Source organism: Hyperolius riggenbachi, chromosome 1, assembly GCF_040937935.1.
Source record: "Hyperolius riggenbachi isolate aHypRig1 chromosome 1, aHypRig1.pri, whole genome shotgun sequence".
Taxonomy (NCBI): Eukaryota; Metazoa; Chordata; class Amphibia; order Anura; family Hyperoliidae; genus Hyperolius; species Hyperolius riggenbachi.
In genome coordinates this window covers 122643774-122787952 of record NC_090646.1, presented here as the reverse complement: position 1 = coordinate 122787952, position 144179 = coordinate 122643774, and the positions used below count along the sequence as shown (strand labels likewise).

General features: G+C 44.3%; 1 protein-coding gene and 1 long non-coding RNA gene across 8 annotated transcripts; one reads left to right on the top strand and one right to left on the bottom strand.

Moving 5' to 3' along the window:
* Nucleotides 1-10910: 10910 nt before the first annotated feature.
* On the bottom strand, nucleotides 10911-22878 carry LOC137546106 (uncharacterized). 2 transcript variants are annotated; one of them, XR_011026177.1, is made up of 5 exons: nucleotides 22819-22878; nucleotides 20224-20298; nucleotides 19588-19702; nucleotides 11523-11662; nucleotides 10911-11196 (listed from the first exon to the last, which is right to left on the bottom strand). It is a non-coding gene; the product is annotated as an uncharacterized lncRNA (long non-coding RNA). The 2 variants fall into 2 exon arrangements; XR_011026176.1 differs by lacking the exon at nucleotides 22819-22878 and adding an exon at nucleotides 22169-22366.
* A 33212-nt stretch (nucleotides 22879-56090) lies between these two features.
* Nucleotides 56091-141068, top strand: RBM47 (RNA binding motif protein 47). Of its 6 annotated transcripts, none has more exons than XM_068278484.1 (5): nucleotides 56091-56268; nucleotides 128467-129629; nucleotides 135873-136079; nucleotides 138065-138249; nucleotides 140577-141068. In XM_068278484.1, exons 2-5 carry the CDS (start codon nucleotides 128498-128500, stop codon nucleotides 140814-140816), a joined length of 1764 nt encoding a protein of 587 aa, XP_068134585.1. In that variant the 5' UTR covers nucleotides 56091-56268; nucleotides 128467-128497; the 3' UTR covers nucleotides 140817-141068. The 6 variants fall into 6 exon arrangements, with proteins under 6 accessions (XP_068134585.1, XP_068134581.1, XP_068134580.1 ...); XM_068278480.1 differs by lacking the exon at nucleotides 56091-56268 and adding an exon at nucleotides 67771-68168 and having other exon boundaries at nucleotides 135876-136079; XM_068278479.1 differs by lacking the exon at nucleotides 56091-56268 and adding an exon at nucleotides 67771-68168.
* Nucleotides 141069-144179: the final 3111 nt, after the last annotated feature.

Below are 144179 nucleotides of genomic sequence, written 5' to 3'. Positions count from 1 at the left end.
ACGCTGACACTGTCACTTTCCGGAGTAGTGCTCTTGAGGTCTCCCAGTGTTCATCAAACACAACAACCAACAGCCCTTCCGTGTGCAGCGCTACGGTTCAGTTGTCTGTGTCGGAGATGTTTGAGCGCAAGAGGAAATTGCCAGCAAATGACCCCCGGGCCGTGGCAGTAACAGCCAGCATAGCCAAGCTTCTGGCCTGCGAAATGCTGCCATATCGATTGGTGGAGACAAACAGCTTCAAGGGCATGATGTCAGTGGCCATCCCACGTTACGTGGTTCCCAGCCGCTACCACTTTGCACGCTCTGCAGTGCCTGAGTTGCATGAGCACGTGGTCAGCAAAATAACCCGAAGCTTGAAGAATGCCGTTGCCTGCAAGGTTCACCTCACCACTGACACCTGGACGAGTGCGTTCGGCCAGGGTCGATACATCTCCCTTACCGCGCACTGGGTGAACCTTGTGGAGCCTGGCAGCGATTCCTCACCTGCTACGGCACGGGTGTTGCCCACGCCACAAACAGCTGCACCGCCGTCCCTCCCACTGGATAACAGCAGCACCTACCTCTCTGACTCCTTCTCCTCCAACGCATCTCAAAGCTGTACCTCATCCGGAAACGCTAACCCAGCAGCAGTAGGATCGTGGAAGCAGTGCAGCACAGCTGTTGGCATGCGTCAGCAAGCGTTGCTGAAGCTAATCTGCCTTGGGGATAAGCAGCACACAGGGGAGGAAATTTGGAGGGGAATAAAGGAACAGACGGATTTGTGGCTGGCACCGCTGGACCTGAAACCGGGCATGGTTGTGTGTGATAATGGGAGTAATCTCATTCGCGCTTTAAGGTTGGCTAAGCTGACACACATCCCTTGCCTGGCGCACGTGATGAACCTAGTAGTTCAGCGGTTCCTGAGGACATACCCAGGCGTGCCCGATCTGCTGTTGAAGGTGCGTCGAGTGTCCAAACATTGTAGAAATTCCAGTACTGCTTCGGGGGCACTCGCCAAGATGCAGGAGCGCTTCAATCTCCCCCACCATCGCTTGCTGTGTGATGTCCCTACGCGCTGGAATTCTACGCTGCACATGCTAGCCCGCTTTTGCGAGCAGAAGAGTGCAGTGGTCCAGTACATGACGGCGCAGTACCGAGGCGCATCCGGCCAGCTGCCAAGCTTCTGTGGATCCGATTGGGCCAACATGTTGGACCTCTGCCAAGTCCTCCAAAATTTTGAGCAATCCACGTTGCTTGTGAGCAGTGACAACTCTTCAGTCAGCATTACCATACCACTGCTGTGTTTACTGAAGAGGTCGATGTTAAAAATCAAGGAAACAGCTGTCATGATGCAACTGGGGGAATCTGAAGGAGAAAACGATCAGCGTGATGGTACCAACATCAGGCCATCCGCCTCAGGGAACGCTGGCCCCAGCAGCTATGACGAAGAAGAGGAGGAGGAACAGCTGGAGTTGGAGCAGGAATTTCATGCCACCACTGACGAGGGCCAGAGCGGTGCACGTTGGACTTCCACAATTCAACGCGAATGGTCAGCAGAAGCAGACCAGGAGGAAGGTGACGACTATGATGCATCACAACAACTATCACAACGCTCACAAGAGGATGATGAGGATTCTGGTAGGACTCTGGCACACATGGCTCAATTCATGCTAGACTGCATTGAACGTGACCCACGCATTGTGCGCATTCTGGACAACACCAATTACTGGGTTTATACCCTTCTGGATCCACGGTACAAACACAATGTTCCAAAACTGCTTGAAGAAAGAGTCAGACAGGTCAAAATGGAAGAATACCAGCAGGCCCTTGTGGAGACTTTAGAGAGGAGATTGACATCCTCCCCCTCCTCTAGCCAGTTGTACGCAGACAGACTGACTTCCGCAAACCCAGGACGACCAGGAGGGCAGCAAACAACGCAAGCCGCAGCTAGTACCCAAAAGGGAATGGTATCGGCAGTGTCCTTGGAGTGGGAAAATTTTCTGACACCCATGCAGCCGCAGCCCACTGAACAGCAAGCGTGCAGATCCACCTCCAACACCGATCGCCTGGAGAAGATGGTCAAGGACTACATGTCAGATGGCGTAGCTGTGTCGAACCATCCATCTGCACCCTTCAACTATTGGGTATCGAAGCTAGACACCTGGCACGAACTGGCAATGTACGCAATAGAGGTGCTGGCTTGCCCGGCAGCCAGCGTTATGTCGGAACGCTGTTTCAGTGCTGCCGGAGGCATCGTCACAGATCGGCGTATCCGCCTCTCTACAGACAATGCAGACCGTCTGACTCAAATTAAAATGAATCAATCCTGGATTGGAAATGACTACGCAACACTCCAGGACCCCAACCAAGTAACATGACCAATGAACATCTGGGATGGTGTTGCGTTTCCGGGCCCTGTTTATTGAACCTCTCATCTGTATTACATTTATGACTGCATGGCGGCAAAAAGCATTGCTGCTATATCCGCACGCTTTTTGTCCACATGCAAGGCCTGGGTTGTTGTGTCTCACAAAGCGTGGCCTTCTCCTCCTGCGCCTGCTCCTGTTCCATCACGTCTGCTGCTGCTGGGTTAGCGTTGCCGCGTGGTCCCTGTTTATTGAACCACTTATCTTTATTACATTTATGACTGCATGGCGGTACAAAGCATGCTATCCGCACGCTTCTTGCCCTCATGCAAGGCCTGGGTTGTTGTGTCTCACAAAGCGTGGCCTTCTCCTCCTGCGCCTCCTCCTGTTCCATCACGTCTGCTGCTGCTGGGTTAGCGTTGCCGCGTGGTCCCTGTTTATTGAACCACTTATCTTTATTACATTTATGACTGCATGGCCGTACAAAGCCTGCTATCCGCACGCTTCTTGCCCTCATGCAAGGCCTGGGTTGTTGTGTCTCACAAAGCGTGGCCTTCTCCTCCTGCGCCTGCTCCTGTTCCATCACGTCTGCTGCTGCTGGGTTAGCGTTGCCGCGTGGTCCCTGTTTATTGAACCACTTATCTTTATTACATTTATGACTGCATGGCGGTACAAAGCCTGCTATCCGCACGCTTCTTGCCCTCATGCAAGGCCTGGGTTGTTGTGTCTCACAAAGCGTGGCCTTCTCCTCCTGCGCCTGCTCCTGTTCCATCACGTCTGCTGCTGCTGGGTTAGCGTTGCCGCGTGGTCCCTGTTTATTGAACCACTTATCTTTATTACATTTATGACTGCATGGCGGTACAAAGCCTGCTATCCGCACGCTTCTTGCCCTCATGCAAGGCCGGGGTTGTTGTGTCTCACAAAGCGTGGCCTTCTTCTCCTCCTGCGCCACCCTCCTCCTGTTCCATCACGTGTGCTGCTGCTGGGTTAGCGTTACCGGTCCCTTTTCCTGGAACCTCTTATATGTATTACATTTATGACTGCATGCCGACAAAAAACATGTTACCTGTGCAAAGAAAACAGACATTTCCCGCATTTAAAAGACAGTTTTCCCTTTGAAACTTTAAAATCGATTTTCTCAAAAACTATAAGCTCTTTTTGCTAATTTTTTTTTCCTCTTGTACCCACTCCCAAGGTGCACATACCCTGCAAATTTGGGGTATGTAGCATGTAAGGAGGCTTTACAAACCACAAAAGTTCGGGTCCCCATTGACTTCCATTATGTTCGGAGTTCGGGTCGAACACCCGAACATCGCGGCCATGTTCGGCCTGTTCGGCCCGAACCCGAACATCTAGATGTTCGCCCAACACTACTTAGCACGCCTAAAAGCCCCTTAGCATGCCTAAAGCTCTATAAGACGCGCAAAGTTTAGCGATTGCGCCGTGCGCGCAAAAACGTCGCACCAGTTGTGATCAAAACGTTTCACCGAGTGCGCCTAAACCATCGCACCGGCTGCTCCCGAAACGTTTTGATCGCACCCGGTGTGACATTTCACACGCATCGCTAATATTTGCCCACGATCAATAAAAACTTTAGGCGTGTTAGGCGTGCACCCTAGTTAGCACTCCCAAAGCTTTTAGGCGTGCTAACTAAGTTAGCACCCATTTGTGAATCGAGCCCTTGGGCGATTCGTTTTTTATGCTTGGCTTTCACTGACAGTTGGACAATCTGCGTTGGTAAGTGTATTTTTTCTCTCTGTAATATTTGCTGCTATCTGCAATGAGGAGAATGCAGGAAAAAAAATAGTCTGAATCAGTGCAAAGTTGAAGCTGTGGTAGGAAACTAGGAGGAGGGAGTGCTGTTCACTGGAAATTAATACATGCTTACAAAAGAAACAGGTTTTTCAGAATGCTGCTGGTGAGGCCTATATGTTTGCCAAGTATTATGGATTGCACAATGTCTGTGCACACACAAGGACACGTTGCTTTGGAACAACTTGCCTTTCTGTTACAGACTGCAAGTAAAAAATACACAAATAAACCGTATATCAGTTTAAACTGGAGCACAGGTTAAGGAGATGTCCCTTATTTTGGAACCCACTTTAAACTTGCTCCATGTGCTATTTTCCTTAGTGTTTGTACTGTATTTTATTTTATTTTTTTGTACTGTTTTTGTACTCTAGTTTTTGTTCATCTGCTTCTACAAGAAAGACTGCTTCTGAGTGAATGAGATTCTTTAGCTGGGCTTATGGGAGTGGCTTGATGCTGTGTCAGTCAGTCATACAGTTGGGTAGTGGGTTGGGTAGTGGGTTGTCTTTGTGACACATTAGTGGCTCTAGGTGCTCCTGATTTGTGATACTCTCCTGTGTTCAAAAACACCCTTTCTGCTCTCAGTCTGTGAGGAATTGTTGTTTTTGCCCAGTCATACAGAGTTGCTCGTCTAGCAAAGTATTGTGATGCTGCCTAAACATCAGAGCTAGCAATAGATTTAGGCTACTTTCACACTGGGTTTCACATTTGTATTGCCAATGCAAAACAAGTATATTGTAGTGGTACTCTACAATATAATTGTAATCTGACTGCAATGCAAGTAGTGTGGTATCACATAAGGTATGTGTTAACAGTTGCAGTGAAACATACTTTGTATGTACTACATGTTTTGATGTATGCATTGCACCGCACGTATAATGCACACATGCCCGTTTCTAGCCCCGTGCGGGGCGTGCCACCGCCCGGGGTGCTGTTGGGAGGGGGGCGCTGTAATGTAGGGGGGAAGCACCGTAGCCGCAGGGAGGGCAGCCCGACCTCTCCCTCTCTCTCCCGGGCCGCCCTCCGTGCTCCCCCCTCAGATGTATAGTGAGCAGCAGCCAGGGAGGGAGCGCTGTATACAACATACCTCCCTGGCTCCAAGCGCTGCTCTCTCGCCGCCGGTCTTCTTCTCTCTGCATACACGCTTATACACACGCTGCTTCCTGTTTAGCCGGAAGCAGCGTATGTATACGCGTGTAGGCAGATGGGAGAAGACCGGCGACGAGAGAGCAGCGCTTGGAGCCAGGGAGGTTTGTTGTATACAGCGCTCCCTCCCTGGCTGCTGCTGCTCACTATACATCTGAGGGGGGAGCACGGAGGGAGAGGTCGGGCTGCCCTCCCCGCGGCTACGGTGCCTTCCCCCTCCATTATGGGGGACAGCTACCTATCTAACCTATCCTGGGGGGCACCTACCTAATCTAACCTACGCTGGGGGGCAGCTACCTATCCTATCCTGGGGGGCAGCTACCTATCTAGCCTATCCTGGGAGGCACCTACCTAATCTAACCTACGCTGGGGGGCAGCTACCTATCTAACCTATCCTGGGGGGCACCTACCTAATCTAACCTACGCTGTGGGGCAGCTACCTAATCTAACCTACACTGGGGTGCAGCTACCTATCTAACCTATACTGGGGGGCACCTACCTAATCTAACCTACACTGGGGGGCAGCTACCTATCTAACCAACACTGGGGGGCAGCTACCTATCCTGGGGGGCACCTACCTAATTTAACCTACGCTGGGGGGCAGCTACCTAATCTAACCTATACTGGGGGCACTTACCTAATCTAACCTACACTGGGGGGCAGCTACCTATCTAACCTATACTGGGGGGCACCTACCTAATCTAACCTACACTGGGGGGCAGCTACCTATCTAACCTACACTGGGGGGCAGCTACCTATCTAACCTATACTGGGGGGCACCTACCTAATCTAACCTATGCTGGGGGGCAGCTACCTATCTAACCTATTCTGGGGGGCACCTGTCTAATCTAGCCTATACTGGAAGGGGGGGGGGCAGCTACCTAATCTAACCTATACTGGGGGGCACCTACCTATCTAACGTATACTGAGGGGAACCTACCTATCTAACCTATACTGGGGCGCAGCTACCTATCTAACCTATACTGGGGGGGCAGCTACTTATCTAACCTATACTGGGGGCACTTATCTAACCTGTATTGGGGGCACCTACCTACCTAGCTAGCCTATACAGGTGACAACTATACTGGCTACCTATATTGGAGACACCTACCTAAATGACCTATACTGGGGGCACCTACCTATCTAACCTATGCTGGGGGCAACTATTCTGGCTACCTATATTAGAGGCACCCACCTAGCTAACCTGTACTGGGGCACCTACCTATCTAACTTATACCGGGGGCGCCTGCCTATCTAACCTATACTGAGGGCAACTATACTGGCTACCTATACTGGAGGCACCTACCTGGCTAACCTTTAGCGGGGGCAACTATACTGGCTCACCTATGCCTGGCTACCTATACTGGGGTACCTATTCTTGGCTACCTATACTGGGGGGACCTATACTAAGTGAAACTAGACCTGGCTAACCTATACTGCGGGCACCCATACCTTGCTCCGGGGGGGGGGGGGGCGCAATTTTTACACCCTCGCCCTGGGTGCATTTTAGCCTAGAAACTGCACTGAATGCACAGTGTGATTTTTAAACTCTGCTGCTTTGCAATCCTGCTTTTACAAGCTTTGCAACGCAATGCCCCACTGCCAATGCAGCCGAAAACATTTTTTAGCAACTCTATACCAATAACAGTGACATGAAAATATTTTCACTCACCCAAGCATATAATCATTGCTATTGAGGAGTAGCAGTCTTTCTAACAGTCTAAGGGCTCTTTTCCACTATGAAATGCGATCGCGATTCCGATCACGATCGCAATCGCGTTTCAATTTCCACCATGCGATTGCGATTGCGATTGAGCTACTATACTCATTATAGTCCAGCTCAATCGCATACAAAACGCGGCAGGACAACGATTGCGATTTGACCAAAATCGCATCGCAATCGGATCGCACTAATGGAAATTGCTGCTGCAGTTTCCATTAGTTTAATGTACCTTGCGATTTGCGATCAGAAGCAAATCGCAAATCGCAGGCTAGTGGAAAAAGGCCCTAACAGTCATTCTACCTATTGGTTATGGTTAAGTTGTTTTGTTTACTGTATTGGTCCTGTGCTGGTAAACATCAGTTCTATAAATGCTTTGAATAGTAGTAGCCATTAATAGACTGTGCTCCATACCCTTTTAGTACCTCTAACACTGTGATTGTCTTTGGCAGGTTTTAGTACGCCTTATCAATTGTTATATTTAGAGTGCTTGGGGGGGGGGGGGGGGGGGGGCATGTAAAGCTCGCACCGGGGGCCCATAGCTCCTTAGCTACGCCACTGATATATAGTGATGGTCATTACTAGGAGAACTCATCAAGAAGCATGTAATTTGTTAGATCAGCTGATAGATTTGCATTGATCCGACACTTGCATATCTACCACCTGACCAGACTGATCACATGCTTCTCCATGAGTTCTCCTAGACATGACCATTAATAAATCTATATATATATCTATATCTATATATAGTAGGTGTCGTTTTACATAAAAAATGGAGAAGAAAATGAGTCTCTCTAATTGCAAAATGGAACCTTCTGATAAGTGAAAGAGTTTATCCTTACTTCTAATTGCAAGATTTTTAACATTAATCCAGGCTAATGCTATGAAGGCTTGCCTATCAAAGCTGGAATGTGTACTAAATATTTAATTTGGAGTTGGTTTATTTGCATACATATTTATAAAAAATTGTTCCAATCTCCCATAATGATAGATAATTGGTTTGCTATTTTTATGCTATGGATTTTAATTTGAGCATTATTAATCAACTGACGGATGTCTGACTTATTACTGTTTTAAAAATGCTCCATGATGATTGACTAAGTACTATCCTGTCAGTTTCTACTCTGTTTGGGTGGGATTCCACTAGAAGTTCAGATTTCCTCCCATGTTTTTTGTCTATTTTTTAATTTGTATAAATGAAACAATCAGCATGTTAGGGGAAGGGAGGGAGGGGTTTTAAGAGAGACAGTTACTGTTTGCACTTTTTGTCTGACAGGAGGGGGAAGTGGACAGCTTTTGGGTAAACTTAGCATCAAAGGGCAAAAACATTAGAACCAGCCGTAAGAATAATGTCATCAAGGCCACCAAGCCTATGATGTTCCCGCACAGCAACAATATGTGCTGTATGTACTGTATACACCACACTAGAGATGGCCTGAACAGTTCGCCGGTGGACAGTTCCCAGAGTATTTCCACTGTTAGCATTCTCTGTGAACTGTGAACATTTGGTATGTTCAACCCGCCCCTTATACATCATTATGGATCCAAACTTTGACCCCTTACCTCACAGTCAGCAGACACATGGCAGCCAATCAGCTAACACCCCCTCCTGGACCTTGTACCCCCCTATTAAAAAGCAGAGAGCTAGTGTTAGTGAGAGCTGGGACAGACTTGCTGCAGATAGGTAGGGAAAGAATTAGCTAGGCCTGTGTTCTTGTTCCTCACTGACTACTTGCTGAAAGCACCCCAAATAGCCCTTTTGAGGGCTAGTACATCAGTCTCCTGTTTTTTATTTTGTGTGTGAACTCAACAGCCCACTGACACCCATAGCTGCGCACACTACTGCTATTGTGGCCAAATTAAGTTGCAGGCACAGTACCAATGTAGAGCATTATTTGTAGGAATGTAATGTGATTTCTGCCCTTTGGGGATTAAAACCTGACCCTGCGTCATCTCCGTAATTTTTGGTGGGAGTTTTGGCATGGATCCCCCTCTCGCATGCCACAGTCCAGGTGTTAGACCCCTTGAAACTACTTTTCCATCACTTTTGTGGCCAGAGACAGTTCCTGTAGGTTTTAAAATTCGCTCATTGAAGTCTATGGCGGTTTGCCGGGTTCACATGTTCACGAACATTTGCGAAAGTTCACCAAAATTTGATAGTCGCGACATCTCTACACCACACACTGCTTTGCTGATTGCTATGTGGTGGTCCGGCATGGTGTGATTTGATTTTTTTTCCATATGTTCCTACTGGAAGCTGATGTGTTATGTAAGCTGTGTTTCTGTAATCCTCTTACTGTTATACTTTTCCAAACAATGGCTTGCTGAGGGAAGAACGCTGTGCAGTCACGTAGTAAGTCTTTAAAGATCTCGCTGAACCACAGATTTGTGTTTAAGAACAAAGTTGGCACATACTATTCTGTTCTGTATTGTTGGTCTTGTTACTGCAATGGATATTAAACTGATGTTCTTTGCTTGGATCTTTTACACATATACACACACTCCAATAATCAGCCTGAGAAACAAAGGCATAACTCATCTGTGTGCTGGGATGATAGTAATAAAGAGGTATATTCACAAAAGCTTGGGAAACGTAACTTATCAAGATTAATGCAATTTGTTTAGCGAGTTACTCAAGTTACACAACTTGCGATATGAATGCATTGATTTTGTTGCCTGTTACACAAGCAGTGTTGAGTGCATATAGTGAGTTGTGTAATCTGCATAATTCAATACGTAGATTGCGTAAATTCTGGTAAACCTAACAGGCGCTAGTCTAATTTAGAGGACCCAGGAAAATATTCCGCTAACGTGATTGGGTGGACAACACCCTCTTGAACTTTTAGGTTTCAGATACGTTGTAGTAAACTATGCCTACTCTATTCGGCCAATCACAAAGCTTTGTACTGTAGAGGGTGCTGTGATTAGAGAACTGTTCCCTATGAGGTTTTCTGCTCGGTCCCCTGTACTAGCACCACCTAACATGAACTGTCTGCACTAGTAAAGTTTACTGTTCTTTTTTGAATTTAGCCCAAGGAGACCTACAGACATAAGTAATCCTGTCCAGTCCAATCATTTTTGGTCAGATTGGGATATAATTGAATTAAACGCATTTACATGGAGGTTTTAAATGAAGTGGTCTTAGGCATGAAAATTTTACTCAGCTCCATCCAATAAACTACTTTTAATTCCCCAAGTAGCATGCCCTGCTAATACATCTGTTATCATTGAGTGATTGTGTGTCTATAACCATACTGTCCCTTGATTTGGGTAAATAGTCATCTAATGTTGGCTTTTCCAGAATGATTGCTGTTGTTTTCACTGAGATATACCCATGCTGGGTTTGTATGTCCGGAACATACAACTGGCATGAGCCACATGCAACTGAATCTGAGCTGTGGGTTTATTTTTTTAAATGTAAGCTATTTTTTATGCTTTCCTCTTATCAAATATTACACACATGTAACATGGTTGAAAAAAAAGAACATCCGTCCATCAAGTTCAACCAGAAGGAAAAAACAAAAGTAAATCAAACAAACCACCTTTAACCTGCACATATGCCAGTTGATCAAGGGGAAGGTGAAAAACCTTACAAGGCTTGGACCAATTAGCCTAAAGCAATGGAAAAAATTCATTCCCGACTCCATATGGCAGTCAGATAAATCCCTGGATCAACTCTCCTGAGAATTACCTAATTAGAGCCATGGATGCCCTTCAATGCAAGGAAAACATCTAAGCCCTCTTTAAATGCAGATATAGAGGTTGCCATAACTACTTCCTGAGGTAAGATATTCCAGATTTTAACCACTCTCACTGTGAAGGACCCCTTTCTAAATAGATAGCAAAAGTTGTTTTCCTCCATACGCAGATCAACTCTAGGGACAAAAAGCTCATCTGCCAAGCTTTTGTATTGCCCTCTGATGTATTCATACATGTTAATCAGGTCGCCTCTCAGTCGTCTTTTTCCAAGCTCAACAAACCCAGTTTTTTCAGCCTTTCTTGGTAATGCCCAGCCTTTCATGGTAAGGGTTGGTTTAGTTTCTTCCTGTGATGACCCATTCCTCAGATATCCTCTCTCTCTGCTTTGTTGATTCCCTCTCAGTTTCAGTCAGCAGTAGTGGTTAGGTTCCTGCAGAGCCTCCTCGTGCCTCAGTAAACCATGTTACCTTACAGATGCTGAAAAGCAGAAAATTAACTGTTTAAAATGTAGAGAAAAAAAGCATGTCAGATGCAGGTAATGTCAACTTTAGGGTTTGCAGAGAAAAAGTTGGCAGCACTCATGAAAAAGAGATAATTTATTCTGCAGGTCTGGCTAGCTTGGTAAGATGATAATATGCATTAGTGAAATTACAACAGGGGAGAGATAAGGTCACGTGAAGGCCAACTGAGAAGAGAAAACTGGAATCTAAATAACACCACGCCACAACTGTACACATTATCCAACTTTGTTGAGTCATATCAATCAGTTATATTTATAAACTGATATTACAGCACTGACTCACCTGCACAAGCCCAGACTACTCAGAGAGATTCATAGTTGTCACCGCAGGACTATCTGCTGCGTCCACTCTACAGACTTCAGCCAATGATGGCATCCCAAGGAGCGTTCTTGTAGTTGGACGGATTTGCTAGTCAAAAAGGGCTAAAATCACAGATGTCAGAAAATGAGCACCCAACCCAACTGTTGTCTTTAGCAGTGTTCAGCTGGATCCTCCAGAGGCTTCCGGCATCTTCCTCTAGACCACCACAGCTGTCCAGAACCTTGTTGAAGATTGTGTTTGTGCTTCTCTTTATGCACAAGTCTGGCTGCAATGCTGCATCTGTGCAGTAGCACGGAGCTGATCGTGGACGAGCATCTCTGGCTTACTGCACAGGCACAGCCGTACTCACGCAGACGCAGTATAGTGGCTGCGGTCATGCACCAAGAGGAGCACAGCCATGTAATATTACATATCTAACAAGTTATTGTCTGATACGTTCTCGGGGTCTGTATGTGGCAGTGGTGGAGGCCAGGACTTGGGAAGCCTCTGCAGCATCCACAGCCTTTCCTTTTCTTAGGTAAGTATAGGGTTTTTCTTTCCGCGTACGTACAAAAAGGGCGCCTGGACAAAAAGGGCGCGGGGTGTAAACTCTAAATAATAATTAATCATTAATAGGGTTTATAAATATAGTGTGCTATATTTCGTTTACAAATAATGTTTAACAAAATTATAAATCATTAAATAATGTTTATGAAATCGGAAATTGTGAAAACGTTAATCTTCCCTGTTTCAAAAGTTAAACTTATAATTACGTTTATAAAAAAAACCAATAATATATGTTTAATTGTTATAATTGTATATTATTGTGAATAACCGTCATTTATGGTTTGTTCTTATAATAAAATCTGAAAATATTGTTTATAAAGATGATATAAATATAACTACGTTCGTAATAAGTGTTGTAATACATTACTAATTATTACTAAAATTTTAATAAAACTATACCTAAGCCTACTCTTACACAGAACCCTACCTGTACCTATCCCTAACCCCTAGACTCCCCTGTTGGTGCCTAAACCTAAGACCCCCCTGTTGGTGCCTAAACCTAAGACCCCCCTGTTGGTGCCTAAACCTAAGACCCCCCTGTTGGTGCCTAAACCTAAGACCCCCCTGTTGGTGCCTAAACCTAAGACCCCCCTGTTGGTGCCTAAACCTAAGACCCCCTGTTGGTGCCTAAACCTAAGACCCCCCTGTTGGTGCCTAAACCTAAGACCCCCCTGTTGGTGCCTAAACCTAAGACCCCCCCCCCCTGTTGGTGCCTAAGTAACCCTCCCTGTACCTACCCCTAACCCCTAGACCCCCCTGTTGGTGCCTAAACCTAAGACCCCCCTGTTGGTGCCTAAACCTAAGACCCCCCTGTTGGTGCCTAAACCTAAGACCCCCCTGTTGGTGCCTAAACCTAAGACCCCCCCTGTTGTTGCCTAAGTACCCCTCCCTGTACCTACCCCTAACCCCTAGACCCCCCTATTGGTGCCTAAACCTAAGACCCCCCTGTTGGTGCCTAAACCTAAGACCCCCCTTTATTATGTGGATAATAATGTTTTACTAATTGTGGATTCAAAAAATATTTTGCAATTTACGTTACGTACTGATCGCTTTATTTTGTGCATAATAATGTTTTACAAACAGTAAGGGATAAAACTTTAAATAATGTTTTAATTATTTAACCACTTCAGGACCACAGTCTTTTCGCCCCTTAAGGACCAGAGCCTTTTTCTCCATTCAGACCACTGCAGCTTTCACGGTTTATTGCTCGGTCATACAACCTACCACCTAAATGAATTTTACCTCCTTTTCTTGTCACTAATACAGCTTTCTTTTGCTGCTATTTGTTTGCTGCTGCGAGTTTTAGTTTTTATTATATTCATCAAAAAAGACATGAATTTTGGCAAAAAAATGACTTTTTTAACTTGCTGTGCTGACATTTTTCAAATAAAGTAAAATTTCCTATACATTTGAGCGCGAAAGTTATTCTGCTACATGTCTTTGATAAAAAAAAAACCATTCAGTGTATATTTATTGGATTGGGTAAAAGTTATAGCGTTTACAAACTATGGTGCCAAAAGTGAATTTTCCCATTTTCAAGCATCTCTGACTTTTCTGCGCACCTGTCAGGTTTCATGAGGGGCTAAAATTCCAGGATAGTACAAATACCCCCCAAATGACCCCATTTTGGAAAGAAGACATCCCAAAGTATTCAGTGAGAGGCATGGTGAGTTCATAGAAGATTTTATTTTTTGTCACAAGTTAGCGGAAAATGACACTTTCTGACAAAAAAAAGAAAAAAAAAAAGTTTCCATTTCTTCTAACTTGCGACAAAAAAAAATGAAATCTGCCACAGACTCACTATGCTCCTCTCTGAATACCTTGAAGTGTCTACTTTCCAAAATGGGGTCATTTGTGGGGTGTGTTCACTGTCCTGGCATTTTGGGGGGTGCCTAATTGTAAGCACCCCTGTAAAGCCTAAAGATGCTCATTGGACTTTTGGCCCCTTAGCGCAGTTAGGCTGTAAAAAAGTGCCACACATGTGGTATTGCCATACTCAGGAGAAGTAGTATAATGTGTTTTGGGGTGTATTTTTACACATACCCATGCTGGGTGGGAGAAATATCTCCGTAAATGACAATTGTTTAATTTTTTTTACACACAATTGTCTATTTATAGAGATATTTCTCCCACTCAGCATGGGTATGTGTAAAAATACACCCCAAAACACATTATACTACTTCTCCTGAGTACGGCGATACCACATGTGTGGCACTTTTTTGCACCCTAACTGCGCTAAGGGGCCCAAAGTTCAATGAGTACCTTTAGGATTTCACAGGTCATTTTGAGAAATTTCGTTTCAAGACTACTCCTCACGGTTTAGGGCCCCTAAAATGCCAGGACAGTATAGGAACCCCACAAATTACCCCATTTTAGAAAGAAGACACCCCAAGGTATTCCGTTAGGAGGATGGTGAGTTCATAGAAGATTTTTTTTTTTTGTCACAAGTTAGCGGAAATTGATTTTAATTGCTTTTTTTCACAAAGTGTCGTTTTCCGCTAACTTGTGACAAAAAATAAAATCTTCTATGAACTCACCATACTCCTAACGGAATACCTTGGGGTGTCTTCTTTCTAAAATGGGGTCATTTGTGGGGTTCCTATACTGCCCTGGCATTTTAGGGGCCCTAAACCGTGAGGAGTAGTCTTGAAACCAAATGTCGCAAAATGACCTGTGAAATCCTAAAGGTACTCATTGGACTTTGGGCCTCTTAGCGCACTTAGGGTGCAAAAAAGTGCCACACATGTGGTACCGCCGTACTCAGGAGAAGTAGTATAATGTGTTTTGGGGTGTATTTTTACACATACCCATGCTGGGTGGGAGAAATATCTCTGTAAATGACAATTGTTTGATTTTTTTTTACACACAATTGTCCATTTACAGAGAGATTTCTCCCACCCAGCATGGGTATGTGTAAAAATACACCCCAAAACACAATATACTACTTCTTCTGAGTACGGCGATACCACATGTGTGACACTTTTTTGCAACCTAGGTGCGCTAAGGGGCCTAACGTCCTATTCACAGGTCATTTTGAGGCATTTGGATTCTAGACTACTGCTCACGGTTTAGGGCCCCTAAAATGCCAGGGCAGTATAGGAACCCCACAAGTGACCCCATTTTAGAAAGAAGACACCCCAAGGTATTCTGTTAGGAGTATGGTGAGTTCATAGAAGATTTTTTTTTTTGTCACAAGTTAGCGGAAAATGACACTTTGTGAAAAAAAAAACAATACATATCAATTTCCGCTAACTTGTGACAAAAAATAAAATCTTCTATGAACTTATCATACACCTAACAGAATACCTTGGGTGTCTTCTTTCTAAAATGGGGTCACTTGTGGGGTTCCTATACTGCCCTGGCATTTTAGGGGCCCTAAACCGTGAGGAGTAGTCTTGAACCCAAATGTCTCAAAATGACCTGTGAAATCCTAAAGGTACTCATTGGACTTTGGGCCCCTTAGCACAGTTAGGCTGCAAAAAAGTGTCACACATGTGGTATCGCCGTACTCAGAAGAAGTAGTATAATGTGTTTTGTGGTGTATTTTTACATATAACCATGCTGGGTGGGAGAAATATCTCTGTAAATGACACATTTTTGATTTTTTTTACACACAATTGTCCATTTACAGAGAGATTTCTCCCACCCAGCATGGATATGTGTAAAAATACACCACAAAACACATTATACTACTTCTCCTGAGTATGGCGATACCACATGTGTGACACTTTTTTGCAGCCTAGGTGCGCTAAGGGGCCCAACGTCCTATTCACAGGTCATTTTGAGGCATTTGTTTTCTAGACTACTCCTCACGGTTTAGGGCCCCTAAAATGCCAGGGCAGTATAGGAACCCCACAAGTGACCCCATTTTAGAAAGAAGACACCCCAAGGTATTCCGTTAGGGGTATGGTGAGTTCATAGAAGATTTTATTTTTTGTCACAAGTTAGTGAAAAATGACACTTTGTGAAAAAAACAATAAAAATCCAATTTCCGCTAACTTTTGACAAAAAATAAAATCTTCTATGAACTCATCATACACCTAACAGAATACCTTGGGGTGTCTTCTTTCTAAAATGGGGTCACTTGTGGGGTTCCTATACTGCCCTGGCATTTTACGGGCCCAAAACTGTGAGTAGTCTGGAAACCAAATTTCTCAAAATGACTGTTCAGGGGTATAAGCATCTGCAAATTTTGATGACAGGTGGTCTATGAGGGGGCAAATTTTGTGGAACCTTTCATAAGCAGGGTGGCCTCTTAGATGACAGGATGTTTTGGGCCTGATCTGATGGATAGGAGTGCTAGGGGGGTGACAGGAGGTGATTGATGGGTGTCTCAGGGGGCGGTTAGAGGGGAAAATAGATGCAATCAATGCACTGGGGAGGTGATCGGAAGGGGGTCTGAGGGGGATCTGAGGGTTTGGCCGAGTGATCAGGAGCCCACACAGGGCAAATTAGGGCCTGATCTGATGGGTAGGTGTGCTAGGGGGTGACAGGAGGTGATTGATGGGTTTCTCAAGGTGTGATTAGAGGGGGGAAATAGATGCAAGCAATGCACTAGCGAGGTGATCAGGGCTGGGGTCTGAGGACGTTCTGAGGTGTGGGCGGGTGATTGGGTGCCCGCAAGGGGCAGATTAGGGTCTAATCTGATGGGTAACCGTGACAGGTGGTGATAGGGGGTGATTGATGGGTAATTAGTGGGTGTTTAGAGGAGAGAAGAGATGTATACACTGCACTTGGGAGGTGATCTGATGTCGGATCTGCGGGCGATCTATTGGTGTGGGTGGGTGATCAGATTGCCCGCAAGGGGCAGGTTAGGGGCTGATTGATGGGTGGCAGTGACAGGGGGTGATTGATGGGTGGCAGTGACAGGGGGTGATTGATAGGTGATTGACAGGTGATCAGTGGGTTATTACAGGGAATAACAGATGTAAATATTGCACTGGCGAATTGATAAGGGGGGGTCTGAGGGCAATCTGAGCGTGTGGGCGGGTGATTGGGTGCCCGCAAGGGGTAGATTAGGGTCTAATCTGATGGGTAACAGTGACAGGTGGTGATAGGGGGTGATTGATGGGTAATTAGTGGGTGTTTAGAGGAGAGAAGAGATGTATACACTGCACTTGGGAGGTGATCTGATGTCGGATCTGCGGGCGATCTATTGGTGTGGGTGGGTGATCAGATTGCCCGCAAGGGGCAGGTTAGGGGCTGATTGATGGGTGGCAGTGACAGGGGGTGATTGATGGGTGGCAGTGACAGGGGGTGATTGATAGGTGATTGACAGGTGATCAGTGGGTTATTACAGGGAATAACAGATGTAAATATTGCACTGGCGAATTGATAAGGGGGGGTCTGAGGGCAATCTGAGCGTGTGGGCGGGTGATTGGGTGCCCGCAAGGGGTAGATTAGGGTCTAATCTGATGGGTAACAGTGACAGGTGGTGATAGGGGGTGATTGATGGGTGATTGATGGGTAATTAGTGGGTGTTTAGAGGAGAGAATAGATGTAAACAATGGATTTGGGAGGTGATCTGATGTCGGATCTGCGGGCGATCTATTGGTGTGGGGGGGTGATCAGATTGCCCGCAAGGGGCAGGTTAGGGGCTGATTGATGGGTGGCAGTGACAGGGGGTGATTGACGGGTGATTGACAGGTGATTGACAGGTGATTGACAGGTGATCAGGGGGGATAGATGCATATAGTACACGGGGGGGGGGGGGTCTGGGGGGGGGGTCTGGGGAGAATCTGAGGGGTGGGGGGTGATCAGGAGGGGGCAGTGGGCAGGGGGGGGGATAAAAAAAAAATAGCGTTGACAGATAGTGACAGGGAGTGATTGATGGGTGATTAGGGGGGTGACTGGGTGCAAACAGTGGTCTGGGGGGTGGGCAGGGGGGGGTCTGAGGGGTGCTGTGGGCGATCAGGGGGCAGGGGGGGGGAAATCAGTGTGCTTGGGTGCAGACTAGGGTGGCTGCAGCCTGCCCTGGTGGTCCCTCGGACACTGGGACCACCAGGGCAGGAGGCAGCCAGTATAATAGGCTTTGTATACATTACAAAGCCTATTATACATATGTGCAGCGGCGATCCGGGTGGTAGTAACCCGCCGGCGCTTCCGAACGGCCGGCGGGTTACTACGAGCGGTGGGCGGAGCCAGTCCCCGGCGGCTGATCGCGTCACGAATGACGCGATCGCCGCATAGCCACTCCCGCAGCCGCCCCCGCCGATGGGCGTATTGCGGTCGTTTGGGCCCGGACTTTGCCGCCGCCCATCGGCTGGGGGCGGTCCTCAAGTGGTTAAATAAGATAAATATGTTTAGTATTTTCATAAACGTTATTCGGCACGGGTGCATTTTATAAACGTAAATCACCACAAGTTCAGTTATAAATCATTAAACATCGCCGGGCGCCGTTTGTAAACTTTATTTAGCTCCTGGCGCCGTTTATAAACTTTATTTAGCTCCGGCGCCCTTTTTTCCTACTCGGCGCCCATTAAACGCTATTTATTATGGGAGTGAATGGCGGCGCCCTTTTTGTCCACTAGCGGCATGCGCCCTTTTTTCCCAGCTCCTTTCTTTCCTGTGCCACTTATTACAGACTACATGATGAGTATTTGGTCATTACATTTTAAAGGACTATAAAGTAAAGAATATGACTGAATCCAGAGAATGGGTATTCAGTGAGCTCTGGTAAAGGTGCAGGGAGCGAGCACATAGCAAATTTACTGTTACTTCCGCAAACCATGTAGATAGTGTTGGGCAATTAGCACAACCTGCGTTACCTAAGTAACACTCGCATTGCTAGGGTAACTTGCACTATGCAACTGACACTCTTGTCTGAGTACGTTCCAAGTTTGTACAATTATCTACATCCTGCTTTCTTGTTTCTCAGCTTTGCTGAAGGGGAGGGAGGGATAGGCTTAATAAATGCCGTCTCCTGCCCACCCCCTCTCATAGATTATTAATAATTAGGGATGGGACGAATCCATAATTTTTTCGAATCCGAATCCGAATCTGAAAAGGTTCTCGAATATCTCGAACCTTTCGAATCCCGAATCTAACGAATCCTGCACATAAGAATTGTGCGATCCGTGGTATAGTTGCCCCTAGTATAAATAGCCAGGCATAGGTGCCCCCAGTACAGGTAGCCAGGCATATGTGCCCCCAGTACAGGTAGCCAGGCATAGGTGCCCCCAGTACAGGTAGCCAGGCATAGGTGCCCCCAGTACAGGTAGCCAGGCATAGGTGCCCCCAGTACAGGTAGCCAGGCATAGGTCCCCCCCCCAGTATAGGTAGCCAGGCATAGGTGCCCCTAGTATAGGTAGCCAGGCATAGTTGCCCTCAGTATAGATAGCCAGGCATAGGTGCCGCCAGTATAGGTAGCTTATGGTTCAGGTGCCCACAGTTTAGCTAGCGTAGCCAGGCATAGGTAGTCAGGTACAGTACATTGTGCCCCTCAAAGACAAACAGAATGCGAGTATAGTACTTTTCTTACTGTAGCAAGATGTCTGTGGTGGTCTCTGTCTTGGGCGGCAGCTTGTGTGAGGCTCGGGCGGCAGCTTGTGTGAGGCTCAGGCAACAGCGAGTATCTGGCTTGTGTGGGGCTTGGACTGCAGGCATTCATAAAGGGAGAAGGGTAGGAAAGGCTCATTATATGAGTTCAACCAAACCGTTTTTCTCAAAGAACAAGCACATGATAATCAAATGAAATGACAGTATAGGTAGCTTCTGGTAAAGGTGCCCCCAGTATAGAGATAGCCAGGCATAGTTGCCCCCAGTATAGATAGCCAGGCATAGGTGCCCCCTAGTACAGGTAGCCAGGCATAGGTGCCCCCTAGTACAGGTAGCCAGGCATAGGTGCCCCCAGTATAGATATCCAGGCATAGGTGCCCCCAGTATAGATAGCCAGGCATAGGTGCCCCCCAGTATAGGTAGCCACTAGCCAGGCATAGGTGCCCCCAGTATAGGTAGCCAGGCATAGTTGCCCTCAGTATAGATAGCCAGGCATAGGTGCCCCCAGTATAGGTAGCTTATGGTTCAGGTGCCCACAGGTAGCCAGGCATAGGTAGTCAGGTACAGTACATTGTGCCCCTCAAAGACAAACAGAATGCGAGTATAGTACTTTTCTTACTGTAGCAAGATGTCTGTGGTGGTCTCTGTCTTGGGCGGCAGCTTGTGTGAGGCTCAGGCAACAGCGAGTATTGGACTGCAGGCATTCATAAAGGGAGAAGGGTAGGAAAGGCTCATATGAGTTCAACCAAACCTTTTCTCAAAGAACAAGCACATGATAATTAAAATGACAGTATAGGTAGCTTCTGGTAAAAGTGCCCCCAGTATAGGTAGCCAGGCATAGGTGCCCCCAGTATAGGTCCCCCCAGTATAGATAGCCAGGCATAGGTGCCCCCTAGTACAGGTAGCCAGGCATAGGTGCCCCCTAGTACAGGTAGCCAGGCATAGGTGCCCCCAGTATAGATATCCAGGCATAGGTGCCCCCTAGTACAGGTAGCCAGGCATAGGTGCCCTCTAGTACAGGTAGCCAGGCATAGGTGCCCCCTAGTACAGGTAGCCAGGCATAGGTGCCCCCCAGTATAGGTAGCCAGGCATAGGTCCCCCCCAGTATAGGTAGCCAGGCATAGGTCCCCCCCAGTGTAGGTAGCCAGGCATAGGTCCCCCCAGTGTAGGTAGCCAGGCATAGGTCCCCCCCAGTGTAGGTAGCCAGGCATAGGTCCCCCCAGTGTAGGTAGCCAGGCATAGGTGCCCCCCAGTGTAGGTAGCCAGGCATAGGTCCCCCCCAGTATAGGTAGCCAGGCATAGGTCCCCCCCAGTGTAGGTAGCCAGGCATAGGTCCCCCCCAGTGTAGGTAGCCAGGCATAGGTCCCCCCCAGTGTAGGTAGCCAGGCATAGGTCCCCCCCCGTGTAGGTAGCCAGGCATAGGTCCCCCCTAGTGTAGGTAGCCAGGCATAGGTCCCCCCCAGTGTAGGTAGCCAGGCATAGGTCCCCCCAGTGTAGGTAGCCAGGCATAGGTCCCCCCCCAGTGTAGGTAGCCAGGCATAGGTCCCCCCAGTGACGGTAGCCAGGCATAGGTCCCCCCCCAGTGTAGGTAGCCAGGCATAGGTCCCCCCCAGTGTAGGTAGCCAGGCATAGGTCCCCCCCAGTGTAGGTAGCCAGGCATAGGTCCCCCCCCAGTGTAGGTAGCCAGGCATAGGTCCCCCCCAGTGTAGGTAGCCAGGCATAGGACCCCCCCCACCACAAAATACAAGTAGGCCGCCCGACCTCATGTAGGCCCGCAACAGCCCGCACCCGACCCCGCCCGACCCCCACCCCCCTCATCCATCCAGCCAGGCAGGCAGGCAAGCAAGCAAGGTCTTCTAGGGCGGCACCCCACCCCACATACTGTACCTGACCTGTTGCTTCTTCTTCTCCGTCCGTCCACGCCTTCAGCTCTTGCGACGTCCGCGCCGGGTCTTCTCCGCGAGAGCGACGTCTTCAAGGGGCAGCGTCAACGTCATCACGCGGCGAGGGGGAGCGACGCGCGGATGGAACGCGAACGCGAGGTCGGAGGTGGTCGCGATGACGTCACAAGCGACGCGTAATGCGACGAAATGATGCGGCGGGTTGCGCGGATTCGTCGGATTCGAATGCGCGCAAATGGCATGGGGATTTGAATCCACGAATCTCGAATCTTTGTTAAGATTCGATGGATTTGTGGATTCGACGGATTCGAAGTCCCATCCCTATTAATAATGATTAGATTTGCATGCCAGTTATAAATACTCTGGTAAAGTCACTCCGGTACTGAGTTTAAAAGAATGGATCTGTACCTTCTATGTAACTGCTCTCCTGCAGGGCCTAAGTGATTATTCAAAGAATTAAGTTTGATGATACTATTGATTCTTTTGAGTTGGAATTCATTTTCGCTTGTTGCTGCCCTATCACCATCATTCCCATTGAAATAAACACCTGCAACTGCATTTTACAATCTTCCTTATTTTAGACAAGGTGCTGAAACGATTATGTCGCAGCTCTAAACATAAATGCAGAGTACAAAGCTTGAGGCCAAAACTCTTATTTATTACCGGTATATCATTCAGGGTAAACTTAGGTTAATAGCTGGTGCTTCTTGTCCTTCAGGATTTAGCTTTTTTGTCAATTTGTTAACACAGGCTGGATGCAGATCTGCTGAATCTGGTTACATGGGGAACAGGGATTCCAGCCAGGAGTCAGATAACTGTGGCATTTTGGATAATATAATGTGGAAATGATTCACAGACGCACTTCCTTTTTTCAGAGGAAAGATGTGACCATGAACACATAGCAGCTGATGCTGTCACATGACACGTCTGGGGTCATGTGACATACCTGCCCATAATTACTCATACAAATACTGAGTGGATAAACGCAGCAAAGGAGCTGAAAGAAACTGTCCCAGGGTCTGTAAAAACTTGAGGAAAACTTGAGTAAAATAAAATATTGTAGTTCTATGTATATAATTATTAATTATAGTGGTGTCTAGGCTTATTAGGCCAGACAGGTAAACCTACAGGTATTTTGTTATTATTGCTTGCGATGCTGATGTGAGCTCTTACATATGTGAATGTAATGATTTTATATGACGCTAGTTAGTTACAAACAAGTACCTGTGTATAATTAAAGAGGAACTGTAACCCAGGATTGAACTTTATCCCAATCAGTAGCTGATATCCCCTTTTCCAAAAGAAATCTTTACCTTTTCTTGAATAGATCATCGGGGATATCTGTATGGCTAATACTGTAGTGAAACCCCTCCCACAGTGTGATGTCAGGTGTTTCCTGTATGTGAACATCATTGCATTGTGGGAAATAATGGCTGTTTTCAACTACTAAGCAACCAGTTATCTCCCTTTCTGCATGGAACTCTCATTAAAGAGAACCCGAGGTGGGTTTGAAAAATATTATCTGCATACAGAGGCTGGATCTGCCTATACAGCCCAGCCTCTGTTGCTATCCCAAACCCCCCTAAGGTCCCCCTGCACTCTGCAATCCCTCATAAATCACAGCCACTCTGCTGACAAACAGCTTGTCAGAGCTGGCTGTGTTTATCTCTATAGTGTCAGTCTGCTGCTCTCCCCGCCTCCTGCAGAACTCCAGTCCCCGCCTGCATCCCTTCCCTCCCTGCTAATTGGAGGGAAGGGACAGGGGCAGGGACCGGAGCTATGCAGGAGGCGGGGGAGCAGCTGAGACTGACACTACAGATGTAAACACAGCCTCACAGCACGGCTGTGATTTATGAGGGATTGCAGAGTGCAGGGGGACCTTAGTGGGGTTTGGGATAGCAACAGAGGCTGGGCTGTATAGGCAGATCCAGCCTCTGTATGCAGATAACATTCTTTAAACACACCTCGGGTTCTCTTTAAAGGACCACTATCATGAAAAAAGTAGGCAGTTAAGATTTGACAGAACTGACAGGTTTTGGGCCAGTCCATCTCCTCATGGGGGATTCTCAGGGTTTTATTTGTTTTCAATAGCATTTCCTGAACAGGTGGCCACACACCATACAATTTTTTAAATATCTGTTCACTTTAAGAATTACAATCAATTTTTCTGACTGATTGTAACATTTAAAAAATATGACCAATGTATCACACACATATGTTACATTTTCCCCCAATTATAATAAAAATGATTGGAAACTGAGAAAATTGCTAGGGTGTGTATATTAATAAACTGACAATCTAACACTCCATACAATCTTTAGAAAATTGAAAAAAAATTCCAGCATTCTGGATCAATAAAAATAGCGCCCTCTACTGTTTAAACTTCCTGCCGGGCTAGAAGAAGTGAGGCATGCCGGACCTGGAGACCAGAGCGCAGACAGAGCAGCAGTGACCGGGGGACTGGAGTCGCGCCGGCGGAGCAGGTAATGTATGCGGGCGGGCGGGGGCAGCAGCAGCAGCACCACAACAACAGATTGTGAACGGTTTCAGGCTGAAATCGGATCACAATCTGTTTGCAGTAAAGGTAGCCATACGATCCCTCTCTGATCAGATTCAATCAGAGAGGTATCTATCTGTTGGTCGAATCTGATGGCAAATCGACCAGTGTATGGCTACCTTAAGAGTTAACCTCCTTGCCGGTTATCCCGAGCTCAGCTCGGGGTAACCTGCGCAGGAGGATATCTCAGGCCCCGCTGGGCCGATTTGCATAATTTTTTTTTTGTTACAAGCAGCTAGCACTTTGCTAGCTGCTTGTAACTTCCGATCGCCGCCGATCCGCCGCAATCCGCCGCGCCGAGTCGCTCCCCCCCGCCCCAGAGCCCTGCGCTGCCTGGCCAATCAGTGCCAGGCAGCGTTGAGGGGCGGATCGGGATTCCCTATGACGTCCCGACGTCCATGACGCCGGTGACGTCATCCCGCCCCGTCGCCATGGCGACCGGGGAAGCCCTGCAGGAAATCCCGTTCTCAACGGGATTCCCTGCATACTCTGATCGCCGAAGGCGATCGGAGTGGGTGGGGGGATGCCGCCGCTTAGCGGCTATCATGTAGCGAGCCCTTGGCTCGCTACATGATTTAAAAAAAAAAAAATTAAAAAAATGTGCGCCGCTGCCTCCTTGCCGGATTTTTTAGACCGGCAAGGAGGTTAAATATCAACTGAGGTCTATCTATTTCTGGTGGATCAATCATAGCTCTTGTGTACAGCCAACTATACTAATGTTTTACTTATTTGATGACCAGCAATGTCTGTACGTCAGCAAACACAACACATTAAACAATAAGCTGGATAGGAGGTACATGTAGCATGTGCTACAGTAGTATACTTCATTCAGTATTGCTGGTATGTTACCTCTCTGCATGGAATCCCATTATCTAGGTAAAAATCAACATTCCACAGTACTAGGATTTGTGCTGAGAGAAGTATGTGGTCTATCACTGGAATTCTTCTTATAATATTGTGAGTTACTCGGTCACCTCTGGTTTAAAATTTCCTAAGTAACTTGCCAAGAACAAGCAGGCAGGCATTGAAGTAATGACTCCCTCTCTGTATAACTGTTCTGGATCTGTGCATCAGAATGTTTTTATGCAATGGGATGGGCATGACAGACAGTCTACTAAATTCCCTCTAGATTGTAAGCTCACAAAGGGCAGGGACCACCTCCTATTGTTTCTTATTTTGATACAATTAACCATATGAACACGTATCAATTTTAGTGATGTCCATTCCACACATTGGGCTTGATTAACAAAAGCGTGATAACTCAGTCTAAACGCCTAATAAGACTGATAAGAAATTCCCTTTTTTACCTCTTTCTTGCACTCGAAGCCATTTTGTGCTAGGAAAGGGTTTTATAGTTGGAATTTCTTATCAGTGAGGGTCATTCTGTAGTCACTTCCTGTCTGAGTCAGGACTGAGTCAGCCACTTACATACCTGATATTTAACTCTTTCAGGCAGAGAAAGAAAACAAATGAACACAGCATACAGGGAGTGCAGAATTATTAGGCAAATGAGTATTTTGACCACATCATCCTCTTTATGCATGTTGTCTTACTCCAAGCTGTATAGGGTCGAAAGCCTACTACTAATTAAGCATATTAGGTGATGTGCATCTCTGTAATGAGAAGGGGTGTGGTCTAATGACATCAACACCCTATATCAGGTGTGCATACGGTAATTATTAGGCAACTTCCTTTCCTTTGGCAAAATGGGTCAAAAGAAGGACTTGACAGGCTCAGAAAAGTCAAAAATAGTGAGATATCTTGCAGAGGGATGCAGCACTCTTAAAATTGCAAAGATTCTGAAGCGTGATCATCGAACAATCAAGCGTTTCATTCAAAATAGTCAACAGGATCGCAAGACGCGTGTGGAAAAAGCAAGGCGCAAAATAACTGCCCATGAACTGAGAAAAGTCAAGCGTGCAGCTGCCAAGATGCCACTTGCCACCAGTTTGGCCATATTTCAGAGCTGCAACATCACTGGAGTGCCCAAAAGCACAAGGTGTGCAATACTCAGAGACATGGCCAAGGTAAGAAAGGATGAAAGACGACCACCACTGAACAAGACACACAAGCTGAAACGTCAAGACTGGGCCAAGAAATATCTCAAGACTGATTTTTCTAAGGTTTTATGGACTGATGAAATGAGAGTGAGTCTTGATGGGCCAGATGGATGGGCCCGTGGCTGGATTGGTAAAGGGCAGAGAACTCCCAGTCCTACTGCCAGTTTCTGAAAGACACCTTCTTCAATCAGTGGTACATGAAGAAGTCTGCATCCTTCAAGAAAAGCATGATTTTAATGCAGGACAATGCTCCATCACACGTGTCCAAGTACTTCACAGCGTGGCTGGCAAGAAAGGGTATAAAAGAAGAAAAACTAATGACATGGCCTCCTTGTTCACCTGATCTGAACACCATTGAAAACCTGTGGTCCATCATAAAATGTGAAATTTACAAGGAGGAAAAACAGTACACCTCTCTGAACAGTGTCTGGGAGGCTGTGGTTGCTGCTGCACGCAGTGTTGATGGTGAACAGATCAAAACACTGACAGAATCCATGGATGGCAGGCTTTTGAGTGTCCTTGCAAAGAATGGTGGCTATATTGGTCACTGATTTGTTTTTGTTTTGTTTTTGAATGTCAGAAATGTATATTTGTGAATGTTGAGATGTTATATTGGTTTCACTGGTAAAAATAAATAATTAAAAATGGGTATATATTTGTTTTTTGTTAAGTTGCCTAATAATTATGCACAGTAATAGTCACCTGCACACACAGATATCCCCCTAAAATAGCTAAAACTAAAAACAAACTAAAAACTACTTTCAAAAATATTCAGCTTTGATATTAATGAGTTTTTTTGGGTTCATTGAGAACATGATTGTTGTTCAATAATAAAATTATTCCTCAAAAATACAACTTTCCTAATAATTCTGCACTCCCTATAGTTATTTGTGTGCTAGGCACTGTACATACACATGTCTATCTCATCATGTCACATGTCACTTCAGGTTACAGGTATCCTTTAAGCCTCCAGCGAGCAAGCAAATACTAAAACAATTTTGTCAGTACTTTTTCACCTACTCTTTGGTAGTTTTTGCAGAGTGCTGAAAAATTATTTTAAACACAAGATGAAAATTATCTCCTACGAGTAAACTTAGGAGAAAAAGTGTATTGGATCGGGCCCACTGTGCTATTACTATGATCTTGGCTGTTTGCCTAGAGCTGAACTTCAGCATAGAGGCAAGTAATGCTCTCTAACCACTTGAGTTCCTCTTGTGTTTGCCTGTAGTAGCCAGCAATGAGAGAGACTGATTGATTGCTTCTTCAAGAGCCTCTAAGCTAAGTTTATTTAATACTGACGTAAATTGGTCACCTTGTGTACCGAGTAGCATGGTTGTGCAAATCGTGTGCACCTGATACACTCGTCTCTGCTGCAGCATAAATCCCTTCTGAGCATTAGACCAGTGAAAATGTTTTAAAGGCACAACAAGATGCACCAAGAGAGAAAACAAATAACATAAAACAAAATATACATTTTTCATATACTGTAGGAAGTTTTATTGCTTTCTCATAGTTATTTTTATTATGCATTTATGTAGCACTGATAAAATCGGATTAATTTGTGTAATGATCAGTGGCGTATCTGATGATCAGATTGTGCTCTATCAGAACAGTAGTCAGTACTTTATTCAGAGTGTGATCACACGTGTATTAGTGCACAGTAATACTAGGAGTACTCCTTTAGGGCTTGTTTCCACTGTTGCGACGCGATTTCGGCCGCATTCCGACGCTTGTAAAAACGCATGCGGATGCGTTTCCACATGCGTTTTTACCCGCGATTTCGCCTGCGATTTCGCATGGCAGGGTGCCATGCGAAATTAACCATGACACTGCCAGGGCTAAATAAAATTGAAAAAGGTGCGAAATCGCACGCGAAATCGCGGGTAAAAACGCATGTAACAAACGCATGCGTTTTTACTATTAAATACATTAGCGGCGATTCGCACGGATTCCCGACGCAGGCGAAATCGTTGGCTCTTTTGTGCGTTTTTTTCACGCTGAAAAAAACGCACCTCAACAACGCTACAGTGGAAACAGGCCCATCCACTTGTATTACATGTGCGGATCTGCATGCGTTGGACGCATGCAGATTCGCGATAGTGGAAACGAGCCCTCAGTGATAGCCCTTAGATGGCTGGGACTATCACTAACCAGAGAGTGGTCGTACGAGCAAAGTCGGTAACAGGTCGGTCAGCAGCAGTACATAATCGTCAGACAAAGTCGTAGTAAGAAAACAGGCCGAGGTTGGTAACAGATCAGATGGGCGAAAGTACAGAATCAGCAGACAAGATCAGAGTTTGGCAAAGTACAGAATCGAGAGGCAAAGAGGATAATCAAAGGTTCAGGCAAAGAGTCATACACAGAAAATCAATATACAATGGTATGTTTTTTCCTAAACTAAGTGTGAATCCCCGGGGTCCTGCTGGATCAAACACACACAGATCTGACTAAGGTCTGAGAGCTTTCACTGCAAAGTTACAGCAACAACAGACAACAGGCTACTGGAAGCCCTGAGTTTAAGTACAGGCAGCTAATCCAAAAGGCCCGCCCAGAGCGAGCCGACCAATCAGCACTGCGAAGGTGGCGGCTGAGGTCAGCTGACCGGCGTGTCAGCTGACTTGCCTCCTTAATGCATAAAGCTCACGCCGCCTGTCACACGCGCGTGACAGTCTATGCAGGGCCGGATTTCTGGCAAGGCCACATAGGCCATGGCCTAGGGCACCAGAAATTTAGGGGCGGCTCAGTAAGGGGCAGTAAAGCTATTCTTTGCAGCCATCCATATCTACAAGAACAGATTAAACCTTCAAACTCCCTGTCCTGTACTTGTGTCGTCCCTGCAAGACCTGTAAGCTCTATCCTGCAGGTACACTGCAGCCTAACTCTCATGGTGACTCAATGGGTCCATCATTAATGAGATAACAAACATAACATAAAAGTTCTTAAGGAAAACATAACTTATAATCTATACTCATATTACTAAAATAGTCATTATCTGTGACAACTGACATCCAATGAGGGAAAGTAAGTAGAATTCTCATTGGGGCACACAACCAATAACAACCAAACAGACGGTATAGTTGGCCTTGGGCGGTGAAAAGTACAAATCCGGCCCTGAGTCTATGCCTGTGCAATGAGGAGATGCCCGGCCTGCGGAGGGGAGCCTGCGGGGATGCCACTGCGGGCAAGGTGACGTCAGATGCTTGACAATCCCCATCATTGACTATCCCAAAGCCGGGCTTACAATCTAATATTTAACTCTCTGGTAGTTTACTACAGATTTAGAATCATTGTATTTCACCAAGCACGACTGGGTTTTGCCCGGAACTGAACTTAGCACGAACAGGGATTGAAAATAGAATAGGTCACTCATATACAGAAAACACCATTTACACATACAGCAAAAAAAAAAATGCACAGTTTACAGATACAGCAGAAACATAACACAGGAATTAATATATACATTGTACAGCAGTGTGAACATAATTTGCCGGTTTCAGCGTATGATAAAGGGAAAAACCTGTGGTGGTGGGGGGGTCGCTCTGGGAGGAGTATGTGAAGTGAGTTCAGAAAGTTGACGGCTGAGGGGAAAAAACGGTTCCTATGCCTTGAGGTCCTATTGGAGACAGACTGAAACCTCGCTGAATAAGTGGTGGTCTGGGTGTGAGTGATCATTAGCGATCTTCAGTACTGTGGAGCGCAGTCTGGAGTTGTAGAGGAGGTCCAGTGGGTGGAGGGGTTTCCCAATGGTTCTCTCTGCTGCTCTGATGACCCTCTGTAGTTTGTGTCTATTGCTGGTGGAGGAGCCGGCATCCCAGATCAGGATGGAAGAACAGAGGACAGATTCAATTGCGGTGAAGTAGACACATATACAGGGGTGTAGCTAGACTTAATAGGGCCCCCTACAAAAATGACAGCATGAGGCCCCAATGGTCCCCGAACCCCATGCAGATCAAGTGTTCTGCTGTGAAGCAGTCTCTGGAAGCAGGAACAAATTACATACGGTCCTGCACACAGTTTTCGTGAGTGAACAGGGAGATTTCTTTGCTAATTGGCTGCACTTGCGGTTGGGGGGAGGGAGGAGGAGGGGCCCCCAAAGTCTCTGGGCCCCTCTGCGATGGCAGAGGTTGCAGGGGTGATTGCTACACCCCTGCACATATATATAGAAATATATACAAATATGTGTCTAGTGTAATATTAACTGTAAATCATGTGGATCTATAAGGAAAGCCCCAGGATGTATAAAGTCCATCTCATTATAATTTATAACAATTATTGCAATTTATCTTAAATATGTTTTTCTATGGTTTATAATCTACTTGAAATGATTAGTAAAAACCTGTTATTTAGCTCCTGTAAAAACTGTTTGTAATGGCCAGCCTTCAGAAAAACTTTCATAAGGTATTTTACACCTGCTATTGTATGGGGAATAATAAGCAGGTTGTTCCTGGCAGAATCTAGGTAGATTTATGGATACGTCTATTATCCAATGAGCTGTTGATAGAACGCTCTGTCCCTCTTCTTATCTGTTACAGTAGAGCGTGCCAGATCTCTTAACGATGTTATGGGACACCTATACACACACTAGATTCTTGTGTATGGTACTTAAAGCTGGCCATATATTATTCACTTCAATCTACAACTTTGCACCTTTACATGTTAAGCCTTATGTATGGTTATAAGGACTGTTGCTCACTGGAACCAGTGCTCAATCCCTTGAGTGTCAGTTCGGGCTCAACTTCTGTACAGATGTGTCTCTAGCATTGAGGCTAGTGATGTGTCTGTTGAAATGGGGGGAGCATGCGGTGCACAATGGAGTGGCTTCTAGCGGCTAGAGTGATTAGGGTAACATCGAATGTCACTAATAATCCTGTATACCAAATCGATAGGTGATGTGGAGGGGTTCCCGTACCCATGAGAGCCGTAACTACATGTGAGTGGCCCAGAGCTGTAGGGGGGCCCAACTACCACTTCACTCCCTTTGATACAGGGGTCATCCATCAGATCAGGTGTTTTTGTGACTACACTTGTTATGGGTGTGAAGATTATGGTGGCCACATGTAACGATTGGTGTCAGCTAAACAGATTTTCTGATTATTGGTGATCTGCAGTATCACCAATAATACAGATGCTATACCTGATTATGTGGTGATCTGCAGAATCACCAATAATGCTAGTATAGCCAGACACAGGACTACCAATGTGAGTAGTGTTTGGTGCTGAGTAATGAGGAAGAGGAGGTCTCCCGAGCAGCGGGTGACTTCAGGCAATGCTGCAGCCAAGGATCACCTGAGGAGCAGGCGAGTCCGGCTGTACTGCAGCTAAAGGACACCTGAGGAGCAGGTGCTACAGGTAATGCTGCAAGGTTGATCACCTGAGGAGCAGGTGATTAAGACAGTACTGTAGCCAGTGGACACCTGAGGAGCAGGTGCTACAGGTAAAGCTGCAAGGTTGGTCACCTGAGGAGCAGGTGATTAAGACAGTACTGTAGCCAGTGGACACCTGAGAATCAGGTGTTACAAACAGTGCTACAAAAGGTGATCACCTGAGGAGCAGGTGATTAAGACTATACTACAGCTATTGGACACCTGAGGAGCAGGTGTTACAGACAATTCTGCAATAAAGCTTCACTTGAGGGGCAGGTGAATGCTACAGATCCCTCACCAGTGGCTAGGCCCACTGGCGAGGATAGAAAGGTCAGACAAGCAGAGTAGGCAACGTACGGACAGATAAGGTACAAAGACAGAACGCTGATTTAGTGTTGAGTTCAGGCAGAGTCGGCAACGTGAATCAGATGGGCAGAGGTACAGAGTCAGCAAGCAGGAGAATAGTCAGTGAAAGCAGAAGGTCATAACAGATAATACAATGTAATTAGTACTTTAAGCTATCAACAGAATCTGGCTAAGTGTGGATCCCCAGCTCCGGCTGGTTCTAGCATACTTTGGGATCTGACTAAGGTCTGAGCACTCACACGTAAGCATTTGCAACAGCAGACACGGAGCAACTGACAGTCTGGTACTATATATACAAGGTTGCTCCGCAGCGCCGCCCCAGCCACTCAGCCAATCTGAAGTACTGTTGGAGTCAGCTGACTTGGCAGATCAGCTGACTCCCCTTCTAGTCGCATAAAGGTCCTGTCGCCTGGCGCGCGCGCGTAGCCCTCAATCTATGTGCAATAGAAGGACCAGGCAGATCACCAGCATGAAACTGCGCGGCAGAGGCCGCCGGCTGACACGCGGAGACAGCCGCCATGCCGCCTGTCTCCACGGCGGCATCTCCGCTATCCCTTACACCACACTTGTTTTATGACCCTTGTAAGATGGGCCCCCAGGCTGTGAGGGTCACCAAGGGGAGGCGAAGGAAGGCAAAGGAAAGGGTATGAACATTGGGGGGCCCTGGCAACGTTTTGGTTGGGGGCCCAATGATGAGTAGTTACGCTCCTATACACATGATAGAGTCTTGCCCGAGGCGGGCTTTATCAGCCACACCAGCTGGGTTTAAGCTAGCTTATGCACATATATTTAGATAAGATTTCAGCACAAGTCTTTTCTAATGTTGATTTCTCTGCTGAAGTTGCTAGCTTTGTACTGCCCAGCACAGGGCCTGATTTACCATAAGACACTGTAGGCACGTGCCTACAGGCGCCTGATGATGGAAAGGTGGCTCACTCCCCTCCTCCAGTGCCTCCCATCTGCCCTACCTATGCAGTGTCCCGAGCGGAGTGTAAAAGAGAGGTTACTCACCCATGTCTCGGCATTCCGGCACAGACCAGATCTCCCTTCAGTCGGAGGCATCTCTAGCTATCTAATACTTGGGGCACCTCTAGCTACTTTATATTGGGGGTACTTCGGGCTACCTAATACTAAGGGGCACCTGTAGCTACCTATGACGGGCAAGGGAAGGAATGGAGAAGTGACAGCTGGACAGCCAGCACACTTGCAGTGTGATTTGGCGGGGATTCGTAGGTTCATGGAGGGCAAAGTCTAGGGTGCCAGGACATCTGTGCCTATAGAGGTAAATCCAGGCTTGGCCCAGTGGTAAAATTATTGGGCTTGATTCTCTAAAGAGTGCTAACTGCTAGCACGCCCGTTTTAAACAGTTAGCACGCGAAGTGCCGTGCGTGCATCTTTGCGCATGCAAAGTTTTGCGCCTGCATGGTAACTACAGTTTGCGCTCGATATCGCAAAGATAAGCGCACGGCACAGGCGTGCTAGCAGTTACCACTCTTTAGAGAATCAAGCCCATTGAGTGACTTCAGACTTGTAGAAAACTGCATATTAGCTGCAGATTTATTACAGCTAGCCACTAGAGGGAGTTTCTTTGGCATCTTTGCAGTCTTTCTAAAATGAATGTGTGGCTTACACTTCCTTCAGTTTAGTATTAACAGTAGCATAATACCACATGCATAACTTTCTGCATTGCTATAGAGTAAATGTAGATGGCAGAGAGCTGACAGAAAATAAGGGCTGTTGCACGCCAAGAGCGCTTCTGAGCACTTTGAAAAACGTTAAAAGCAATTGGCTAATGTATTTGAACAGGATGGATGTGATTTTCTCCCAAACGCAAACACAGGTCCTTCAGCATTTCTGCGCTTTTCTGAGGCGATTCAGCCTCAATGTTACGTATAGGAAAGTGGAAAATCGCTGTGAAAAGCGCTAGAACAGAACGATTTTCCAAGCTTTTTATTATACAAAACTAGTACACTTTCAGCTCTACTGTATTTAAAATAGAATATCGCTATACCAAAACGCTCCCAAAATTGCTAGGTTTCAATAGAAAATCGCTAGGCACATGCCTAGAATCACTAGAAAGTCCCTTCTAAAAGCCCTGATGGCCCGTACTCACGGGCTGCAGAAGTGGCCTGTCGCCAGCACACGTGAGCGTGTGGGCGACAGGCCGGCGACAGCTCCTCGCCAGGTCCCTCCGCGTACACACGCGGAAGAGGGACCAGCGGCGAGACGGAAGCTGTCGCCGACGTTCCTCCTCCCCCCGCCGGAAGCTCCATTTACCACAATGGAGGTTGCTGTCGCTAGTCCGCGTACTCACGCGGACTAGCGACAGTTGCGGGGGAGGTGCGGCGGCGACTGTCGCCATGCGATTGAAACTTTCAATCGCATGGCGACATGAGCGACGGGCGACAGTTCGGGGTGCGCGCGCGCGCGACGGCCCATACTCACGGGCGACCTGTCGCCGCAACACGCGCGCGCCGCGTGTTGAGGCGACAAAAGTCCCTCGTGAGTATGGGCCATGAGAGTTCTGCAATTACACTAGCGCTTTTAGGTGTGTGCACTGACCCTTGTTTAAAATAAAAAAGTCCAAACACACAAAGATGACACAGAAAAGGCTAACTTAGCAGCTCTCTTCATCAGCAGGCAATGAGTTTTTCAGCCCATTGTTGCTCTAGATTTTTTATGCTAGTTATATATGTAAAGATTCTGGTTTATCCAGGTCTTGGATCTTAAATCTCTATTGGAAAGAATTATGAAATTAGACAAATCTTACCTTTGTTGTCAGATTCCAGGTGCCACCTCTGTCCATCAATTCTATACTCTTAAGCCTCATCTACACGGGTAGATGAGGCTCCGATCCGGCGGCTCGATCAGCCGCTGGATCGCCTCTTCCGCGTCCCCGCGCGTGCCTGCTGCGTCCCCGCTCGCCGCGCGTGCGCCGGATTCGATTCCCCGCTCGTCCCCGCTGGCGCTGCTTATCTTCCGCTCGATTCCCTGCCATTGTCCACTCGCGGGGAGCGAGCAGGGAATCAACGGTGGGGAGATCCGTCCTGTCGGATCTTATCAATCGAGCCGCATCAGCGGCTCGATTGATAAGGAACATCGCCGCCGCATTTACGCGTGTAGATGCGGCTTTATAGTAGGGAGAAGCCAAATCCCTTATCTGCATGATTTTGGGACGTGGGAGGAAACCGGAGGGCCTGAAGGAAACCCACACATACACAAGAAGAACATACAAATTCCGTGCAGATAGCGCCCTGGCTGGGATTCAAACCTGGGACCCAGCACTGCAAGGCGAGAGAGCTAACCACTACGCCACCATGCTGCAGCATTAAATCTTGTTCTCTAAGAAAAGGTAGCAATCGGTATTTGCAAGCACAAAGATTGACTTGTTAATTTTATAAACACTGTTTTTTAACCACCCTGGCGTTCTGATTAAATCGCCAGGGTGGCTGCGGGAGGGTTTTTTTTAAATAAAAAAAAAACTATTTCATGCAGCCAACTGAAAGTTGGCTGCATGAAAGCCCACTAGAGGGCGCTCCGGAGGCGATCTTCCGATCGCCTCCGGCGCCCAGAATAAACAAGGAAGGCCGCAATGAGCGGCCTTCCTTGTTTTGCTTATATCGTCGCCATAGCGACGAGCGGAGTGACGTCATCGACGTCAGCCGACGTCCTGACGTCAGCCGCCTCCGATCCAGCCCTTAGCGCTGGCCGGAACTTTTTGTTCCGGCTACGCTGGGCTCAGGCGGCTGGGGGGACCCTCTTTCGCCGCTGCTCGCGGCGAATCGCCGCAGAGCGGCGGCGATCAGGCAGCACACGCGGCTGGCAAAGTGCCGGCTGCGTGTGCTGCTTTTTATTTCATTAAAATCGGCCCAGCAGGGCCTGAGCGGCAGCCGCTGGCGGTGTTGGACGAGCTGAGCTCGTCCAGACCGCTCAGCTGGTTAATGAAATTTGGTACTGTCAGAATCACTCACAATTGTTCTCCTACCTGTTGCTTGAAAAGACAACCTCTCTGTTTATGGCCTCACTAAAAGCAGTTCTATGTAGAGGGGTGCCAAACTCAAATACATAGTGGGCCGAAATTGAACACTGGGGCCTAGTCGCGGGCCAACCTCAATCTCCAGTGGCCACTTCCCTCCCTTAGAAAGTTCCCTGCTGTCTAATGGCTCACCTCCAACCCCTATACAGTTTCCCAGTGTCTAATGGTTGTCCTCCCTCCCCTATGCAGTTCCCTGGTGTCTAGTGGTCCTCCCTCCCCTATCCAGCTCCCTAATGCTTAGTGCTTTCCCCTACCTCCCCCAAGTGGTTTCCCTGGTGTTCTTGGGCTTCACTTCCAATATAGCTTCCCTGGTGGTGTGTAAAGTGGGCCGAACATAATGCAAAGTGAGAAACCACTTGGGGGCCAAAATGAATGGCTATGAGGGCCAGATTTGGCCCACGGGCCGGAGTTTAACATGTATGATGTAGAGCCATGTATTCTAAAATTATGTACAGCTGTCACAAATGAAATGACCACTACTGCATGCCGCCTCCAAAGCCAAGAGACAGCTATCCCTGCACTAGGTAATCTAGGGTAATATAACAACTATATCCCTCTATTGATTACCTAATTTGTCCTTTTGGCAATTTGGGGGTATTGCAGTGATTTTGTAGCAATTCCGTCTGCACCAATATAGCTGTAATTTACAATATAGTGTGTGTGGCGGCAAATCAGGTGCTGTGCTGCAAGGACCCGGTACACACACACACACACACACACACACACACACACACACACACACACACACACACACACACACACACACACACACACACACACACACACACACACACACACACACACACACACACACACACACCTACACACACACAGACACACACACACACACACACACACACACACACACAGACACACACACACACACACACACACACACACACACACACACACACACACACACACCTACACACACACAGACACACACACAGACACACACACACACACACACACACACACACACACACACACACACACACCTACACACACACAGACACACACACACACACACAGACACACACACACCTACACACAGACACCTACACACACACACACATACACACGCATACACACACAAACACACCCCCTTGGCCCCTTCATGTAGCTCAACATGGCTGACCATTTCAGGTGATACAGCATCTGCAAAGGCCTTTAACATAATGGCATGTCCACTGCCTAGGATTTTTTTCATTAACATGTTATTTGTTTCAATGAATTTTTCAAATATGAGTTGTTATTCTCTGTAATCTGTACAAATTCTTATGTAAGTGGAATCAACAAAAGGAAGGCATATGTGACTTGCTGATAAAAAAAAAAAAATACCACTGGGAAAAAGTGAAGTTTCAGCAAACTTGTTATCAAAGGTCTATTTTTACTGAAAATGCTGCCTGGCCTCAGCTGACTCATATCCATGAGCTCTTCTTGGTATTGCTGTACAATGTAACAAAGTATTGTTAGAAATAAATATTTCCACAAACAAGTACCAGCAGCTCTGACACTAGCATGTCTGAACAGAGGGTGTCATTTTTCACCTTCTTAATCCTCTGAAAGTTAGCAAGCTATGCATATAAATTACTGCGCAGGCCTAAAATATTTAGGGGTGCATGCTTAATAGCTAAACTCCAAGCCACTAGCTAAACACAGAACTGAAATACAGAAATGCCAAAGCATTCCTAATTATGTCCAGCTGGTTCTATGCTTCAGATGGTTCTGTGCAGCCTAACTAGACACCTCCACCAACTCTCTGATCTCTCATTTCTGTCTGGTATTCCTGGCAGACACCGTATAGTCATGGACACACCCATCTCCCTGACTAGACTGTGTAGAACAGCAGCACAGTAATGAGGTCATTACTGTGCGCTAGGTCTTCCTGTAAGAAAGCTCAGTGGCACTTGCAGTGTGTCTGTGGTGAGATAAGGTGTGCCATTCTGTTCATCCAGTTCTATTGGTGGGGTGTGTTTTTAAAGGATATAATCAGCCGAATGGCAGAAAAATGCTATGGCAGCAATGGAGAGTGGTGATGTTTTTTCAAACTGTCTGTTCAACACTTTTGCATAGAATACTAGCAGCAGTAAGTGGCCACATCAAAAAATATTGGGGTGACTGTTTACCATTACTTTTGTAGTAAGAGGGAACCACTAGTTCAGATAAATGACAAAACAGTGATTAGGCTTAGGCACTGATTGCCAGTAAGTATGATTGCCATTTTATAAATGTGGCTTTAAAAGGGTGCTGTTTTCTGATATATACAGTGGCTTGCAAAAGTATCCGGCCCCCCTTGAAGTTTTCTACATTTTGTTACATTACTGCCACAAACATGAATCAATTATATTGGAATTCCACGTGAAAGACCAATACAAAGTGGTGTACACGTGAGAAGTGGAACGAAAATCGTACATGATTCCAAACATTTTTTACAAATAAATAACTGCAAAGTAGGTTGTGCGTAATTATTCCGCCCCCTTTGGTCTGAGTGCAGTCAATTTCCCATAGACATTGCCTGATGAGTGCTAATGACTAAATAGAGTGCACCTGTGTGTAATCTAATGTCTGTACAAATACAGCTGTTCTGTGACGGCCTCAGAGGTTGTCTAAGAGAATATTGGGAGCAACAACACCATGAAGTCCAAAGAACACACCTGACAGGTCAGGGATAAAGTTATTGAGAAATGTAAAGCAGGCTTAGGCTACAAAAAGATTTCCAAAGCCTTGAACATCCCACAGAGCACTGTTCAAGCGATCATTCAGAAATGGAAGGAGTATGGCACAACTGTAAACCTACCAAGACAAGGCCGTCCACCTAAACTCACAGGTCGAACAAGGAGAGCGCTGATCAGAAATGCAGTCAAGAGGCCCATGGTGACTCTGGACGAGCTGCAGAGATCTACAGCTCAGGTGGGGGAATCTGTCCATAGAACAACTATTAGTCGTGCACTGCACAAAGTTGGCCTTTATGCAGGAGTGGCAAGAAAAAATCCATTGTTAACAGAAAAGCATAAGAAGTCCCGTTTGCAGTTTGCCACAAGCCATGTGGGGGACACAGCAAACATGTGAAAGAAGGTGCTCTGGTCAGATGAGACCAAAATGGAACTTTTTGGACGAAATGCAAAACGCTATGTGTAGCGGAAAACTAACACTGCACATCACTCTGAACACACCATCCCCACTGTCAAATATGGTGGTGGCAGCATCATGCTCGGGGGGTGCATCTCTTCAGCAGGGACAGGGAAGCTGGTCAGAGTTGATGGGAAAATGGATGGAGCCAAATACTGGGCAATCTTGGAAGAAAACGTCTTGAAGTTTGCAAAAGACTTGAGACTGGGGTGGAGGTTCACATTCCAGCAGGACAACGACCCTAAACATAAAGCCAGGGCAACAATGGAATGGTTTAAAACAAAACATATCCATGTGTAATGGCCCATACTCACGGGCAGCAAAAGTGGCCTGTCGCCAGCACACGTAAGCGTGTGGGCGACAGGCCGGCGACAGCTCCTCGCCAGGTCCCTCCGCGTACACACGCGGAAGAGGGACCAGCGGCGCGACGGAAGCTGTCGCCGACGTTCCTCCTCCCCTCGCCGGAAGTTCCGCATACCTCAATGGAGGTTGCTGTCGCTAGTCCGCGTACTCACGCGGACTAGCGACAGTTGCGGCGGAGGTGCGGCGGCGACTGTCTCCAGGCGATTGAAACTTTCAATCGCCCGGCGACATCAGTGACGGGTGACAGTTCGGGGTGCGCGCCCGTGCGACGGCCCATACTCATGGGCGACCTGTCGCCGCAACACGCGCGCCGCGTGTTGCGGCGACAATTGTAGCCCGTGAATATGGGCCATTAGGATGGCCCAGTCAAAGTCCAGATCTAAATCCAATCGAGAATCTGTGGCAAGATCTGAAAACTGCTGTTCACACAAACTGTCCATCTAATCTGACTGAGCTGGAGCTGTTTTGCAAAGAAGAATGGGCAAATATTTCAGTCTCTAGATGTGCAAAGCGGGTAGAGACATACCCTAAAAGACTGGCAGCTGTAATTGCAGCAAAAGGTGGTTCTGCAAAGTATTGACTCAGGGGGCTGAATAATTACGCACACACCACTTTGCAGTTATTTACTTGTAAAAAATGTTTGGAATCATGTATGATTTTTGTTCCACTTCTCACGTGTACACCACTTTGTATTGGTCTTTCAAGTGGAATTCCAATAAAATTGATTCATGTTTGTGGCAGTAATGGGATGAAATGTGGAAAACTTCAAGGGGGCTGAATACTTTTGCAAGCCACTGTGTATATGTGTGTGTATATATATATATGTATATATATATGTATATGTATATATATGTATATGTATATGTATATGTATGTATATATATATATATATATATATATATATATATATATATATATATATTACAAATAGACCCCTATGGGCTTGATTCACAAAACGGTGCTAACTGTTAGCACGGGCGTGCTAAACAGTTGGCACGCTAATTTCCGTTTGCAGACTTTTGCACGTGCAGAGCCCCGCGGCCATCTGCGTGCGATAATGCAGACTTTTGCGCATTAGCACAGTTTTGGGAATCAAGCTCAATGACTGAAAAAGCTCTAGTCAGACTCTAGTGGGCTTAATTCACTAAAGCGTGTTAACTGTTAGCACTCCAGTGAAAAGCCACTTAGCACATTAAACTGGCTTTGCACGCGCTAATATGCGTGCATAAAGTTTTGCGCTCACCGCTTTGCGTGCAAAATCAGCCACTTCGCGTGCTAAGTAGCGTGATAAGCATACTTTGCACGCGAAGTGGCTGATTTTGCACGCGAAGCGGTGCACGCAATACTTTACTATAAAATAGCATGCGATCAGAAACAGCTTTGCCGTGCAAATTATTTAGCACCCTAGTTTGCACGTGCAAAGCTTTTAGGTGTGCTAACTGTGTTTGAAGGCTTTAGTGAATCAAGCCCTAGGACTTGATTCACATAAGCGTGCAAACTGTTTGCACGCTGGTGAAAAGCCCTTTATCACGCCTAAACTCAGTTGAGGCGTGATAAAAAGAAACTCGCGTGAAATTCCCGCGCGCAAAGTTTTGCACGTGCGGGCGGTGCGCGCATAGTGCCCATTAAACCCTATGCGATCAGCAGCACAAAGCGGTGCTAACTCAGCTAGTGTAAAGTTTATCACACCTAAACGTTTTTAGGCGTGATAACTGGGTTATTACCGCTTTGTGAATCGAGCCCCTAGTGTGTCCCAGGCCTCCAAGTCACTGGTTATCAATCAGCTGAACCAGGCACTTGGCCATTTCATACACAACATCTCTGCAGTGAATCCCATAATTCACGAGACAAAACCATAGGAATACTGTTGGTGCTGCCGCTGGCCATCCACACTTAAGTTGGTTGCAACAACTTGAATGCTGCAAGCGGAGTCTTTTTTTCCCTCTACCTTCCATTTCCCCTTCTCTGCATGTTTCTGGACCCATAATTTGCGTACCTTGTGACTGTGCTGACATTGTGCAAGTTATGCACTGTGTGATTGTGCTGAAATTGTGTAAGTTATGCACTGTGTGATTGTGCAGGTATAGTGTAATGTACGCACTGTGATTGTGCTGAAATTGTATAAGTTACGCACTGTGTGACTGTGCTGAAATTGTATAAGTTACGCACTGTGTGACTGTGCTGAAATTGTGCAAGTTACGCACTGTGTGACTGTGCTGAAGTTGTGTAAGTTACGCACTGTGTGATTGTGCTGAAATTGTGTACGTTACGCACTGTGTGACTGTGCTGAAATTGTGTAAGTTACACACTGTGTGATTGTGCTGAAGTTGTGTAAGGTACGCACTGTGTGACTGTGCTGAAATTGTGCAAGTTACGCACTGTGTGACTGTGCTGAAATTGTGTAAGTTACGCACTGTGTGATTGTGCTGAAATTGTGTAAGTTACGTTCTGTGTGACTGTGCTGAAATTATATAAGTTACGCACTGTGTGATTGTGCTGAAATTGTGTAAGTTACGCACTGAGTGACTGTGCTGAAATTGTGTAAGTTACACACTGTGTGACTGTGCTGAAATTGTGTAAGTTACGCACTGTGTGACTGTGCAGGTATAGTGTAAGTTACGCACTGTGTGACTGTGCTGAAATTGTATAAGTTACGCACTGTGTGATTGTGCTGAAATTGTATAAGTTACGCACTGTGTGATTGTGCTGAAATTGTGTAAGTTACGCACTGTGTGACTGTGCTGAAATTGTGTAAGTTACACACTGTGTGACTGTGCTGAAATTGTGTAAGTTACGCACTGTGTGACTGTGCTGAAATTGTGTAAGTTACACACTGTGTGATTGTGCTGAAGTTGTGTAAGGTACGCACTGTGTGACTGTGCTGAAATTGTGCAAGTTACGCACTGTGTGACTGTGCTGAAATTGTGTAAGTTACGCACTGTGTGATTGTGCTGAAATTGTGTAAGTTACGTTCTATGTGACTGTGCTGAAATTATATAAGTTACGCACTGTGTGATTGTGCTGAAATTGTGTACGTTACGCACTGTGTGACTGTGCTGAAATTGTGTAAGTTACGCACTGTGTGACTGTGCTGAAATTGTGTAAGTTACGCACTGTGTGACTGTGCTGAAATTGTGTAAGTTACGCACTGTGTGACTGTGCTGAAATTGTGTAAGTTACGCACTGTGTGACTGTGCTGAAATTGTGTACGTTACGCACTGTGTGATTGTGCTGAAATTGTGTAAGTTACGCACTGTGTGACTGTGCTGAAATTGTGTAAGTTACGCACTGTGTGACTGTGCTGAAATTGTGTAAGGAACGCTCTGTGTGACTGTGCTGAAATTGTGTAAGGAACGCTCTGTGTGACTGTGCTGAAATTGTGTAAGTTACGCACTGTGTGACTGTGCTGAAATTGTGTAAGTTACGCACTGTGTGACTGTGCTGAAATTGTGTAAGTTACGCACTGTGTGACTGTGCTGAAATTGTGTAAGTTACGCACTGTGTGACTGTGCTGAAATTGTGTAAGTTACGCACTGTGTGACTGTGCTGAAATTGTGTAAGTTACGCACTGTGTGACTGTGCTGAAATTGTGTACGTTACGCACTGTGTGATTGTGCTGAAATTGTGTAAGTTACGCACTGTGTGATTGTGCTGAAATTGTGTAAGTTACGCACTGTGTGACTGTGCTGAAATTGTGTAAGTTACGCACTGTGTGACTGTGCTGAAATTGTGTAAGGAACGCTCTGTGTGACTGTGCTGAAATTGTGTAAGGTACGCACTGTGTGATTGTGCTGAAATTGTGTAAGTTACGCAATGTGTGATTGTGCTGAAATTGTATAAGTTATGCACTGTGTGACTGTGCTGAAATTGTGTAATTTACGCACTGTATGATTGTGCTGAAATTGTATAAGTTATGCACTGTGTGATTGTGCTGAAATTGTGTAAGTTACGCACTGTGATTGTGCTACAATTGTGTAAGTTATGCACTGTGTGACTGTGCTGAAATTGTGTACGTTACGCACTGTGATTGTGCTGAAATTGTGTAAGTTACGCACTGTGTGATTGTGCTGAAATTGTGTAAGTTATGCACTGTGTGATTGTGCTGAAATTGTGTAAGTTATGCACTGTGTGATTGTGCTGAAATTGTATAAGTTATGCACTGTGTGACTGTGCTGAAATTGTGTAAGTTACACACTGTGTGATTGTGCTGAAATTGTATAAGTTATGCACTGTGTGATTGTGCTGAAATTGTGTAAGTTACGCACTGTGTGACTGTGCTGAAATTGTGTAAGTTACGCACTGTGTGACTGTGCTGCAATTGTGTAAGTTACGCACTGTGTGATTGTGCTGAAATTGTGTATGTTACGCACTGTGTGATTGTGCTAAAATTGTATAAGTTATGCACTGTGTGACTGTGCTGGAATTGTGTTTGTTGCGCACTGTGTGACTGTGCTGAAATTGTGTACGTTACGCACTGTGTGATTGTGCTGAAATTGTGTACGTTACGCACTGTGTGACTGTGCTGAAATTGTGTAAGTTATGCACTGTGTGATTGTGATGAAATTGTGTACATTACGCACTGTGTGATTGTGCTGAAATTGTGTACGTTATGCACTGTGTGATTGTGCTGAAATTGTGTAAGTTACGCACTGTGTGATTGTGCTAAAATTGTATAAGTTATGCACTGTGTGACTGTGCTGGAATTGTGTTTGTTGCGCACTGTGTGACTGTGCTGAAATTGTGTACGTTACGCACTGTGTGATTGTGCTGAAATTGTGTACGTTACGCACTGTGTGACTGTGCTGAAATTGTGTAAGTTATGCACTGTGTGATTGTGATGAAATTGTGTACATTACGCACTGTGTGATTGTGCTGAAATTGTGTACGTTACGCACTGTGTGATTGTGCTGAAATTGTGTAAGTTACGCACTGTGTGACTGTGCTGAAATTGTGTAAGTTACGCACTGTGTGACTGTGCTGAAATTGTGTAAGTTACGCACTGTGTGACTGTGCTGAAATTGTGTAAGGTACGCACTGTGTTACTGTGCTGAAATTGTGTAAGGTACGCACTGTGTGACTGTGCTGAAATTGTGTAAGTTACGCACTGTGTGACTGTGCTGAAATTGTGTAAGTTACGCACTGTGTGACTGTGCTGAAATTGTGTAAGTTACGCACTGCTTGACTGTGCTGAAATTGTGTAAATTACGTACTGTGTGACTGTGCTGAAATTGTGTAAGGTACGCACTGCGTGATTCTGCTGAAATTGTGTAAGTTACACAATGTGTGATTGTGCTGAAATTGTATAAGTTATGCACTGTGTGACTGTGCTGAAATTGTGTAAGTTATGCACTGTGTGACTGTGCTGAAATTGTGTATGTTACGCACTGTGTGATTGTGCTGAAATTGTGTACGTTACGCACTGTGATTGTGCTGAAATTGTGTAAGTTACGCACTGTGTGATTGTGCTGAAATTGTGTAAGTTATGCACTGTGTGATTGTGCTGAAATTGTGTAAGTTATGCACTGTGTGATTGTGCTGAAATTGTATAAGTTATGCACTGTGTGACTGTGCTGAAATTGTGTAAGTTACACACTGTGTGATTGTGCTGAAATTGTATAAGTTATGCACTGTGTGATTGTGCTGAAATTGTGTAATTTACGCACTGTATGATTGTGCTGAAATTGTATAAGTTATGCACTGTGTGATTGTGCTGAAATTGTGTAAGTTACACACTGTGTGATTGTGCTGAAATTGTGTAAGTTATGCACTGTGTGACTATGCTGAAATTGTGTACGTTACGCACTGTGATTGTGCTGAAATTGTGTAAGTTACACACTGTGTGATTGTGCTGAAATTGTGTAAGTTATGCACTGTGTGATTGTGCTGAAATTGTGTAAGTTATGCACTGTGTGATTGTGCTGAAATTGTGTAAGTTATGCACTGTGTGACTGTGCTGAAATTGTGTATGTTACGCACTGTGTGATTGTGCTGAAATTGTGTACGTTACGCACTGTGATTGTGCTGAAATTGTGTAAGTTACGCACTGTGTGATTGTGCTGAAATTGTGTAAGTTATGCACTGTGTGATTGTGCTGAAATTGTGTAAGTTATGCACTGTGTGATTGTGCTGAAATTGTATAAGTTATGCACTGTGTGACTGTGCTGAAATTGTGTAAGTTACACACTGTGTGATTGTGCTGAAATTGTATAAGTTATGCACTGTGTGATTGTGCTGAAATTGTGTAAGTTACGCACTGTGTGACTGTGCTGAAATTGTGTAAGTTATGCACTGTGTGACTGTGCTGCAATTGTGTAAGTTACGCACTGTGTGATTGTGCTGAAATTGTGTATGTTACGCACTGTGTGATTGTGCTAAAATTGTATAAGTTATGCACTGTGTGACTGTGCTGGAATTGTGTTTGTTGCGCACTGTGTGACTGTGCTGAAATTGTGTACGTTACGCACTGTGTGATTGTGCTGAAATTGTGTACGTTACGCACTGTGTGACTGTGCTGAAATTGTGTAAGTTATGCACTGTGTGATTGTGATGAAATTGTGTACATTACGCACTGTGTGATTGTGCTGAAATTGTGTACGTTATGCACTGTGTGATTGTGCTGAAATTGTGTAAGTTACGCACTGTGTGATTGTGCTAAAATTGTATAAGTTATGCACTGTGTGACTGTGCTGGAATTGTGTTTGTTGCGCACTGTGTGACTGTGCTGAAATTGTGTACGTTACGCACTGTGTGATTGTGCTGAAATTGTGTACGTTACGCACTGTGTGACTGTGCTGAAATTGTGTAAGTTATGCACTGTGTGATTGTGATGAAATTGTGTACATTACGCACTGTGTGATTGTGCTGAAATTGTGTACGTTACGCACTGTGTGATTGTGCTGAAATTGTGTAAGTTACGCACTGTGTGACTGTGCTGAAATTGTGTAAGTTACGCACTGTGTGACTGTGCTGAAATTGTGTAAGTTACGCACTGTGTGACTGTGCTGAAATTGTGTAAGGTACGCACTGTGTTACTGTGCTGAAATTGTGTAAGGTACGCACTGTGTGACTGTGCTGAAATTGTGTAAGTTACGCACTGTGTGACTGTGCTGAAATTGTGTAAGTTACGCACTGTGTGACTGTGCTGAAATTGTGTAAGTTACGCACTGCTTGACTGTGCTGAAATTGTGTAAATTACGTACTGTGTGACTGTGCTGAAATTGTGTAAGGTACGCACTGCGTGATTCTGCTGAAATTGTGTAAGTTACACAATGTGTGATTGTGCTGAAATTGTATAAGTTATGCACTGTGTGACTGTGCTGAAATTGTGTAATTTACGCACTGTATGATTGTGCTGAAATTGTATAAGTTATGCACTGTGTGATTGTGCTGAAATTGTGTAAGTTACACACTGTGTGATTGTGCTGAAATTGTGTAAGTTATGCACTGTGTGACTATGCTGAAATTGTGTACGTTACGCACTGTGATTGTGCTGAAATTGTGTAAGTTACACACTGTGTGATTGTGCTGAAATTGTGTAAGTTATGCACTGTGTGATTGTGCTGAAATTGTGTAAGTTATGCACTGTGTGATTGTGCTGAAATTGTGTAAGTTATGCACTGTGTGACTGTGCTGAAATTGTGTATGTTACGCACTGTGTGATTGTGCTGAAATTGTATAAGTTATGCATGTGTGATTGCGCTGAAATTGTATAAGTTATGCACTGTGTGATTGTGCTGAAATTGTGTAAGTTACGCACTGTGTGATTGTGCTAAAATTGTATAAGTTATGCACTGTGTGACTGTGCTGGAATTGTGTTTGTTGCGCACTGTGTGACTGTGCTCAAAATTGTGTACGTTACGCACTGTGTGATTGTGCTGAAATTGTGTAAGTTATGCACTGTGTGATTGTGCTGAAATTGTGTAAGTTACGCACTGTGTGATTGTGCTGAAATTGTGTACGTTACGCACTGTGTGATTGTGCTGAAATTGTGTACGTTACGCACTGTGTGACTGTGCTGAAATTGTGTAAGTTACGCACTGTGTGATTGTGCTGAAATTGTGTACGTTACACACTGTGTGATTGTGCTGAAATTGTATAAGTTATGCACTGTGTGATTGTGCTGAAATTGTGTACGTTACGCACTGTGTGATTGTGCTGAAATTGTGTACGTTACGCACTGTGTGACTGTGCTGAAATTGTGTAAGTTACGCACTGTGTGATTGTGCTGAAATTGTGTAAGTTACGCACTGTGTGATTGTGCTAAAATTGTATAAGTTATGCACTGTGTGATTGTGATGAAATTGTGTACATTACGCACTGTGTGATTGTGCTGAAATTGTGTACGTTACACACTGTGTGACTGTGCTGAAATTGTGTAAGTTACGCACTGTGTGACTGTGCTGAAATTGTATAAGTTATGCACTGTGTGACTGTGCTGGAATTGTGTAAGTTACGCACTGTGTGACTGTGCTGGAATTGTGTAAGTTACGCACTGTGTGATTGTGCAGGTATAGTGTAATGTACGCACTGTGTGATTGTGCTGAAATTGTGTAAGTTACGCATTGTGATTGTGCTGAAATTGTGTACGTTACGCACTGTGTGATTGTGCAGAAATAGTGTAAGTTACGCACTGTGTGATTGTGCTGGAATTGTGTAAGTTACGCACTGTGTGACTGCGCTGGAATTGTGTAAGTTACGCACTGTGTGATTGTGCAGGTATAGTGTAATGTACGCACTGTGTGATTGTGCTGAAATTGTGTAAGTTACGCATTGTGATTGTGCTGAAATTGTGTACGTTACGCACTGTGTGATTGTGCAGAAATAGTGTAAGTTACGCACTGTGTGACTGTGCTGAAATGCCATGGTTCTGCTCCCTCAAAACCCCCAGGAAATGAAGGCCTATACAGCCAGGAAAGTAGCAAAAACAGAAGGAGATCCACAATAGCCGCTGTTATAGGTCTCTCATGGTGTACATTTAAAAAGGGCGCTGTGGTAATTTTGGCGTTGATGAAAGCCGCTAGCAGAATATCAGTAACATTACTGATATTCTACTATTGGGCAATGCATGACTCCCAACTGTCTGAGTAAAGAACGAAGGATGCTTTAAGACACGCCCCTGCCCCGCCTGCAGCTACGCCCAGCCACACTCCTAGTCACACATACCACAAAAACATTCATAAGCAAAAGATGTAGTTTTATCATCAAAACTACACTGGTCCTTTCTATCATCAGTTTTATTTCATAATAACATTTGAAAGTAAGAAATATATAAATTTAAAGGATGAAAATAACGTTTAGAGTCAATTTAAATCCTTTTTCAGGAGAAAAATTACATATATTTACACACATTTGCAGGGACGGATCTAGACCAAGTTGCCCCATGTTGCGCCTGGGGCAAGGTCAGGTTTTGGCGCCTAAACTGCCATTCCCCATACAAATTATGCCGCCTTTTTAAGAATTCAAAAAACTGCGCCTGGGGCAAGAGACCCGCTTGCTCCCCCCTAGATCCGTCCCTGCACATTTGTACATCAGTCCTGAAAAGGGATAAATGAGGAAGAAAGAGGGACAAAAGGATTGGGTTCCCAAAGAGGGACTGTCTTTCTGAAAAAAGGGACAATTGGGAGCTATAGAATGGGTAATACAATAATATCAGTAACTATGATCGGGCAGCATTTTCATGCAACAATGTTCAGTTGATTTGATCAGTGATCTGCCAAGGAATGTCTCTGTGCACCAAAAGAAGTTGATCTTTGCAGGTTGTAGTTATAGAGTGTGGGCATAGAGGGCGCTGTTCCCCTTTTACAGCACTCTCAGCACATGCAGGTACCATGACTTCCTGGTACAGAACCTGCAGTTCCTTATTGTGTGGTGATTAACTTATCCTTTTGTGTTCATGCAAAAAAAACTAGTTGTGCTTGTACTTTTCTTATAGACAGAAATGTAAGCTTAATGTCTCTTGCTTTGCCCTGACCACATTGTTTTCTACACCTCTATTTATGTTATTTATATTTCTTGCTCTGCCCTGATCACCTTGTATTGTATTTTAGTCTCATACTGTTACTTATCATTATTTATATACTGCTGCCATTTTTTCTGCAGTACTTTACAAAAAACACTGAGCATTTATGTCACTGGGACATGTTACTCGCCTATGACAGTCAAGGGCCAGTACTGTAACTTGCAGATATTCTTTGTGGGTTGAAAAAGGGTTTTGATTAAGACAAATTATAAATTGTCAGTCAGAGCTTAGATTTTGTAACCAAAATTCATCTTCTAAGCACAGCTGGGGCTGAGGTATGAAAAAAAGATTAAATAATATTGCAGCTGTTGCACATAGCAACCAGTCCAAATTCTTTCTGATCTGTTGCAGAATCCTGGTGCTGTGGTCAGCAATTATTATTGTGTATTTATATGGTGCTGACCCCATAGTCATACCAATACCAGTTGCCTGGCATCCTGGTGATCTCTTTGGCTGTAGTATTTTGGTTACACACCTGAAATGGGACTAATCCAGAAACATTGGATCTTCATGCTTATTCAGGGTCCATGGCTAAATGTATTAAGGTGCGTACACACCTAACAACTGATATCGGCCGATTGGGACCTGATCCCTTTGGGCAACATCACTGGGCCAGCCAGTACGGACGCGTGTTAGCTGTGTAGATTACAATGCCTTCTGCTGCTATGCGGGAAGGGGGCGGAGGGATGATGGAGCAGCACGTACGTGATGTCACACTGCAGGACGGGGAAGCCTCATCTTTAACCCCTTCCCGACCACCTAACGCCGATAGGCATCGGGAAGTTGGCTCTTTAGGACCTCCTAACGCCGATAGGTATCGGGAAGGTGGATCCCTCAGAACTGCCTAACACCGATTGGCGTCAAGTCCTGGGGGAGCAGATTAGCAGGAATGCACTCGCATCCCTGCTGCTTGAGTGATGGAGCTGTGCAGAGCCGTGACAAGGTCCTCCAGCACCCAAGGCTAAGACACCAAAGTGCGCCCCCCCCCCATCCCTCCCACCTCAGCCATCACACACTGATTGCTATTAGACCAATAGGTGCCCCAGGGCCCCCAACCTCCCCAACACCTTAATCTCTAGTTATATGGCTTGCAGTCACTGCCATGTATCCCCTTTTCTTATTTCTTTCTGCTTCAAACACTATTGGGAATGACAGCTGAATGAATTGTGCACCCCCTCCTACACTGCGCCCTGAGGCTGGAGCCTCTCCAGCCTCTGCCTCGGCCCGGCCCTGGAGCTGTGCTCTGTCAACAGTCTGCCAGCAGTGATGGCTGCTAGCAGATTGGGAAAAAAAAGAAACGGAGGTTGAAAAAAAAAGTTTCTTTTGCTTGTACAGCGCTGCGATCTATCGCAGTGCTGTACTAGGGACAGCCCTGTTACTCAGCTGTCCCCTCGAGTGGCAGGGAAAGAGACCTCTCTCATCGGCTGATGCTGAAGTTGGCCCTTGCTCTGCCAAGTTGATTCGACGGGCTGATCACTTGCTAAATGGCCATCGCTGGTGTGTGTACTGTACTTTAACATATGTACACACCTGTGATGTATGTCACCCGTCAGGGATCGGGACTCAATCCCCTTGGGTGACATCGCTGGGCCAACCAGTATAGACGCTCATCAGCTGTGTAGCTGACAGTGTATAATGATCCTATGCAGGGGGGCGGAAGGACGACAGAGTGACTAGTTCGTGACGTGGTGGGGCGGACGGCGTTTTCAAAATAGTTGTCTGTCGGGTGAGGAGATCAGCGGGTGAATCGCTTGGCAGTCGGGGCGTCAGGAGCTTCGACACATACGCTTGATTATCGGCTGAGGCGTCTCAGCCAACATAAGTCAAGCATGTGTACAGTCCTTTAGAGACAGAGGATCAGCAGGACAGCCAGGCAATGTGCATTGTTTAAAAGGAAATAAATATGTCCACCTCCACATCCCTTTCAGTTCAAGTGTTCATTACCTTATCAGCATGTTTTCGGACTGTGCCTATAGGAGTAAATCAGTCCTAATTGTTCTGGGCCCTAGAATCTAGGGTACTTGCTACACTTTCAATAGTACACTTTGGCATGGGGGAAATAAAGGTGCACAGAAATGTTGTTAGTAAAATATCGTTCTTAAATACCAATATTTTATATTTTAAGCCTGCAATGAATTCGGCGGCCATGTGTTTAATTATGCACTACCCTAGCTGGGGAGACTTCCAGGTACCCCGAACAATATTCCACCAAAAAGCAATAACCTGGGTCGTCTGCTTGTGCTTGATAATACACTTTAATGTTGACTTGCAGATAATATGACAAAACACGACTCACAACAAGTTAAAAATCCTAAAACCAATTCAGACCACATGAGCTTAATACATTTTCACCCACTGTCCTCAAGACGGTATATTTCCGTATTGATCACCCAGCCGCAGCCTATGCAAATCAATCGGTTACCCAATCAAGATTGGACATATGTGGGCCCTCCACCAGGCGCACACCGCGAGGCCTCCTCACTCACACAACCTAGACAGTGCACTGTCCCTCAGTGTAACCTAGATGGACCGTCTATTCATACTATGTCACAAAGTTACTGTGTCAGATATAAAATTGGAGGTGTAGCTAGTTATAGCTTCAAGTGGCCCCTAAGAAAGTTCCTCTTGTCATGACCAGCAACTGACAGATGTCCGTCTCCTGAACGCTTGGAAAAGTCCAACAAACTTCATTACTTGTGAACTTAGCAACTGTACCAGCTGTGTGCGTGTAATTGGCTGTTTTTACTCACGACCTTGCTGCCATGCTGTCAGATCCTATACGGAGGGAGTAAAACTCAGGGCTGACACAGTCCTTTTGCCCGACTCTGCGTGTGCGTCACCTCCTTGTGCTGACTCCGCTGGCTTCTCCGGTCTCCTTTGCTCTTTAGCTGCGGGGGATCGCGGTGTAGCCCGGCGTCCCGGGATCGTGAGCGCTCACGTGGTCCGCCTGTCCCCGCCCACTGACGCGTTTCGCCCCGCCCACGGGGCTTTCTCAAAGTGTGTGGGGACAGTGGGTGAAAAGGTTAAGACCACGTTAAGCTCATGTGGTCTGAATTGGTTTTAGGATTTTTAACTTGTTGTGAGTCGTGTTTTGTCATATTATCTGCAAGTCAACATTAAAGTGTATTATCAAGCACAAGCAGACGACCCAGGTTATTGCTTTTTGGTGGAATACCAATATTTTACTATAAAAATGTAAGATATCAATACTAAATAGCGATATTTTACTAACCTAACCCTACTCTCACACAGAACCTTCTGCCCGCCACCTAACAATAACCGCGAACCCCCATGCCTAAAACTAACCCCCCACCCGCACAAACTACCTACCTAGAGCCTAAAACTAACCCCCCACCCGCACAAACTACCTACCTAGTGCCTAAAACTAACCCCCCACCCACACAAGCTACCTACCTAGTGCCTAAAACGAACCCTCCCACCCGCACAGACTACTTAACTAACGTTGCAAAACAGCAGCAGTAAGGTAAAAAAATTAAAAAAAAATGCGCCACATTTGGGTGCCGAAGAGGCCCAATATATAGCGGGTGCCCAAATTTCCGCTCTGGCGCCCAAAGACCACTATTTTGTATAGGCGCCTGTGGTGGCGCCCATTTAGTCCACTTGCCGCAGGCGCCCTACTTTCCTGCTCCGCACTTTGACGCCTTTCTAACCTCTCCAACACAGATAAAGAAGTGTTAGCATGTTAATATATTTAGTGTCAGACAAGCTCACTGATTTCAAGAGCTGAACTCAAATTTGGATCTGGAATACTCCCTGAACAATGACTCAGCAGTGTGACAGAGAGCTGCCAGCAAGAAACAGGAAATAGTTTAATCATCTGACTTTCTGTGTGTGAATTACAAAACTGGCTAAACAAAATGAAAAATGCCTTGAAAGGTAGACAGAGTCCTCCTATTCGGTATGTATCTGTGCTGTGTGTTTACATGTTTGGCGCTTTCCTTTGAAGCACACCTTATCTGCGCTACCTTTTCTTCCTCTGCCATGTTCTACATACCTAAATAGCACTGTTTACTTATTATAGAGCCATTTCAGCTTTCTGGCTAGAGATGCAGCATGTGATGTCTCTGTGCCATGGGGGGCTGCCATTTTGTTTTTGAAAATGACATTTTCTGGCATAGCTTATGACTCTGAGGATTATTTGACACTTTTTGTTAAAGCAAATCGGTAGTGACCGGAAAGTAAAAAAGTTTGATACATACCCATGGAGTGGGAAGGTTCTAGATCCCATAGAGCCTTCCCAGTCCTCTCACGTTGTCCTCGTTCCAGAGATGTCCCCAGATTAAATTTGCTGCCTCCAGGAGCCCTTAGAATGTGCAGTACGGAGCTGCATGTATTTGGAAGCACTTGTGTCCCAGATGGCCACCAAAGGCTGACTGTGACAGCACTGGACCACGGCCATGAAGAGGGGACCTGAAAGGCCTTCCCTCTCCAATGTTTTTTTTTATGGCTTCAGTATCACTTCATTCAGATTAGCTGTGTTTTGTCCATTAAATGCGTATGCTTTGCAATTCACAAGCACATGCAGTTTCACATTGAAGATCCATTATAGCATGTGCCCAATGCATTACAATACAGTGCTTATTATAAAACCACTGCTGGACAAATTTGCATGAGCTAAACGTGTGTTTATTTGTGTAGCATTAATAAGAAAGTGCACCAAGAAATACACCCCAGTTCTAGGGAAAAAAATAGGATACAAATGCAGCCCGTTTCTGGTGGGAAGAAGCCCTTAGGGCCCATTCAAACTAGGGCGATACCCTGATGGAAAATTTTGCTCGATTGCCGGCAGGTCGGGAGCGCATCGCTAGCGGCAGTCGATTCGGCAACGATCGATGCAGCATAGCGGCAGCAATACATCATCTGTCCGGCCGGCACAAGGCCCTGGGATCCGTGCTGTCTCACTTCTTCCATCTGGCCTTCATGTCCTCTTCACTTCCTGTCACTTCCTGTGACAAGCCGAGGTTTAAATAGTACAGCGCCCTCTACTGTTTAAACTTCCGCTTGCCACAGGACGAGACAGGAAGCGAATAGGACTTGGAGGACGTCAAGAGAAGTGATACAGCCAGGGCCGGGCCGAGGCATAGGCTGGAGAGGCTCCAGCCTCAGGGCGCAGTGTAGGAGGGGGCGCACAATTCATTCAGCTGTCATTCCTAATTGTGTTTGAAGCAGAAAGAAATAAGAAAAGGGGATACATGGCAGTGACTGCAAGCCAGATAACTAGATATTAAGGTGTTGGGGAGGTTGTGGACCCTGTGGCCCTCTTAGTCTAGTAGCAATCAGTGAGTGACAGCTGGGGTGGGAGGGGTGGAGGGGCGCACTTTGGTGTCTCAGCCTTGGGTGCTGGAGGACCTTGTCCCTGCTCTGGATACAGCACAGATCCCGGGGACTAGCGCCTCGCGGGGACTCGGAGCAGACGGCAGTGGCAGCTCCACAGATTTTGAATTAATTTCATGCTGAAATCGATTTAAGTCTGTGTGCAGTGTATGGGCAGCCAATAGATCCCTCTGTGTTCAGATTAGATCAGAGAGGGATCTATCTGTTGGTCGATCTGGTGGCAATCGACCAGTGTATGGCAGCCTTTAGTTGGCTGCAAAATGGAGGTAATGACCCTTTGACCTTTTCAGCTCTAAAACCGTATCAGCATTGTTTACTCAGCTAGATAAAGCTTTTCAGTTTGCTTTTCAGTAAACTGAACTGTGCTCAACCTCATTTGCCTTATCGTCTCACCGTCCCTGTCGCTGTCTAATTTGCCCCCTGGTGCCCCGTGCATAAATACTTTACCTATAAATACTTTACCTGTCGGTGTCCGCCACTGGCACCATGGACAGTGGTTGCCGGCATATACATGGGTACATGTGTGACGTCTCGCTCGTCCCATTACCGCCGTGCACACAGTTGAGAATGTAGGCCCGCCGCCCGACATCTTGCAGCATGTTTGATTGATACGTGCAACCAATTTTGGCCTGAAATTAGTCACATCATCGATTGAGCATGTTCTTGGAATGATTTTCATCCAATTCAGTTATAATAATCAAATCGGATGGTTCATCGCAGCCAAGTCACCTGATGTATGGCCACCTTTAGGGTAATAGAGACAGAGGCAAAAAGAAAGAGCGGTCCCACTGCTCACACTGCTTAATTAGTTCACCAGGGAGTCAACCAGTCCACACCCGGATTCACCAAAGGTGCACAGCTGCAGAAGTCCAAATGAATAAATGACTGGGTCTTCACCTGGAATTTAGCAATAAATGCAAATTTATTCGCATACCATAGCCTAAAATCACACAACGTTTTGGCCAGTGGGCCTTTGTCAAGTGCGCACTTGCCAAAGGGCCATTGGCCGACACTTTGTGTGATATTAGAGACAGAGGTTCAGCAGGAAAGCCAGGCAATCTGCATTGTTTAAAAAAAAGGAAAAATATGGCATCCTCCATATCCATGTCAGTTCAGGTGTGCTTTAAGAGAGGGGCTATAATGGCAGCTATACAAGCATATAGAAAAAGTTATTTTCCTGTTTTGGAAAACACAGTTTTACATATTTATATTTGTAGTCCACACAAGGTGCACACCTGATCTCAGGTATTCCACTTAATGGTTTGTCATATGTAAATTTTTTTGCTTAATGCTTCTAAATATCCCTAACTTTATTTTCCAGGCTTCCCAGATGAACAGCGAGTACAAAGGTCTGTCAGGTAGAGCTGTGTGGTGACAGCACCTCCTCAGCCAGCACTAAGCAAACACTGGAGTCCTCTGATGCCCTTGAGCTCTGCGCACTGAAAGTCGGCACACTTGAGAAAAACAGCCAGAAAGCACGGGACCTCTTCTCCTGCTCTCCACCAGCCAACAGGTACGCCAATAACAGCCAACCTTCTAATTCCACAGCCCTGGAATTCCGGACTTTGCTTCCTTTTATTACTCATGTACCAGCTTCTTAGAACTTAACTTGTTCCTTGCCTCACATCACCCCTCGGTGCTGCATAGCCTGAATACTAGATGACCTATTAAGTCATTATTGCTGAAATCAGTATATGAACAGGCAGGAGGTGACTGAACGGTTAAACCTTTTGTTGAGGAGGCCTCTGCGCAAATTCTGGGTAAATGTCTGGGGTTCTGTTGACTTCAGCTTGGAATGTGGAGTTCTGCATTTTCAGATTAGTGCTGATACTGGTGGGGGAGTCACTAATGGGTGCTACATTTAATAACTGCCTATGGACTGTCATAATACAGTCGCAGAAAAAAATGTGCACAGCTTTATTATCCATTGTTCACGTGTTCCCTGCGCTGACAGGCACACCTTTGCTTTATTGTCCAACAACAGTACAAAAGGTCAAAGGGACTAAATATACTTCATTCTATTTTGCGAACCTCTTGGATACAGTATATACAGTATATATTTATTGTTCATTGATTCTAATACACTATGCTGATGTTCATAGTTGGTGTGAGTTACCATGTTATTAATAATAATAACAAAAGAACAGCAACATGATAAGGAGGCAAAAGCTGCCCATTCAAACTTGGAATGGCTGAAGTTCGCGTACCCTGAACATGCCATTGCCATCTGTTAGATATCAAACTACTGCACTTGTCTTATGATTGCATAGCAGAGTACCAATGTGAATTGGGGTATCCATGAGAGATGGCACAGATTGGCACCATCGACACTCTCTGATCTGAGCGATCTAAAGATTGATCATTAGGTAAATGAGTGTGGCAGTGGTTGTATATGAAGAACTGGGGAACATGGCTGTGATCAGCATGACACTGAGTTTGTCTGTTGAGGTGAACGCTTGACTAGATAAGTTACTAGAGCCATTTGCTACTCTGCCTTCCTCACCCTCAATAAACCAGTCAGGGCAATGCCTATTGCACGTTTTCTATTTTTGAAGCAGTTGATTGTGGCTCGGTTAGTTTCAGGCGCCAGTGACGGTAAACACGAGATGTTGGGCACTGGCCTGTAAAATAGTTGAAGCACTGACTGTGAAAATGAAGCTTCCCGGTGTGAAGATAACGAAAGGTGAGTATGCTTTCGGGTTCCTACCCTCTCCCTATTCACATAAACTTAAATGCTCGGCTTAAGTAAGCTTATGAAGCAGGGGCGTAGCAATAGGGGGTGCAGAGATAGCCCCTGCATCTGGGCCCTTGGGCCAGAGGGGCCCCGAAGGGCCCTCCCTCAACTACAGTATTAGCTCTCTATTGATCCTGTGCTCATAATAATCACTTCTAAAGATACTTTGAATAGTGGTAATCATTAACAACCTGTTCCCCATCCCCTTCTTGCACCTCTGACACTGTAGTTGCCATCGGCAGGTGTTGGTGCGCCATATCAATTGCTATGTATAGAGTGCTTAGGGGGCCCCATTGTAAAACTTGCATCGGGCCCACAGCTCCTTAGCTACGCCACTGTTATGAAGGTATCTAGTCCTTTGCAGTGTAGGCTGAATGTGCTGTGCCTACATTTCCAGGGGTTGTCCAAACGAAATAAAGCTATTCGAACAATTGGGCTTGTTTTTTCAGCGAAAGATCACCTGCATCCAAGAAACAACATAAATGTTGCTTTCAAGTGACCATTTTTTTTTACACATAGGCAATGGCTTTGTGTCTCACATTATTGGTGTAAGTGGCCCCCTATACAACAGTATACACACACACACACACATGTATGGGTCAGTTCACATCTACACATTTTAAATGAAAGTTTTTTTCACAATGCACTGCTGCAGAACAACTGACCAGTTAAAACATATACATTTGTTCAGTGTAAACCAGCCTTGAAGGTGCTCATTAATTATTATTATTTATTTATTTATATAGCGCCAACATCTGTAGCGCTGTGCAAGGTACAAAACAAATATTGGGAACATATATACATGAGAAGTTCAAGACACTGTACAGTCCTGACTTCCGGTAATACAAGCACAAATACATACATAGTTAATGTGTGGATTGAGATATCAGTAAAATTGGTACACTTAATATGGTAAATTACAGCAAAATAAGAAACAGTAGGAGGAGTTCCCTGCCCTTGCAAACTTAAAATCTAGATTATCAATGATACAATTTACTGAATGATCAACCTTCTGATTGATCAGATCGCATAGGGATGATGCATAGTGTTGATGGTGCCAAGTTTCATTGATCCATTTTTAGTGTTGATTTCATTTAAAATTGGTTGCATTTTTAAAACAGTTTATGGGCCTGATTGATTGTTTCCTTCCTATCACAATTATTAGATTAGAAGGTTAATTGTTTGCTAAAATTGTCTCGTCAATGGGCACCTTTAGCCTGCAGGTAACTGAAGAGTTTAAGGCGCTTGCTAGACTAAAGCATCGTGTTCCTGGGTAGCTTAGAAGGGTCTAACATCTATAATAGATAAACCAATCATTTTAAATATTATTTACACACCATTTTCCTTAAAGGGAATGTCCAGGCAGCTAAAAAAAATGAATTTACTTACCTGGGGCTTCCCCCAGCCTCTAGCAACCACCTAACCCTCGCAACAGCTCTGCTCTCAGCAGCCGCATTAGTTCTTCCAGCCACAGTAGTTCTGCACCTGCGCAGTACACTCCACACCATGTGCGAGTGATTGACAGTGACGCACGCACAGGTGCAGTAGAGGATGACTTTGCGAGGCCGCCCTCTGCACCGGCAGGGACCCTGGGCCGGCGGCTGGAAGTGGAGCTGCTGCGAGGGACATGTTGGCTGCAAAGGGCTGGAGGAAGCCCCGGGTAAGTAAATCTCATTTTTTAGCTGCCTGGATATTCCCTTTAACCGCTTGAGGACCACAGTGGTAAACCCCCCTAAAGACCAGGCACATTTTCTCTAAAATGGCCACTGCAGCTTTAAGGCCAAGCTGCAGGACCTCACAACACAGCACAGGAGTGATTCCCCCCTTCCTTTTCCCCCCACCAACAGAGTTCTCTGTTGGTGGGGTCTGATCGCCCCCAAGTTGTTTATTTTTCTTTTTTTTTTATAAATATTTATGTTTGCTTTTTTTTTTTTACTGTTCTTGACTGTTTTTTTTTTATTTATGTTTCAATCCCCTCCCTCCCCCCCCACCCCTCCCCCCCAGCCAGCCAATCACATCGATCGCCCCCCCCCCCCCCCGCTCCCTCCCGCTCCCTCCACCCCAGCAGGCCAATCACGGTAAATGCAGCCCCAGGGCTTGACGCCAATCGGCGTTAGGCGGTCCTGGAGCTGCCGCCGCGGCCACGCCCGTGGGTGTGGAGCGGTCTCAAGGTTGTTTTAGGACTAGTGCACACCAGAGCAGTTCGGTCGCGTTTTCAGATCCGATTGCGGATGTGGAAACGCTAGGGTAATATATTTCAATGGGCTGGTGCACACCAGAGCGGGAGGTGTTTTGCAGAAACGCATACTCCTTGGCTGCTGCAGATTTTGGATTGCGGAGGTGTTTCTGCCTCCAATGTAAAGTATAGGAAAAACGCAAACCGCTCTGAAAAACGACAGTTCAGAGCGGTTTGCCAGGCGTTTTTGTTACAGAAGCTGTTCAGTAACAGCTTTACTGTAACAATATATGAAATCTACTACACCAAAAACGCTTCACAAAACCACAAAATGCTAGCTGAAACGCTACAGAAAAATAAGAAAAAGCGTTTCGAAATCTGCTAGCATTTTGTGGATCTGCTAGCGGTTTTTGGTGTGCACCAGGCCTGTAACTGTATCTTTAGCTCCTGTAAATGCTGTTTGGCGTTGTGAATGTAATGAATAGTTAGCAAGCGTGTCCATGAATCCTGCAGAGTTAACAACGTTAAACTGAATTTTTCCAGCTACAGACATGAGACTGGCCAGACTGAAATCTTACAGCCTTTCATCTTTACTAATGCTATGTACACACCATACAATTTTCTGGCGGATTTACCTGCCAGATCAATTTTTTCCAACATATCCAATCTGCATTTCAATCGATTTTTCTATCGATTTTCAATCGAACTTCAGATCGGTCATGTTGTAAAAATCGATCTGGCAGGTAAGGCTGTCAGAAAATTGTATGGTGTGTACTAGTTTTAATGAAATCCTGCAGTTGTAGCTTGGAACTGTCTTTATCCTATAAGGTCCTGAGCTTCAGATTCCTGTATGACCGCTCTTTCAATTCAACAAGTCAGATCAACTAGATTCATCTCTGATTGTGTTATTTGCTGCAGCTTATCTCCACTGAGTTCATTTACATAATTACCTTCTGAATAGTATTCCTAATCTGCCTTGATACTAAAGGTGCGTACACACTCACTACGGCCGCCAACGACGGGTCCGTCAGATCCTCCCGCTGGGCGGACTTTCAGGCGACAGTAGCACATTTGCACATGCTGTCAGCAGACTGATAAGGCTGTTTCTGAACGATCCGCTGAGCGGATCACTCAGAAACAGCCTAATTAGTCCGCCGACAGCGTGTACACATGTGCTACTGTCGCCTGAAAGTCCGCCCAGAGGGAGGGTCTGACCGACCCGTCGTTGGCGGCCGTAGTGCGTGTGTACGCACCTTTAATATCAAGGTTAATTAAAAGCGGACCTGAACTCAGAACTCCTCTCTGCTCTAAAAGATACACAACAGCATAATAACCTTTAAACAAAACTAAAAAAAAATACATGTACCGGTATTTGTTACAGCTGATACAAATCCTAAAATAAATCTGTACAGTTTCTACTTCCTGACTCATGGAAGCAGACATTGTTTACAGCCAGTACTTTCAAATGGGTTTATTGGCTTATCTGCCATAGGCAGTCATGTGACACAGGGGGGAGATCAAATTACAATTTGAGATTAGACACAAATGAGGAGGAATTACACAGGCTGAACTCTTTAATTAAATACATAGAGGGTACATTTCAGTTATGTTTTCCTTGTGTCCTGTGCAAGAGTTCAGGTCCACTTTAAAAAGAAAATAATAATAGGGAGAAGGGGACAGGGGGAAAGGACTGAGGACTCTCTCAGAGAGACGTTTTTCTGAGCTGTGCTAAGTTCACACAACAGCAATTTTGGATAAAAAAAATGTACTGTATCTGGTACCTATTTTCACCTCAGATATGTCTTATTAACATTATATGGAAGCAGGAGAGCAGAGGTGGAGAAACATTGTCCTTACACTTCAAACTGTTTCTTCCATGAAGAGCCATATTATTAATAAAGTGGGATTATACTCACAAAACTAACATTTCAGTAGCTACTCTTAGTTAACTAAAAGAACATTTTAGAGCATTCCCAAGTAATCCCTGTGTGTAAGTTTTATCTGCAGAGAGCAGTAGACGCTTGCTTATCTCTGGTCATTGGCAAAGGTAAGAATCTCCCTGTGCTTGTGTCTTCACTCTGACCCCCTCCCTCCCTATGCTGAAAAGACACATCACCCTAGCACCAGCTGAGTCACTTCAGCAGAATTGGAGGGGGCAGTGTTTAAACTGTGGGGCATATGGTGCAACGTAACAGCCACACTGTAATGGCCCGTACTCACGGGCTGCAGAAGTGGCCTGTCGCCAGCACACGTGAGCGTGTGGGCGACAGGCCGGCGACAGCTCCTCGCCAGGTCCCTCCGCGTACACACGCGGAAGAGGGACCAGCGGCGAGACGGAAGCTGTCGCCGACGTTCCTCCTCCCCCCGCCGGAAGCTCCATTTACCACAATGGAGGTTGCTGTCGCTAGTCCGCGTACTCACGCGGACTAGCGACAGTTGCGGGGGAGGTGCGGCGGCGACTGTCGCCATGCGATTGAAACTTTCAATCGCATGGCGACATGAGCGACGGGCGACAGTTCGGGGTGCGCGCGCGCGTGCGACGGCCCATACTCACGGGCGACCTGTCGCCGCAACACGCGCGCGCCGCGTGTTGAGGCGACAAAAGTCCCTCGTGAGTATGGGCCATAACACAGGACAATGCACTGCAATGCAATACCTATTCATAGTGCAGCCGGTGCTGTGTGATGTAACGGCGTGCAGCATCCTATTGCACTGCAGTGTACCCTTCACCGATCGCTGCCTTGGGTTTCCCAAGTGTTCCTCAGGCTGGGTGCCCACTTGTGATTGCAAAATCACTCTTAAAATGCTGAGAGTGACTTTGCAACTTAAAACTGAACATTTCCGGAGATATTTAGAGGAAAGTGATTTTAAACTCCCACTGTCCCCTATTAAATTGCTCTGATAATCGAACAAGACTCATCATTGCTTTTTAGGCAAATTGCAATCGCCTCTGTAGGCTCCGCTCCACATACTTGCATTAGCGTAGCCCTTTTGGAATCCCCAGAGATCGCAGCGATTCCAAAGCACGGCTAAAAGCGCTGCAGTGGGCCATGGCCCTTCCAGTTTACCAGTAACGGTGGCTCATACACAAGGCAGGTATCAGTTTACATAGAGTGACCAGACGTCCCGGATTGCCCGGGACACGTCCCGGATTCGGGGTCCGCTGTCCCAGGCTTAATGAGGTCCCGGGAAACGTCCCGCTTTCAGCAGCGGGACGTCCCGGCCTCGGGACTCTGGCCACTCTATACTCATGAACTGGCAGCGGCGTCTATAGACGACGTGCCAGTTCATTGCCCGCAGCCCCGCTCCAGCCTCCTCTTCCGGTGTCTGTTTCCGACACCGGCAGGCGAGCAGGGCTACGGCAAGATGGCTTCCGAAGCCCTGTACTGGAGACCTATTTGTGTCACTAGTACAGGGCTTCGGGCGCCATCTTGCCGTAGCCCTGTCAGCGCGGGAGAGAAGAGCAGGAGGAGGAAGACGGTCCCGGGACGGAGCAGCGCGCCAGAGGCCGGACACTTCTGCCAGGTGAGTAAATGCTTTCTTTTCCAGGTGAAATGTTTGCCCACATTGTTTCTTTTCCAGGTGAAATGTTTGCCCGCATTGTTTCTTTTCCAGGTGAAATGTTTGCCCGCATTGTTTCTTTTCCAGGTGAAATGTTTGCCCGCATCGTTTCTTTTCCAGGTGAAATGTTTGCCCGCATTGTTTCTTTTCCAGGTGAAATGTTTGCCCGCATTGTTTCTTTTCCAGGTGAAATGTTTGCCCGCATTGTTTCTTTTCCAGGTGAAATGTTTGCCCGCATTGTTTCTTTTCCAGGTGAAATGTTTGCCCGCATTGTTTCTTTTCTGGTGAAATGTTTGCCCGCATTGTTTCTTTTCCAGGTGAAATGTTTGCCCGCATTGTTTCTTTTCTGGTGAAATGTTTGCCCGCATTGTTTCTTTTCCAGGTGAAATGTTTGCCCGCATTGTTTCTTTTCTGGTGAAATGTTTGCCCGCATTGTTTCTTTTCCAGGTGAAATGTTTGCCCGCATTGTTTCTTTTCTGGTGAAATGTTTGCCCGCATTGTTTCTTTTCTGGTGAAATGTTTGCCCGCATTGTTTCTTTTCTAGTGAAATGTTATTGTTTGCCCGCATTGTTTCTTTTCTGGCAAAATGTTTGCCTGCAGTGCGTTTCTTTTCTGGCGAAATGTTTGCCCGCAGTGCGTTTCTTTTCTGGCGAAATGTTTGCCGCATTGCGTTTCTTTTCTTGTGAAATGTTTGGCCGCAGTGCGTTTCTTTTCTGGTGAAATGTTTGCCCGCAGTGCGTTTCTTTTCTGGCGAAATGTTTGCCCGCATTGCGTTTCTTTTCTGGTGAAATGTTTGGCCGCAGTGCGTTTCTTTTCTGGTGAAATGTTTGCCCGCAGTGCGTTTCTTTTCTGGTGAAATGTTTGGCCGCAGTGCGTTTCTTTTCTGGTGAAATGTTTGCCCGCAGTGCGTTTATTTTGTACTGACATGTTGCCCGCATTGCGTTTATTTTGTACTGACATGTTTGCCCGCATTGCATTTATTTTATACTGACATGTTGCCTATTGCGTTTATTTTCTGGTGTCCGGGGTAACTGTTACTGCATTTATTATTTAATGGTCATAGATGGCTATGTTTGCTGCTTTGTGGTTACGGTATACTATTAGCATCACACAGTTTCTGCACACCCATGATACAAAGTCTCGTTTGTCCACATCATGGCGTAAACACTGCTTTCTTATGCCTCGCTGTTACATCATTACGTTAGCTCCGCCCATACAATGTCATGGCCACGCCCATTTTCTCGGCGCGGCGCGCTGCGCGCGCCGCAGCCCCCCTCCCCCAGTCTTCGCCGCTGCGTGCTCCTCACTCCTTCCCACTTTTCGCCGCGGCGCGCTGCGCGCGCCCCCCCCCCCCCCCACGCCCCCCCCCCCGTCCCAGGTTGGACCCACAAAAATATGGTCACTCTAGTTTACATCACTTCTCCATTATATATTTCTAGGCTTGCTCCGTTTTTTTTTTGTTGCAGTGCAGGCTTGAATCATTATTTCTTAAAAGATAGAATTGGAAACGTCCAATCAGCTGATCCGTATGTGCATGAGCTATCTGGGTATTCTGTTCTCTGATACGCATGTGAAATTACAAGCCTGATAACATTGTAATGAGTGCAATAACAGATGGACTGTCTGAACGTTCTCACACACTGTATCTGCCCCCTCCAAGTTTCTGTGTGACTGCTCCTGGATATTATTTTTCTCCTTCATACAATGTTTGCTCTGAGGGTGGAACACAGGGGTTGTTTAGTGTCTGGTGAAACATTTACTAGAAGCAATCGACCATGAGTTTGAAGGGCATTCCACTGCCAGACTTGTTCTCTGAAGTAACAGGGTGAGGAAGAAATCATTCCGAGAAAATAGACTTACCAATGTGTAGAGACCACAAAAACACACATTTAACAAAACAAAAAAAATAATGCAAAAAAAAAAAAACACTATCCACTTGGGAAGGTCTCTTCTGTTCCTACAATAGCTCTTTATTGTGCCATAAGCAGGGTAGGATTTCTTGAAAGGCCACAAAGGCCCAGCTTTGGGTGGCTGCAGCCCAAGAGGGCGCCTGGACATTAAAGAACAGGCGACACCCATGCTAACCTAGGAATAAAAACACATATATAGGCCTCTTGCACACTGCATGCATTTCAGATTCCGATTCCGCTTTTTAATCTGTTTTTACATCCGATTCCGATTCAGATTTTTAATCTTAACTGCATGCTGCGTTTTTTGATCCGTTTTTCTGTTGAATGTATTCAAGGAAAATCGGAAACGGAATCGGAATCGGAAACGGAATCGGAAAACGGATTTGCAGTGTGCAGGGAGCCATAAGTAGATACATTCTACTTCTACTTACATAACAGATGTATTGTGCTACCCACGTAATGATTTCTGTGAATTTTACAAAGGAAAAGCAGAAAATCCTATACTAGGCAGTGGCCATTTTGCCAAGCTAATACTGACGTCATATCCTCCCTGACTCTTGCTCCCCCCCCCCCCCTTCTCTTGCCCATTGTGTATTCATTAGCTGCCCTCCTCCCAGAGTCTTTTTTTATTTACACATCCAATCACTGAGTCACCTCAGCCTTGCTTGTAAACAGAAGTGATCATCTAGGCAGGGAAATAAATGGAAGAGGAGGAATATATTATAGATAAAAAGAGCTCCCAGCATTCAAAAGAACTCCCAGCATTCAACTTTTTGGCACTGTTTGGCACTAGGGCCAGTGCTCCTAAAGTATGTGATAACTCCAAACCATAACAGCAGAAAAAGTTTTGAATGCAGGAATAGCATCTTTATCGCTTAATACACTCAGACCAGTTGCTGTTGAAATTTGATTTTTATGGTGACAATACCCCTTTAAAGAGGGGTTGCTACATATGAAAGGGAGGCTGAAAATAAGGAGCAACACATGAAAAAGGGAGACTGATGCAACAGAGAGCTTTTCATTAAAGAAAGGGGCTGCAGAACATGAATGATACATGCGGAAGAAGGGGCTGCACATTGAATGGGCGGGGCACTGCTACACATGGAAGGGGAACCCCAATATATTGGCCTAGAGGCACACAAGGTATAAATCCGGACCTGGCCAAAAGTCTGAAGCATTGATGCACCAGAGCAGTCACTCACATCAGGACTTACAGCCTGGTCTGCCGGTGCTCAATCCCTCTGTGGGTCACCACTTCCACCAAGTAGCCTACAATGATAGGAAAGAAGGAGGCACTCCAATGGCGATATTAAACTTGTGTTTAACCTAAGAGGTAGCAACACACTGGGCTCGATTCACTAAAGCGTGATAACTGATAGCATGGCAGTGCTATGCAGTTACCAGGCGATCTGACGTGCGCGCGGAAAGGCTTACGCCAGCGTGGTAACGAAGGTTTGTGCTAGATCACGTGCGCGTTTGCGCGTGAACGCGCGCCTAATCGTGCACAAACCATCGTTTAGCATGCGGGCGCAAGCCTTTCCGTGGGCAAACCTGCGCGCACGTCAGATCGCGATGGTAACTGCATAGCATGGCCGTGCTATCAGTTATCACTGTTTTGTGAATGGAGCTCAGTGTGTTACTTGTGAATTGTTTATATACTGCATGTTATAGACATGCCACATAGACCAAGGTGTATGGCAGCAAGATTTTTAAAATCTCCATTAAAATGTATAAACATGAGGTATTGCCCAGCCCTGCTCAATCATGAATTGACAGTGGCATAACTGTAACATAAGTATTACATTCAAGTGAAATATTCTCTCTCTTGGGCATGGTGGGGGAAGAAGCTGCTGGGTGAGTTTCATGTCCCCCTCTATTTCTGAGTGACACCCAAAAAGACTTCATTACCCATAATTCATTTTGTAGGTTAGGGGGAGGAGTCACAACAGTGGAAGCTAGAATTCAATCAGTTATTCAAGGCATCCTGCAACAAGACACGACTCAGAAAATGTATTTTGCTCTTTTCTTGTGGAACTTTCAAAGCGCCAGAGGGCACTGCGCTTAATAGGCAGTAGCCGTGTTAGGGAGTCTTGCCCAATGCTTCCTTACTGAATAGGTGCTTGCTTACTGAATAGGAAGAGCCGAGATTCAAATCTGGTCAGAGGCAGAGCTCTTTAACCCGTACAGCATCCAGCCACAGGTAAAACAGCCATTAGTGCTAGTGTGTGGTGACAGAACTTGGGGATTTCTTGGTGACAAACACACAGATAATTGTTGTAGAAATGTTTGTACTTGGAAAAGCTCTTTTCAGCACACAGAGATTAGGATTTCATGCACTGGAGTCTGGTATATTGCAGTTATAGCGCTGCCACTATTTTGAAACCATTTGCTTGCGTAAAGCAACTCTGTCGTAATGGGCATCTCCTGTTTTCTGCAGAAATCTCCCACAACTCTTTGCATTTATAAGGAATGCTGATGTAGCTGTTACTAATGTTGGCCGGGAAGGGTTAAAGATGTTCTGCAGTGACATCAGCCAGACTGATACTTTTATGTCTGTATTTCACACTGAGCGAAATCTGGTGTTCAAGGCCATGTACAAAACACACTTGCCCTCTTGGCCTCAGGGCTAGTTTCAATTCAACAATTCCTGATTTTGGAAACAATGCGGAGAGCCCTGACAGCTTCCCCTTTCTCCAACTACAGACACATTGTCCTGTTGTTTGCATGAGAACAATATCACTGAAGACCTAAACACACACACAGCAGCCACAGGTACCCTTTGAAGAGACCCTTCTCCACTGCTAATATTGTGATCTTATCTGGAGCTGATACCTTCACCTGGGATAATAAGGTTAGACTTGGGTGCAGAGAGGGCTTTGTACTGCAGGAGGTGTTTTGGCTTTCTCTCTCTGCTGCTCTGTAGGCAGCGCATGCTGTGAAGCGTGTCCCTGTCTGTCACCCATATGACTGTAAAAAGGAAGACACTTGATTCATTTCTCATCACCACTGAAGGACATGGAGCAAAGTGTAGAGTAAGTAGATTTTAGCTGTATTATTATTATTATTTACTTGTAATGTAAGAAATGAAAAAGCAGGGTCTGTACTATCTCTGAAAGGTATGCATGTCAAAGTTTTTATGATGGTGCCTGCCCCATAGGGATCACAGGTAACAGATAGAACTTTATAATTATTTTTTTATGTAGCGCTGACACCTTCTGCAGCGCTTTACATAATATACAGTGGGCTTGTTTCACTAACTGGTGCTAACCTAGTTAGCACGCCTAAAGAGTTTGGGCATGCTAACTAGGGTGCTAACCAGTTAGCATGCCCCGAGATCTCGTGGGGTGCAGTGCGCTGAAAAGATCGCACGGTGCGACGTTAAGGTCGCACCCTTCGTGTGAAAAGTGGCCCCGGGTGCCCTGGAAACGTTGCACCCTATGCGCTGTTATGATTGCACTGGGTGCAACATTTCCAGGGCACCCAGGGTCACTTTTCACGCGAAGGGTGCGACCTTAACGTCGCACCGCGCGATCTTTTCAGCACACCGCACACCACCGTGCAGAGCCTATTTTGGCGTGAAAAAGGGCTTTTCACAAGCATGCTAACACTTAGCACTGCTGTGTGAATCAAGCCCATAGTCTTGTAAGGGCCCTTTTCCACCAGCGCGTTTGCGCTGGCTGAATCACAAAAACGCAAACCGCTAGCGATTTTACAATCGCTACGGTTTGCTTTTTAACATAGGAATCGCGGTAGGTCATTTCCACTACCGCGATTCGTTTTTTACTTGATCGCGATCGCGCTGCGGAGCGACTTTTGCCGCGATTTTGCTATGCAGTGCATAGCATAGCAAAATTGCGGCCGCAAACGTCGGGAAAACGGCGGAATTGCGATTCAGCAATCGCTAGCGTTCAGCGCGAACGCTAGCGACTGCTAGTGGAAAAGGGCCCTTACTGTCCCTCAGAGGAGCTCAGAATCTAATCCCTACCATTGTCCTATGTCCATTGTAGTCTATAGCCAGTTTGGGTGAGGCCAATTGACTTATCTGTGTGTTTTGTAGATTTGTAAGGAAACCAGAGTGCCTGGAGGAAGCCCACGCAAACACAGGGAGAACATACAAACTCCATACAGATAGTGCCCTGGCTGGGATTCAAACCAGGGACCCAGCACTGCAAGGCAAGAGTGCTAACCTCTATGCCACCATGCTGCCCAACAGATGATAGAGGCTGCTGCGTGAATCACAGACACCAGGGCCCATATGCAATTCTCTTTTTCACCTGAGTTTTCTCCTAGGAGATAATTTTTCATCTTCAATTTTAAATAACTTTCCAGCACTTTTCAACTAAAAAAGTATCAAAAAGTAGGTGACTAAGTACTATCAAATTTATTTTGAGCATTTTCTTGCTTTCTGGTGGCTTAAAAGGCATTTTATTGATAAGTTTAAAAATAACACCTAGGAGAAAACTATGGAGAAAAAGTGAATTGCATATGCCCCCAGGGCACTTATTCAATTCATATTTTCTCCTCATTTTCCTCATAGGAGATACTTTTTAATCTTCTGTTTAAAATAACTTTTTTAGCACTGTGCAATTGAAAAATAACCAAAAAGTAGGTGAAAAAAATACTGGCAGCATTATTCTGAGTATTTTTTTGCATCCTGGGGGCTTAAAAGGCATTATATTGAGAAGATATTAAGTATCATCTAGGAGAAAACTTAGGAGAAAAGGGCCCATATGCAATTCTCTTTTTCACCTGAGTTTTCTCCTAGGAGATAATTTTTCATTTTCAATTTAAAATAACTTTCCAGCACTTTTCAACTTAAAAAGTACCAAAAAGTAGGTGAGAAAGTACTATTAAAATTATTTTGAGTATTTTCTTGCTTGCTGGTGGCTTAAAAGAAATTTTATTGGCAAGTTTAAAATTATCACCTAGGAGAAAACTCAGGTGAAAAAGTGAATTGCATATGGGCCCTGGTGTATTGAATAAGGGATCTGGGCGCGTATGCAATTACATTTTTCACCTAAGTTTTCTCCTAGGAGATATTTTCATAACTTGTAAAAAAAATGTCTTTTAAGCCATCAGCAAGCAAAAAAATACTTAAAATAATTTTGATAGTACCTTTTCATCTACTTTTTGGTACTTTTTCAACTGGGAAGTACTGAAAAATTATTTTAAATAGAAGATGAAAAAATTATCTCCTAGGAGATAACTCAGGTGAAAAAGGTAATTGCATATGGGCCCAGGAATCAGTGATGAACACTATTGGTGTTGTGTGACTGTTTAGCCGTCTAGCAGAGTAGTCCAGTTACACCAGACTTTATTAAAGGTAAAATAGTTTTAAAACCCCTACAATGACATGCTGTGAAATGAAATCTACATGTACAGTATGACTTGTAGCTTTTGTATCATAACAATATATTCACTTCCTTATTAATAAGTTTAGTTTAAAAACTTTTTGTTTTCCTGTTATAACATGGGAATAGTACAGGTATGTTATCTGGCATGTATTTTATATTGCTACATAATATTCATGTTTATACTGTTTGTTATGTTACTGGGTATTTGCTTAAAACCTTTACGCAATATAACAGTTACAATTTAATTCTGTAATTCCCCCTTGGGTAACGAAATAATTATTTATTTGTCCTGCCGCCTTATATTGGCTCAGGAACTATTAATTGTCATTTAGCTGGTGGCAGTACAGTACTTGCCAGTGACTACAGGCAAGTCTGCATTCTGACAACACAGGTGTCCAAATAATGTATTGAATAATATAAAGCGCAAGAAAATAATGCTTTTTACAAACTGGCAACAATGGATACATCAAAAGAGTATATAGATAGAAAGCATAAAATAAGCTATAAATAGACTTTGCTTACATTTATTAAAATAAAGTGCAAAATAGGACTTGAGAAATGTTTAGTGAATAAGAAGTGTCTCAGCACAAGGCTGAGCTTCCTGATCCGAGATTTACTAGGAAGCCACATGTCTGAAACAGTGGTAATGTGTGATGTACAGAAACAGTGGGAATGTGTGATGTACAGGAACAGTGGGAATGTATGATGTACGGGAACAGTGGGAATGTATGATGTACAGGGACAGTGGTAATGTATGATGTACAGGGACAGTGGTAATGTATGATGTACAGGAACAGTGGGAATGTATGATGTACAGGGACAGTGGTAATGTATGATGTACAGGAACAGTGGTAATGTATGATGTACGGGAACAGTGGGAATGTATGATGTACGGGAACAGTGGGAATGTATGATGTACGGGAACAGTGGGAATGTATGATGTACAGGAACAGTGGTAATGTATGATGTACAGGAACAGCGGTAATGTATGATGTACAGGAAAAGTGGGAATGTATGATGTCCAGGAACAGTGGGAATGTATGATGTACAGGAACAGTGGTAATGTATGATGTACAGGAACAGTGCCAATGTATGATGTACAGGAACAGTGGCAGTGGCGTAGCTAAGGAGCTGCGGGCCCCGATGCAAGTTTTACAATGGGGCCCCCCAAAAACTCTATACATAGCAATTGATACGGTGCACCAAAACCTGCCAATGGAAACTACAGTGTCAGAGGTGCAAGAAGGGGATGGGAAACAGCTTGTTAATGATTACCACTATTCAAAGTATCTATACAAGTGATTATTATGAGTGCAGGACCAGTAGAGAACTAATATTGTAGTTAAGGGACAACACTTTGGGGCCCCTCTGGCCCAAGGGCCCCGATGCGGTCGCAACCTCTGCAACCCCTATTGCTACGCCCCTGAACAGTGGGAATGTATGATGTACAGGAACAGTGGGAATGTATGATGTACAGGAAAAGTGGGAATGTATGATGTCCAGGAACAGTGGGAATGTATGATGTACGGAAACAGTGGGAATGTATGATGTACGGGAACAGTGGGAATGTATGATGTACGGGAACAGTGGGAATGTATGATGTACGGGGACAGCGGTAATGTATGATGTACAGGAACAGTGGGTGTACGGGGACAGCGGTAATGTATGATGTACAGGAACAGTGGGAATGTATGATGTACAGGGACAGTGGTAATGTGTGATGTACAGGAACAGTGGGAATGTATGATGTACAGGAACAGTGGTAATGTATGATGTACAAGAACAGTGGGAATGTATGATGTACAGGAACAGCGGTAATGTATGATGTACAGGAACAGCGGTAATGTGTGATGTACAGGAACAGCGGTAATGTGTGATGTACAGGAAAAGTGGTAATGTATGATGTACAGGAACAGCGGTAATGTGTGATGTACAGGAACAGCGGTAATGTATGATGTACAGGAACAGCGGTAATGTATGATGTACAGGGACAGCGGTAATGTATGATGTACGGGAACAGTGGCAATGTATGATGTACAGGAGGAACAGTGGTAATGTATGATGTACAGGGACAGTGGGAATGTATGATGTACAGGGACAGCGGTAATGTATGATGTGCAGGTACAGCGGTAATGTATGATGTACAGGAACAGTGGGAATGAATGATGTACAGGAACAGTGGGAATGTATGATGTACGGGAACAGTGGGAATGTATGATGTACAGGGACAGTGGGAATGTATGATGTGCAGGAACAGTGGTAATGTATGATGTGCAGGAGGAGCAGTGGGAATGTATGATGTACAGGGACAGCGGTAATGTATGATGTGCAGGAACAGTGGGAATGTATGATGTACAGGAACAGTGGGAATGTATGATGTGCTGGAATAGTGATAATGTACAGGAACAGTGGTAATGTACAGTGGCTTGCAAAAGTATTCGGCCCCCTTGAAGTTTTCCACATTTTGTCACATTACTGCCACAAACATGAATCAATTTTATTGGAATTCCATGTGAAAGACCAATACAAAGTGGTGTTCACGTGAGAAATGGAACGAAAATCATACATGATTCCAAACATTTTTTACAAATAAATAACTGCAAAGTGGGGTGTGTGTAATTATTCAACCCCCTGAGTCAATACTTTGTAGAACCACCTTTTGCTACAATTACAGCTGCCAGTCTTTTAGGATATGTTTCTACCAGCTTAACACATCTAGAGACTGAAATCCTTGCCCATTCTTCTTTGCAAAACAGCTCCAGCTCAGTCAGATTAGATGGACAGCATTTGAGAACAGCAGTTTTCAGACCTTGCCACAGAATCTCGATTGGATTTAGATCTGGACTTTGAATGGGCCATTGTAACACATGGATATGTTTTGTTTTAAATCATTCCATTGTTGCCCTGGCTTTATGTTTAGGGTCGTTGTCCTGCTGAAAGGTGAACTTCCGCCCCAGTCTCAAGTCTTTTGCAGACTCCAAGAGGTTTTCTTCCAAGATTGCCCTGTATTTGGCTCCATCCATCTTCCCATCAACTCTGACCAGCTTCCCTGTCCCTGCTAAAGAGAAGCACCCCCAGAGCATGGTGCTGCCACCACCATATTTGACAGTGGGGATTGTGTGTTCAGAGTGATGTGCAGTGTTAGTTTTCCGCCACACATAGCGTTTTGCATTTTGGCCAAAAAGTTCAATTTTGGTCTCATCTGACCAGAGCACCTTCTTCCACATGTTTGCTGTGTCCCCCGCATGGCTTGTGGCAAACTGCAAACGGGACTTCTTATGCTTTTCTGTTTACAATGGCTTTCTTCTTGCCACTCTTCCATAAAGGCCAACTTTGTGCAGTGCAGGACTAATAGTTGTCCTATGGACAGATTCCCCCACCTGAGCTGTAGATCTCTGCAGCTCGTCCAGAGTCACCATGGGCCTCTTGACTGCATTTCTGATCAGCGCTCTCTTTGTTCGGCCTGTGATTTTAGGTGGACGTCTTTGTCTTGGTAGGTTTACAGTTGTTGTTTTCTTGGATATAAAACCCTTATCAACTCCCCCCTCCAATAGAGTCTTCAGTCTGGTCTGGAACCAGGCCCCGCATGCGTATTGGGAACCAGGCTCCTTCTCTCCGTCAACCAATCACCTCCTAGCATTGGCGCTGATGCGCAACCGGAAGGGGCGGGGCTTATCCCCGTCATGTACCGGAAGTGCTTCGGCCGCCATCTTTGTGGAACGCAGCGTGACCAAGCGTCCTGGTGGACGCAAAACGGCCGTCGCCGATCCATTTGCAGCCCTGAACACCCACCTCCACCCCGCACAGCTATCGCTATGAAAATCAGGTGATATTTATATGATGTCTTATGTTGCACGAGTTGGTTACACAATAAATGAGCTGAATGACGGATGGTGCCCGTATCTGCTTCTTGCTAACGATTCAATGACATGCTTCCTTCTCTCTACTTAATGCGGAGCACACGTCAGTGGCTGACAGTTGTTTAAAGTGCAAGAGACCCTCTGTGCGGGAAGTTTTGACCTACTCCATTTCTGCCCACGGATCCTCCCTGAACATTAAGGAGTGCCACACTTACTTTTCCTTTTGACAATAGTAGGTTTACAGTTGTGCCATACTCCTTCCATTTCTGAATGATCGCTTGAACAGTGCTTCGTGGGATGTTCAAGGCTTTGGAAATCTTTTTGTAGCCTAAGCCTGCTTTAAATTTCTCAATAACTTTATCCCTGACCTGTCTGGTGTGTTCTTTGGACTTCACGGTGTTGTTGCTCCCAATATTCTCTTAGACAACCTCTGAGGCCCTCACAGAGCAGCTGTATTTGTACTGACATTAGATTACACACAGGAGCACTCTATTTAGTCATTAGCCCTCATCAGGCAATGTCTATGGGCAACTGATTGCACTCAGACCAAAGGGGGCTGAATAATTACGCACACAACACTTTGCCGTTATTTATTTGTAAAAAAAAAATGTTTGGAATCATGTATGATTTTCGTTCCACTTCTCATGTGTACATCACTTTGTATTGGTCTTTCACGTGGAATTCCAATAAAATTGATTCATGTTTGTGGCAGTAATGTGACAAAATGTGGAAAACTTCAAAGGGGCCGAATACTTTTGCAAGTCACTGTATGATGTACAGGAGGAACAGTGGGAATGTATGATGTACAGGAACAGTGGTAATGTATGATGTACAGGAACAGTGGGAATGTGTGATGTACAGGAACAGTGGCAATGTATGATGTACAGGAACAGCGGTAATGTATGATGTACAGGAACAGTGCCAATGTATGATGTACAGGGACAGTGGTAATGTATGATGTGCAGGAACAGTGGCAATGTATGATGTACAGGAGGAACAGTGGGAATGTATGATGTACAGGAGGAACAGCGGTAATGTATGATGTACAGGAACAGTGCCAATGTATGATGTGCAGGAACAGTGGTAATGTATGATGTACAGGAACAGTGGCAATGTATGATGTACAGGAACAGTGGCAATGTATGATGTACAGGAACAGTGGCAATGTATGATGTACAGGAACAGTGGCAATGTATGATGTACAGGGACAGTGGTAATGTATGATGTACAGGGACAGTGCCAATGTATGATGTGCAGGAACAGTGGTAATGTATGATGTACAGGAACAGTGGGAATGTATGATGTGCAGGAACAGTGGCAATGTATGATGTACAGGAACAGTGGCAATGTATGATGTACAGGGACAGTGGTAATGTATGATGTACAGGGACAGTGGTAATGTATGATGTACAGGAACAGTGGCAATGTATGATGTACAGGAACAATGGAATCCTGATTTTGTACGAGCACAAGACTGATCTTCCTGATCCTAGATTTACTAGTAATCCAAGTGCCTGAAGTAATCAGATCTTACATGGAATCTGAAATGAGAGGGATATGGAGGCTGCCATTTTTGTTTCCTTTTAAACAATGCCAGTTGCCTGGCTGTCCTGCTGATCTTTCTGGCATCAGTAGTCACTCACCTGAAACCAGCATGCAGCTAATGTTGTCAGACTCCAGTGAGAAACATCTGATCTGCATGCTTATTCAGGGTCTATGGCTAAAAGCATTAAGCCACGTACATATGTCAGACTTAAAGTGAACCAGAGACGAAGCACCCTCATGTATTTTACCATATATATCAGTGGGAACATTAGGGAAAATACCTACCCTGCTCTCTGTTTCATTCTTCACTGCTGAGTCTGCTTGTTATCAGCCTTGATAAAATCCTCGACTGAGCATTCAGTCTGGCTTTGCTCAGGTATGATTATAGCCGAGTCTGTCTTCTCTGGTGTCTTTTCAAGCCCAAGCCTGCCCCCTTGTGGCTCTGCTCAGGAATCATTATAGCTGAGTCATTATAGCAAAACCAGACTGAATGCTCAGTCGGGGATTTTATCAGGGCTAATAAGAAGCAAGCTGAACAGTGAAGAATGAAACAGAGAGCAGGGTAGGAGTTTTCTCTAATGTTCCCACTGATATATATGGTAAAATACATGAGGGTGCTTTGTCTCTGGTTCACTCCACTTAAGGACCAGGGGATTTTCCTGATATCGGTGCTGTGTGGGTTCTCCAGCCCGCAGCACCGATCAGGATTTAGCCAGGGCGATCAGACTCTTCAAAGCCCCCCTCCGCAGGGTTTTCTGCGCTTCCTCCCTCTCCCTCCCTACCTCTCCCTCCATGGGCTGCGCAGGTCGGATATCCGTCCTGCGCATTGTAGGATAGGCTTAAGCCTATCATATGCCGACGATCCCCGGCCAATCAGAGGCCAGGGATCGCCGATCTGCCTTATGAAGTAAACAGTGGGGATTTCTTCCCCGCGTGTTTACATTACACGTGCGAGCCGCGATCGGCGGCTCGCACACTGTTCACTGAGACACCCTCCATGAACTGGCATGGAAATGCTATACCACTAACGACCCGCCGACGCCTGTCAGCGTTAGGCGGTCGTTAAGTAGTTAAGGCGCGTACACACGCCTGATCTCTTTAAATGAGGGGTCGTCAGACCCACCCGCGGGGTGGCCGTTCTGCCGACAGTTTCCCCGTGTGTACAGTCTGTCGGCAGGCTGATAAGGCTGGTTTTGACCGATCCGCCGTAGTGGGGTTGCTGTAGAGGAGGCCACAGACTGAACACCTACACACAAGGTAAATTATCACCAGACGCAATCACAAATGATCTTTTCTGGGGAATTAATCTCTAGTGTGTATATGTAGCTTAATTGAAGCCAGGATCCAAGTTTTTTTCCTTTAAAGGACCACTATTACAAAAAAAGTAGGCAGTTAAAATCTGACAGAACCGACAGGTTTTGGGTCAGTCCATCTCCCCATGGGGGATTCTCAGGGTTTTCTTTGTTTTCAACAGCGTTTCCTGAACAGCAGTTTAACTGCCGAAATAGTAAGATACAAGCCAGCCTTTCTCCTCACTTGCACACTAGCAGGGAACACACTTGACTTTCAGTTTTCCGCACGCGTTTTTCTGCATACTTTTTCTGCACACCAAGTGTGTTTCCATGCAGGAAAACGCGCGCGTTTTTTCACAGCAGCTGATGTAAATGATAGAGAAAACTGACAAAATGTGCAGAATCAGGATGCAGAATGTCAGTTTTTTTTCTGCGTGCGAACAGCACAGTAAGTGTGCACTAGCACATTGATTAACATCAGTTCTCAGTTTTTCTGTGCAGAAAACGCGCACGAAAACAGTCAAGTGTGTTCCCTGCAGACTTTGCAACTGCTGTTCAGGAAATGCTGTTGAAAACAAAGAAAACCCTGAGAATCCCCCATGAAGAGATTGACTGGCCCACAACCTGCTTCTGTCAAATTTTAACTGCCTACTTTTTCGTGCCTAGTGGTGCTTTAAAAAAAATAACAATGGCATATTTCTGTCTCTTTAAAGGTGCGTACACACGCACTACAAAAGGAAACAATGGGTCCGCCGGACCCTCCCGCTGGACGGTCTTTAGCCGACAGTATGTGCGTGTGTACGCGCTGTTGGCGGACTGATAAGGCTGTTTCTGAACGATCCGCTGACTGATAAGGCGCAGAAACAGCCTTACCAGTCTGCCGACAGCGCGTACACACGCGCATACTGTCGGCTAAAGACCGCCCAGCGGGAAGGTCCGGCGGACCCGTCGTTTCCTTGTGTAGTGCGTGTGTACGCACCTTTAGCCAACGCTTATTTTATACTTAGCCTCACACTGATAATGTCTGAATCATATACTCAGCTACCGGCTTGTGTTGGTTTTGTGCATTGGGAAACTTGTGATTGCACAACACATGTGACGTGAAGGTCTGAACACAGCCCAGCCACTCTGCAAGTCTTTTAGGTTTAATCTCTGCTGTTTTGTGCTTGTTGCTGAGATTTTGTTTCCTCTTTTTGACCTTGCTGTCACATGTGACTTAATAACAGATGAGGTTGCTGTTTTGGGTAGGTGAGATTGCACTAGCAAAGCATAGATAGTGTAAAATACAATATTTTGCTTGACCTCTGCTTCTGATAGATAACATGCAGAGAGGCTTTAAGAGCTGAGAACAACAATGTTTGGCTAAAGAGGAAGCTGTGCTTGGAAATGAAACTGCTTGCTCGTCATATAGAACTGGATTTGAAAAATAAGGAAGTTGTTTTATAAATGTCAGTTAAAAACCTTAAAAGAGATGTTCTTTTTCGTATGTACATCTGGGATTAAACACATTTTACCTGGATGGGAAAGAGCATTCGGAAACTGTTAGGCTGCGTACCCTCTAGAGCTGAGAATGGACATTTTTGGGTTTTTTTTGTTCATTGTGAAACTGACAGTGACATGTTCACACTTGTCAATGTGCAACAAATCTGTGAGATCAGTTGCAGTGAGGGCCCATTTCCACAATTTTTTCGCATGCAAATTCGCATAGCAATACAAGTGCTGTTTCCACTTGTCAGGATTCCTTTGCGTTTTTCTGTGCAGAAAAAATTTGCATGGCAGAGCCATCAGAATTCGCATATCGCATACCGCATGAGGTTTGGGTATGCAAATTTTCGTGTGAATTTGCATGTGAATTCGCATAGAAACAATGGAAAAGCACACCAGCACTGCCATGGTTAAATTCACATACATCGTCATCCATGCGAATTCGCATTAAAATTCGCATAGACCCGCATGCGAAATTCGCATCCGCATGCGAATTTTTACTGCGGCGATTCGCACCGCACAAGTGGAAATGCAGCCTAAGAGGGCTGCACTTCTGTGTAGTCCTCGATTGATTGCGTTCCCCCATATAACCTGAAATGATTAATAAACGATTGTTTCCTGTATCTATATGTCAGTCCTGCACATGTTGCAATGATTACATCATAGCTCCCTACTGTCCCTCTTTTGGAGGGACAGTCCCTCTTTGGGAGCCCTGTCCCTCTTTTGGAGGGACAGTCCCTCTTTGGGAGCCCTGTCCCTCTGTCCCTCTTTCCTTCTCATTTGTCACTCTTTCAGGACTTTGTTCATCTTTCTATGTAAATATATATACTGTATTTATCTACTAAAAATGTGTTTGACTCTAAACTTTATTCCCATCCTTTAAATGTATATACTACTAATTTTAAAATGTTAATATGAAGGAATAAGAACCAGGATAGGAAGGACCAGTGTGGTTTGAATTATAAAACACCATGTTTTTCTTATGAAATCTTTATGGTATGCGTGACTAGGGGGTGTGATGGGGCGTGATCAGGGGTGTGGCTTAAGTGTCCTTCTTTCTCATCTCAAAAAGTTGGGAGGTATGATTACATACATGTGTTAACATATCTAAAAACCTGTGAGAACTTGCTTGAAACAAAGGATGGTGGACACTTTGTTTTTGTCCTTCCCACCAATTGATCTCTCGATGGGTTGGTCACAAATCCTCTTTTAGGCCAGAAACCCACTAGGAGCGATTTGTAGTTGCTAATGCAATACTATGGGGGATTTTTATAAAATCACATCGCTCAAGTGGGATCACACCCATAGCATTACATTAGCAAGAGTTTTGAAATTGCAAAGTGCTAAGAAAATCACTCCTAGTGGGTTTCTGGCCTTAGGCTAGAAACCCACTAGGAGAGCTTTTCTGAGCGCTTTGTGATTTGAAAAGCTCTAGCTAATGTAATGCTATGGGTGTGATCCCACTTGAGTGATGTGATTTTATAAAAATCCCCCATAGCATTGCATTACCAAGAGCTTTTTCAAATCACTCACGCTTACAAAGCGCTCCCAATGGGTTTCTGGCTTTAGGGTTTGTTCACACTAAGAGCGTTTTCACTTTTTTTTTTTTTTAAATGCTGACGATTTTAAAAATTACCTTAAAAGCGCTTCTGCAATGTTGCTCTATGTGAGCGTTTTCACATGAGTGATTAGCTTTCTATCCAATCGCAAACATGGGTCCAGCACTATTTTCTGAGCTTTTGCGATTCAATAGAAAAGATAGGAAAATCGACAAGCACTTGAAAAAGCGCTTTGAAAAAAGATTTTGCAAGCACTTTTAATGAATAAATACATTGTATTTATTAATTTCCAGGTCAAAAACATTGCTACATAAAAGCGCTTAGAAAAGCGCTTTTCTAAGTGCAAATTGCTCTGAAAGCATTTAGAAAAGTACTATCAGAATCACTCAATAAATCGCTCAGCTTTTGCGATAGCGCTGGCGATTTATAATGTAAACGAGGCCTTACTAAGGCTAATGGCTCATACCTGCAAGTACTTATTATTATAGCGCCCCTAGTGCTCATGTTTCCTGCACTGATCAGAGTTTGGTACAAGGCAAGTACTTGGGTACACCCCGAACATGGAGAATACATGGATACACTCTTGGGGAGCTTTTGTGTACACCACCAAGAATGGGGAGCACTTGGCTGCACTTCCAACATGGGGGGCATTTTTGGTACATTCCTGAGCATGTGGAGAACTTGTGTACACTCCTGAGCATGGACAGCTTTTGGGTACATTCCAAAGCATGAGAGGCACTTGGGTATAGTCCTGAGCAATAGGAAGCACTTCAGTACACTTGGGTGCGTGTCAAAGCATCAAAGCATGCAAATCACTTAGGCACCCTCCTGAGCATGGAGAGCACATGGGTATCCTCCTGAATATAGGGGGGCATTTGGGTACACTTCTGAGCATAGGAGCGTACATTTGCTGGCTGGAAACATTATTGCTGTTTTATTCAAATTAATCGAAGCAGGTTTTAAACGACAGATACAGGTTGTATTGTCTGGTCTTGGACACTACAGCCGCCTATGTGACTCAAGACGTACACAATATAATCATTCAGTAATCAGCACATGCATTGAATGAAATCCACTCTCCCCACTGAACAATATATACCTCTATTGTCCTTACTGTCTCCTGCAAAATCTGTGAGATCAGACAACCTAAATATGACATTGAATTGGAATGGGTGTTTATCTAATTGTGTTTGTTGATTTATTTAACATGTAAAAAAAAAAAAAAAAAGGTTTATTGTTCTAGTTAAATCTGGTCACAAGGCATTTGTGTTAAACAGGCATTTTTAGAGAGCTGGAGACTTTTCCTGGGGTCATGATTCGGTTCTGTGCCTCTTGTGTTTGTACCTTCTTTATTTAATTGGTTTGAGTTGTTATCTTTAGTCATTTCCATGTAAAGCCAATTACCCTTTTCAATTGAGACCTTTGGTGATCAAAGGTTGTGCAGTGTGCCAAGAGTCCTGAAACAAACTGAGATAATTATAACAAATACAAGTAGAATATGTTTACTTGCATTGTATCTACTTCTGCTGCCAGGCTGCCTTGGTTGATTATATAATGCATATGATTTCCATAAATCGGCATTACACACAGCTTTGTGCATTGCATAGCTTTTCTTCTTGCAATAAGTATTGTGAAAATATTTGGTTGGCTGCGTCCTGTGCACAGAGCAGATCACCTGACTAATACCACCTCCTCCCTCTGCTGGGAAAGAAATTAACTCTCACTGGCCAGGATTGCAGCTCAGCAGTTTCCTTCGTGCTCATTTCCGGCTCTGCCCAGTGTGTTATAAACCATTAAACACTTTTCACATCTTGCAAGTGAGTTTATGAAAGCCATTTTCCCTGCAGCTTTATTCAACCATTTTATGAGGACAGGATAGGTTTTGGAAAGAGTTAAATGTTTTTGACTCACTGAGAAGGGACATTCATACATACATATAACTAGGCTGCAATCCTTTTCTTCTTTTTCTTCCTGAAAGAGTTAAAAATCAGGTCTACAAGTGACAGTCACTCTCCTTTCGGACCTAGTCTGACTGTAGCATAATCCTCACTGATAAGCAACTACAGTCATAAAACTATATCCTGGCAGAGAACAGCTTCAGAGTGTATAGTAATTAAGATAAAAAAGTTATTAGTTCATATATTTTGGCTTAAGCCTTGTACACACACTACATGATACTCCACCAAACGATGGCCAAGGGCATTGTTTTCTCTACTCATATGGTTCCCATGTGATATCTTCCATCGCATAGCAATAGAACACATAACTAACAATGCATCTGTACAGACTTGGCCCTGCAATGTCGCCCAAGGGATTAGTTCCTGACAATTCCTGACAGGCGACATGCATCTAGCATGTGTACGGGCTTTAGAACTCCCTCAAACAGTGTGTAAGACTGTATCATTTGGGTTGAGACAATATAACATTAAACTTTTTGTAGATGATACACAGAAAATACAACTGTAGGATTCTAAAAAAGTATTTTTTTAGGAGTAGGAGGATAGATATAAATGTTTATCTCATTAGTTTATTTTCACTTCAAATTACCTTTAAGTGTGATCCCAGCCTTATGGCTCTCAGAGACTTTCCAGAGGTTTACAAAAAATAAAAAAAATCAGTCCACAACAGTGCAAGAGATGTTACCACATCCTTCTATCGCACTTTCTATATCATCTTCAGAATGTTAACGGTAACACATCTAACTGACTGTATGAACACTGCAAAGTACTTTTAGTCCTGCAATAGTTCTTACTGAGAATACTTTGTTACTATTATTACTGATGAATTGCTACTTATTATGCACATTACTACAGAGACTGATTTATGTTTCCGTATATTTCTGGTAAGCTCACATTTCAGGTTATTGTGAAATCCTCCAGAATGTAATGATGGTAAATGGCAATGTAGAAGGACACATTTCAGCACTCCTGGGCCAGCATGAATACTTTGTTACAACACATGGGGCACCTTTGGATTTCCAGGGCCATTGTGGTCATTTTTGAATGCTCATACTGGAGAAGATTAGGAAAGGAAAGTGTAGGGAATATAGATGTTCACAGACAGGGCATAGCTAGAAATCACCAGGCTCTGTAGATCATTTTCTACTCAACTATCCACTTTTGAGGGAAGCAGCAGATTTGGGCGCATGAGACAAGTGGACAAAAAGGGCGCCCCATTCACTCCCATTATAAATATCGTTTAATGGGCGCCGAACAGGAAAAAAAGGGCGCCGGAGATTATTAACGGTTTACAAACGGCGCCCGGAGATTTTTAATGTTTTATAACTGTGTTTATGATGATTTACGTTTAGAAAATGAGCCCGTGACAAATAACGTTTATAAAAATACTAAACATATTTATCCTATTTAATTAAAACATTATTTAACATTTTAACCCTTACTGTTTGTAAAACATTATTATTCACAAAATAAAGCGATCAGTACGTAACGTAAATTGCAATATATTTTTTACAATCACTATTTGTAAAACATTTCTAAAACATTATTATCCACCCAAAAAAATGATTTAAATTTTTTTATTTAAATTTTTTATTTATTAATGTTTGTAAAACATTATTATCCATAGGGGGTCTTAGGTTTAGCCACCACCAGGGGGGTCTTAGGTTTAGGCACCCCCAGGGGGGTCTTAGGTTTAGGCACCATCAGGGGGGTCTTAGGTTTAGGCACCCCCAGGGGGGTCTTAGGTTTAGGCACCCCCAGGGGGGTCTTAGGTTTAGGCACCACCAGGGGGTCTAGGGGTTAGGGATAGGTACAGGGCTTTGGGGTGGTTAGTTTTAGGCACCACCAGGGGGGGTCTTAGGTTTAGGCACCACCAGGGGGGTCTTAGGTTTAGGCACCCCTAGGGGGGTCTTAGGTTTAGGCACCCCCAGGGGGGTCTTAGGTTTAGGCACCCCCAGGGGGGTCTTAGGTTTAGGCACCACCATGGGGGTCTTAAGTTTAGGCACCACCAGGGGGTCTAGGGGTTAGGGGTAGGTACATGGAGGGTTCTGTGTGAGAGTAGGGTTAGGTATAGTTTTAGTACAATTTTAATAATACTAATCAACAGTTATTATGAATGTACTTATATTAATATCATTGTTATAAACAATAATAATAATAATCTGAACATTTGTACAGCGCTTTTCTCCTGTCGGACTCAAAGCGCTCAAGAGCTGCAGCCGCTGGGACGCGCTCAGGAGGCCACCCTGCAGTGTTAGGGAGTCTTGCCTTGAACTCCTTACTGAATAGGTACTTGACCTAGCCAGGAATTTGAACCCTGGTCTCCCATGTCAAAGGCAGAGACCTTAACCAGTACACTATCCAGCCACCACATACTTTCACATTTTATTATAATAATAAACGATAAATCAAGATTATTCATAACAATATATAATTATAATGTTTAAACAAATAATACTGTTTTTGTAACAAACGTAATTATAAGTTTCACTTTAGAAACAGGGAAGAATAACGTTTTAAGAATTGCCGATTTCATACACATTATTTAATGATTTATAAATTCTTAAAACACTATTTGTAAACGAAATTCTACACAATATTTTTATAAACGATAATACTGCTTATCGTTTACACCATGCGCCCTTTTTTCCCGACGCCCTTTTTTGATGTACGCCTTTTGAGAGCTGCAGGCCCTCCTGTACTGTGACCGTGTAAGGATTGCTGAAGGGAAGCAGGAAAATTGGGGGACCATTAGCGAGGAACGTTTGGGCACCGCCGTAGTGGCCCATTGTAATTAAGGGATTATTTGGGCAACCACTGCGCCTAATAAATATCAGGAGTCGGGGCTGCAGGGGGTGGCCAAAGTTCTTCTCCGTGCTGATAATTATAATAGGCCACTATGGAGGCACCCGATAATGTACGTTTTTTGCCTTTTGTTTTTAATACCGGAGGCGGAAGAGTTAAGATAAGTGTGTGTGTGTGGGAGGGGGGGGGGGTTAAGGCAGGCGTGGGGGAGTGTGCCATTGTGGGGACGGTTAATGATAGGCATGGGGAGCAAGGGTTAAGGTTAGGCATGGGGGGGGGGTGGAGACTGTTAAGGTAAGTAGGCGTGGGGTAGGAGGGGTTAAGGTTAGGCACGTGTGGGAGGGGGTAGAAGCAACAGGGAAGGTTATGGTTAGGAGTGGGGGGTGGGTGGTTAAGGTTAGGCATCGGCAGTGGAAGAGTTCAGTGTGAGAATAAGCTAAGGTTTAGCGATAGTAAAATATTGGTATTTAATACTGATATGTAACTATTGTTTTTAAACTTAAATAGTAAAATATTGTTACGTTTACCGATATTCCACTATCAGGATTACTGGGCGCACAACTTTCTGGGGGCTTTTTTGTCTTATTCTGTCTACCAGTCCACTTACACTATGCACTGCAACCACAATGCCACATTACTGAAAAGTCACTTTGCGCGTTTAACGTGCAGTGTGATGGGTACTGTGATGCATATAGTACATTAACAGTATGCTTTACAGCCACTGTAAACGCCTATGTTGTCCGGTAAACGCTCAGCGCTTCATTCCGATGGAGCCCGCCACACTGCTGATGCACCGATGTGCACATATCATAGAAATATAATCGCATCCTGTTGCAATGCAATTATATTGTCCATGCAATGGAACACAATGGTTGCAGTGTGCAGTGTGCAGAGAACATGCCCAATAAAGTGGAAGTACAGGCCACTGGGTCACACCGGTGGTGATTGTCTGTAATAGAGAGCATGGTGTTGGCATTACAATGGGTGTTCCCTTGCTAGAGAGCAGCTCTCACTGCTGTGCACAGAGTCACCCACCTTCTTCCTACTACTCAGATATTAACTCTACTATTCTGATCATTCTGTGACTTTGCTGAGCTGCAGTGCTGGTCACAAGCGTTACATTCTCAGCAGCAGAGAGAAAAGGTGGGTGGAATCTAGTGACCGGCCCTGACAGGAAAAGGCTAGCTGCTGCCCCCTCCCTCATCATAGGCATCAGAGAGGGTGTTTGTGTGTGTGTGGGGGGGGAGTTAGGGTCAGACATCGGGAGAGGGTTCTGTGAGAGAGTTGGGTTGGGTTTAGCTATAGTAAAATATCGGTATTTAATACCAATATTTTACTAACCTTCTTTACAATTTAATAGTAGAATATCTGTAAATTTACCGATATTATACTATCGACTTTCCTGGCCTCCCAAATTTTCAGGTGCTCTTTTATTATGTACGCAAACATACCGCTCACTTAAGGTTCCCTTTAAAGGAAATAAATATGTCTGCCTCCATATCCCTCTCATGTCATGTGATAAAAAGAGGTGTGATGAAATAACTCTTATAACATAGCTCTCGTTTGAGAGAGTGTGCAGTCATCATCCATAAATCTTTAAATGTTGTGTCTCCTTGCAGTGGACTGTGCTTTCTCCATTAGGAGCTTTGCTTCTCAGCGTTGATTAAAGAACTGAGGCAGGATACAGTATAGGTTCCACTTTGTTTCAACACCTGGTCATTTAATGCAAGACCGCACAATCAGCTCTCCTGACAGCTACAAATGACAGTGCTCTCTGTGCTGGCCACAAAGGTCATGAGAAGCATGGCTTGCCAGGGGCTGTTGCAATGATTTGTCAGCTGATCAGTCACCTGACAAAAGCTCATTTCCTGTAAGTCTGTGCTGAAGGGAGATGCACAATGTGCATTGCCATCCCTATGCAACATTTCCAGTCTATTTCCTATCGGAATACTAAATGAAACACTGATAAAACTTAGTAGCAGAACATTTTCTGCACCGTGTTAGTATTACCAGAAAGCTTGCATCATTTAGCACATTTTCAAGCTCAGTAAACAGTAAGGGCTCGTTTCCACTATTGCGGTGCAGAATCGCCTGGATTCCACCGCTGTTGAAATTCCATGAATTAGCATGCGGATGCGAATTTTTGCGCGTTTTTTGCCGCGAATTCGCATGCGAATTCGCATAGGTGAGGGTATATGCGAAATTAACCATGTCACTGCCTGTTTGAATTACATTGGTACCTATGCGAATTCGCATGCGAATTCGCATGAAAATTCGCATACCATAGCCGCATGCGAATTTCCTATTAAATACATTAGCGGCGATTCGCATGCATTCCACTCGCAGGCGAATTCGTTGGCTCTTTTGTGCGTTTTTTTACCGCTGAAAAAAACGCACCTCAACAACGCTACAGTGGAAACAGGCCCATCCACTTGCATTACATGTGCGAATCTGCATGCGTTGGACGCATGCAGATTCGCGATAGTGGAAACGAGCCCTCAAAGGAAATCTAAGCTAAGAATTTGCTGTTAGACATTTTCGTTACATTTTAAAGTATGCGGATTGTCTGCTTAATCTAATGATTCTTTGGCTTTGGTAGCATCTGAGTTTTAATGCGCTATTTCTTTTTTTTTTTTTGTTATCATTTGGACATTAGACTCTATAAAAAACGTGGAATCAAGGAGTAATAATGATTTGCATCCTGGATAAGGCCCCTTCCCCACTTGAATGCATCGCAAAATAGAAGTGCCACCGTGAAGCATGGCACCACTTGAATGCATCGCAAAATAGAAGCGCCACCGCGAAGCATGGCACTTCCGGTCCACTGTTATTTTTTGGCAATGCGATTGTGATTCCATTCATTATGACAAAATGGAAACAGCAATGCATTTGCGTATTGTCATTGGCAATGGATGGGGACATCAGACGCTGTAGTCTATGCAGTTCTTATGTCCCTGTAGATCGCGTCGCATTGTGCTGCCGCAAGTCATGGCAAAGTATGTGAGTGTGGGGCAGCAGCCTAAGAGTGTGTTCACACTATGAGCTCGATTCACTAAAGCGTGATAACACTTATCGCGGCCGTGATAATCGATTTTGCGCACAATTTCACGCGCATAAAGGTTTGCGCGCGATAACTAATGACTTTGCGCGCAAAGGCGGGATATCATGTGATAAACATCAGTATCAGTATCACGTGATATCACTGCAAATCACGCGAACGAAATGCAGATCACGCGCTATAACTGCACACAGCGCATCACGCGACCCCCCCCCAAAAAAACTTTTATACACACACTAAATAGTCCAACTGAAAACAGCAGGAAACTAAATTACATGTAAAGAATATCGCGCGCAATGAATTACGCAATATTGAATTAACTCACATGTTTCAGAGCACCATTGCTGATTAAGTACCAAACTCTATCTGCTTAATGTGCGAAGCGCCGTAATTATCATGTGAAAAGCACGCTTATTGCGTGAAGCGCAACGCCGTACGCGCGATAATTATCACACAATCGCTAAACTTTTCACGCCCAAAACGCGCGCCCAAAAGGCATGAAAAACTTTAACATGTGATAACTGTGTTATCACGCTTTAGTGAGTCGAGTGATATGTGATTGTTGCATGTGGACACACTGCCCCAATACAACTATATAGGCATGTTTACATTTCTGTGTTGTACCAGATCACATTATCCGAACGTACTTTCTACAGTGTGTTTCAGGATAACACATGAGCCTGTTACACAATTAGTGTGACCCGTGTAACCTAGGTAACTTATACGCCACCAGTGGACCTTGCTATGCTTGCTCAGATATTACAATGATCGCATGGGTGTGTACCTCTTTTTTTAACAAGACATAACATTTATATCGCGCTTTTCTCCTGGCAGACTCAAAGTGCCAGAGCTGCAGCCACTAGGATGCACTCTATAGGCAGTAGCAAGGTCTCTTACTGAATAGGTGCTGGCTTACTGAAATAGGAAGAGCTGAGATGTGAACCCAGGTCTCCTGTGTCAGAGGCAGAGCCCTTATCCCATGCCCCCCAACCGTCCCGTTTTCGTCGGGACTGTCCCGATTTGGGTGGGCTCTCCCGCTATCCCGGTATGAGCCCCCCCAAGTCCCGGGCGGCAGTGGGCAGAGAGGGTAAAAAAATTGATCGAGGCGCCTAAGTGGGATGTGGTTGCCGGCTACCTCCCTCCCTCGGAATCTGTCCCCCTGTGTCCCCCTGCCCTGCTAGCAGAGTGCGCAGCTGAGCGGAGCGGGCTGTTATCTTACCGGTGTCCATCCATGCGTACCGGTATCCGACTTCACTTTGCTTCCTGTGACGTCACTGGAAGCAGGAAACCAGATGCCGGTACTCATGGATGGACGCCGGTAAGATGACAGTCCGCTCTGCTAACAGGGGGGGCACAGGGGAGCAGATTCCAAAGGAGGGAGGGAGGGAGGTAGTAAGGTATTGCCGGCATCCCGTATCCGAGTTAGGCACGGCTGGCGCCTCAATCATTTTTTTTACCTTCTACAGTGGCACCCACCACCCCACCCACGGGCAGGGTATATGAGGGATATATTTATTAAAAAATATAAGGGCATTCATATTAATTCAAAAAAAAATCTTCAAAAAACTTTATGGTGGGCGTGACTAGGGTGTGTGTTGGTGGTCTGCTTAGGGGTGTGGCCTGTGTCCCGATTTCTAATTTTACAATGTTGGGAGGTATGCCTTAACCATTACACCATCCAGCCACAAATCCAGTTTTGACTGGAATGGACTGGCCTGGCCAATTTTACCACTGCAGTGTAGTTGAAAGAAAACCTGTAATGAAAAAAACCTCCCCTGGGGGGTACTCACCTCGGGTGAGGGAAGCCTCCGGATCCTATTGAGGCTTCCCCAGTCCTCCTTGGTCCCATGGCAGCGGCAATAAAGCTCCCCGAACAGCGGGGATGTAAATATTTACTTTCCCGGCTCAAGCGCAGGCGCAGTATTGGTTCTCCGATCACAGATAGGCGGAAATAGCTGATCGCTGTCTCCTACGCCTGCGCAGTAGAGCGGACACGACAGAGATCAGCTGTTTTCGCCTATCTCCGTGCGGAGAGCCGCAACAGCACCCCCGCTGGAGCCAGGAAAGGAAAATAACTCGGCGCTTGTCATGCTTGTCGAGGGAGGATTCCGGGCCACTTCGGGGGAGCCAGCGCTGGACTGCCTGCAGCTACAGGGGAGGGGAAAGCCTCATTGGGACCCTGAGGCTTCCCCTTTCCGAGGTGAGTACCCGCCAGGGGAACTTTTTCTTTTGTGACAGGTTCTCTTTAAGAGTTTAGCTACACAATCCATTCATAGTATCCAAAATCCTTTGGCACTCATACTACATGGAAGTGGTAAACTTGGCCAATCAAAATTGGAAAAGTATACTCACCTATAAGGGTAGTGCTATAGGTATCAGGTCTACACAAACACTTCCAAACATGCCTGTGTGTCCATGACTCAGGCTCTGGTTAGTTTCCCAGTGTGAGCTGGCAATACCAAGCCAGTGTATTACTCTTAGGCCATTATCATTATGTCTTATAAGCCCAGATATATATTTATTGTCATAACTGCAGTTTATGGCACATGCTGATAGCCCTGTTATAGTGTTTACAATGTTACACTATACCTCTTACTAAACTCTTAGCAGACCTCTCTCCTGAAAAACTAATGTCAATGTGCAATGTGTTTTCAATGGTAAAAGCCATGGCAAACTGTAATCATTATTATGTTTGACTATTTTTAAATCAGCCTTCAAAAGTACATACTGGCTTTTTTTTTTTTAAAGCCACCATATTCAAAGGGCTGGTTAAGATGGGCGTCTAAACCAGCAGCCCTGTGTGTCTCATTGATGTTAAAGCAAACCTGAAGCGAAAAAACAAAACAAAAACTTATGATATAATGAATTTTATTTATTATAGTAGTGCGTGTGTACACACCTTTAGCTGTACTACACATACAATTCATTATATCATGAGTTTATTTTTGCTTCTGGTTTGCTTTAATAATTGCAGAATGTTCTCTATGAAGCTCTGAAGAAAAGGTGTCACTGCTACAGGTATATGCCCAATAATTGTAATAATTATAAGAATAACGTCATCAGAGAGTGTCCAGAAAAAGCGTATCCCAGCTGTATGGCCAGATTTAGTCATGCCTACAATGATTATTTTGATGTGTGTTTTCTCTCACGCTGTAGTGGGATGTTTTGTCAGCACTCCCACATCATTACCTCCTCCCTCCCCCAGCACTGAGGTCCTGCCTGTCACCTGGCACTTTCCACAGCACTGATTCTCTGTTTATCCACAGAGCAGGTACACAGACCATTCCCTTTGTAATTCATGGGTTGTGCATACAGCCTAAGTGGTATACTATAAACAGATGCAATGATCTACAACATTTTCTGTTTCCACACACTACTGAAATGGAAAGAAAGCCAGCCTCACAATGGCTGAGTGGATCTTTAAACAAATGACTTTGATTGGTAGAGCTGTGTTTATCCTTGGCTTGTCACAACAGGTGTGTGGTTTTCATTGCTTCGGCTCCATGGCTTAATGTGGGTTTTTTTTTGTAAAGTGGCACAGGAGACCAGAAGATTTTATTGTCTTTATTTTGCAATCTCTGATTGGCTCATTCATATGGAGGCCACTATCTTATGAGGGCTTTAACCGATTTATGCAGAGATGGATGAAAATAAAAGGTTCAGTTACTATGAATAATAGATTACCATATATTTCTCCTCCAAACTGTCATGTTGAATATACTCCAGTGGAATAATTTCTCCTCCTAGCATCACTGGAAACTTGAAAAACCTCTGATATGTGTAAAACCAGTAAAGTTCAAGAGGAACTCCAGCACCACAAGTAAAGCCATTTTATAAAATGAACAGGCCACTTTATAAAATGAGTCCTATAAGTGTCTGAACTTTGAGAGTGTGTGGTCACATGATTCCTCAGGCAGTCTCCCAGTTCCCTGTGGTGTTACCAAGGCAGGATTTACCATAAGGCACTGTAGGTATGTGCCTACAGGCGCCTGATGATGGAAAGGCGGCTTGCGCCTCTCCCCTAGCACCACCCCCCTCCATCACTATTCAGAGTCCTGATGAGAGGTTACTCACACAGCTCTTGGCATTCCACTGGTGAGATCTCCCTTCAGTTCGGGGCACCATTAGCTGCTTAATACTGATGGTACCTTTGGCTACCTAATGCTAGGTGGCAACTGTAGTTACCAATGACAGGCAAGGGAAGTAAGGGAGAAGTGACAGCTGGGACAGTTCAGTGGGGGTTTGTAGGTTCATGGCGGGTGCCAGGACATCTGTGCCTATGGGCTCCTGTGATGTAAACCCGGACTTGGGTGTTACATTCTCAGTTCTATTATCCCTCTACACCAGAGAAGGTTTAAGACTAAATGGGGGCCCAAGACAAGGAAGTAACTTTGGCTGCCCTTTTTGGCCTTTTCGGTAGGCTGAGGTGGGAGATGAGTTAGAGAAGCTTGCATTTGGGCTCCTTGACATCCACGGAGCCCTAGGCACTTGCCTAGGTTTCCTTGTGGATGATCCTGCTGTGCTCCACACTGTGCAGGTGCATTAGTGTATAGGCAAGAATGGTTTCCTAAACCAGAAATAAACTCCACCAGTACAGGGACCATGCTACTGACCACTCGTGTATGAGCCTCAGGCAACTGTGCTCACAGAAGCCAATTCAGTCTGATTATGATTTGACAAGCTTTTTCCTTTGTTACATGAAGAATCCAAAAGCAGGACATTAGACATGATACAGCTGTGGTGGGGGCATTGTTACTTAGTAATGTGTATGGGTAAGGAGGAGAACAATGGGATCACCATTTGCTTAGCCGAGAAGATCCAGCTCTCCAGATCTCTTGGCGACACATCAAGCCGCAACTCACTTTGGATGGTTGTCAGGGGTAGTTCCAACCAACGTTTCACCCAATAACTGTCTAGCCTGTGTAAAAGCCTTATGCTATCCTCACTGAAGAGTCTCTCGGAATCATTAGAGATGTTTTAGTAAATCAGCATGTCTGAGTATCTGAGCAAGATCATCCACCAGGCAACCTAGGCAGGTGCTTGAGGCCTAGAGGGTGTCAAGGGGCCCACCTGCCACCTTCTTTGACCTCTCTCCACTTCATCTTATCAAAAGGACCACAAGGTGGCCCCAAATCTACTACTTTGCCTAGGGCTCCATTACATCTTAATCCATCTCTGGTACCTAATACTATTTTATTTATTTTATTTCAGTTTTCCGAATGACTCGTACAAAGAATGCTCGCTTCTGTGTTCAGTGAACAATTTCTTAAACTGTTTCATTAGAGTCACATCGCTTCTGAAATTCTACAGAGAGTCTGTAAAAAAGGCCCCTTTTCTGCCCCATGTAGTCTCCCTGCCAGGGCTGGATTTAGGCCAAGGCCACCTAGGCCATGGCCTAGAGCACCACAGGAGCAAGGGCACTAAAGCAGCAGGATAAACTGGTGCAGCATTTACAAGCTTATAAATGCTGCAATGCAGGGAGATCAGGCAAGGCTGACTGCGGTACTTTGCTGCTAGCCGCTAGTTTGCATTGTGGCCAGTGGCTATGGACTTTGGCAGTAGCAGTATTGGAGACGGAAAGAAAGAGGAAGCTTCTACACTGGAGATGAAGTGATGGCTGCTGCGGTGTGAAGGCAAGCCGGTTACCTATATGGAAAGGGGTGGGGGGGCGTGGGAAAAGGAGGGATTAAGGGAGTAATCTGGCTACCTATACTGGAGGGAAAGGGGGAAGGGGTCATCAGGCTACCTATATTAGAGGGAAGGGGGGACGGGACATCCAGCTACCTATACTGGAGGGAAGGGGGAGGGATCATCTTGCTACCTATACTGAAGGGGGGCGGCTGGTGACAGTGGCCTTGGGCGGTAAAGAGTACAAATCCAGCCTTGCTCGTTGCAGTGACTGGCACTGAACATGGTGCAAGTAGGAAAGAGGTACTGTAACAGGGCACAATAATGGGTGTAGTACAAGGGGGGCATATGGGAAAATGGGGGCGGTTACAATGAATATTCTACCCCTGCAACCCATGTGTCCAGAATGTTGTCCATAAAAGCACCAAAACGTAGGTTACTCATATCACAAGCCCCTTATCTCTGTTAGGCAGAGAATCTCAGCTCCCTCAGTACATGCAGTACAGTCACTCTCTATAATTTCTCCATATACAGAAACTCACAGCACGTGGCCAGCTTAGAGCCTCATTAAGGAAACAGATGAAGGTTGGTCTTTACAGCAGCTTCTGCTATCATTTCCTCCTTGCTGTGCTGGTTTGTGTGTGTGTTTAACATTGAATAAAGACTGAATTACATTTCTTTATGATCTTGCTGTTCATTATATTCATCCAATGTTTTTCATGTGCTCACTACGGCCATTACCGACGCTACAACCCCTCCAAATCTTAACCACAACATCTTGTGAATAGAATACATTGTTTCACCACCTTCTGGGTGACAACATCATACAAAGTTTCAGTCTATCAAATCGCGCAAAATGTCCAGCAGCCGGTTAATAGTCATCAAAAGGTGAAGATATTTCTGACATTTAAGAATGCATTGTATAATGTGTGTGTGTCCTTGAGGTACCGTCATCATTGTCTATGCCTGACCCATATTAGAAACAATTAAAGCGGACGTGAACTCTGTTTCGGCTGATACAAATCCTGCAATAAATCTACAGTGCATCTATTTCCTGCTTTCATGGAAGCAGACATAGGGTTAACATTCTGTGTTTACAAATTAGCTGCTCTGCCGAGGACTGCAGGGTTTCCTGAGCTGACACAGCTGAGAGATCAAATTACACTGGTGATTAGGCAAAGATGAGGGAGAATTAGACAGGCTAAACTCTCTAAATGCATACAGGGTGCATTTCTCTCTGTTTTCCTTCTGTCTTGTGCAAGAGTTCAGGTCCACTTTAAAGGCCATATTTACTTCCTTTTAAGCAATACCAGTTGCCTGGCTATCCTACTGATCCTCTGCCTTTAGCCTTAGACCCTGAAAAAGCATGCAGCAGATGACATTATTGTCAGATCTGACAAGATTAGCTGCTTGTTTCTGGTGTCATTGAGACACTACTGCAACCAAAGAGATCAGCAGGGCTGCTAGGCAACTGGTATTGTTTAAAAGGAAATAAATATGGCAGCCTCCATATACCTCTCGTTAGACTTCCCTTATTCTATGTTTACACTCAAACCACAAAATGGAATCATGTGATTATGTGGTGATTTTGTTCTGGAATTCCCACTGGGGGAGCGAGAAAAGCATCACTCCTGAAATGTTGCATGCAGCATGTTTGCAATTTATACAAATCGCAAACGCTGCAGTGGGAATGGTCACATAGGGATAGGTTGTTACATCGCTTTGCTCATCACTGGCAATCAGCAAACCGCTGAAACACTGCTGAAAAGCACCCCAGTGTGAACTAACCTTAGTGACTTAGCTACAGAGCCATACACCCCAGTGCTAATTTTCCATTGCCCTCCCCAGCACTGTATGTATTATAATTATATGGTACACAGACCACCAAAACCAGCTTTCCAAGGCCAGCCACGAGAGAGGTGTAAACAGAGGAAAAGGAATGGCTTGTTAATGATTACCACTGTTCAAAGCACATACTGTATAGACATGGATCAGGGTTTTTTTCTTTGTATTGTTACATGTAAAGGGGCCCATACACTGGTCGATTTCAGCCATCGATCGATCGATTGATTCTATGGAATTGATCGATCAGAAATCGATTCTATCAAATCTATCGATTGATCGATTTGCGGCCGATTTCGATCGATTTGATCTATCTGACAGGATGGAAAATCTAGGTCGATCTGCTGCTGGCAGCAGATCGATGGACCATAGAGATGCATTGGATCTAATGGTCCAATAATGCATTTAGATTGATTTCCAATAGGAAATCTGTTCCTAGTGTGCGGCACACATCAGATAGATTCCTGTCAGATTCGACTTGACAGGCATCTGACAGAAATCTATCTGATGGTAAAATCTGCTGCAAATCTATAAGTGTATGGCCACTTTAAGCCACCTACAACCAAGACAATACTTTGTATTTTTTCACCTTCTTTTTGGTACTTTTTCAATCGCAGAGCGTTGAAAAGTTATGTTAAATAGAAGATGAAAAATTATCTACTGGGAGAAAACTTAGGATAAAAAGTGAATTGAATAAGGGCCTGTACAGACTTTCATGTATAGAAGTCGGATTTAGAACTATGCTGTTTTTATCATACTAGAAGCTACAAGTACGAGACATCGCTCAGTAATCTCTGCACATGATAACACAGGTGCACAGAAACCTCGAGTAAAATTGGAACTGGGACACTCTGAAGGATCAAGACAAGAGCAACAGTCAGAGTGCCATAGTGCCATGGCCTGATCTGACAATATTTGGACAGTGTGTGTGTGATATAAGGGCATTCCAAAACCATCTATTCAACTTGTTGACTAGTGTTGTTCATTAGTAGCAGAACTCACGGAGATGCATGTGATCAGTTAATTGAAGTGACATATTTGTAAGTCTGTAATTTGCTGCCATCACTCCCTGATTTACCATAGCCGGAAAAATAAGCCGCACATGATTGTGACCAGCAAGTCAGAGCCTAACACATCTTTTACCTGATCAAAATGATCACATGCTTCTCCAAGAGTTTTATTACATACAAGCAGCTCTCCTGCTGGCTCTCACACTGCACACTTATTGGTAAGAGTACATGTTTTTTACAATAATATATAAATTGGTTTTTTTAATGAACTTATTTTACTTTGAATCTCAAGTTGCTGTACCAACCGCAATGCAGGATCAGGCCTTAGTTTAAAAACAACAACTGGTTAGCATGTGTCTTTGTGGAGGATGTGTTGTCATCTATGTTTAGGTTCCTTGTTTTCCTTTTAGGTGTGTACTTTCATTTCTATGTATATCATGTTCCTGGAATTTCCAAACATATCCATATTACATACTCACGTTAGCAGCAGAGTTATTATCTACTTTAATCTAGATTATCTACTTCATGAAGCTAAATCCAGGAATGTTCTCTGTTCTACTGGAAGAGGTGTAAATATTTAAAGCGAACACGAGCCAAAGCATGGTTCAGAAACACAAACTTACCTAATGCTGGGAATACACGACGCGATCCGGCGGCCCGATTAGCCGCCGGATCGACTCCTGCCACGTCCCCGCTCGTCCCCGCGGGCACCCGGATCGATTCCCGCTCGTCCCCGTGGGCACTTCTTATCTTCTCTTCGTTTCTCTTCCATTGTCCGCCTGCGGGGATCGAGCGCGGAATCGATCCACCGCGTGATCGGACACGTTTGGAATTATCAATCGAGCCATCAGCAGCTCGATTGATAAGGAAAAACTGACCGTGTATGCCCAGCATAAGGAAGCCTCAGGATCATAATGAGGCCACTCATGACGTCCTCTTGTCCGGATCAGGTCATTTGGGTCCCACAATTGGCAGGCAGCTAATAGATGCCTGTGTTAACTATCTGCAATCTGACGCCCTGGAAGTCATTTGGGCGCCCGATGCAGCTAGTAGCTACTACATAGCATTTAATGGTTGTAGCCGATCATACTCAAGGTTAGGGTTAGGCATTCAGTGGGAGATTAGGGTTTGGCATTAGGTGGCGGATTAGGGTTAGGCATTAGGTGAGGGGTTAGGCATTAGGTGGGGGGATCAGGTTAGGCATTAGGTGGGGGGATCAGGTTAGGCATTAGGTGGGGGGATTAGGTTAAGCATTAGGTGTAGTACATAGTAATATCTGTAATCAAATTACTGATACTTTACTATTTGCTTCTCTGTTCTCCCGCCGCTGACCAGGACCCTCCAGTTGAACAGGGCCACACTTCTTTTCTAGAGTGCTGTTATGCCTGTACAATAGCATGGAGCTGCTCATGCACGGCTTACTGCGCAGGCTCTGCCATACTCACGCAGGTGCAGTTAGCAGTATGGCTGTAGGATCCAGAGGCTTCCCTCTTCTAAGGTAAGTATGTAAGGCTACCAATGGACTGATGAAGGATCAGCATATAAAGATGCACAATCACTTGGTAGAGCTTACATGTCCATTCTCTTGCAGAGGGAAGGAGTTTGGTGGTAGATATAACCCTTCAGACTGAAATACCACTGAAGTAAGTGGGATATGGAGGCTGTGATATTTATTTCCTTTTAAACAATGCCAGTCGCCTGGCATCCTTTTGATCTTTCATGCAGTAGCAATGTGTCTAAATCACACACCTGAAACAAGCACGTGGCAGATGCAGTCAAACTTAAAGGGAATGTAATGTCCCTCCAAAAAAAGAGTTTCACTTACCTGGGGCTTCTGCCAGCCTCCCTGTGCCCGAGCTGTCTCTGAACTATCCTTGCAAGTCGACGGCCACTGCCCCTGCACAGCCCTGGCCTCGTTTGCGTCCTGCGCAGGATGCTACCGGCGAGGGAGACGCGAACAAAGATGCGCGCGTCAAGGGCCATGCAGGCGCAGTGGACGTTACTTGCTGTAACAAAACTGAGCCGCGGCGGGGATCCGGAAGATCATGGAGGAGCGGCGCAGGCACAGGGAGGATGCAGGGGGCTGGCAGAAGCCCTGGGTAAGTGAAACTCTTTTTTGGTGGGGGACATTACAGCTTTCCTTTAAGTCAAACTCCATGAAATGCTAAACTAAAATTATTAGATGGAGAGGATCAGCAGGACAGCGGATCGATCAGAGGATCTGCAGAATGCTGCAGATTCTTGCACAGCCGCATCTGCCCGCCCTCTCCTCCTATACACTTCCGCATCTGGAGGTTGACATATTTATTTCCCTCTAAACAAAACAATACCAGATCCTGGCAGTCCTGCTGATCCTCTACTTCTCATACTTTTAGCCACAGACCCTGAAGAAGAATGCAGATCAGGCTTTTCTGACAAAAATCTAACAAGATTAGTCACATGCTTGTTTCAGGTGTGTGATTCAGACACTATTGACCCCAGAGTGATCAGCAGGACAGCCGGGTACCTGGTATGGTTTGAAAAGGAAATAAATAAGGCAGATTCCATATACCTTACTTAAAGGAATACTATCGATACCCAAGTGTTCTAAAATGACAGTGTGCAAATAATGTCTAAGTAGCTGTGTAAACATTTTCCTACTTTTCATGTTAAATATCAGAGGCAAAAGCTGTAATTTATTGAGGGTAGGATTTAGCTATATTGGGACAAATCAATTGCAGAAGGGGTGTCTGCTTCAATGCACAGCCAGAGTTGCATATCAGACTACAGAAAGCAAATATCAAACTCTGAAAGCAAAAACAATATGAAAAAGCTGTGACAATTAGTTACATTTCCTCTGCTCTCTTCAGACACTTCAGTCAGAAACAGAGCTCCCAACAGCTGCAGCTCCTGTGTCCTGTCTCTCTCTGTCACACACAAAGCTACACATAGAGTTAACTGATCAAGTGTGAGGGGAATTTCCCCTCTCCTCATGGCTCAGTCAGCCATCAGTTTTGGCGTCAGTAAACTTTGAATGTATTTTGCTAACAGTAAACAAAGAAGTTACTACTAAAATGTATACACCAGTACTTAGCAGCACTTCCCAAACAATTCCTGTGTCAATTGAAAAAAATATGTGAATCGATAGTATTCATTTAAGGTTCCCTTTAAAGTGAAATGTCACTGCTCAAATCCTTAAAAATTGTATGTCCTATGCAAGCTGCTGTTTTAGGTAAATATCTGGGTTTGTCTGTATTGGGCCCAGTGCTGACATATTACTTACATCTTATCGATGGTGGTCCCTTAAAGGATACCCGAAGTGACATGTGACATGATGAGATAGATATGTGTATGTACAGTGCCTGGCACACAAATACCTATGCTGTGTTCCTTTTTTTCTTTCTCTGCCTGAAAGAGTTAAATATCAGGTATACAAGTGGATGACTCAGTCCTGACTCAGACAGGAAGTGACTACGGTGTGACCCTCACTGATAAGAAATTCCCCTTTTTATCTCTTTCTTGCTCTCAGAAGCCATTTTCTGTTAGGAAGGTGTTTTATAGTTGGAATTTCTTATCAGTGAGGGTCACACTGTAGTCACTTCCTGTCTAAGTCAGGACTGAGTCAGCCACTTACATACCTGATATTTAACGATTTCAGGCAGAGAAAGAAAAAAAGGAACACAGCATAGTTATTTGTGTGCTAGGCACTGTACATACACATGTCTATCTCATCATGTCACATGTCACTTCGGGTATCCTTTAAGCCCCATACACACACTCAACAGCGGTCTTTTAAGCCTCATCTACACGCAGCGATCCGGCGGCTCGATTAGCCACCGGATCGCCTCTTCCGCATCCCCGCGCGTACCCGCCACGTCTCTGCTTGCCGCGCGTGCGTCGGATTTGATCCGCCCTCGCCCGGCGCCGCTTATCTTCCGCTTGATTCCCTGCCATTGTCCCCTTGTGGGGAACGAGCAGGGAATCGGCGGTGGCAAGATCCGACCTGTCGGATCTTATCAATCGAGTCGCATTAGCGGCTCGATTGATAATGCACATCGGAGCGTCATCTACGCGTGTAGACGAGGCTTTAGGCTCTCACAACTTTTCATGTGAAACAGCTTTAAAAACTCTCTTGCTGTTGTTCAAGCAGCTGATAAGACTGATAAGAAGTCAATCCACCAGTTGGATTTACTTCTTATCAGTCTTATCAGCTTTTTGAACAATAGCAAAATACTTTTTCTTAGTTGTTTCAACTTGTTTCACAACAAAAGCTGTTTGACAATTGTGCTGCATAAAAGACGGCTGTTGAGCGTGTGAATGGGGCTTAACAGATAAGTTTGGCAGATAGTTGGACAGATAGTTGGTAGGTGTGTATGAACCTTACACACAAAGCATTACTAGTAATCATCACCTCTGCTTGCCTATAGTTTTTTTGTACAAATAAAACAGATGTTCCCCAATCTCACTAACTGAGACTATCAAAGTTTCTAGTCTACATCCATCTCCGCACTTCTGTGTTTGATATGATCACTGTAAATTTAGTTACACTATTACTTACTGTATATGTATAGTTTGGAATGATTCTGCCCCATTTTAGGAACAGCAAGGTGTGAAAACATTTCCTGTGATATTGTTTTCCACGCAAACACTCTGCTCTATTTCCCCTTGCTCCAGCTACTTTTGACTGTCACTGGTGTTTATTTCTGTAGAAGCCCAGCAGGTCTCCCTGCTATTAATCATGCTGCAGGTCACACCACTTCCCTCCTCTCCCGCTGGTTGGCTGCTCTACCCGCTGAACTGACAAATTGTAGCTTTATAGCAAGAGTTTCGGTTGGGCTTTCTGTTTCTCATCTCTCTTTACTGTATTGTGTAGGTGTGCTGTTTACTTTGCCTGAGTGTCTCAGACCGCACTGATGTTATATGCTGAATAGCTCGGAATATTGAGAGCCAGATTCATCATCTCCGAATCCTAGGAGAAAAGAGCAGAATACTGAATTACTCCTTTAAACAGTCCGTTCTACCTGTAATATTCAGAATCAGAATCACTTTTAATTGTTAAGTACGGCAAGTGTCGTACCCGGAATTATTTGTGGTACACATGGCGTAGGAAAGTACACAAGACAGGCATACACAGATGTGCAAAACAGACAATTTCAGATGTGCAAGTACATATGACAATTACAGGAGATCGAAGAGCAAGCAAGTCTGCCAGGCCTTCGCTTAGTTATTTAGAGGAGTTTTGGTCAGACTGTGGAGCAAGAGCTGAGTCTGACCCACGGGTGCTCTGAGGAACCGGATGGGCGGCTGAGAAGTTATGCTGACCTATGCAGAGGGTAGAGTCTTGCCGGGAGTGGGGGGAGGGGGGCGGTGTCCTGGCCATGCGAGGGTGTTTAGCAGAAGAAGGGGAGGAAGGAGTCCCTGCGCCTTGTGGCTCTGGCACGGATAGTTCTGTAACGGCGACCCAATGACAACAGATCGAAGTAGCAACTGCTTGGGTGGGAGGGGTCTTGTGAAATCCTGTAGGCTAGGGGTGCCCACACTTTTTCGGCTCGCGAGCTACTTTAAAATTTGCCGAGGCCGGGAGATCTACCGATGTTTCAAATGCACCCCACCCACCCAATACCCCCCCCACCCCGGAAATGTAGTTAGGTATAGGTCCCTTCAGTATAGGTTAGCCGGGTATAGGTCCCTTCAGTATAGGTTAGCCGGGTATAGGTTCCTTCAGTATAGGTTAGCCGGGTATAGGTCCCTTCACTATAGGTTAGCCGGGTATAGGTCCCTTCAGTATAGGTTAGCCAGGTATAGGTCCCTTCAGTATAGGTTAGCCGGATATAGGTCCCTTCAGTATAGGTTAGCCGGGTATAGGTCCCTTCAGTATAGGTTAGCTGGGTATAGGTCCCTTCAGTATAGGTTAGCTGGGTATAGGTCCCTTCAGTATAGGTTAGCTGGGTATAGGTCCCTTCAGTATAGGTTAGCTGGGTATAGGTCCCTTCAGTATAGGTTAGCTGGGTATAGGTCCCTTCAGTATAGGTTAGCTGGGTATAGGTCCCTTCAGTATAGGTTAGCTGGGTATAGGTCCCTTCAGTATAGGTTAGTCGGGTATAGGTCCCTTCAGTATAGGTTAGCTGGGTATAGGTCCCTTCAGTAAAGGTTACTTGGGTATAGGGCCGGTGTCTTCCCGCGGTGGTGTCCAGGTCTTCACTCCCTCAGCCGCGGCTGAGGGAGGCTCCGGTGGGCAGCGTGAGTGGAGTCGGAACTCGGAAGTTTTCCTTCTCTGCTCCCCTGATTGGCTGCGCGCCTCTGCTCCCCTGATTGGCTGCGCGCCTCTGCTCCCCTGAATGGCTGCGCGCCTCTCCTCCCCTGATTGGCTGCGTGCCTTTCCTCCCCTGATTGGCTGCGTGCCTCTGCTCCCCTGATTGGCTGCGCGCCTCTGCTCCTCTGAATGGCTGCGCACCTCTCCTCCCCTGATTGGCCAGGCTCTCTCCTCCTTCGCGATCAGCGGCCAGCAGCAGAAACTGCGTTCTACAGCTGCTGGCTGCTAAATTCAATGGGACGCGGCCAAGAGGCCGCCATCTACCAATCAGGCGGTCGCGATCTACCGGTAGATCACGATCGACCTATTGGGCACCCCTGCTGTAGGCCCTTGTCCTCATCCTAGCAGCATGGAGGAGATCGAGAGGTAGCAGGGGAAAGCCAATGCTCTTCTTTGCATCATTTATGACTCTCTGTAATTTGTTCCTGTCGCTAGCAGTCGCACCGGCATACCAGACAATGACTGAAGAGCAAAGAATGGATTCTATGGTGGTGGTGTAGAAGCTGGTCAGCAGCTCCCGCGGCCCGCCAAATTTTTTCAGTGGGCACAGGAAGAACAACCTCTGCTGAGACTTCTTCTGAATTTTGGGGTGTATTCTCGAAAGTGCAGTAAGCAGTAACCATCTTTTTTTTGTGCTAAAATTTGCGATTACGCACGATAATTCATGATTGTGCATGCAAATGCGAAAATGCACGTGAAAGCAGCCGTGATATAAGTTATCACGGTTTAGTGAATCAAGCCCCTTGAGCGCTACCCTTATTTTACATTACAGCTCTTGTGACGAATGGTAAACTGACATGGATGTGTTCTACACAAACAGTATGTTAGGAACCAGAACCACCTAAAGGATACCTGTAGCCACCTAAATTAAAAAAAATTACATACTCACCTAGGAAAAGGTGAAGCTTTGGATCATATAGAGCCTTCCTGATCCTCTCTTTTTCTCCTCGGTCCTCCGCTGTCCCCTGGTGAAATTTTCTGTCGGCTGCATCTTCAGGTATTTTTGGAAGGCGTCGGAAGTACTCAGAAATACCGCAACCACCACAGTGCTTGGTGTAATGTAAGTCTATGGGCACAGTGTAAACGACGGAGCACGGTGCGTCTCAATTTGCATGCGCGGACTGACGGGAAATCCCAGTGAGGTAATAGTGACTCCTCTGTGTGAAGTTAGGGAAAATGAAGTTTTGGTTATGAACTTAAAGTGAACCTAAACTGAAGCTAAGGAAAAGAGTTTCACTTACCTGGGGCTTCGACCAGCCCCGAGCAGCTGTCCTGTGCCCATGGCGCGCCAATCCGTTCCTCCAGTCTCCCGCTGCGACTAAATTTCGTTTTTGCTGACTGATCAGTTGGTGTGCCACTGCGCCTGCGCAATACAAGGTTCTCTCTTACTGCACCTGCACAGGATGCTCTCGCCGCCGTGAACACGTACGAGGATGCGTGCGGCCGGGGCCATGCAGTCGCAGTGGCCCGCTGACTGATTAGTCGTCAAGAAAGAAGCTTAGCTGCAGCAGGAGCCCAGAGGAATGGATTGGTGCGCCGCGGGCACAGGACGGCTGCAGGGGGCTGGTCGAAGCCCCAGGTAAGTGAAACTAGTAGTTTAGGTTCACTTTAAGATAGTTCTCATAACCAGAAGTGTCATAGGGAAGTTGTTCTTCCCAGGTCTATAAGTCAAAAGATATGCAAAATACAGTTTAGCTAGCACGCTAAACAGGTTACTGTATAGACACCTGGTTGTTAAAGTATGTAGAAATCTTAAGTATATGGAACAGCAAATATGCGCAGGTCATGGACTCCTGGCAATGTGCACCAGTGAAAACACACTGTAATTTACATGTATTAGGAAGCCTGTTGTCAATTAGGTCAAAATGCTACTTAGCAAGATCTCATTTGATACTATATGGGATATTTCATTTATAATTATAGAAATACATTCCGACTTGGCAGCCTGAAATCTGTGTTGAGATTGAGATGCTTGCCAAAGGGTGGTTAAATTGCTCAGTAGCATGAAATTAAAATCACCCATGTAGTTTAGTACCAACACTTTTTCAAAAGACCTTTTGTATTTTTGCTAAAGGTCACTGTGTAGTTTCTAGGAAGGTGTTAGCAGCTATGAAAATCAGCATTATGCTCACTTTCCCTGTCTCTTTCCTCTATCCTGCATTCCTGCAATCCCTTTGTCCATCCCAGCTGTGCCAAGGCTACGGTTTCTCATACAATGTAAAGGGAGCCATACATTATGTAGTCTTCTCCAGTTGTACCTGATATATCTTGTAAAAGGGAAACAGACTGAATTTACTTTTAGCTGATTTTTTAGGTAGGCCCTCAAATTACCCAGACGTGGTAAGACTGGAAAGATTGTACAATCAAAATTGTATGGTGTATGGCCAGCTAAGAATAGAATTTTAGGAACTGTGGACAAAATATATGTGTGAAATTTTAGGAAGCATAAAGGTGGCCATTAATTAACAAACCTGCGGCCGATTGATCGTTTCCGATCACCGCGGTAATCGATCGTAAATGATGGGTCGTGCATGTTAACGCCCAAATTCCCGCTAGCCTATTTGATCAGATTAACGGAAGCAATCTGTTTTTCGGATCAATCCTATCAATCTTATCGGATTGCTCAGCAGAGATGTGTCTGTTTAATCAGATACAATCCATTGGCCGCAGGATTGTATAAATAATGGGCACCGATTCTGTGATTCTGGCTGTATTCACATACAAACACCTACAACACATCAAAGTGGTTTATTTCATTTGTATTTAAAGGGGCACTATGGCGAAACATTTTAAAGTTTTAAATACCGTATGTGCAAACATAAACAAATAAGAAGTAAAATTTTTCTAGAGTAAAATGAGCCATAAAATACTTTTCTCCTATGTTGCTGTCACTTACAGTATGTAGTAGAAATCTGACAGAAGCGACAGGTTTTGGACTAGTCCATCTCTTAATGGGGGATTCTCAGGGATTTATTTATTTTCAAAAGCACTTAGTGAATATGGCAGTTGCTCTGTCCAACTGCCAAAAAACTGTGTAGCGAGCAGGGAAGCTAGCCAGCATCATTGTCTAAATCCTTTTTAGGGAATATCTTTATAAAGAATAAAAGCCTTGCTGAGAATCCCCTATGAAGAGATGGACTAGTCCAAAACCTATTGCTTCTGTCAGATTTCTACTACTTACTGTAAGTGACAGCAGCATAGGAGAAAAGTAATTTATGGCTCATTTTAATCTGGAAAAAACGTACTTCTTATTTGTCTGTGTTTGCACATATTTTAAATTTTACAATTTTTCGGCATAGCGCCCGTTTAATTAGTCTGAAATCTTGTGATTCCCCGATACTGTCTGGTAATTGACTGGAGGACTTTTCGGGGCCAGTTTCAGAAGACCCAGGAGGAGGACAGTGGCGAGGGAGTGGTAAGCCTGGAGGGGGCTGGAGGAAGCCCCAGGTATCTATACTCCCCCCCCCCCCCCCCCCCCTCTTGGTCTTAGGTACACTTTAAGGCAAAATGATCAATTCCTCTCTGAAAGGATACGATTCAGGAAGGACTCAATTCCTTCACACACTGCACATCAATTTTCAGTAGATTCCAGCAGGGAATTGAATATCAATCGAACTGCAGAGCTGCTCTGTTTGATGCAGTGCAACGCTGTGGGCTGCAGATCTACCACCACTCCTGCTCCACCCCCAATCAACCTAGATCTTCAGTCCTGTCTGATCGATTAGTATTGATATAGAGCTGACATCTTCCACAGTGCTTTACAGAGTATATAGTCTTGTCACTTAACTGTCCCTCTGAAGAGCTCACAATCTAATCCCTACTATAGCCATATGTCTATTGCGGTCTAGGGCCATTTTTAGCGGTATTCTAAATTTAGGGGGAAGCCAATTAACTTATCTGTGTGTTTTTGGGATGTGGGAGGAAACCACAGTGCCGAAAGGAAACCCACACAGACACAGGGAGAACATACAAACTCCATGCATGTAGTGCCCTGGCCAGGATTCCAGCCAAGGAACCAGCGCTGCAAGCTGACAGTGCTGTCCACTACGCCACTGTGCTGCCCACAAGACTTCTGCAAAAAAATAAAATGGCGGTTGATATCTTTTTACAGTTCAAAATGCCTTCCCCATTTTCTGCATCCCATATATGTCAGTGTACTGCCAAGCAATAGTGCGCGTTATCTTATCTACTAGGCAACAGTGAATGTTTGCACAACGCCTTGTGCTAGGATGAAGTTGTTTGTACTCAAATCACTCCCTGGCTGCCAGTTATTCTGCCTTGAAAGGGCATTATTTATACTAAATCCTGAGCTCGATGTGAAATTTCATGCTCACGCTGCGATTTTCTTCTTTCGGTAAACTGAAACAGAAGGTTTTGGAACCTGATTGGGTGTAAAAGTGCTTTTATAAGCTGCCCTGAAAAATGGGAAAATGTTAAACCCTCCCTCCTCTCAGCCCCTCCCACTCAGGCTCATTACAGGTGCCTTGAACAAATACCTTCCAAGGAATGTCCTTTGCTGTTCTGACCAATAAACATATGCAGGAGCTGCAACCTTGTGACTCAGAGTGACTCCTCCAGCATAAGTGCTTTGTACTACTGACCTGTCAGCAAGGCTTTGAGAGGTATGAGAAAGCTTGTACATTATAAGGTGTGTGACTCTACTAAACCGCTTCTTTTAAAAAAACTTTTATTATCATTACTGCTTTTGTTAGATTTCTTATTATAGCTTATTCTGCTAAAGACATGACATATTTGAATGTTCTCAACTTTATTAATACTTTGCTCAAAGTACAATGATTGTATGTTGTACATGATCAGATTTTAAGCATGGAGCTGTATACTTATACTGGCTGCTCTTTCTATATTCATTTATGATTTTTTTCTTAGGCTGTAGTATATTGTCTGCTGTGAAGCTACGGTCTGATAATACATTGTCTGTATAATTAATCGCCATTATTATAATTTTCAATATTGATTTTTATAGCTTCGTAATCTCCCATGGTGCTGTACTAAGTAAGACAGAGATGTGCACAATACATAAAATGTATGAAATTCAATTCATAATGTCTTACAAAACATAAATTAGAGGAGTGGAGTCAGCTTTTTATCCTTAAATTGTTCCAAAGTGCTACATTAAGTTTGGCTGTATTCGGTGAAGGTTACTCAGTGATGGTGAGCTGGGATAGAGGTGGTTTTTGTTTTCAGTTTTTAGTGGAACCACAACTTCAGTCATGCCCTCTAGAAAGCATCATAAGTGCAAATGTGTATATATATTTTTTGTTCCTGATTTTTCATTGTAGTATGAACTTTAAAATCCCTTACAGATGTTATACTATACTTTTTCTACATTGTGCGGATTTAGTTTTTCTCAGTTTTCACGTTACGCTAGACTTGTGCACAGAGTACAGCAACATTATGTTGTGCATTTTTCTCCAGAAAGCGGTTGACTGAACTTGTTGTCCCAGTTTCTGCAGTGAATTGATAACTTGCTCGGCAGGTACTATGGTAATTGGCAGGGATAATGGGCAGGGACAGGTGTATTGTTGTCCTTTGGAGGCTGACATAGCGGAAAGGTTATGAGCTTTTTTAATGTGTGATTACGGTGACACCACCGTACAGGTGACAAGCGTGATCTTTGAGTGTAAGCTCTGCTGGGCAGAAGAGTATTACCATGTCATGTATTTGTTTGTCTCAAGTTTGTGATGAACACCAGTCAATGTACTGCGCTTCTGTTATGGATAATAGGAATAAAATGAGCTAAAGCTGACCATCCACTATTCAATTATCACTCGATTGTTTTTTTTTTTCGATTGTCATTTCATCGACATCATGACTATCAATATAAGGGTCAATTATTTGATGACCAACTAAAGGGGATCCATCTTTCAGCCAATTTTAGCCTTTTATGTGCTTTATCTGTTGAAATATAGATTGTATTATGTTTGAAACCACTTTTGTTTTATGTAATTGAATGTCTAATTGGGCAGAGAAGTTGTACAGTGTATGGCTACTTTAAGGCTGGATTCACAGTGGTCTGTTGCATAACACAATGAGTGAGAAATGCAATGGAGACTGGACATAGAGCCTGCATGAAGCAAGTTAGAATAACATGATCAATTACAGTACATTGCTGTCAACAGGCCCATAGAGTTGTATGGGCAGTGAGTTGACATGCAGAATTATTCTGCAACGCAACTGAGCACTGTGAACAGGACCTTATGCTGGGAATACACGGGTCGTTTCTGGCGCTCGATTCTACGCCCGATCGTTTTTGCCACTCGATTCCCACTCTATTTTCTTATCTTCCGCTCGTTTTTCTTATCTTTCTCAATTCACTTAAATGATAAATCGAGCGGTGATCAGACATGTCAGAAATGATCTATCTAACCAACTAATCAGCTAAAAAACGACCTGTGTATTCCCAGCAATTCCAAGTTTGTAATTAAGCTAGAGCAAAGGAAAGTACATCTTCCGGAAATAAAATTCTGATTTCGCAAAGCTGTCCAGTATAATTGATTAGGTGGCCTGACCCAACATGTGATTGTTTTGGGTGATAGGGTGATATCTGTACAGGCGTCCTTTGCCCAAGGAATAGTAATAATCAACTTGGTTGGATTTGAGAAGGGGGGGCGGGGGGGGGGGGGGCTTGCTATTGTATAACCCCAACATGGTAGGCCTCTTGTTCCTGCACTTTTCCCTCTCCGCAGTATATAACATCACTCAGCAGAAGCTGGTGTGCATGCATGTATGTTTGTATGAGGATTTCTGGACAGACTAAAGATAATACATTGTGTTTTTAAGCAGTTTGACTTATTATCTTCTAAAGGTCCGCACACAGCTGAAGATCAGACATTTGTGTGAGGAGATACCTGGAGACCTATGACATAATCTTTAAGTAATGATTTTATTATGTTTACAGGGAAGGTTGCCACACACCAAAGCCCCATACGCACGCTAAACCGCCTCTGCCGAGAATCTAGTGTGTGTACAGCAGCCCCTGACCCGGAGTGATGTCACACCTGCGCTGCTCCACCCCCTCATATAGGAACAGAATACATTATTAGCCTGCAGCCTCGGCCCACCCATGGCGGCGATATTGCCTCGTATGTGTGTACATAAAGCCTGTTACAAACATCCAATTTTGATTGACCAATGATTGGCCAATTTTCCCACTTTGATATAGTATAAGAGCTCACCTACATTGTCTGTTTATAGTATTCAATATCTGTTGTCTTTCGTACTACATGGAGGTTGTAAAATTGGCCCGTCATTGGTCAATCAAAATTGGATTTGTATGCACCCTGAAGCCTAGGACACACCTTCAGTTTTGATTGGCCAACCACTGACCAATTTTATTGCATCCGTGTAGCATGAGGGTCAACAGATTTTGAATCCTGTAAGCAGATTGTGTAGATAAACCCTCATACTGCATAGAGGTGGTAAAAGTGATGAATGATTGGCCAATTTCAATTGAAAGTGTGTAACAGGCTTGGGGCTTAAACCGGTTTGCAAACACCCAGCCAGAGTGGACAATACAAAATTTGCTCCGTGGTCCATTGGGGTATGTTTGGAGTCCAGAGCAGATGTGTTTTCCTAAACAATTGTGCAGGTCGGGACTTTGTGTTGCAGTAAGCGGATCAGAACAAATGGATTAATTAAAGTGATCGAATGCAAACGGTTCCTATACCTAAAATTGGATCCATTCGTGTGTCTGTTTTTCTGCTGATCTCAGATCTGATAAATATGGCGTTTTTGCTCCAAGTGTGGATTTATGTTGGGGATACACAGTACGTTTTGTACCGTGTATCGAGCCGCACGATAGATTGCGGCGCGTCCCCGCTCGTCCCCGCGCACAGCCGGATCGATTCCCGCTCGTACCCGCGAGCGGCTTCTTATCTGCTCTTCGTTTTTTCTTTTGTCCTGCCTGCCGGTATCGAGCGCAGAATCAATCCGGCGGGTCATCTGACACGTCGGATATTATCAATCGAGCCATCAGCGGCTCGATTGATAATTGAAAACTCACTGTGTATGCCCAGCATACTTTGCAGGTCCTGTAAATTCCCAGTAGATTAGATCACACTGGCTGAATGTACCGGAAATCTGTGCCTGAACTTGTACAATCATTGGAAACTTCTATCGCTTTTGATGTAAAAATTGATTGAAACTATCATTTCTCTATTGATCTGGGGGTGGGAAGCGGCAGTAATGTGGCAGCTCCTAGCAGTGCCATGCTATGACGAGATTTGATGAAATTTCAGTAGATTTCCTGCTGAAATCAATGTGCTACGTGTGGAAGGAATTGTTCCCTCTCTGATCAGATTCCATTCAGAGAGAGATTGATCATTGCGTGGCAATCTATTAGTGTGTGGTTAGCTTTGCCCTCATACTACATACACATTCTAGATTTTCTTGGCCCTAATGATTGTCTAAGATGGCAATCTAGCACATGTACTGGTGTCTCCCAATATTGTTGGCCTCCTCAGTGATCCACTGACTTCAGTAATACTCAGCCTACCACTGTCGTAATTCCCGTGGCAATGTGCTCCCATTCATTTCCTGCTCATCCTTCGCCCTCTTTTCTCTGTAGGACAGAGTGGGCTGCCTGGCAGCTGCAGCACAGCTGAACACTGCTAGTGGATAAACTGTCACCCAAAGTGATCATGAAAGATTTCTCTGGTCTACATTTATTCTTTATGTGTGCTTCCTGTAGTAAAGATAGGTGGTTTATCTGCACAGAGAGTATTAGGGCCCTTCTCCATTAGCAAGTGCAATCGCCTGCGTTTGCAATCGCACAAGCTGTTTTTTCCGCTACCCATGATTGCGGTGTACAGCCATCAAGAAAATTGAGCGCTATTGCGATAAGAATCACGCAAGCTAGCGATTGCGTTCGGGGGAAAACTGGCACGCACTAGTAGGAAATAAGCACCGCGATTTACATGTATGTGCTTTAGCGATCGGCTAAAGGCTGTGGTCTAATTTTTGATGTGGAGCACAGCTAGTGGAAAAGGGCCTTTTATAGGCACAATTTATAAACAATTTATAAAATTATAAGGCCCATACCCACGCTGGTGTGGGAGCTCCTTTCTGTCCTTTCTCTCCTGGGAGCGCCTGGGTCATGTGACAAACACTAGAGACCGCACACCAGAGGCCTGGAGGCAGGTACCTTATGTGACCACTAGATCTAGTTTGATTGGGGATGGATGTGGCAAGAGCGGCAGTTGATCGGCTCATAGCATCACACTGCATCGAACAGAGCAATGCTAAATTATCCATATATTCCCTGCTGGAATTTAATGAAAATCGATGTGAATCAATTCCTTTCAGATAGGAATCGATAATTTTGCCACATGGGTGCCAATCCATAAGTGTATAGCCAGCTTTAGCATAACGCATGTGTTAATTGTGTCAGTGAAGCAAACTTTTCATTGACTGTATGCTTCACTGTAGGCAAACATGCGTACCATGCGAGGCAACTTTTTCCTTCAGTTGCACTGTGTTCCTGTTTTTCCAGGGAACGTAATGCAACATGGCACTGTAAAAGCAGCCTAAAAGTTGCTAGGATGCTATGTAATGGGGCTCCGCCTACAGTTTTTTTTATTCAGGAATCAGCTTCTGTGGCAAGGTGTGAACAACAGAAAAGGCAGATTGGTTAAACAGGTTGTCCCAGTACCTGACATGAGAGATGTTTGTCTTTGGCGTTGTTTTTACATGGTGTTGCACTTTACAACAGATAAGATAAGGTGGCCGATAGAGCCTAATCTGAGGTGGAGTAAACTTTCTAATCGACTAATTAGTTTAAATTCTGCCTTCATTTCTGCCTTCGGTTTCGGATTTTAAGTAAGGTAATGCGTCCATGAGGAGGGCCAGACAATGGCCTGTGCTTGTGCTGAGCTCCTTTACCTGTGTTTTTACCCAGGGGTTAAGGGGGACAATGTATGAATTGTTCTCCAATCTAATCCCATTACCTGTCTCCTGTGACTCGGCCCTTCCACACTGTTTGTTGTCTGTTACGCTCTCTTGCTGCTTCACTGCAGGTTGCACAAATGTATTTTCAAGGCTCTTCTTGGGGTTGTATTGAAAGCTTTGCTATGAAGGAAAATGTACTGTTTCTCATAGACTTTAATAAGAAAAATATTATAAAGAATACCTACATATTTCTGCTTGGCCCGTTTGGCTTAAACATGGAAATGATTAGTCATGGGGACAGGAAATGAGAGAAAGCAATGAAAACTAGTAGTAGTAGTATAGATTGTCTTGGGTGAGAATCGAGTTCAACATCGCCTAAAGATCTGGAATCCCCCTGCTCTCCTTAGCAACAGATCTGTATAGGACCCACGATCTGTCGCCCACATTCGATCAAGCTTTGATCCCTGCTGGGCGACAGAAATAAACACCAATAAAAATCCAAGTTTAATCCATATCTCAATATCAGAAATGCCCAACTAAACCGAAACTGAGCAGCTAATTCTAATAGCAGTTGAGCTGATGCTGGGGCCCAAGTGCCGAAAACAGAGGCCCACCACTCTGCTAAGACTCAGTCATATACTGATGATGCAGGTACTGCTCCATGAAACTGCTGTAGGCCTTTTTTCACAGGCAGCGGAAGGCGGTGACATCAACATCTGTCAGCTGCTCCCGTTCACCGGCCGGGCGCTGGCAAGGAGGGCCGGATTTAAGCCAAGGCCCCATAGGCCATGGCCTAGGGCACCACAGGATCATGGGGTGGGTGGGTAGCAGGCTATACTAGGGAAGGAAGAAGAGTCACCTGGCTACCTATACTGGAGGGAGAGGTGGTCATCAGGATAACTTTACGGAAGGGGGGAGGGTCATCTGGCTTCTTTTACTAGAGGGAAGGGGGAAGGGGTCATCAGGCTATCTAAACTGGAGGGGGGGGGGGTATCTTGCTACCTATACTGGAGGTGTGGGTGGGGAATGATCATCTGGCTGTCTATAATAGCGGGAACGGTCAACGGGCTACTTACACTGGAGGGAGGGGGAAGGGTCATCTGGATACCTAAATTGTAGGGGGGAGGGGACATCTGGTTACCTATACTGATGGGGGCAGCTGCTAACAGTGGCCTTGGGCAGTAAAGAGTGCAAATCCGGCCCTGCTGGCAAGTACTCGTTATGGACACTGGACAAGCGGACCCCCTATGAAATTGCATCTGAGCGTGGCCCACCAGCCACCTTCTCTGACCTCTCTCCACTTCTGCTTACCAAAAGGACCTGAAAGGGGCCCAAAATCTACTACCTTGCCCAGGGCCCCAGCAATGTTCAATATCAAGCATGTGGGAGAGATACTACAAAGGGTTAAAAGGGCTTTTAGATGTCAGCCAGGAAGGTGTCTGTAATATGTCCTATTGCTCTTGCCTTAAGTATTATTGTACTCTTTAGACAAGTATGATTGCATGTTATAAATTTCACTAAACTACATTGGGTGCAAAGGCCTTCCTGCTTCACCCTACACCCTAGTTAAACATTGAAATATTTTTATTATATTAACCCTGTGCAGAAGTCGGTCTGTGCTCACCATATCCCTGAACACTCACTGTAAACCTTTATTTCACAATTCTTATAAAAGGGTTATACAAACATTTCGGATCAGAGGTCAGCAGCAAATTGCTGCACTTTGCAGCTCAGTTCTGCCGATGTGACAGAAATAAAGATATGGAGATTGGCAGCCCCTCTCCCCTCCAACACAGAGAGGAGCTGCCGGTTAAATGCTTGATTTCTACAAGTCAGTCATTGGTGGCGCAGATTAATCAGTAACTTTGAAAGCAGCCAAGGTAAGAGCAAGAGATAGGCCTGTGCTGGTAATGTCAGCAAAGAGCACCGGTATGTAGTCAATAGTCACATGGGCCAGCTGCAACTTTAAATAGCTGTTTGTTTGTTTTTTTGATTCCACATAGATAATGAATGTGAATACTTTATGTACATTAGAAGGTGGGTAGCTAGCGCACACACTGTCAATGAGATGCTAATACTTTTGAGTTGATGCAGTTGCGATGTTCATTCTATGCCAATTCATAAAGCTTGGAAGTGGACTAGTGAGAATGATCAGCTACTGCCAAGCTGCATACATTTGTATACAGTCAACATAACTTTTGCATCATCTGAAGTATCTCATTAACCATCTCCTGCAAGCACGTTACAGGTTGACTTGACAATCTTCTTAAAGTGATCCCGAGCCTAAGCTTGGGATCAAAAACCTATGCATACCTTAAAACCCCATCTACACCATACAATTTTTTGTCCGATTCGATTCATTGATACGATTTGATTCAATCCGACATGTCCGATTGAGATTCGATTCGGTTCAATTTGCCATTGCAAAACAATGGTAAATTTAATTGAATCCTGATCGGACATGTCGGATTGAATCCGACATGAGGGACGGCTCAGGATCCCCCATTGTTTAGCGTGGCCCCCCTCCATATCGGGGCCATGCAGCTCCTCTTTCTGAAACGTAGCCACATGATCGCGCCTGCGCATGTGCAGTAGCACAAAGCCCACGGCTCTGACTTACTGCGCATGCACAGCCAGGCTCAGTCGGCTACTGCGTAGACATGAATAAGGAAGAGGAGCTGCGTGACTCTGATCTGATTAGCGACAATGCATTGTTGCTAATCTTCTGGGGGGCCGCGCTTAGTGACGGGGTCAGCAGAGCAGGGAGGGAAGCCTCAGTAGGATCCTGAGACTTCCCTCTCTTATGGTATGTATCTGATTTTGTACCTGAGCTTCGGCTTGGGTACACTTTCAGCACCATACAAACGCCTGATGAAACTTGGTTGAGGCTGATGATAGCAGCCTGCTCTAATTTCAAGCACAGCAGCTCATGGTTAACTCACCCTTATGCCACCTCTGTGCATTGCCCTCCATTGTGTGTCCCAGCTGCTTCCTTCTTCTGGTTGTGAAGGAGGAAGTATTGAGAGCTGGATTGCACAATGGAGGGCAGCGCATGGAGGTGCCGTCATGGGTGAGTTAACCCTAATGCTGGGAATACACGGTTCATTTCTACCGTGCATTTCTGCTCTCGATTGTGTTTGCCGCTTGATTTAAGCTCTCGATTCAGCTCTCGATTCTTATCTTCCTCTCGTTTTTCTTATCTTTTTCCATTCACTTCTATCAGAATCGAGCGGCAAAAGAATCGAAAGGGAGATCGGACATGTCGGAAATGATCTATTGAACCATCTAATCAACTACAAAACGAACCGTGTATTCCCAGCATAACTGCCATGGGCTGCTGTGCTTGAAATTCGAGTTCTGATCCGACTCATTCAAAACAGCTTCTTGCTTCGGAATGCTCATCCCTAATAAATATGCATACCATTTGCATAATTATTTATCAACACAGAATTATTTGCATCTCATTGGACTTTGGAGAATTTTATGCTCCACAGAAAGTGGACTTCACCTGGGTTGGACCAGAACATTTCATGGGGCTAATCAGATTTGGAATGTGTTAATTACCTGACAGCTAAATCAATCATCTGCTAAGTACCAATCATTAACCTTCTGAATCTGAACTCCATGCAAAGTTCTGGTTCAGCCCAGAGAAGTTATTGTGTAGAGCAAAAGCAAAAAACATTCCACACAAGCTGGAATCTACTGTAGATAACAACTTCAGTAGCAGTAGCCATTGTCAGCTGGGTCAGAATCAGTGGTCTCACTAAGGAGCTGTGGGCCCCGATGCAAGTTTTACATTGGGGCCCCCCAACCACTCTATACGGGTCCATCTGAAAATGGCGCAGGGAGAAAAATGGCGCACCGTTCTGCCGATAAATGTATCATAAAACGCTATTTACCGTTTTAATGTTAGTACAATAAAACGGTAAATTTTGTTTTATGATACATTGATTGCAGAGCGGTGCGCCATGAAAAACATGCAGGGGGCTGCTAGTATAGGCAGCGGGGGCTGGAGGAGAGAGGCAGCGGGACACTAGAGGGCATAGGCAGCGGATGTATGCAGAGGCATACGTTACCTTGTCCTGGGCCGGCGATCGCAATGAGCAGTTATCAGGCAGCAGTGAGCAGTTACCAGGCAGCAGTGAGCAGTTACCAGGCAGCAGCAAGCAGTTGTGAGAGTTTGATGCTGGGAATATACAGTACGTTTATGTGGCTCGATTCTGCCGCCGGATCGATTCCCCAATCGATCGGGCAGGTGATCGGACATGTCGGAAATGATCAATCGAGCCATCTAAATGGCTCAATCGACCGGCACAAACGTACCGTGTATTCCCAGCATGAGAGCCATTTCACTGCCTATCAACTGCCCGTGGAAAAGAGGCATAACGGGACTTCTGCTTTCAGTTTCTATATTTTCTGATAGGGAGAGAGATCAAAGGATTCAAAGAATTTAAAGCACAACGAGTTCTGGTGACTGAGGTCAAAAGCAGCGCACTGATCTCAAATTAAATAATTATTTTGAAGCTGCTTAGGGGTTAAATAACGTATCCACGTGTCACTATGTATAACACATGGCTCAACTAACAAATTCCACCTTCAAACAATCTCCCAAAATGGAACCAGTTTGTAAGTAGAGGATCGCGAGGTGAGGGTGGAAACAATCATACCTCCCAACATTTTGATATAATAAAGGGGAACTTTTTCCAGAAGGAGGCAAGTGACAAATAAGCTGCGGTCAATACATGATTTAACATCTTCTGGGCTTCTGGGAATGGGATTAGGCCTCCCTTTGGTCTCCCAAGGAGACAGATCCAAGGGGTTTCACAGAATGTAATGGTTTGTGGATGTGTGTGGATGTGACGTGCCTCTGCAACTATTCCTTTTCTGTATGTCCTGGCCAACAGTCATTGTTTTTTTCTGCAAAAAAATAAACAAACCCCAAAAAACCCATAAAATTGCATCATTCTTCTCTACTATCAAAAACCTTGCTTTAAGAGCAGTTTAAGGCCGTAGTCCTGTAATTAGGCAGTCCCCCATTACCATCGCTTACCTGATTTCTATCCCAGTAAGGAAAATCCAGTCTAACCTGGTATGTTTTGCCTTGGGGTGAAGAGGGTGGATGAACTCACTCTGTTAATGGCTTGCTTTCTGGTACACCGCTTATTTTCAAATAAATGAGGTGGTTTTATGGACATGTAAAGGAAAACTAGCGTAAACGCATTAAGTAAATTACCCATGCGGTATGCAGTTTGCCATGTGTATAGACAACAGAAGTTTGTTTAGCAACAAGAGGCAAGAGTCAATTTTTTTTAGGCAATAAAACATATTTTAAACTAGCTTTAAGCAAAATGAGGGTCTTTTTCTGAGTGTACTGGTCATGATCCAGCATCATGTAGCACCTCTCGGCTGTGATAGTGAATTGTCAGTAAGGCCTCTTTTCCACGGACAGTTGAACGGTGTGCTCAGCAAGCAGTTACTAGGCAGCAGTGAGCAGTTACCAGGCAGCAGTGAGCAGCTGTGAGAGCTTGAGAGGCATTTCACTGCCTATCAACTGTCCGTGGAAAAGAGGCCTTACTGAGGGATGTTGCAGTGGCAGTTACTTGGTCCAATCAACTCGCATGATCTTGACTACATTTTTTGGGGTCTTTGTACAGTATTGCCTTGAATGCCTTCCTCTGGACCAATATATATGACTAGTATTGCTAGGAGGATGAACATGGTGCAACACCCAATCCCCTTCAATTTTTTTTGCACATAGCTGTTTTTCTTGCTTTATTGAACAGACATATAGAAATCTGACTGATATTCACTAAATATTTATATATTTAACAAGCCCTAAGGTCCGACTATTTTAATTTTTTCGTAGTACTATGAGAGCTTACTTATGCTAGCAACACACAATGATTTCTCACCCGATCGACGGGACAATTATTTCCGACATATCTGATCCACTTCCGATTGAGAAAGGGATAGTTTTTTGTGAAGTTATCAGAAAATCGATCCCTTTATCAATCGGGAGCCGCTTGGACATGTGGACATGTGCACATGGTACAACTTCCTGTCCGATCACCCGTCAATCAGATGCGAAATTGCATCATGTGCTCCCAGCATTACACAATCTGTTCACAGTATTCAAAATCTGTTGGCCCTCATAATTGAAGGTGTGTACCAGGCGGATGAAAAATCGATCGGGCTGCCCGCTGCATTGATCTCTAGCATATTCAACCAGAGTGATAGAATCAGGAGGATATCGACAGGAAAAATAAGTGTATGGCCATCTTTAGTGTAAATCTAACTGATTGAATCTGCCTCAACATCTGAAATCTGTCCATGTTATTGCTACCTCCTGAGAACTAGGGTTAAAGATGAGGTCAAAATCTGCTCTTGCACTATCCCGTTTTGGGTTCACTGAATAACTTGATCTAGTTCCTGGTAATACAAGGCTGCTGCAGTTCAGAAACTTTGGACCTTCACTTGCCTCTGAGCTGGCACTTGGGTGATGTGGCAATCACTATGGCAACCGCTTTGGAATGAGCAAATTAAAAAGTAATTGTGCCCTGGAGCTTGTAGAACCTGTCTGTCCACAGGTTGCTTGTGATCTAGACCTGATAAATGCGAATGCATGTGTATTTGTAGATTGCAGTTGCTCTCTCCAGACTGGTCATGTGGTAACAAGGAGGGGAGGAGGGGGGGGGGGAGACGGTATACACATAAAATGCAAGAATCTGAATAATAGGTGAAACAAACGTCAAGAAAATCCATTCATAGAACTATAAAAAGCCAACACCTTACAAAATGAATTTATGAATCTCATGTTCCAAAACTGGTATTCTCAACGTGTTCAAGCAATAATGCATTTATATATTTTTTCTGAGCTGCATTCTATCAAACAACCACTTTTTTGTTAGCTTAATTGAAGAGAGGTCAGAGAAGAGAAGGTGGCAGGTGGGCCCGGTGACAACCACTAGGCCTCAAGCACCTGCCTAGGTTGCCTGGTGGATGAACCTGCTCTGCTTAGGCCTTTTTAGAACCCGTTTCTACAAAGTGCAAACTCGCAGTGCAGTTATTCGCATTGACACTATAACCAATCCATTCAGTCATTTTCATTGAAGGCAAGCATCCGTTTCCCATACAATGATTGATAGCGGTGTATGGATTACCACGTTAGCATTGACACGTAAATCTTCATACAGAAAAATGTATGCAGAATGCAATATGCTAGTGGAAATAGATCCTTAGGACCTGTACACACTGGCTGCGCTGTGCTGCGATTTAAAATCGCATGCAATTTTTTTAATAGCAAAGCCTTCATGAAAATAAAAAAATTGCAACGCACCACTGTGTACAGTGCCTCGCGATTTGCTTTATTTTCATGAAGGCTTTCTGATAAAAAGGAAACATGGACATTACCCTGCACCTCTGACTAACTTAGTGTAAAAAGACCCTAGGGTGCATTCACACTAGATCTGTTGCATTGCAGAATGATTCTGAATGTCAGTTCACTGCCCACAGTTCTATGGGCCTGTTCACATGTCTGCCTTGTAATGAAAGGTGTTATTCTATGCAGGCTTTGAATTTATGTGTATGAAGTAACACACGTAGGGCTTGATTCACTAAAGCGTGATAACTGCTATCACAGCAGTTATTACGCGATCTGACGCGCGCAAAGGTTTGCACGTGAGCGGTGTTACGTCGCGTGATAAGTGAAGGTTTGTGCGCGATCACCAGGGCCAGATTTGTACTTACCAGTGCCCTAGGCCTGCTGTCACCAAGCGCACCCCCCCCCCCCTCCCGCCACCACCACCACCACCACCAAAAAACATTGTGGCTAACTATCTGACTAGCGTTCACTGGTTTGTATGGGCTCTTTTCAGTTGTGCTGCTGTGCCCCTCATTGAACAAAGAATCAGTTGGTGCTCTGTCCTCTCACGATGGAAATTTGCGCTCCTGCCCGAATGTGCACAGCAGCCGATAGTGTTCTGGGCATGCGTACTTGAGAAATTACGGTGGTGTATGATCGGTACTTGTCAAGAATGCATAACACTATACTGGCCTCGGTTGCTGTGCACATCTGGGCAGGAGCAGGAAATTACAGGGAGCGCAAGTGGCCAGAGCATGCGCTGCTTCTTTATCCTCTGTGCGACTGGCTGCAGTCAGAGCCACAAACAGGTGACAGGGAGCGTGAGTGGCCAGAGCATGCGCTGCTTCTTTGTCCTCTGTGCGACTGGCTGCAGTCGGAGCCACAAACAGGTGGCAGGGCAGTGCGATGGAGAGAAGCCCATCCAAAACAGAGTACAGGTAAGTAGCAAACATCCTGTCAAGACCAACTTTGGATGTTCTGTTGTAATTACAGTGGACCTGAACTCAGAACTTCGTCTCTGCTCTAAAAGATACGCAACAACATAACCTTTACATAAAAACATTTTTGTTACAGCTGATACAAATCCTGCAATAAATAGACAGTGTGTCTAATTCCTACTTTCATGGAAGCAAATATATTAACATCTTGTGCTTTAAAATAAGCTTATATGCTGTGGCAGTCAGGTGACACAGGGAAGATATCAAATTTGTGATTAGACACAGATGTTCGAAAGGCTCTCTAAATACATACAGGGTGCATTTCTCTGTTTTCCTTCTGTCCTGTGCAAGAGTTCAGCTCCACTTTAAAGCATCTGAATGACATTTATTTATATTTGCTGAAAAAATCTACGTATCTCTTTTGAATGCTGAATGTACATATGGTGGTGTGCTCTAACATATTGACAGTATACGGGGACAAAGTCTGAAGAAGGCTTATTAGCAGAAAGATTACTCTTTTTCTTTTAGGCTGCTTACACACCAAGACGTTACAGGCGCCTGTAACGCTCCCCCAACGCACAGCAATGTAACACAAGTGGGCTGTTCACACAGCCCACGTTGCGTTACATGTAACGCTGCACGTTCTCCGCAAAGTGCAGCATGCTACGGCGTTGGAGCGGCTATAGCCGCGTTAGACTGTTTGCACATGCGCAGTGGGGGGCGGAGAGGAGGCGGGGAGAGCCAGCTACAGTAGCCGCGCACATGGCTACTTAATATTCACTGCACTGGCGGGCGCTGATTGGCCGGCGGGACCACGTGATGCGGAGTGTCTCGCTCCGCATCACGTGGTCCCGCTGGCCAATCAGCGCCACTCTGGGAGACATTATAGGAATCGAGTGAATCAAAAGACCGCACTCACGTCAGTGGGTAAGCTGGTGCCGGGCCCCAAGGCCATCAAATACTTTCGTCATGAAGGAGTCCGCACACAGACTAATCGGAGCAATCACCACAAGTTTATTGTCCCATCACATGTATTATAAATCCACAGTCTGACCTGCATAGGCCGACGATCGTTTCGGGGCCACTCAGGGTCCCCTTTATCAAGGCGGGTAGCAGAAAAGACATATACCGTATATGTCTTTTCTGCTACCCGCCTTGATAAAGGGGACCCTGAGTGGCCCCGAAACGATCGTCGGCCTATGCAGGTCAGACTGTGGATTTATAATACATGTGATGGGACAATAAACTTGTGGTGATTGCTCCGATTAGTCTGTGTGCGGACTCCTTCATGACAAAATTATAGGAATCGAGCCGCCTAACGCGGCTCACTCTACCGTCGGCTCTTGCAGCACCATACGTTGTGTTAGGTGCACGTTATGCGACCTTAACGTGGCACCTAACGCAACGTCTTGGTGTGCAAGAAGCCTTAAGCCAATAAATGGTATCATCCTGATTCAAAACTCTCTGCTTTTGCTGATGGCTAAAATGGTAGAATGCTCTAATGCTACAGGAAAGCAGAAGGATGCCAAACCATACACACTAGCATAGAGGTAGTAACAGCTCAGGTGACAGTGACAGTTTAGCAATGAAAGGGAAGCATACAGCATTTTTATTCCAGGCTGCAGCAGTTCTTATAGATGGTCGGAGCTGACGGACAGAAAATGAGTTAGGAAAGAGTTAACTTAAGCAGAGACGAGATCACTGGCTAGGAAGAAAAAAAAGCAATAAATTATGGCTAGATAAGAAAGTGTAATTTACAACTGCTGGGGTCAGTGTCACAGCTGTAAAAAAGAAGGCAAAGAAACTAGCAGACATGTTTGTGAATGCCTGCATTACAACTCAGCGGAACTTAGTTTTATCTGCTTTGTAATGTAAATCCCTGGTATTTCTCACATCCACTTGTACTGTATGTCGATCATAATTGGATCATCAGGTGACAGTTATGATTGATCCTGATTGTTATAACACATCAGGAAGTGAGAGGTGCAGGGATTGGGGAACTCTGGAATTCAGCTATTAGTGCAGAGCAGGGCGCTGGATGGCTGCGCTGCGGGAACAGAGGAGATGATTTACTTTGACATATGACCTCTTCTCTCTCCAAGTCATGCCGCCCTTCTGATCTTATCTGATTTTATTGCCCTAGGCCATGGCCTTTGAGGCCTTTGCAGAAATCCGGGCCTGGCGATCACGGGTACTTTTCACGCGGGCGGCAGATCGCTATCACAGCAGTTATCACGCTTTAGTGAATCAAGCCTGTAGTGTCCATTGCAGTTCACACACATAATGCACTATGCAATGCGTACCATGTAAATCCACCCTTCCTACTTTAGACCTTTGATGTAATGACACCTAAAATAAACCTGTCATATCTGAGGCAGTGTTTGCTAAGGGTAAGGCTGCACTGTATATGGTCTGACCATCCTGCCACAGGTTTCTTATTAAAAAATGAGGCTGTAGGAATTTGTTCTGCCACTTTCTATTCTCCACGTGAATGTAATAGAGGCGCAGGATAAAGACAAAATCATTGTTTTTTGCAATAAGGAGTACTGAAATTTCAAAGATATATGGCTTAAAATTAGCAATTGTTTCCAAAGTGATTTATAATTATTATAAGTATTCCAAAGCCATATATTTTAGATGTAATCTGGTGTACGTCTTACTTGTAGCCGAAAAATATTACCAATATTTTACTACTACTAAACCTAACCATACTCTCATACAGAACTCTCCCTCTACTGATACCTAACCCTAAGACTCCCCCTGGTGGTGATTGACCAAAAGACTCCCCCTGGCCTGGTGGTGCCTAACCCTAAGACCCCCCTGGTGGTGACTAACCAAAAGACTCCCCCGGGCGGTGTCTAATGGCCCATACTCACGGGCTGCAAAAGTGGCCTGTCGCCAGCACACGTGAGCGTGTGCACGACAGGCCAGCGACAGCTCATCGCCAGGTCCCTCTGCATACACACGGCGGACGGACCTGGCAACTAATGTGAAGGAAGCTGTCGCTGTTGTCCCTCCCCCCGCCGGAAGCGCCGTCTATTTGCTATTATGTTGCTGTCGCTAGTCCGCGTACTCACGCGGACTAGCGACAGTTGTGGCGGAGATGCGGCGGCGACTGTCGACGGGCGACGTCACCTGACCGCGCCAATCGCCTGGCGACATCAGCGACAGGCGACAGTTCGGGGTGCGCGCCCGTGCAACGCCGCATACTCACGGGCGACCTGTCGTCGCAACACGCGCGCGCCGCATGTTGCGACGACAATTGTAGCCCGTGAGTATGGGCCATAACCCTAAGACCCCTCTGGTGGTGTCTAACCCAAAGACTCCCCCTGGTAGTGTCTAACCCTAAGACCCCCCCCTGGTGGTGTCTAACCCTAAGACCCCTCTGGTGGTGTCTAACCCTAAGACCCCACAAAATTATAGTTCTCAAAACGAATGTAAATATGATTATAAAAAAGTAGAATTACATTTCAAAACAATAATTAATGAAATTATAATTCTCAAAATGAATGTAAAAATTCTAAAGAGAAAAGTAGAATATTAAAATGTTGAAAAGTTAAAATGATAATTTACAAATATGTTAATTGTCAGAACGAATTTATAATAATATTTTTCAAACCACTAATTCTGAAAACAAAAAAAAATAGTTTGACAGGCGTGGTGCCCGATGCCTAAATCGTCCAGTTTTGTGCCCAAAAGCAGATATTTAGCATTAGAGTGAATGGCGGTGTCTGATTTGTCCACGTCTCATATGTGCCCAATTTTCCTGCCTCCCTATTCTCCTACTATACTTCCTACTACAGAATGGTAGCTATAATTCCACAAAACCATATAGCATGTCAGCACTGAGGCTGGTATATAGGCAGCTTGGTTAAAAAAATGTATTAACGTCTCATTGAGGCCCCACCTCTGATAAAATTAAAGTTAGTTGGGGGTGTGGCTTTGCACAACAGGGCCATTGGTTTTGCAGTACATGGCCTCATCCTCCTGGTGACCATGTGACTACCGGTATATGGTAGCCTCTACTCAAGAGCAGAGATGTGTATGATTATGTGGGTGTTTAAAGAGCAAGGTTGCAGTTTGACTCTTCAACAGGTAGTCCTGACCACAGAATTGTAGAGTAGCTGCCACAGCTCTCTATAGGCTCATTTTTGAAAATGAACACTATAGGGAGGATAGTAAAGCTCTATGCAATATAGCCCTACTGGTGCCACATTTGCACTGAATAGATGGTATACAGGGCACTATACTGCATATGTCTTACTGTATTTGCTTATATCTTGACAAAGTGAAATAAAATATTGCACTGTACTCAATTTTCATGCTTAAACATTACTCTTAATCATTTGAGCTTAGATGTTGTAGAATATTGTCATGTTTGTGAATGTTTCACATCACAAGTTACACAGTAAAACAAAGGTCACTTCACAGTAAGCAGTGAGCTGAAATTTTATAAAGCAGAGATCCACATCATTGTACAATTAACCAGTGACTGTAACTCACGTGTGGATATATGTAGGATGATGAAAACCACAACCACAGAGGAAGTATGTGAATCAGTCCCCCCCCCCCCCCCCCCCCCGTATAGCAACACAGCGCATCGTCATCTACAAAGCTGACAACCGGCTGTGCAGCCCGGCCTAGCGATGTCACCCAAGCTCCTGATCCCCTACGGGCGGCATCTGTCAAGTATGTATGCACCATTAGTTGATACCCTGCACCATATGTGCAGATGACAGCAGTAACCAGCAGTAATCTAGTGATACCTAGTTTCATCAGTAATGGGTTACAATGCTTCATTTTTTGGCCAATTCAAGTATTTTGGTTGATTTGTCACTGACTGATTGATCCCTGCAAGCCCTATTGATAAACTTGGAATATATTTGGATTATCAAAAGTGTAATTGGTTGCAGCTGTTACTTTTCCATGAAGTGGCTCCCTCACTGTGGCCTTGATGCATACATAGAATAAAGTCACGTGAGAATTTGGCCACCGGGTAATTCTGATAATACAATGCTAGTATTGTTACCAATAATATGGTGGCTGGAAAGTGTAATGGTTAAGGGCTATACCTCTGACACAGGAGACCTGGGTTCAAATCTTGGCTCTGCCTGTTCAGTAAACCAGCACCTATTCAGTAGGAGACCTTGGGCAAGACTCCCTAACACTGCTACTGCCTATAGAGCGCGTCCTAGTGGCTGCAGCTCTGGCGCTTTGAGTCTGCCAGGAGAAAAATGTTCTGTATCTGTGTTTTGTAATATGCTATTATTAAAGCTAATCCTCACACTAACTTCCCCCCTACTTACTGCTAACACTAACCCATAGCCAAATTGGGGTTCAGCTAAATAATATATGAACCATAGACACTAATTACATTGTGAGCTAATTAACAGGCGCATCATGCCCCAAATTCTCTGCCTTTGGCCTGATGGGGACCTCCTGCCTTATACCCCAGCACAACTCTCAAATCTGGAGTAACAGTCCTACAGAATGCCATTTGCTGCCACACACCCAAAACCAGTATTCAGTCCATTGTTGTATTTGCAGATTATGAAAGACAGCTGTTATATTTGCTATATATATATATTAAAATGGATATAGTAATCAATCAAGAATGTTTGTTAGCCCTATTATACAAGTAGGCCAGATAAAGCACATTACTCTTCATCCTTTTTTACAAGTAGGCCTACTTGCCAAGGCGGTAAACCAAGGCAGTTTTTCCTGGCCGATCAGGAGACACCAGTCATCTATGCAGCATTGCCAAATAACATGAGTTATATAATGCTAGGTAAACATGATGGTATTTCCTGTCCAGTCTACGGGAATCCGACAATTATTTCTGTCATCTCCTCTCGATTGATAATGCGATCGATTTTCCAAAGTTATCACGGGAAAATCAATCCTGTTATTGATCAGTAGTATGTAATCCACTTCCTTTCCAGAGCGGCCTAAGGCTGGTTTCACAGTGGGACGTTAAAGTCCCATGTTACAGCAGCCAGTAACGCAGCCTAACTCACAGCACTGTAAAATCAATTGTGCTGTTCACAGTGCCCACGTTGCATTACATAGTAACGCAGCACGTTTAAACAAAGTGCTGCATGCTGTACGTAATACTGGACTAAGCAGCGTTAGACTGCTTGCACATGCCCAGTAATGTTGGAGGAGGAGGTCTCCCCTCCTCCTCCGCGGCCAGCCACACGGCTAATTAATATTCACTGCACCGCAGAGACTCGTGGTAGGACTGTAGTGTTGCCCGGTCATGAACGAATCGTTCATTTGATCCGGATCTTTTTTGTGAGTCAAATCATCCAGATCATCACAATGAAAGATTCGGTTCACAGTGGATGTCTGTCTGGAAGAAACAGAAACATACAGAATGTACAGTGCAGGGAAAGTCCTGTCCTGCTAGTCATTTTACCCCCAGTCTGCTTCCCTAGTAAAATGATTCTAATGATTCGGTTCAAAGATCCGGATCTTTTCAATGATCCGATTCAAATGATTCAAATTCTTAAAAAGATCCGGACTTCCTACCACTAACCTGGAGCGGCTGCTTTGAGAGCTGAATAACGCAGCTCAATCTGACGTCCAACTTCAACTCCACCATACGTTGCGTTAGGGGCACGTTATGCGACCATAACGTCCCCTACAACGCAACGTCTTGGTGTGTAAGTAGCCTTAAACTCCGCACTACGCAGATATGAAGTGTAGTCCACAAGTTATATTTGACTTGCTCTTTACATTACTTGCACCTCACTATTGCTCCATCCATAGGTGTGATGGACTAAGCCTAAAAATGCCCATCTGTGGTACAATCTGGATTGTACCATCTTACCACCCCAGACCCAGATGAAAGTACAGTTGCAAAGTAAACAGTAGTATTTGCTAATCTAATTTTACCAATATTCTGTCAGCCTCATGCCAAATTAAGCAACACTGGAGCCAAACCTTCCCCTGTGGATCTATATACAGATATTTCATACTGGGTGACAGTTCAGAACATATCATCTGAACCCAAATTCACTTGAACATATGGGAACTTTTGTACGTAAAGAGCTTTGAATGTTGTTTCTATATAATAAGCATTGCAACACTTTTTTTCTTTCCTCACTTAAGTAGATCTTTAAAGTTAATGAATCAAAAATGGGTTTATAAGTTAATTCTCATGTAAAAGCTATTGGGTAAAAGTTTTCTGTCTGCCATTGTGCAAGTCCCTGCTTGATAAGGAGTGTCTCTTGCCTTCTACACTGTATTGCTCTTTCATCATATATTTTCCTGCCGTTCTATTTTTCGCCAAGTTTTTACATGACTAATTTGCTGTTGGAATCCATTTAAGGAGAGGGAAAGAAAAGATTTATACTTAATCCTACATTTTAAATCAGCAAAAGCGCTCTTGCTAATTCCATGTTTTAATACTTTTTTAATGTATTTTTTTAATTAGGTTTCAGCAAGTGTTGCATGAATTTGGAATAATGACAGCAGAAGATTCTGTTGCAATGATGAGTAACGATTCTAACAACATGTCAGCCTCAAAAATCACAGAAGGAGTTGCTGGTGCCCCAAACGAGGTAGCTCTCATTGCACTTATGGAACGTACAGGCTATGTCATGGTCCAAGAAAACGGACAACGAAAATATGGAGGCCCACCACCAGGATGGGAAGGGCTGCACCCACCCCGAGGCTGTGAAGTATTTGTGGGCAAAATTCCACGTGATGTCTACGAAGATGAATTAGTTCCTGTTTTTGAAAGCGTTGGCCGCATCTATGAAATGCGCTTGATGATGGACTTTGATGGGAAGAACCGAGGCTATGCTTTCGTTATGTACACACAGAAGCACGAGGCCAAAAGGGCTGTCCGAGATCTTAATAACTATGAAATTAGGCCGGGGAGGCTTCTGGGTGTTTGTTCCAGTGTAGATAATTGTCGACTTTTTATTGGGGGGATTCCGAAGATGAAGAAAAGAGAAGAGATTCTAGAAGAAATCTCTAAAGTAACTGAAGGAGTTCTAGATGTTATTGTCTATGCCAGTGCTGCTGATAAGATGAAAAATAGAGGATTTGCCTTCGTAGAATATGAGAGCCACCGGGCAGCGGCGATGGCCAGAAGGAAACTGATGCCGGGGAGAATCCAGCTATGGGGCCACCAAATCGCTGTCGACTGGGCAGAACCAGAAATTGATGTTGATGAAGATGTGATGGAAACGGTGAAAATACTTTATGTCAGGAACCTGATGATTGAAACATCCGAGGATACAATTAAAAAAGTGTTTGGCCAGTACAATCAGGGATGTGTTGAACGGGTGAAGAAAATTCGCGATTATGCATTTGTGCATTTTGTAAGTAGAGATGATGCAGTCCAAGCCATGAGAAACCTCAATGGGACTGAACTGGAAGGCTCTTGCATAGAAGTTACCTTGGCCAAACCTGTGGACAAAGAACAGTACACACGATACCAGAAAGCTGCTAAAGGAGCTACTACCCCAGCTACTGCCCCCGAAGTCACTCAGCCCAATTATGTTTACTCCTGTGACCCCTACGCATTAGCCTATTATGGATATCCATACAATGCTTTGATTGGTCCAAACAGGGATTACTTTGTGAAAGGTTGGTAACTGTAACAAAACTGCTGTCCTTTTTATTTGACTTTAATTTAATGTAAGTTAAAGAGGAACTGTCGCAAAAATCTTAAAATTTAAAACACACAAATAAGAAGTACATTTCTTCCAGAGTAAAATGAGCCATACATAACTTTTCTCTTATGTGGCTGTCACTTACAGTAGGTAGTAGAGACTTGACATTACCAACAGGTTTTGGGTTAATCCATCTCTTCATGGGGGATTCTCAGCATGGCCTTTATTCTTGATAAAGACATTCCCTGAAAAAGATTTATACAAAGATGCTGGCCAGCCTCCCTGCTCACTTTTTTGCCAGTTGGACAGAGCAACTGCCATTCACTAAATACTTTTAAAAATAAACAAAACCCTGAGAACCCCCATGAGAAGATGGGCTAGTCCAAAACCTCTCGGTAATGTCAGATTTCTACTACCTACTGTAAGTGACAGCAACATAGGAGAAAAGTAATTTATGGCTCATTTTACTCTGGAAGAAACGTACTTCTTATTTGTATATCTTCATATGTATTTTAAATGTTATGATTTATTTTCGCGACAGAGGTCCTTTATGAATGTAGGTTATATCTGTACCTCTTATGTTGAACTCTTGATAGGACTTTTTTTTTTGTTCAACCTAAAACTGATTGTTCAGCACTAAACAGATGCAGGTGAATTAAAAAGAACCCAAGGCCTCAAAAATGTAAAAACATGTTACGTCAGACTTAGCTAGGTTTCATATGTGAGGATTATTGAAAAAGAGCACCTGTACTGAAGTGATACCTGCTTGTAGAGGGGCATAGTAGGAGAGGTAGACACTTGGGCCCATATGCAATTCACTTTTCCTCCTTAGTTTTCTCCAAGTTGACATTTTCAAACTCGTCAATAAAATGTCTTTTAAGCCACCAGAAAGCAAGAAAATGCTCAAAATAATTTTGATAGTACTTTTTCAACTTCTTTTGGGTACTTTTTGAGTTGAAAAGTGCTAGAAAGTTGTTTTAAATTGAAAATTAAAATTATCTCCTAGGAGAAAACTCAGGTGAAAAAGTGAATTGCATATGGCCCCGGGTGTTTAAATTGCTAATGATGAGACAACATTATTGGTCAGGACCTCAGAGTAGGTAACCCCAAACTCTTCCACAGCCTAACTACTTACGGTTTCTGTACATAAATGGAGGTGGACGTCCATATAAATAGTGCTTAATTGCTTAATTGATAAAAAGCAGATCTTCAAGTAAATCTGAAGTGAAAACTTATAAGATAAGATAATGAATTGTATGTGTAGTACAGCTAAAGCCCCATCTACACCATACAATTTGTTGTGCGATTCAATTCATCGATTCAATTCAATCCGACATGTCCGATCGGGATTTGATTTGATTCGATTCGATTCGATAGTGTGGTCGAATGTCATTGCAAAACAATGGCAAATCGATCACACTACCAATCGAATCCCGATCAAACATGTCAGATTGAATCGAATCGATGAATCAAATCGCACAAAAAATTGTATGGTGTAGATGGGTCTTAAGAAATAGAACATTAGTAGCAAATAATATAGTCTTGTATTGTTTTCCAGTACAGGAAGAGTTAAAAAAGCTATATAACTGAAAATAAAAATATGAGATTCTTTTCTTTGCTACTAATGATCTATTCATTATCCGTACTAAACATACAATTCATTATATCATACATTTTTTTTTTTTACTTCAGGTTTCATAATTTTAACATGAAACTTTTTTTAATTAATTACTTTTTTGATATTTAGTACAATTTTATTTTTTTTTGTTTAATTAGCTGTGAATATAATACTGCAAATGAATGTTTTTAAGCCCCATCTGTTGGCTTGTTTGGAAGTAGAAGAAAGTCTACAAGTAATCAAACTTTAGTGTAGAAAACAAGTCATCTGATCTGGTGACCGAGACCAAATGTCCATTGGCGATGAGCAAAAAAAATCATCCTAATAAGCTAATTAGCACTACCCAGGAGGCAGAAGTTGGGAATGACAAATCACAGGTAGAACTGGTCAGTTAACCAGTAGCTGATTTAATCATACAGGAGTTTGCTAGCTCCAACATCCCCCTCCCATGTGAAACTACTATAATTAGCATGTTGTGATAATTATTTGCTTATCTTCACAGCAGTAAAACAATGTTTTCTAAATGTATACTGTAGTTTTAAGTCACTCCAAGAGGTGGAGCTCCTAATCATACACTTTTTTTTAATCAACAATAAAATTAAAAGGGTCAAAATAGGTTTTGAAGACTAGAACTGCATTTTATATGTAGAGATACAAATAGTTCAGTTTCATTGATCATTGCTTGTAATGGTGAGCTAGATGAGAGATTTGAAGACCGTGTGCCATGCTTTGTACTGCTGAAGCCATTTGCTGACTTCCTCCAGCATATGGCCAAGCATCATGGGTAATATACTCTGCTCTTGCTGTTTGCTCTGTGTTGCTGCCATTACTAAAATATTGTTTTTTATCCTTAACTACTCTTTCCCTCTTTCCTTCTGCAAATTTATAAGGATCATCTGAAATCAATATGAAGGATGCTAATCTCCAGAATGTGTAGTTATGCAAATCCTCTGCAATCTGTTTGATTGACAATTTGACATTATGTTTCATTTAATTACATTGATTAGTCACCCCATTGTATTTAGTAGTTTTGAATAAGGACTCAGATAATGAAGTACACTGTGACCAGGCTTACAATATTCAGATTTGTACATTGTTCACCAAAACTTACAACTTGAGTTACCAAAGTTGGACCCCACATTATATTGGAAGATTCCAATCCTGCATCATCCATAATATAGCCTGATTCACTGTGTTATCTCCAGTTGTAAGAACACCAAGTGGAGACACCATAAGTGATCGTAGAAACCTGGATTGCTTTTGTTGACAGGTATTAAGGTTGAACGACAATAACCTAAAATGAAAATGTTCCAACGTATTAACCCTAGGTAGGTATCCTCTCTGTCTTTTGGCCAAAAGTAAAGTTATCTTTGCTGCTTTAAAAAAAATGTAATTCCCTTCCCCCATGTCACAATGCTTTTTGCAGTTGGTGACCACAGCAGTCATTTGCATTGCTTTTCCCTGGGTGGTACAGGCAGGGTGTGTGTAAGTGAGAAAAGGCTTTTACTAATTTCTATCAGTTCAGCTGCCACATTTAGTCAAGCAGATAACGATAAAGATTTTGCAGCTTATCGATAATCCTATTTGATAATTATCAAATCGGATGAAAATTGGTACTGTAACCAGCACATCCGATTGACAATTTGACTGATTTTGAGACAAAATCAATCAAATGTATTGATTGAGTAAGCTGGAAAATCTTAGGCCAATGTGGTTCCTCAGGTGTGCAGAGGTAATGGCATATTGCGAACCCCCCCCCCATGCATTACAATATATCACCGTTCTGGCCGTTGAGTGTGCAACAGCTCCTACTTCCACATTCTTGTCCCACGTGACTTCTATGTTTAGCAGTGGTGTGCATGTGACATTGTATCTCATTAGTGGTTATGGTCAATGAGATAGATATCCCACCATCACCTTGACTAAACTATTTCCACCGAGTTACCCTTCTAATAAGACTGATTTCTGTTTTGGAGTGCTGGCTATATTTTACACCTTATAAAGTACAAATAAAGTGTATATTGAACACAGTAGAAAATGTCACGTTGTTCCAGTCATGTATGATGACAAAAGATAAAAGAACTCAGGCAAGGTCACGCAAGCATTTTATTCTACCTTGCCATTGGTCACAGTGCACTTCATGTCTCTTATCAGCGCATGTTTGTTACCTGACTACCTGACGGCTTTATTGCTGTGAGGTCTGTGTCACTGCTGTGATTTGTTGTGCTGGCATGTACCTCACGCTTTTGTACTGGTCATAAATCATGTGTAGCTAAAATACAAGACTTACCTCGGTGTGAACACAAATAGGAACTTACACACATAAAGGCTTAAATTAAATCTATTCTTGGCAGAATGTAAGGCATCTTAAAAAAACATTTCCAGAATGCTACTAGAAAGACATGGGCTTCCCTAGCATATTGTAGGCTGCTCACAATTTGTTAGAGTCTCACTTAACCATAAAGACCTGTGCACACGCTAGATTAATGTCGCCCGACGGGGATCGGGACCTGGTCCCTTGGGTGACATTGCTGCACGAGGACGTACAGACGCATTCTGACAAGCGTTCTGTTGCAATGGGGGGGGGGGGCAGAGGCCCAACGAAGTGACACAGATGTGATGTCACCCAGTGGGCAGGGTGAGGGGGTTGAACAAAGCTATCAGTTGTTGTCCAGCCGAATTAATTTGCCCAATATATCGCTGGTCGACCAGTACTCTGGGGCTGTTGTATACAAGTTGGATTATCAGCAGAGGTGGTCTTTATCGGCCCACTTTAATCTAACATAAGTACAGGCCTTAAAGAAAACCTGAACTGAAAATTAAAAGTCAAAATAAGCATACACAAGTCATACTTACCTTCCATGTAGTCTACTCCTCAGTGTCTTTCTCCTGTCCCGCTTCCTGTTTGTCCACTGTGAACAAGGAAATTCTCCGTCCTCCATTTTGAAAATGGCCATTACCCATAACAGCTTTCTGGTCAGCACACAGTTAAACTGTAACATCGCCCACTTGAGCCATAGGGAAACATGGACATTACCTGGTACATCAGTTTTCCTCTCAGCTATAACTGACAGCAACTGATATTTTACTGACAGCAACTGATATATTTCAGATCTGACAAAATATTGTCAGAACTGGAAGGGATTATTGTCAGAAGAAAATGGTGAGCTTCTGAGAGGAACTGATGGCAAGGTAACTATGTAATGTTCATTTGAAGTTACCTCATGTGTTGTTGGTTTTTTTTTTTTTTTATATTTTTACTCAGTACAGGTTCTCTTTAAGGTTGTAATCTGATCATAAGTGATTGGATCAGTTGTGAGTGTGAACACACAGGTTTTGCTTTGATTATTTTCGTTTGCTTACTGACCATTTAGGGTTGGTTCACATTCGCCATAGGGGCAGTGTTTCCATATAGTTGCAATATGCTGCACCACGCGGGAGGCATGCCATTCTATAGGATGTATGACGATGCATTTGCCTTTCAAAAAACAAAAATTATGCAGGTTGGGTTTGTGCATGGAACAAACCACACATGGTCAACATGGACATGTGAGAAAAGGCCCATAGGAAAGCATAAGTCCTTCTGTATGTCCACTTATCTGCTGCCATCTACTCTGAGAAAGGGTTCAGTCATAAAGCACTAGTGAAATTGCCATGCAAAGGGGATACATGGTAATGGTACCTGTGACGTTGTGTATGTTCCTCAAATACCGCAACCTGCATTACACCATTAACTATACATACCAGCATTACATTCTGTCAAAATATGATGGGGTTTTGAATATAATGGGTAAAGGGTACACCAACTAAGAGTAGAGTATGTGCATTGCACTCTCTTCCCTAACCTAGTGGTTGAGAGTAAGTCCAAGCTACTTCTAGGCTGTGTCTGTAGGTCTGATATTTCCGTAGAAATGTATATGGCTCTGACACTCCTGGACAGTAACAGATGTGCAAAGCAACAGGGTTTCAATGTGAAATTAAGTTGGAGATCAAAATTTCCCCTCCCTACTCTACATTAGTGGCTGTACCGTTTAGTGTACCCTCCAAAACTCAGATCATGCCTTGTATTTTAGCTTTTTTTCTTTTGAAACCACACATTGTAACTACATTAAATTGCATTTTTCATATGTTTGTTTCCATTTTGGAGATGTCAGTAGACATTGTTGACCAGGAGTGATGGTCATGGCTGGGAGAACTCATGGAGAAGCATGTGACCTGCTTAATCAGCTGATTTGCACAGCTCTGATTAGCTGTAAACACATCCTGCTTTAGCACATGGCCAGGACTAGCAAATGAAAGATTTATATATCTACCACCTGACCAAACTGATCACATGCTTCTCCATGAGTTCTCCCACACATGACCATCACTTTTGACTTAACATAAACGCTTAAAAATATGAGTAGCTAACCAGCCTGAAACAAACAAAAGCTAAAAGGGCCAGTGTTTGTTTTTTTCATCTGAAAGATCTGAGCGTTTTCTGGTTTGTCATTATCCAAAATGGAAGCACAGATTAACTGCTTTTTTGTAATGTACATTTGTAGAGGCTTTAGATGTGATCTTGTGTGATTTCTGACTGTATTGTGTTGATATTACAAGCAGGCAGCATAAGAGGCAGAGGGCGAGGCGCAGCTGGCAACAGAGCCCCGGGTCCCAGGGGCACTTACCTGGGGGGATATTCGGCTGGCCGTGGCATTTATAGCAGATATCATGAAGGGAAGGGTAAACAGCAGGAAAAAGGCTTTGATCTTGTACCCAACCTGGAATTACCAGCCGTCAACCCAGTTGCTCTTAAGCCCGGTGCAGGTCAGTCTTAACATCTGAAATTCTAAATTCAATCGCAGTTAGTGACTACATTTTGTCTAAGGCCATACACTGGTGGGACATTTATAATAGCGGAGTAACGATGATCGTAATCTGCTCATTACGAAATACGCACAATTTTATTCATACATTTTCATAATTACAGCCACAGTAATGACGATATGTAAAGTCAATTGATTTTGTATAATCCATTCGTAATTTTACATACTTTTACATTTTGCGTAATTTTGGGCCAACTTTAGCGATTAATAGCAAATCCCCCATACACGCTATCATCACCAACGTACATTAACGGGAATAGTGGGAACAAGTTTACAAACATTTTTTCAAAACAACCTTGTCATTTTTGAAAAAAAATTGGTTTTAAATGCAAAGGAAAAATGTTTTTTAAACTGAAGAAAAATTACAGTTTAAAAACCATTTTCCTTTTGTATTTTTTTATTACTTTTCTCAAAAACTACAAGGTCTTTTTGAAAAAAAAATTGTTTTACTTGTTCCCACTATTCCTCTGAATATACGTAGCAATTTTGGTGATAATAGAATGTATGGGGGCTTTGCTAGAAACGGCTAATGTCTGCACAAAATTACACAAAAATTAGGCGAAATTACGATTTTTCCAGTAATTCCTCATTGGGATTTTGCATCGTAATTTTGAATTACGATGCAAAAATTACGATTATGTGAAATTTGTGCTCATCACTACTCCCGAGCAGTGTTTGGTCCATGGTTATAAATGGCCCCCCCAGTGCATTGGCACTACTATATTGTCACATTGCAAACAGACTTCATTCATTGTTCTAAATGTTGTTTTATAGCTTCAGGCCTACCCCCATATATAAAGTGAGTAGGATTAAACCCTCAAGGAAAATATGATAGCAGAAAGCTCACCATTCATCTCTCCGTAGTCCCACGTACCCCCACTCCTCCCAAATAGGCAACTGTCTGTAATCCATCCATAATAGGTTCATGTAGAGTGATAGCATTTATACATGCTTGGCATCATTCCGAAACAAAAGCCTGGTACAGGCGAGCCAATTTTTCTTCCTGGACTTAGTGGACTATCTGATCAAAATGATCGGATCGGCTTTTTGATCGGGAGTCAATTCTTGTTCAAAATAGATTTAATACACTGTCATTAAATGATTGGATATGGCAGTAAATATCGATCGGTCCTGCATAGGACAGGAATTGTTCTGTGCATATAGCCAATCGGTATACAGGATAGCTAAAAAAAACACCACGGAAATTGCAGAGAGCAAGAATTTCATAGGTGGCTCTCCAGAAAAAAATTTGCTTTTTTGGCATTCCTGTCCAATCACTTCCAGATTGAGAAACCAATTGGAATGATTGATTTCCCCAAAAAGTTGGCTGCCTCGTGTGAACCAAGCCTTAAATTTAAGCAATGTACTTTTCGTAATCAGGCTTAATTTGTTAGCAGCATTTTCTTATGTAATCCCTTTTGCATTTTTAGTAAATGAGGCCCACTAGACTTGTATTTGCTTTTGTAGTACTTGTAAGCAGTGCCACTATCTTACACAAATTGTCGTACATGCCACTGGTGCAATCCCTAAAGCTCAACACATATACAGCCATACTGTAATCAGCCCAGATTGCGTGTGCCATTGACAATCACTGTACATAGTCGTCTTTGTGACTGAGATTCATCAAATCATCTTATTTGAATTGATTACTTCCCAAATCACTCATTCATGCCTTTTCCATCTGCTACAACTAACACAATGTAACAATAAGCTAAGTAAGCATAGAAATACAAGAAAATAATGTACCAATTTGTTCTGTACGTAGTATCTCTGGCTGACGTCTGTGCAGGCTGCTGATTTATGGGCTGATTGGTCAGTTGATAAAATGGCAGCCTCTCTTGATATAAAGATGCACAGTCAACTATATTTCTGCTATTGCTTTTCACTAATAGGCCATTGTTGTTGACCCATGGTTTTGTGTTACAGTGGCCATTCCTACGATTGGCACCCAGTACTCAATGTTTCAGGCTTCTGCTGCTAAGCTGATTGAAGAGGGCAAGATCCATGGAATGGAGCACATGATTAATCCCCTCGCTGTGCAGGCTGACCCAGTGAGTGCTGCCACTGCGGCAGCGGTTCTTCCATCAGTATCAACACCTCCACCATTTCAAGTAAGCACTACAGAGGGTTTTTTTTGTATTTGGAAAACTACAAGTGACCAGAACCTAAGCTGTGCCTAAAACCTCCTGCAATGATAGGGGGTATAGGGACAGAGGTGTAGCTATGGGTGGGCAAGGGGGGACATATGTCCATAGGCGTAGCACTGTGAGGGCGCTCGGCACAGCTGCGTGCATCCCCACATTTGTGAGAGGTGGCTTGCTGGGCACCTGAACAGCCACTGCTTCTCTGCCTCCCTCCGCAGAGGAGGGAGTAAATGTTAATAACACCAGAGCACTCAATGGCTCAGACGTTCTGGCGATGAACTCATCTCTCCTCTGTTACCAAGGAGATGATGCTGGGCACACTGCAGAGGGCAGATGATGGCATTGCTGGAACTTTGGAGCCAGTGAGTCTTTTTCTTTTGCATGTGGCATCTGTAGGGGGCACACTGGCTATCTGAAAGGCGGAAAGGGGGTACATTTGGCTATCTAAACAGTATTTGTACATTTATCTCCACCCATGACCATTCCCACATTCGGATGTGTGGTCACTCCAATATTTTTGGTTGGGGGCGCGAAAACTGTCTTTGTCCTCAAGTGCTGAAAACCCTAGCTACGCCTCTGCATACGGATGCTGCTGATGCTTAGGGTTTAGCTTTGATGTACTTGGGTTTGAGGTAGAGGGACGTTCATTGAGATGCCAGTAAGTCCATGCTGAGGCTAATGTTATGGTAATTTTATGAAGTGTGAAAATGGACCAGCACTTGAATGCTTGGTCCAATTTTTGTCTGCTCGCAATTGCATAAAATGATCATAAAATGTGCATCATCATTTTTATTTTTTTTTATAAATATTTTACTTAACTTTTTTAGTCCAGAGTAATAAGAAAATATAATTTGCACCGCTTGTACAGAGGTACATCAGGGTAATCTGTGTTATTTGAAAATGATTTCCATCTCAGTGACCGTCTATAATACAGACCCTCTTTGAGGGCTGGTGCTCATCAAGAGCACCTCTGACCACTTTTCAGATCGCCGGTGCTTTCAAAAATTCTTGGCTTCAAAAACCCTATGAGAGTGTTCCCACAGCAGCATTGTGATTTCTCTAAAATCGCAAACGCGCTGCATTTAGCATTTTTTGGAGCGATTCAGCGATTAACTCCTGTGACACTCCGCCCCACCCCTCCACAGAAAAGAACACGTCGCTAACTTGCACATTTTCGGTCCCCCGTCGGCCAACATTGATTGAGTGTTTGTATGGTCCTTTAACCTATCAGATCTGATTAGTGAAAAGTTTGGTTCAGCCTACAGCATTTGTGCTTATTGTATTGGTGGAAAGGGACTGCCTGGGAGAAACCGCTGATCTTCCCTTTGTTAGCACATTTAAAGACTTAAAAAGCATATTTAAGTGATGTTTCAATGCAGATAATTAGTGAGGGAAGAACAGTTTGGAAAAGTAATTGCAATAACTGATAACTTGGGTCATACTCATTTAATTCATGGACTTCTTTGTAAGAAGCACAGAGGTCAGAGAAGAAACATTTGCCCAGGGGGGCCTCAGTATAAAATCGGAGCCCATGACTTGGTAGAAACTGCACTAGTGTCCAACACCCAACGCTGTTGTTTTCCCTTCTTACCCCCCCCCCCCCCCCCCCACACACACACACACACACACACACAATGATAGAACAAGGAATTGTGTCCTGATTCCTGTTGGGCAACAGTAGTCTCACATGTGTGTCCCCACAACTATAATTGTAAATTGATCATTAGCTACGACACTTGTAATCTTCCTCATCGAACATAGACATCCATGTTTGTCTTGGGAAACGCTAGTTTGCGCGCAGCTGATGTTGATGAAGTTGTTGTAGCACTAACAACCAACACTATTATGCCAGGTCTCTCTGCTTTAGTGTGCACTGGCTTCCGCGCACAGAAGCGAAGACATTTTGTGTGTGTGGGGGGGTGGGGGGGAATTGGCATGTAGGTAAAACATTATTTAAAAATACAAAATGAAAATTGCTGTACAGTCCCAAATACAGGGCTTGGAAATGACGAAAATCGTGCCACAAATCGCGTCCAAAAATGCACCACAAAGCGCTTGGGCTATAGGCTCCCAGCGTTGCCAGTGGGCATTTTGCCTAACAGTTATTTTGGGTGTCGCCAACTTCTTGAAGAGTGTTCATAGCATTTAGCTAGAGGTAAGAAAACTGAGACTGTAGCGTGGATTGTTTAAAGCCTTTAACATGTGGTGGTGCAAGTGCCAGCATGATAGAAATGTGTAAATATAGGCCATTTATTTTTGTCTCTCACTTGGAATTTTGATATTCTGTTTTGCAGGGCCGTCCAATAACACCAGTGTACACAATGGCTCCAAACATGCAAAGGATTCCTGCTGCGGGGATTTATGGCGCAAGCTACTTGCCCTTCGCAGCTCCTGCCACAGCTACATTAGCCACACTACAAAAGAACGCTGCTGCTGCAGCAGCAATGTATGGGGGATATGCTGGCTATATACCTCAAGCCTTCCCTGCTGCAGCCATCCAAGTCCCATTACACGACATCTACCAAACTTACTAAAGACTGTCCTTGCCAGAGGAGGGCTCACTGAAGGAACTTTAACATATTTATGAAGAAACAACTTAAAGTATATATTCCTAGAAATATTTTATATATGTGAATTTTTTTTTTTCAAAAGGCAGTTTTTAAGACTGATGCCGACATTTGCTCATACATTTCTGAATTTTACGCTTTAACCATGCAGGTTTATATTATGTGGTTTGGTTGCTTAAGTTTTAACAATATATGCATAGGCAACATAACTGGTATGAAGGTGTGTTCCTATTTTATTTGTTTATATATATATATATATATATATATATATATATATATATATATATATATATATATATATATATATATATAGAACATTCTGCACTAGAGATTTATCTATATATCATGTGTAGTATATATTAAGTTTATCTGGAATGTATATGTATGTAAAAGTACAAGAGCAGCTATAGCAAAAAAGTAAATATTCCATATTTAAGAGAAATCTATAGAAAGTTTTGGAAGGTACTTTATTTATAAAGCTGTGCTGGAACATGTCTGGATCTACTAGGAAAATGTTGGAAATAGTCAGTTAGGTGAAGTCAGCTGCGCAGTATGAGCAGGGTAACTCGTACATTTGCAGTGGGTAGCTTATTTGTCATGTGACATTTAGTTGCTGAGAGCTTCAAGTATGCACTCCAATACCTTACAGCCTTCTCAATGAGTGATGGTAAGCTGCAGAGGAATAACGCAAATACTGAGGACAATGTCAGAATATTGTGTGAGTCAGAACAGGCCTCATTGCTTGCCTTTTTAAGGCTCTATATAAAACCAGCTTTATGTTTGGGGGATACTGCTAAAAGGATGCAGGTATTAGAGCCACCAGAGTTGGTTCTAGACCGCCTGAAGCAATACATTATGAGGACAAGTGCGAGAAGGGGGACATTTCGAGAGGGCAGCCGTCTCTTGCCGCCCTCTAATTGTTGCTGCTCTGAAGCACGTGATTCACATTGGTTCATGAAAGAACTGCCCCTAATATCCACCATGAAACCTCAGCAGGCACACCCGATTCAAAGGTCTATTGGCTGACTTATCGAGAAAGCGATTAGCCCTCCCAGTCTGTAGCTTGGTGAGTCTGAATATGTTCAGTATTGCAGGAAATCACATCAAGTATGGCTTGCCTTCCTAACACAGAAGCTATTTACTTGTATTGGGCTATATAGTTATGCCCAGCCTGTTTCCACTTTGATGTGGAAGAGTAGAAAAAACAAGCTGCTGTTATAAACATTCCTTCTGGTAAATGTTTGAGTAACCCCTGTGTACGAAGCTGAGGTTTGTTTTTAAAACCTTTGGTTGGGGACTTTGAGCAACCCATGAAGTGATCCTGAACCAGAAGCCGTATAGTGCCCCCCACTCTTCAGGGCATGTCCAGCATCATCAGGTGTCTGATGTAACAGAAACTCACCCACTCCATTCCAGGAACCCTGCAAATGCCTGCACTTCTTGAGTGTCATGTGCACTGCCTCTGCTACCAATCAGAGCTGAGCTCAGTGCATGGGTTTGTGAGAATGGGAGTGGCTATATATATCTTGAATCATTAAGGTTCTGAGATTTGCATAGCAAAGTTAGAACATGCTAGGTGGTGATACCAGAGAAGATAGGATGAGTGTCATAGTCAATACCAGATGGTTCTGGCAGTATACTGACGGGATTGTATCAGGGTATAATGCACTTATGGTTTCAGATTACATATTAGACTTATGCTGGGTACACACAATGCAATATCCTGCCATCAGATCGATAGGTAATCTGACAGGAAGTTGCATCGTGTACATGTCCAAACTGCTCCCGATCGATCGTGGGAATTTTCTGATAAAACCTTGGCAAAATTGATCCCATTATCACCCAGGAGCCAAATGAACATCCGTTGATCGGTAGGGAAGTTGTATCGTGTGTACCCAGCATAATTATATACTGTATACCAGCCAAATCTGGGGAGTTTAGACATTCTAACTGATGTTTGCTGTGTAGCTGGGACTAATGTCCATCAAGCTACTGTATCTAGGCAAGATGAGTTCATAGATCAGATTTCCAGTAGAGCAAATAGGGTGACATTTTACTTATCTTCACCATCCTGGCTTGTGTTTGCATTATGTTCCTGAATATGAATGTTTCATATGCATACAATCGAAGAAATAATGTGTAAACTTCAATTTCTCTGCTATTTATACAGCCAGTGACATTTACTGTGCAGTACACTACTCAGGGGGTGCTCCTAATTGTAGCTATCCATCCAGCCTTCCCAGATATGACGTACCAGCAGCAGCAACTCCTCACAAGCAGCCAATGAGATTGTCCTGCTCCTTGCTTGGAGCTCACGGTTTTACGTGAATCATTGCTGGTGTGCTATAGATAGCCCTGTTCTGATTTTACTATGTGCTTTCTTAAATGACATTCCATGGGGTGTTGGTGGCTTTTAATATGTGTACATGTTTGTCTGACAGCAGAGTGAGATCAACCACACAATGCTGAGCAAGTTGGGTTGTTCCACTCTTTTAAATACAAAAGGATGTCAGAAATGGCTGTTTTATGTACATATGTTAGAGTTTTTATTCAGATATGTTTTACCAGTCTGAGGTAAAACCACTTTATTTCAATGTTCTAAGATAGGCTTTTGTTATGTTAGTAAGTCATTATAATATTGCAGTGTTTTTGGTTTTTTTTTCTTGTGGCCTGTTTAAAGGCTTTTAGAACAATATTTAAGAGGTTTTTAACATTTTTGTGTGAATGCAGCATTTTATTTGTGTCTAGGTGTTTCACATTAGTAACACGTCATGTTGTGCCAATATGCTGTATTGAAGTATCATACTGGATATTTTAGAAGTACGTAGCCTTTTTGTAATTTTATTTATTTTGTTTCTCCATTAGTAACTTTTCTTTTTTGCTGCGGTTTGTGCTGTTGAAGCATACAGCCAAATCATGCCTTTAATGTGTGCACTAGGTCTTAGAATTCCTAAATATCCTACAATGCTGTACTAGGAGTGTAAAAACACACAAAGACTTTTGTGGCAGATTCAGTTTTCTCTCAGGACTACCAAATATCATTGGTAGATGTAAATGAAACTTTTATGAAAATGGCCTGAGAGACTGGATAGCGCTCACTGCAGGGCTGTAACTACAGGGGGGTCCAGAGCTCTAAGGGTTCCCACCGCTACTTCATTCACTCTGATAAAGGGGTCCATCCTTCAGATCAGGGGCCATATGCAATTAACTTTTTCACCTGAGTTTTCTCCTAGGTGATATTTATAAACTTGTCAATAATATTTTCTTGCTTTCTGGTGGCTTAAAGTGAATGGTTACCGATTTAAAAATAAAAGTCAGATACTCACCTAA

Bases quoted from the DNA above. Each gene is read 5' to 3' on its own strand.
- RBM47 (XM_068278479.1), top strand. The intron at 129,630-135,872 runs GTTGGTAACTGT...TGATATTACAAG, and splicing joins CAGGGATTACTTTGTGAAAG to CAGGCAGCATAAGAGGCAGA. The intron at 138,250-140,576 runs GTAAGCACTACA...TCTGTTTTGCAG, and splicing joins CAACACCTCCACCATTTCAA to GGCCGTCCAATAACACCAGT.